The sequence below is a fragment of the Amphibalanus amphitrite genome, unplaced genomic scaffold (assembly GCF_019059575.1).
Source record: "Amphibalanus amphitrite isolate SeventyFive unplaced genomic scaffold, NRLGWU_Aamphi_draft 000737F_arrow, whole genome shotgun sequence".
NCBI classification, from domain to species: Eukaryota; Metazoa; Arthropoda; class Thecostraca; order Balanomorpha; family Balanidae; genus Amphibalanus; species Amphibalanus amphitrite.
This window is the reverse complement of record NW_024882231.1, coordinates 19,588-141,516: the sequence shown is the minus strand read 5'-3', so window position 1 is coordinate 141,516 and position 121,929 is coordinate 19,588. Positions and strand designations below refer to the sequence as shown.

Genomic DNA, 121,929 nt, shown 5'->3' with positions numbered 1-121,929 from the left:
GAAAACGACATGACATCTTTGCTTATTTCACATTTCCCTGACTGTATTCAATGTGTCATCACTCATCAGTGGGTTAAGCATGGGAAACAAGGTCAAACAATCAGTTCAACCAATCAATCAATCAAACAATCTATTCCAGCATAAAATACCTAAAGCAAAAGTCAACTTTCCTACCAAGCCTGCTGGCATGCATCATTTCAGCGTTCACGTCTCATCTCTGACGGTTGCACAGCTATGCAGACGAGTTGTGACCTCTGGACAGTGACCGTTGCCGACCGTGACCCGGTGACCCGCCGCGGTGTACCGGGGCCAGGTGCGCCGCTCCCGACACCGGCCGGCCGGGGCCAATCGATACAGGAGCACCGCCCCCCTCCGACAGCCGCAGCAAGGCGGCTTTTCACGCCGTACATCTTATCACACCTTCTTACACCGGAGCGGGATACCTCACACAGGAGCGGAGAGCCAACGCACCTCACACCAGATCAACACCGCAGAACACACCCTCATATGCCTCATTCCTAGGTGAAAGGTCTTTAAAATGCCTTTTTCCAGCTGCATGGTTAATGTTTTTAATCTGCAGTGCATTTACCGAATTGTCAACTATCACCGCCCCGAACGGCAAAGCAACAGCATGACGAGGTACATTAACATTATGTTGTTAATGTTGTATCATTAATGTTGTATATTAATGTTGTTAATGTTGTATCATAATGTTAATGTACATTAACATTAACATTATGATACAACAAGATACATACATACATACGATGATACACACATAACACAGAAGAGGAACATGAGTTCGTCTTCTGTGCTCACTTTTTCAGACATCATTTGCCTTCAGCCTTCGGTCATGATGTAGTCATAATCACCCATGCTTCACTGCCTGGCAGACAGATGTTAACTTGACGCCGACTGCAGGACTCGGCTCATCACTGTCTGCTGAGTGTCCACCGGCCCTCTGCTGCTGCCCGGCCGGTAAGTCGGGCTCCAGACCCGTCTGCCGCCCAGCCGTCCCCATATTGAGCGGCCGTGTGAGCCGGGTACTTCCGCTGCCTGCCGCAGTGCCCCAAATAGACTCAGGTGGCGGAGCTGCGGCAAGCGCCGCCTCTGCCGCTCCTAAATCGCCTCAGATCTCAGCTTTGGCCGGAGGTGCAGCATCGACCGTGGCACAGACGTGCCCGGTATGCTCCTCTCCGACCCCCAGACCCCCAGTCCCCAGCCTCATCACAGTGCGGAGCATGACGCTACTTACGGGCTACCTTCTGCGCCATGGGGTCGGGGTGCTGTGGGGTATATAATTACACATTTGGCCTGTCGCACCATCAAACCGAATGACTACAGGTGACGATAACTGAGACCCGTCCGCGGCTCCGACCAAGGTCAACACTCACCAGACGTGCGTCCCACTTGTGTCTACACTGACTCCCCGGCGGTAGCTGACATTTCACATTCACAGCCGACTGTCACACACTCATCGGGTATCAGAGGATGCGCGCCGCACGCCTCCAAAACAGGTGACAAATGCACACTGCAGCACACACTGCGGCAGCATAAACCAATAACCACCTGTGCTTCCGTAACATTTGATCCTTTCCAAACATCATCCCCGCAATGTTGGTGCAATTCCTTGGGCCGGATGCACCTGTTTGTTGCATCGATAGCAAGTGGCGATTTGCTAAGTGCGTTATAAATCATTGCATAGGAGTAGGCAATGTTAGCCCGCGTCCCACGGGGGGGGGGGGGAAGAGAATGGGGGAGTGGGGACTATACAGAGCCCCTCCCGTTTTTCTGCGATCTATAAACCGCTGGACTTATCAACACGAAAATACAATGAGATACCGTCGGCTGCATAAATTTGGTACCTTGTGTCTAAATAAAATGTTTGTAACTACTATAGGTCGGCCGGAAATGACGTCAGAGTGGCGACATGTTCGGCCGATTTTGATGCAAAACATTGAGTTACGGCAATCGCTCTCCAGAGCTCAGTTTTTTATGCTTGATCCAATTTCTTTGCATGAGAATTGAGAGGACTCAAAGCTCATAAAGAACCAACTTGCAGTCTAAGATTGTCGAAATGTTGAATGTTTGGAAGCTCATTTGTAAAGACTCAAAACAATATAATACCAAATGATTTTTTCCTAGCAAGTTTTTCACTTTTCAAAAACAAAAGAAACTGGAAAGTAGTGATGGAATGCATACCGATTATCTACTTTAGGACGTTTTAGCCTGATATCTTCAAAAATAGCCACGTTTCCTATAGGATTTGTAGAAAAACACCATTATAAAAAATCCATATCATATATGATAAATATGCGTTCTGATAAATATGCGTTCATGCGACAGGAGCGGTGTCTTCAAGTGGCCGATAGTGGCCATGGCCAATGTGGGCGTCTGTTGAGACTGATATCCAACACTAAAAATGTTACACTAAAACGGCGAAAACCTTGTCGCACATTGTCTCCTTCCACTCATTGCTATAATTATCCTATAAAGTGTGCCGATTCCGGATCGCACACTTCAAATGAGCTGATATCTTCAAAAATAGCCACGTTTCCTATAGGATTTGTAGAAAAACACCATTATAAAAAATCCATATCATTTTTTTAGTGCGGTTTGACAGCGTGCACAAAAAATAAATAGCACAAGTTATGCTCCTGAACTCGAGTTGCATCCGATGTCTGTCTGTTTGTCTGTCTGTCTGTCTGTCTGTCTGTCTGTCTGTCTGTCTGTCTGTCTGTCTGTCTGTCTGTCTATGTCTGTCTGTCTGTCTGTCTGTCTGTCTGTCTGTCTGTCTGTTAGTTTGTCTGTCTATCTGTCTGTCTATCTGTCTGTCTGTCTCTCTGTCTGTCTGTCTATCCGTCTATCTCTCTCTCCCTCTCTGTGCGTCAGCCGCCGTCGGCCCTCCGTTCTCCGTGTGCCGCCGCCGTGCTGCAGGCCCGTCGGCCGTCCGGTCGGCGGCGGCGGCTGCCTATATTGATTGGACGGCCGCGGCGCGGCGCCGCGCGCGCGACGCTCCGCCGAAGAGACACTACCTGGTGGGCCAAGGTGTGCGCCGCCGCGTCGGTCGCTGGCTGCTGAGAGCGCCGCGCCGGCCCGGCCGCTCGTGGACGGCCACAGGTGGTCGGAGGGTCGGTCGAGCGGGCCTCGGAGCGGACAGTGAGGGACTGGGCTCAGACACAGCCGGGCAGCAGAGCTACTGGCGGCCGAGCGACCCTCGGAGCGGATAGTGAGGGGCTGAACTCAGACACAACTGGACAGTGAGGGGCTGAGCTCATACACGGACACGGACCGGACAGTGAGCGGCTGATACCGGGCAGCAGAGGCCGGCCTCGGGACGAACAGGACAGCGGGGCTGAAACCGGACACGGTGCGGACAGCGGAGCGGACAGCGGAGCTGATCCCGGGCAGCGGACACAGACTTACAGGTGAGTTGGATCGGTGACTGGGTGACTGGGTCGCCGGGAAATTGGGTCACCGGGCTACCACTCAAAATTTATTTATTTATTTATTTATTTGACATCGTAGGCTCATTCCACAAAAATGGCTATTCCTGAACCAGGGTCGCAATATAAAATGATGGGTGTCGTGGGAAAAACATACGCACGCACGCACACAGACAGACATTCGTTCGCAGTCACTCTCTCACAAACGTGTCGTCATGAAGTATTGCTAACGGTCGGCCGCCTGTTGTCGCAACAAGTGCCGGCGCAACTCTGCCTTGAACGCGCGCAGGTTCAGGTCACACATCGCCGGTGGTAGGCTATTAAAAGCTGTCACGGCGGTAAAGAGGAATCGTCTCCTCCCGGACTCCGATTTGATTCTGGGCACATGTAGCATATCTATCTGTCTTGTGGCTCGCTGATGTACGTCACGTCTATGCACTATTCTACTCGCGATTGACTCGGGCTGCGCAGTGACCAGCATACGTTTCAATAGGGTCAGCACATGGTATGAGTACATGTTACGCGCGGACAGCCATCCCAGGTCACGCAGTACGTCACTAACATGATCAAACTTCCGACGCCCCGATATCACACGGGCTGAGAAATTCAGCAGCTTTTGCAGACGTGCGAGCTGAGTGGTATTGCAGGAGCCGTACACACTGATACAATAGCGGATGAGCGAAATGACTAGACTTTGGACTAGGGTGGTGAGCGTCGAATGCGGTAAAATATGTCTAGAGTGACTCAATCCGATTAAAATACCTGTGCAGCGCCGGACGACATCATCGGTATGGGCGGCAAACGACATACATTGGTCAAATACGACACCCAGATTCCGCACCGCGGGAGAGCCGGAGACAGTGGCGCCCATAAAGTTGATGCTGACTGTTGGAAGCTGCCGGAGATTTTGACGAGTGCCGAGAACAATGAGCTGAGTTTTCTGAGCGTTGATTTTCATACCATTTTTGCCAAACCAGTTCGAGAGCAGTGACAAATTTCGTTCCATGGATCCGATCAGGGCGCCAATGTCTCCGGGCCTCCCGCCCACGAGAACCTGAGTGTCGTCCGCGTACTGCACGATGCTCGCGTCATCAACGAATAGCGACATATCATTAGCATAGATGCTGTACAAGAGCGGTCCGAGCGATGTCCCCTGATAGGTGCCGATGGGGTTCGGCAGCGCCGCCGACAGAGTTCGAGAGCCAGAGTGGCTCTCAGCTACCACCTGCTGCTGGTGGTCGGCCAAATAACTCTCAAACCAGCGCGTATCGACATTGTACAGTTCGAGTTTACGTAAAAGTCCGGCGTGCGGTACGACGTCAAAGCATTTGGACAGATCTAAAAGACACAAAAGTGTGATTTCCTTACGGTCCATAGCCTCAAACACTCGGTCTGTAACGTCTAAAAGTGCGGTGTCGGTAGAATGGTTCGTTGGGCCACTGTCATCGATATTGTGTTATATCATCACTGCGCATCATCATCGAAGGGATGTGCTGTGTTTATTAGATCATCAGTGCGTGTTTCCGAAGGCTGATGGTAGTACGGAGCGTTTTGAATGACGATTTTACCAACCAGAACCTTACAAGACCTGTTGCTTCTCCGAATCAGAGTGTGTGACGCCGTTCGACTGGCCGAATCTGTTGCGTGGTATAAACGGTGCCACTTGTTGATCTGTGCTTTCTACGTTTGTAAGCTGCGCTGGTTCCCTGGGCTTGAATAAGCGATTGATAAATCGTATATAAATCCTAATAAAGTTATATCAAAGGCAGCAATGAGCAATGATTTAGCAACAAACAGATCGGAAATTCGAAGTGGTGGGGCTGGTATGCCCACCACTTTGTATGCCCACCGGCACCACTGATGGTTTACCTACGTGAAAAAAAACAATACAACTTTCTATTGCAAGGCGCAATGTAAAGAAGTCACTATCTGTGTCTTACAATTAGGAGATGTGAATCGGCTTGATGAAGGTGACTTTCAATTTATACTGGGTGTGCTCGGGGGTGATTGAACGTAAAAAATTGATGTCAACCAAAAGGTCTCTACAAGGCGATTCTAAAGCAATTATAATTTTAGACTTCAGGTCGAACTTAAAGGTCAGAGGGCAAGTCCAAATGTAAAAACCAGCACATTTGTGTGTACTGATCTCAAGCTATGCGTTTTAGAAGAAAGCAGGATGCATACAATCGCGCAAAACTGGTTGGGCACGAAATAAGACACCCATTTGCAGAACTCCGACGGTGTCCTCAAAGTTCAATGTCAGGGTCAAGGTCACGCTAAATATTGACCTCAAACTTTTTTCACTTTTTTCAAAATTATCAGGGCCCAACCTAAAAATATTTCCAAACTTATCAGGCCTCCACTTTTAGATTCTGTAACGATGCAGGGCTGCCCCAAGGTTAAGGTCATGCAAAAGTAACCTTAGTAGAGGCTTTCTCACGGATCCAAGCGGGCTATTATAACTCAGTCAAGTTTTTGCTATCCTGAGGCTCTAAATGAGTGTTTAGAGTGAAGTGAATGCAGTCAAGCTCACATTTTCTTGTATTTCACATATTTCGCATATGCGCGTCACGAAAAAATTCGACAGTTTGACCTACAGAGGGCGAAAGCGGTCGAAGTTGACTGTAGTTGCGGAAAAGTTGCAATAACTGAAGATTCAATCAATATAGGTATGGAATTCCGTTACCCCATCGTGTTGTTCTGGGTAAAAGTTAAATGAACCAAAATTTGAACTAAAAGTTTTACTAGAAATTTAAAAAGCATAAGTTTTGTGGAAAATAAAGTCTGAGGTGGTATACAATTACATACACTATGAATACAAACACAAATGGTTTCTTTGCACCCTTGCCAAGCACCAAGCCTATCTGGTTCCCCACACGATCGCTTTATGTCGTGCGGTGCAACGATGCAAAGGTATATGCGAAACTCCCCAATATTGATTAATATATGGTGACAGGTATCAAATCAGGATGCAAAGAAAGCGATGCAGAGCAGGATGTGTGTGTGTGTGTGTGGGTGTGTGTGTGGGTGTTTTTTGACCTTACATTTTATTACGAATGTGATTAAATGGTGATATACAACACACAGAATAGAGACGGCTGGCGTCAGTACCCTGGCGATTGACGTGCCACCCCTGCAAAACCGAGCACTCCTGACACTGAACAGCAGGCGATTCCGCCACCTCCTCGCTCTCAAGACAGCGGTATACCTATGTATATGTAATACATAGCCATATTCGTCATAAGTTGCCTTCTCCAACATGCATGGTTAAATCCTTGATTGCGTCGGTTTATGTTTCCTAAGCGGTGACTTTCTAATGAAAAGTTTGTAAAAGGAGGGCACTGTCATTTTCAAACAATTGAAACTGAATATGGGGATTTAATTACATTGCATCAGCTCTCTAACGATTTCGAAAAGAAGTACGATTAACTAGGTGAAATGCGTATCATGTTCAAACATTTTTTTTTACAGAATCGCGTTCACAACATGTGAGAATAGAAGAGAAAGGACACTTGCACAACGCAAACAACAAATTATTCCGTTGTTAGTGCATTTTAATGAGCGCCGTGCGCCGCCTTGCCCAAGACACCGGGCAATGGTCACTGTGAGCGCTCACACCTGGGTCCACGTGAGCAACGGAATACTCGGACACAGGGGTCCACGGAACACCTGGGTCCACGGAACACCCGGATCCACGTGAGCAACGGGATACGTTACGTGGAACACAGGGGTCCACGGAACACCTGGGTCCACGTGAGCAACAGGATACACGAAGCACAGGGGTCTACAGAACACCTGGATCCACGTGAACACATGGAACACAGGGACAAACGGACACGGACACACGGATACACGGACACGGACACACGAACACATGGAGCAAGCAGTGCATTAGCATTGAAGTGGTAGCAACATCATATACATCACATGCAGATATTGGCCGTTTTCACGACGGGCTATCCGGCGAGTGCTGACCTAATTTGACCAAATCTGCACTTAATCTCTTTTACAGCAAATATCTGTATTTTATGAATTTATTTCAGTGTTTTCATCGATGATACTCTCTGATAATATGACAAAGTAGGCATATAAGCAATTAGTGCAACCCTAGCTGATAGCTATTAGGTCGTTCAATAAGTAACGAACAATCGGTCATAACTTCTTTATTTCTTTATTTAACACTTTCAAACTTTCACATATTATAGATAAGACATTTCTGAATGCAGCCTATGCCTCAAACCAGCCGCCGCCCGCCTGCACACACTTCTCCCAGCGTTCCGGCCAACGCCGGAATTCCGCCCGGAAAAACGCGTTTTCCGTCTTTTTCACCCAGTTCTTGACAGCGCACCTGACTTCAGCGTCGGTTTCGAAGTGTTCACCACGGAGGCCATCCTTTAGGGGACCAAAGAGGTGAAAATCTGAAGGAGCCAGGTCCGGACTGTAGGGCGGCTGGGGCATGATATTCAGCCCTGTCACGCGATCTCCTCGCGCGTGGCGTGAGACAAGTGCGGTCGGGCGTTGTCATGGTGTATGGTCAATGGTGATGTTGTTGACATCCGAGCTGCGCCTCTTCTTCAGGATTGCTTTTCTCAGTCTCCTGCAGGACTGTGATGTAGCGGCCCGCTGTCCATAGTCCGCCCAGGTTCAAGAAAGACCACCAGGATGACACCATGACAACGCTCGTCCGCACATCTCACGCCACACGCGAGGAGATCGCGAGACAGGGCTGAATATCATGCCCCAGCCGCCCTACAGTCCGAACCTGGCTCCTTCAGATTTTCACCTCTGGTCCCCTGAAGGATGGCCTCCGTGGTGAACACTTCGAGACCGACGCTGAAGTCAGGTGCGCTGTCAAGAACTGGGTGAAAAAAGACGGAAAACGCGTTTTTTCCGGGCGGAATTCCGGCGTTGGCCGGAACGCTGGGAGAAGTGTGTGCAGGCGAGCGGCGACTGGTTTGAGGCAAAGGCTACATTCAGAAACATTTGATCTTTAATCTGTGAAAGTTTGAAAGTGTTAAATAAAGAAATAAAGAAGTTATGACCGATTGTTCGTTACTTATTGAACGACCTACCAAATATCAGGATAGTACCTAAGAGACACACTGAACCTGATTGACCAAATCTGCTCCTAATCTGCACCAAATGTGCACCAGATGTGTACCAGATGGCCGTCGTGAAAACGGCTAATAATGCTAATCTAATTCCATGTAAGCAAAAATTAGTTTTTCTTCTCCATTTGACTTCAGGTGATCTGATGTGAAATTTTTACAAAAATGTTAAAAACAGCATTAAGCGACGTTGATTTCCCGGAAGGGCTCTGACACGTTCATATAGGTAAATGTACCGTCGTCATTACATTTTGACATTTTCACGCAATCGACGATACCCAGAACTTCCTGCCAGTTTCGAGCTTCCAAATGTTTTATTTCGGTTGATATCTGTTGTTACAACATCTATTTCAACAGGCCATCCTTTCGAACTATCAGACATGCCGAGCGCGACATCAGCCCCAGTCTCTGCTTAAAGTCACTCTCAGCATTCTAACTTCTGCCCAAAATCCATCCAGTGGGCCGCAAAGTTACATCACCTCTTATTAGGTTAGCGCAGATAGAAGTTTGTGTGCAGAGCGAAACACGGACAGTTTGGAGAGCGCACTGCAGCAAGCATCGGTTTCGCCGCTTCTTGGTCGTTACAGGAAACCATTTGGAGACGATTTGAGGCCGATTCTTTCCAGGCTACACTTAGGATGTAATGTGAGAAATCGGATAGGTCTATACATCTCAAGAGATCGGATTGGGATGTATGTTAGCATCTCAATCTGGATCATGAACCCAGGAAGTGAAAACAGGATGCATTCTTTTGGAAATTGAAGCTGATGGCTGGCTACATAACGCTTCCGGCTACCAAGCAATGCTGGACACGACGAGATGTGATTGACTCTCCTTATTCCATGAATCAAGATTGCGCAGCTGTTCAATAAATAAACCAATGCAGGCCGTAGGGATGTACATATACCATTTCACACTTTCCGGCATCATGCGGAGATTTGCTGTTGTTTAGAAAGGTCAAATAAAATAATCCGTAGCTTATCATCAACGAGCATTAGCCCAGCTGCAGATAATCATTGCAAAACTCTCCTAACAGTATATAATAAGGTCTTAATGTGCATCCCTTAGTACGCTGTGGGTGGGTGCCGCCTCTTTGACTGACATCCGTTTATCCCCTGTACTTCCGCAGAAGTAAGCCGACAGCTGCATCCTTCTCCAGACTACTCAGAAAGCGGCAGAGGGTAGAGAACCGTGCCTCCAGTCTAGCAAGTCGGCTGCTGTCCCGTCAGGTCAGCAGGCCGTCCCGTCAGACGTCACCAGGCCGCTCCGTCAGCTCAGCAGCCGGCCGCTCAGCAGCTCAGCGCGTCAGGTCAGGTCACCCGGTCTCATCAGGCCGCTCAGCAGCTCAGCGCGCCAGGTCAGGTCATCCGGTCTCATCAGGCCGTTCCGTCAGCTCAGCAGCCGGCTGCTCAGCAGCTCAGCGCGCTAGGTCAGGTCGCTCAGTCAGGTCAGCGTGTCCCGCCAGCTCAGCAGGCGCCAGCTCAGCAGCTCCGGTCGTCAGACTGCAGTTGGCCACCATGCTGTCACCGAAGATGCAGCGCGGAGTGCGCATCAACGATAACCAGCTGCTGATGCTGGCAGAAAAGGCGCGCTACGACCAGTACATGTGCGGCAGCCTCTACAAGAGGACGTGCGACAACTCCAAGTGGCAGCTGCGCTGGTTCAACCTCTATCAGGTGAGGAGACGAACAGATGGGTCAGCTGGGAATGTGGGGCTTTATGACCCTTTCGCAGGAATTATTTTGAGTCGACCTCTGATGAACTGCTGGCAACTACTGGGCTAAAATACATGGCTGGCATGGAACATTAATTCATCCAAAACAAAGTCTTTGGCAGGCTTTCGAATATGTGTTATATCATGTGCAAACTAATGCCTATGCGTAAGTAGTATCTGCACATAATTAGTCCATGTGCAATGATGGGGAATCTTGATGAAGGGCTGCTTGATTGCTTCATTGCTGACAATTGACATGTTCCATTTATTGTCCAACAGACAACGAAAATATTGATACAGCTTCATGCGCTGGTTCTGAGCGGTAATAAGTGTCGGTACTGTCAGCAGCACCGCCACTCTAATGCAGGGCCGGAAATGTTCCATTTGGACAAAGAGTGCTTCCAATCGATACCCAATATCCATGGCCCGCCGTGCAGAGCCTACCGCACATCCGTGGGCTTTACGGCTCGGAAGGCGCACTTTACTTCATTTGTTAAGTGATGGTCGTTGTCCGCAGTCGCCTCCCTTCTGCTAAGTATTTGAGTGCTGTTGATGGGTGTGAATTACGTTTACGGCACGTAACACGCGAATGTCAAAAATGATTGTGATTGATATTTAAAATGTGTAGGGAATGCTTCCACTAATTTGCTCAACAATGGGATGACGTATTCGAAGTTGTCGAAGCTTTCGAATTCGGGCGGCACAACATTCACTTCAACTAATTTCACTTAGCTCAACAATGGGATGGCATAGCCGAATATGTCTTAGCTTTATTCGGGCGGCACAACATTCGAAATTTGACCTAACCTGACCGGCGAGACATGTAAACATTCTCGTGCTGAGGAGAATTTGTTTCATTTCATTGCTCAAAAGCATTACAGCTCTATCGTCAAACATCTATCGGACAGGACCGTCTCATCCGTCCTATACTTTCACGCTGATCACTCAGCCGTTCGGCGCTGCCCTGACCGTTCTATGCTCGCGTCCAGTCCCATCCTGAGAGGCCTCACAGATCCACCTCATCTGCTGGGCAGAGCCGCCGCTGAGCCCCCCCCCCCCCGGCCGCGGGGAGGGGGGGGGGGGGTCGGCGCGCACTGCTCAGTATCGCCCGGGGCGGCTGCGAACACGACTCGAGTGCAGCCCGCAGGAGGTCATTAGGTCTCGGCAGCCGGCGGGGAGGGGGGGGGGGGCTACCTCGCGGCTGTCGGATGGTCATGGCTCGGTCATTGCAAGGACAGGCGCCGCAGGTCACCGCACTGAAATGAGGGGGGGGGGAAGCTGGGGAAAGGGAACATTCTTATCACTATCGTGGACGATAATTTGTGTCGTTTTTAGGATTTCCAGCACCGAAAATTAAAGAATTATGTTAGCATGCTGCTATGACCTATGACGCTCAAATTTGTGAAATTGTTTATAATGAGGATGATGGCGGTGGTTTTAGAGCGCACCATCCTCGAAACCATTTTGATTTACGTCTTCTGCAAGCTCACATTTGTCTTCTGGAATTGCCTTTTGTTACCAGACACGTTGTGAAATCACGGTAGCTAATAGCTATTCAGACGAAACCTCGAATAACGCCTCTGCTGGCTGTGTCGCCCCGTTCCCTTCACGTCGCACCGATGATTTAGCCGTGGTGTCGCACGCGATATCGTGTCTCACCGGGGCAGGGCACCGCCAGGCGTCAGTACCAGACGTGACATCCAGCTGAGGTCACTGGGGTCAGACGGGTCCGGGGTGTCCCCTGAGCCCCCGAGCGGCCACCACTGACAGCCCGGGGACGCTGTCACTGCCTGCCGCCTCGAATTGACGTCCGGCGGCCGCGCGGCTCCCGACGTGCGCGGACATTCGACACTGCGGGGTGTCATTCAGCGTTAGGCTGTAAATTTCTCGGCAGTTTTCAGCGCGCTCATGACAGCTGGGGTGACGGGTAGTGTTGTTTTCACGAGCGGATTGATTTATGAGGCGCGATGTCACCATGGGATTGTTGCTTGGACCGTCGCTGCCCATTACTTACCCGAGTCACCGTGGGGTTTCTGGTGAGGTTCAAAGCAAATGCTGGAATAAGACTTCATTCGTCTTTTTCTGGTCAGTATGTTTCATTGTCTGACGACGCATGACCTCATCATTAGCCTTAGCCTTTAACCCGCGCCCTGCTGGGGGGGGGGGGGGGGTGTTTGAACACCCCCCTTGTGGTTTTTCGCGAATATCTCAAAAACGGCGGCGCTCCGCGCCGCCGTTTTTGGTACACCTTATCATACATCAATTCTACACATGTTGTGAAAATTTCAGACCAAGGTCATTCAAGGTCAGGTCACCAGGTCACTTGAAGTGACCTCACCTCATAAAAAGTTTCAATGTCTGTCATAGCTACACCGAGTGACCGATCGCTTTGAAACTTTCAGCGATTGCTAACAGCAATAGCATGTACAAAATGTTTATCTCAGAATTTTGATATCGATGACCTAAGGTCAGGTCAATTTTGCGACCTCCCCATTATAAGTCAATGGGAGAAAATTGAAATGCGCCTCTTTTGGACGAAAGACATTATAAACACTCCCAAACACTGAATTACAAGTGGTGTAGACACACTGAACATGAAAATGGTGTCCGTGACCCCTGTTTATGCCCTGAGGTCATCTTAGGTCACGAATGGTATCTAACAGTTTTTCGTAAATAACTTTTGATACAGGCATGCTAGAGCGATGAAAACGCCTTAGATGTGTTCAGCTCGACAATACGGATCGACTGATATGCAACATGACCCTTTCCGGTCAGGTCATGACCTTGACCTGAGGTCAAATTTTCAAGTTGACCTTTCAAGGTCAAGTTATAGTTCATTCGATGCGTCTTGACAAGAGGAACACGATGCCGGTAAAGGTAAGCTCGTACAAGGCTTGGTCAAAAGTTATTGCAGAAAAACTGTTTCCGAAAAAATCGGCTATTTTTGCAGTTTTTGCCCCTGCAGGCAAAACCGTTGACGTTAGGTCAAATCTGAGACAATTACTCAGAAAGGGCGTTAATAGGGCTATCGAATGCGCTTTGGTAGCTGTAGCTCTATTGGTTCCCGAGTTATGCGTTGACTTCTTGGAAATTGTCGACATTCGACCTGGAAATCGGCGAAATTTTGCCTTCAATGACCTCTGGTGACCTGACCTTTGACCTGACCAAAAAATTGACCGAAGTGATTTCCTCATTATTTTTGACGCTCTTTCGAACGCCAGCAGAAACACCCACCCCCCCCCAGCAGGGCGTGGAAATCCAGGACCCCCAGCCGGGCGCGGGTTAATAGCACTTTCAACACACATGTGGATAAATAATCACGTGGTCCTGGAATGCGCGTAGTGGTGGTGGTGGTGTGTGTTTGTATTTGTGTGTGTGCAGGGAGGAAGCCCAGTCAGTGGATATCAGTCAGCAGAGCGTCGGCATGCCAACTAGCTGGCATTCTCTTCTCCACGGCTGAGTCAAGGCCCTATAAACCGGCTGAGTAGGGAGAAGACATCGAACCTCCATTAGTGGTTGATACGAGAAGGGATACGGCGCTCCGTAACTAGCTGCGCTGAAGCCTGAACAGGACCAAAAAAGTTAAATCCCATAATGTGTTATGACCAAATACATTTGAGTTTCATAGTTTGACAATCTTTCGCAGCAAAGATGCCGTATGTGTTTATTTTCTTAACCCGCGCCCTGGTGGGGTCTGTTTATAACGCGACCTGGTGGGGGGGGGGGGCTATTTTTTGCCCCCCCCTCGTATCTCCGAAACTACTGGACGGATCCGAAAAATTCAAATGGCGTTCGAAAGGCCTGTCAAATTTGTCGAGGGAAACCAAATTTTATTGACCTCGGGGTCACCGATGACGTCACAGATCAGGTCAAAGATGAAATGTTTCACCGTTCACGGGTCTTCTAGGGAATGCGCTATAACACCGAGAAAAACGCATTTTGTCGGGAATCAGCGATAGGGCGTCAGTTGCCTAGTAGATATGTTGCTGTTAGAGGTCACTGGTCATACCAGGTCAGGTCACAGGTCAGGTCACCAAAGGTCACCAAGGGTCACCACATGAACCCAACTTTACTAAGGTTATGCGATGCATGTTTTATGGCCAGTTTTTCATTTCCGACTCAATGGTGTTGGTTATAAGACCATCAGGTACGGTTTAGGTCACTTTCTGGTGGAGGTCAGGTCAAGGTCAGGTCAAAAAAGGTCAAATTTCAAAGTTGATATTTTTGCATAAAATGGGTAATGATTCGATGCAGCTTGTCACGGGGAGTCTAATGGTGGTCTTTGTTTTGCGCTACGAGGTCTAGAATTGCTGAAAATTGAGTTTGAAAATTTGACGTCATCAATTTTGAACAGTTTTTTTCGCTATAACTTGGCCAAAAAAAGAGGTATCGATCTCAAATTTGGTATGTAGATAGAAGGCGGTAAGGACTATCACATATATTCCGTTTTTTTCGAAATTCAAAAAACTTTTTGGATTTTTTGGCTATTATATTAAAAAAATCTATTTTTTGATTTTTGGGGGTAAAAATCCAAAAATTTCAAAAATCCGAGATAGCAGTTTTGTAGCCCTGTTCATTTTACAGCTTTTATGGGTGTATCATTTTTCTGTATTTGCAACGCTATAGGCCTGACAGCTCTTCCCGCGAAACCCTTTTTTGGGTCGAAAACGGCAGAACATGACGTCACTCTGACGTCATTTCCGGCCAACCTATCATAGCCTTTGGAAAAATTGTTGGTCACAATGTGTAAAATTGATGTCCGGGAGGGTACTGAAAGTTTGGTGACGATCAGCGCAGTGGTTCTGGAGATATATCGAAAAGTCTGGAGGGGGGGCAAAAAATAGCCCCCCACCAGGTCGCGGGTTAAATGTATTTAACAAAATTGCATGATACCTTTTATTAGCTGAAACATGTATGTCTTGAAATATGCACGGATCAAAACAAAACACACACAATGTCGTTAAACGCCAACTGATGCCGGTAGTATTCATTCACTGTTGTATAACTCATCACAGTATACGTCAGTCGCGAAGACAGGTACAGGGGCAATTTAGGAACACCATAAGTTAGGATTATCACTTCTAAATCTTGCTGATACCTAACCGAAACACCATGAATAGAACTTCACACTGAAATTGCGCCGACCAGAGGCAGCTGGGAGCGCATCGCCGCGCTGGCTAGTCCAATAACGGCATATTGAGCCGCTAAGAGGCGGCTCAGGCGCGTTACATATGCATGAGAGTGTTACTGGGAACTTCTAACGCCATTGTTCAAACCGTAATATGAGACGGTGCCTTTGGTGAGCCTCCCGGCCCGTCACCGTTTCCGTTTGCTTTTGTTTGGGATGGTGGCCGGATGGCGCCAAGCACAAGTCCGTGACGAATCTCTTCTGACCTGTTCAAAGAATGGGACAGTGATTGACAGCATGGTGAAGTGCGTAATGCAAGAATAGTGTGGTGATAACTTCCGTCACGTAGCTTTTCATGTGTCTAGTCTCTGCCGTCTCATTTATGTACTGCCGCCCGGCTGCGGCGCGGCGGTCGCCTGCGGGTTAGACTGTTCCGCCGTACAGCGCACTGGAAGGTAGACTGTGCCGCACGACTCGTTACTCCGTGCGTTCGGCAGTAGGGCTCGCCGCATATACCGGCCATTCCGTTGGGAAAACTGGGAGGTTGTTGGCACCGATCAATGACGGGCTTCTATGGGCACATAATAACCCATCAGAGGGGGTGACGAATGTGTGCACCTAATTATTATATTTTCTTATTGATACAATAAGCATGAGAAGAATGCGCATATCATCGGTTGCGACACGTCAGGAAACGTGCAACATTTCCATCTGTCGTACTTCACTGGTGAAAGTTTCTGTTTTGCATCGATGGTAACTTAAGACCGGGTTACATGTTCGTTACATCGTATATGTGTTTGTTCGTTGGTATATCAATGTGTTAATGTAATTGAAGAGTTAATGATAAATTACGGATGTTAGGTACGCATGGAAAAGGAGGTCTTGTTTATGATTCTAAATTCTACTAAAAAGACTGTTATTCAACTAGTATATAATTGGCTGTGAAGCTAAGATCTCTATTTTAACCTCCGGTCGATTTGGCCAGCTAGCTGCTTCTGTTTGCACATCCACTTGAACCAATACTATTTCAGACTATAAAATTGCCAGTAGCCAGCAAACGCTTCCCAGTTCTCTCATATTCCCAGAGAGGATATTATTTGTGGGCCCTTTCACCGAGGAATACTACATCTATTTCGGGGTGTGTCCGGCGGCGCGGGCCCGGGCGCACTGATTGGTGAGCGGGCTCCGGTTTTTGTTCGCTCGCCATACAGTGTGGGTCAATTACGGCCGGCACACGGACGCGGCTCTATCACTGGGCTCCGGAGGCGCGCTCGGTCCGCCCCGGCGCCGCTCTCGTATTCCGCGCCGGGCCGCTGATCTGGGCTCATCAGTGGACGCAGAGTCCGCTCTGGAGGTCCACCTCCACACAGGGCGACCAGAACACCGGCAATGGAGGGAATGGCGCCATCGATCCCATCGGCCGCCGCACTGAACAGAATGAAAGTAATTTGACGTAGATGCGTAGATATACCGTAATAGTCGTAAAAAACCTAAGTGGAATGCTATTTTGTTTTGTGGAGCCAGTGATCTAATCTTTTAGACATTCAACGTTGTTTATTCAGGTCATTCTTTGGTGCTATAAAGTACCTACAATAGTCATTATGCAGTAAATCATGCAAAAACAGCCTATGTTACTTTCCTTTTGGATTTTTTTCCATAGTGCAGTCAGTACGACTCAGTTCAGGTACAACGCTGCATTTACATTCTGAAATGCTATTTAAGCTGTACTTACCGCTCGGTGTCAGCACGGTGTCAGCTGGAACCGTTCGATTCCACTGGGTTTGGGACCTGACCGCATAGAATCCAGGGGAGCTGATATTGACACGGCCGTCCGGTTTGTGACCAGCCATATCTTGGCATTCCCCGCCATGCAGCCGAGTCCCGACAAATTTGGATGGGCTTTGTACCGTTCATCACGTAACAAGCGTTAAAAACGGTCGATGGCTCACTAAACCATCTGTATCAAGTTGCTAGGGTTTCCCAGCACGTGGTTAGTGCAGTACTAGGTGTCGTAATTATTTATCATCGTGCTCGCTTATGAAAAAAATATTCCCCTCACAACTGTTATGCTGCGCTTGTCAGCCTCCGGCTGTCATTTTTCCTGCCCAGAATCAGCACCATTCCCTTTTCTCCCCTCTAACCCACGGCTGTGTGTCCCTCAGAACATGCTGTTTTACTACGAGACTGAGTCGAGCAGCCGCCCGTCGGGGGTGATCCTGCTGGAGGGCTGCTACTGCGAGCGGCTCATCACCACCGCGGCCAAACCCAAGGACACCGAACCGCTGGTGGGGACGAGGGAGGGACTGTGTCTACCTGGGCCCACGGGCGGGGTGGAGGGGCACAAGTGGTGGGGCGGGGCGGGGGGGGGGGGGAGATTTTCTGGGACTATGAAGTACAAGTGTGTGAAAGTTCCTATATTCGTGGACAGTTTGTGACTTTGGGTTAAAAAGCAGGAATTGAAGCCTTTTTTTCTTTAGATGCATATTTTCGATATGCAGCAAGAGACACATTTTTACATATGTGTATCACTGCTGATATACGAAGCCTGCTCGGCTTTTGTCTATGACTGTTGCCCGTTTCCGGCAGTACTGTCTGTCAATAACATACCGCCGGGAGAACCAGAGGCAGTACGACCTGAGAGCCAACTCTGAGAGCGAGTGCAAGTCCTGGATAGAGGCTATCCGACACGCCAGGTCAGTCGCGATGACGTCACACAGCTCACCCAATCAGCAACCAGTCTATCTGTGCGCCACTGCTGATGAAGCTATAAAAGTATACCGATGCAGTATGCACATCTGCCAGTGTCATTCTGTCAATGAACCTTTTTTTTGTATTTTTCCAGTTTCAACAGGCTCCTGCTTCAAAAGGAGGAGCTGGAACAGAAGCATCTGCACCTGCTGCAAATTGTCGAGAGTGAGAAGACGGCGAAATGGCAGTACTCACAACAATGCGACGAGCTCACCACAGAAATAAAGAAGCTTAGAAACGAGGTAAAAATCTGATCCATATGTCATTTTCAACGTTACAGATTTATTCCCACTGGTATTTATATAATTTATCATGCATGCGTTTTGTTATGACTAGCGTGCGTGATTACCGTCCATTTCTGATTGAAATATGATTCGAGCAGGCAGCCCCTAGGAACAGCCATACTTCTTTCTGTATGCAGAACGTCCAAATGCCTTCGAACGCCGAATACCACCGAGCCCCCTACAGTCACCGTGCCTTCTGTCATCGAGCCTTTCTCCAGCCACCGAGTCCTCTCGGGGGCTTTGTGACTGTCTGAATAGGCTCGGGGACTGTCTGGGTAGGCTCGGTGACTGTCTGAATAGGCTCGGTGACTGTCTGGATATACTCGGTGACTGTCTGGGTAGGCTCGGTGACTGACTGGATAGGTTCAGTGACTGCAGAGGGCCGGTGACTGACTGAGGGTTCGGTGACTGAGGGCTCGGTGACTGTCTGGGTAGGCTCGGTGACTGCAGAGGGCTCGGTGACTGTCTGAGGAGCTGGCGGCGCTCTCTCCCGCCGCTGTCGGCCATCGATCTCTCGCCGGCAGTGCCGTGCCCGATAGGCCCGTCGCGCCGGGTCGGCAGTTAGCCGACTAATTGCTCCCAACTCGGCGCTGAGCGACCGATTGGATGCGGGTGTCACCGGCCAGAGCTCTCCTCTCCTCCCCCTGGATTTACTCAGTCGTGTCGCGCAGTTACGTTAGTCTTGTGTGTTATGGGCTTGTCAACGCGAAGAAAACCAGACCCCCAAATTAATAGAGCGGTGTTACATGTGATAAATGTGTCCGAACTGGATGCTGAGATGGAAACGCCCACTGAATTACTTTAAGAATATAATTTTCTAGTTATATGTAGTTTCTTTTGTGGTTGTGGATGCCCTTTGCGTCATGTGGATATGTGAAGGTGACAAATGAGACATCTCATCGGCGGGCCATTTTGGTGATAGGAACAGGTAACATACTGACCTTTATATGCACATGCATGTACAGGTCTCGCGGGTTTTAGCGGTAGGTTTTGCACCTAGAAAATTTAGTGTACTTCAGGCTATATCTTCATCGTCTTAAGCTTTTAAGTGTTGAAGATGCGATCGACTTGTTGGGTAACAAGCCGGCCATGATCGTGTAAAATGGCTTCATCGTAGATCGATTAGTTTCTGAGATATAACCGGAAATGTAAAAGTGCAAAACCTACCGCTTAATCTCGCGAGACCTGTACCTTGTGGTTCATTTTTCCCCCTATAGTTTTATGTATTCTGTTTCACATAAACCTTACCTTAGTGATGTAAGCAAGCGGTGAGTAAACATTTGTGACTCAGACATTTGGCAAACCATACGATAAACAGTTGTACTTGTTTCCGTAAACTTAAGCCATGCCATGCGCGCGCTGGCAGAGGTAAGTGGGCGGCTAATGAACCACGCACAACATATCGGCGTGTTCTGACATTGTTCTCATTTCCAGCTCTGCAGTCTGAAGAAGGACTGGCGGTTTTTGCCCCGCCAACAGTCCGAGGAGAGCGAAGAGTCTGATGAAATAAAGAAGATAAAAAAGGTGCAGAGTTTCTTTCGCGGCTGGCTGTGCCGCCGGCGATGGAAACAGATTGTCGAAGAATACATCAAATCACCGCACGCCGAGAGCATGCGAAAGAGGAACAGGTACGTTATTAGAGAGAAATACAAATGCACTGCAAGTTCCTGGGCTTTAATTAATTAACTGCATTCAATCTAGGTTTGTTTTGAGTAACTAGCTTTGATTGATCCATGGGGGTATGCTGAAAGAAGTCATACATTAGGTATTTTACGAATATATCATTTTGAGAGAGAAAGAGAGAGAGAGAGAGAGAGGGGGGGGGGAAGAGAGAAAAGAGAAAGAGAGAGTAGTACCTATATGGTAATCACTTTGAACAACTCAGTTTGCTCTTGTTCCAGTCTGGTATTTCGAATGGTGGAAGCAGAAGAGGAGTATGTAGAACAGCTAAACATCTTAGTGACGGGGTTCCTGCGGCCGTTCAAAATGGCCGCCTCCTCAAAACTGCCGCCGTGCAGCCACGAGGACGTCAACTCCATCTTCCTCAACTCGGAAACGCTGCTGTTCCTCCATCAAATATTCTTAAAGGGCCTTTCAGCTAGAATGGAGAGCTGGCCAACCTTAGTGCTGGGTAAGTGTTGAGTAGAGGTGCAACATTTCCCCATAATCTCACCACTGTCCTGTAAGTTTGCGGAAAACTGCTAGAGTAAGAAATATGCAACCACAGTGATTGTAATATCTGGTCATCTGCTACGAGTAAAATAATTTAACGTTACGATATTACAAGTAAATAGAGGAGAGATTATCATCAACATTTTCGTGGACAAAAGGTTAGATTCATTGGTCAGACATGCTGCACCTCTATCAAAGAAAGACGACGTTCTGATATCTTATCTTTTTTGTAATGCCTTATTTTATCATGTATGAGCCCGTAAAGAACAACGGTGGTTATCTTTAAATATCTGGCATGAGCATGGGAATTATGTCGTTAACTACATATTTTAGTTCCTTTTTAAACCAAATAATTCAAACATCGGAGCATTACGGTGTTATACTCGTTTTTTTATGTATTTTCGATTTGTGTATTATAAAGATTCGTCAACTCGCATTCTGTGTTCTGGAACACTAGATAGCGTCTCACATTATCATTTTGAATGTAGGAAAATTCACAATGCCTATTATATCTCCATTTGCTCGTATCCTATCAGCGGAAGTGTTTCCGGGCATCAGAATGCGATTTTTCGATACCTCGGGTATGTACGGGCAGTATATTACACGGGCAGCTTTTGTTCTAGCTTTGCCTTGCTTTCTGGGGTTTTTCTGGGTGGTGGGTGGGCCGTTCCCGCCTGGCCTGCACGCTGCGGCGCTGGGCAGCAGTGAGAGGCCTGTGCTCTGTCTCTGTCGATACCCGGCGGCTTGGGGCGCGGCGGGCGCGGCGGGCTAGCGGGACTGCGGTCCGTGCGCCGGGCGCGGCGACTCTCACACACATCTGACCTGTTCACAGATCACTGCCGGCCTATATGTGCTCCATTAGGTATGTGGCGTCCGGCTGCCGAGTCTTGTCAGTGTCGTGGTGCCACTTAGAGTCATGCTGTCTGACTGTCGGCCCTCTCCACCGTGTACTCGCTGTCCGTCCACGGGGGTCAGACGCACACAGCGCTGCAGTGACCTGACCGCATGGGTGGTGTGGTGAAAAAGCCAGCACAGCGGACGACGGGCACTGGGCAGTATGGCGGACAGTGGACAGTCGCGGACATGTAACAGTCGCGGACGCAGAGCAATCGCGTACACCGGACATTATACAGTCACGGAGACGGTTATAGGAGGTGACACAAGACAGTCGCGGACACTAGTCAGTCGCGGATACTGGACAGTCGCGGACACTGGACAGTCGCGGACACTGGACAGTGGACAGTCTCGGAAATAGTCACATTCGCGGAAACTGGACAGTGGACAGTCTTGGAAATAGTCACAGGAGGGGACACTGGACACCCGACAGTCGCGGAACACTTCCACAGGGGGCACCGGACAGTCGCGGACACGGTCACAGGAGGGGACATTAGACAGTCGCGGACACGGTCACAGGAGGGGACATTAGACAGTCCTGGACACGGTCACAGGAGGGGACATTAGACAGTCCTGGACACGGTCACAGGAGAGGACATTTAGACAGTCCTGGACACGGTCACAGGAGGGGACATTAGACAGTCGCAGACACGGTCACAGGAGGGGACATTAGACAGTCCTGGACACGGTCACAGGAGGGGACATTAGACAGTCCTGGACACGGTCACAGGAGGGGACATTTAGACAGTCCTGGACACGGTCACAGGAGGGGACATTAGACAGTCCTGGACACGGTCACAGGAGGGGACATTAGACAGTCGCGGACACGGTCACAGGAGGGGACATTAGACAGTCGCGGACACGGTCACAGGAGGGGACATTAGCCAGTCGCGGACACGGTCACAGGAGGGGACATTAGACAGTCGTGGACACGTTCACAGGAGGGGACATTAGACAGTCCTGGACACGGTCACAGGAGAGGACATTAGACAGTCCTGGACACGGTCACAGGAGGGGACATTTAGACAGTCCTGGACACGGTCACAGGAGGGGACATTAGACAGTCGTGGACACGTTCACAGGAGGGGACATTAGACAGTCCTGGACACGGTTACAGGAGGGGACATTAGACAGTCCTGGACACGGTCACAGGAGGGGACATTAGACAGTCCTGGACACGGTCACAGAAGGGGTCATTAGACAGTCGTGACTCGTGGACACGGTCATAGGAGGGAACAGCATAATTTTTGCGCGCCTGGGAGACTTATCAGTAGCGGAACGGGAGCCAACGGTTATGAGAGAAGATAATCCGTGAAATGGATTATCAATATGATGCTCAGTTTTCATCTTCTTTCACCATTAATCTGCGTCCGCCTAAGTGATATTTGGTTGTTGATTTGTGGCTTCCATGTCTCGTAATCTTGTGTTTGGTTTTGTCGTTTACTGCGAGGGAGTCGTGACCTCTAGCATTTGATGTTTCTTTGCAGCAACACCACTTGAGGTTATTGTTTCATATCTAATCACATTGTTTGATGCCAAGTAGACATAATATCCATAGCATAGATGTCATAAGGATAATGTAGTTTCATACACAGCACTGACAGAGGCAATATCAGTCCCGAGTTTCACATATTGACAAAAAAGTGATGAGATGTTGGCCAATGTGGAGTGAATAATGTCTAAATATTGTGGTGTATCAGTGGAAAATAGTTTTGGTTTGACACACTGCATGCATTCCCAGCTCCCTTGGTTCCAGTCACCAGAGAGGAATGCGTAAAACGCATGCTGCACCAGGAATGTCCCAATGCAGTGCAGATACCCAGATTTACCATGATGCATCAGTACCAAGAGCACGATGTTCTTCTTCCACCCACTAGCCATTTTCGATAGAGGTAGAAATATAGTTAGTTACTGGAAAGTTATTCAAGGTACATACAGCATTCATAAGAATCAAAGTACTTTGCTATTAGCTGTTAGCGTTGAAAACGAACATTAAAATGTATGCACTTTTAATACAATGCAGCGAATACCAAGTAAATATTGGAACTATGTCAAAGTTACTCTTGCATAGCCATTTGTAAGACATCATTGCTATCAATGGTACAGTCTTTTACAAAACTAATGCATGCAAACTATGAGTGACGTGATAGCGTGGATTGGTGTTTCTGCTCGGAGTGACGAAATTCTGTGATCACAGTCATAACGAAAACAGCATGAAGTTGCAGGCAGCTTTGTGTCATTTAATGACGAAGCTGCACGGGTCTAGCTCGGAGCAAAACTATAGCTAATTTCGATCAATTGCAGTGTTTCTCGAGGCTGATTGACTCTAATGATGATTGCATTTCCCTGTTTCATTCTCGGCGCAATGGATTCTCCGCTGGGGCTAAGTTCCCACAACCTAGCCTGTGAAAACCATTGTTTCATTTTTATACAAATAGCTGACTAAGAGATGATTCTGTTCGTACGATTATGCAAAAAAAAAAAAAAAACACAAAAAAAAACAGGAAGCTCGGAAATCTGGCAGCTGAGACAATCATGCGTAGAAAATGAACCTCTACATAGTTCAATGGTGATGTTCATGAGTATTTACGTACCCTCACCACCATGTGCCAGAAGGCGCCAAGTCATGAGTAAGCGATGCTACAATATAGGTACATTTGGTCAAAGGTGTTTCATAGAACAGATAATCTTCACCACGAAGAAGAAGGGCCAATGTTTTTCCAATATCAACATAATTCAAGAACCTATAAAAATGAAAACGGCATAAATCACAATGTAGGCAGACGAGACTAATAACAATCCGCAGGGAGCGAGCAAGACACTGTCCTTTTGACAGCAGCTCAGGGAGCCCCATCACCTGTTCTGTCTGATATCACACAAACCGCACATACTCTCGGAGTCCGTTCGAGCCCTCGGGTCGGGTCTCTCCGCTGCGGAGGGCTCCCTGTGGCGCTGAGCGATGGCGGTGCTGATCCGCTGCCGTTCGCCGCCCACTGAGCGACTCTCGCGGTCCGCCGCGGCCGGCCCACACCCCTCAGTGGTTTGGCGACACGGCCGGGCCGCTGTGGATTCAATTTGCACGCGACACACGCCGGGCCGAGAGCCCCCTCACGGAATGAGTGTCGCCCGATAACCCGTGCTTTGGTGTTGACCAGTGTGGTTATTGAGGCGTGTGCAGTGTTGCCCTTGCATGTTGTGACAAAACTCACCAATATGTAGTGAAAAGTGCCCGCGTCATGTTTGCCCCATACCCCAACACCACTCTGACTATTAGGAACCCGCCCTGTAACCAATTGAATCCAGTCGAATTGGAGAGGAGGGGGGGGGGGGTAGGCAATCAGCACATATATCCTCCTTACATGTACTAGTATGCTGGTACGATACTTAGAAAAAAAAGCTTTTTACTTGCACTTGAATTAGACTTTGGCATTTACTGAACGTTTTTTGCCTCATTTGTTATAGTTTTTTCTAGGATATTTTGAAACGGGTAATGCCAGTGACCTGAATTAAGTCAACCATTAAATTAGTTAATGCTTGGATTTTGTTGTTGTCGTTAGTATAACGCATAAATGTATGTAAAACTTACAACACGAATCGTTTTTATCACAGTAAAACAGCATCGTTGGTTAACGAGACAGCTTGACAATAAATGGACAGGTTTTTAGCATTCTATTGATATATTTTTTTTTCACTAGCACTAGCTATGAGGATAAATTATATACATAACGGGCAAAGCAAATGGCAAATCAAATGGCCTTTACCGTGGTCTCCCGGCAATTCTCTTCTTGATTAGGTACCTAATTGAGTTTGTGTTACCTACATTTTTCTCCTTTTATTTTATGTAGGTAAATAAGTAAATTTATAACTTAACTGTAAAATTATGACTAATTACCTTACCACTTAACCGTAGATCCACCCTGACCACCCTTACATTTTACACCCCTCCCCATTTTTACCATACCTTTTAGAGGTGCAAATGTCAAACTCTGTTACGGTAGCCAGCCGGCCTTCGTGCTATGCACTCGATTCGTTCATTCCATTGCAGGGGACCTGTTTGACATGCTACTACCGATGCTGAGCATATACCAAGAATATGTTCGCAACCATCACTACAGCCTACAGGTGAGTGTCCGAGTATTAACGTGTAACTTACAGGGCCTGGATGAAGGTAAAATAACTGCATCATAGGAGAGTGAGGCTATTTGTAACTGTCTCAAATCCCAATTGTTATTGCATATCATAGCTTTTCAAATGTACACATGGCCTCCGCAATTGCAAAAAATGGAGGCCTTAAAAGCCAATATAACGATACTGCAGAGTCCAGCACGTTATACTGGCTTGCCGACTGTGAATGGCAGGGGCGCCGCCACGGATTTTCGACTGGGGGGGACGAACTGACCGACTGAAAACCCAAAAGAAGGCATTCTTACCGTGCCATTTCGGGCCGATGCATTTAATGTTTAAAAGGAAACATGCCACTTTTAACATGGGGTTTTGAACTGAAGTAGGTACCTACTGTCTCTTTTTTACTTGCGTATGAATCGGCGGCGCGAAGCGCCGCGAAAATTGGCAAAAAAACATCTGGCAAAACTGCTCCAAAGTACAAATTTTGCAGCCCATGTACTAAGCCACAGATAACAGTAGTACTACTGTTATGTTATCTGTGACTAAGCTGATACCGGAAAACCTTAGGGCAGGTCACCAAGTCAAGAAGTCAAGTCGCCTCAAAGTTTTGCGGTCCTGTCAAGTGTCAAGTCTACCGTAGGTAGGTATCGCTTATTTTTTAGAACCTGGAAATTTAGTGTAATGTGAGTGCTGAACTGTGGGGTCGGGGCCAGAGTCAGTCGGAGTTGAGAGTTTTGGCCAGAGTCGGATTTGGAGTCTTCGAAATTTTTCGTATTTTGACTCCGAGGTCGGACTGGATTAAAGTCATGCTCTTGGCTGGTTAGTCGAAATATCTAAGCCCGTTTTTCGGCCAGTCGCGTTATACGACACAACACACATTGATGACGATATCAAAATAGGCAGTTCCGCGATGACAGGTCGGATATTAAGAGCTGGAGATTTTGTTGCCCGATGTGGCAGGGGTCAGACCAATGCATGTAGGCCCACACCCACACTGAGTATTTAAACCTCCTGCGCCCTCTCAGATTCGGCACCGTTTCATCTTTTCCATCCTCAAGACAGTCAAATCCTTTCCTTCACGCCGCAACCCCTGTTCCGGGCTGGACGGGCAACTCTATCCCATGCGGTAATGGCTCCACAATGGAGCTGGCTCTTTGCCGGGTGCAGTGAGTGCCATGGTGGGGGCGGCCTCTCCAATTGGTCGGGTTCAGCCCAGGTGACTCACTGGGGTGCCTGCCCAGACTAATGTCTCCCCCTAATCCTTAGCATCCTTCCGGCTCTGAAATGGTCTCATTGGACCAAAGAATCTAACCCAACAAAACAAACACGCAAACAGATAAACAAAAACAAAACAAACAAACAAACAGACAAGGTCCTCTTACACTAGCATCAGGCCCTCAAAAGCAATAGGTATCGTTTGCTTTTGAGGGTAATTTGGAAAATAACTTCTCGAAATTTCACCTTTGACCTGCCATAACTGGGTCAAATATTAACCTAGGGTCAACAAATATACCACCAATCACGAGTACTCGTTCAGAGCAATCAACTGGTCTTTGTTTTGGAGCGCTACGACGCTTATTTTCGAAACGCCAAAGGGGGGGGGGGGGCGCATCGACCTTTCCGTGCCAGGTCGTGTTATGAGAAATGCCCTGCCAGGGTGAGGGTTAAGAAACATCAGACCGAAAGCATTAAGCAAAACTGGAGGCGATAAACCCTCGGCTCCATGAAGTGGGAGAGGAAATCCCTCCGTCCCTCTCCTGTCGCGCCACCCTTGCTTACCAGTCTCTGATGGGTTCGGATTTGATAAGCTGATCAAATACAAATACATTTACATTTACCTCTTAAGGTCTTATTTGTGTGTCGAAGTGACCAGCATCAACATCCTTTTGAAGAAGGCCTATTTCTGTGTTCGTGACTCCATTGTTAATGGCCGTTACAAATAGTAAGTCTTTTTTAACATTCACGGATGTTTTATTTGGAGAGGGCCCCTCCAGATTCCTCAACTGGGAGTACGCGTCTCCCCTCCCCCGCTTTTGACCCATGTTACTGCCTACCAGTATTTTCGCGATACCTACTTAACATTTCTGACCTGACAAAACAAAAGAAATTCGAATGATTTTGAAGTTTGAACATTCAAATTTCGAGTAGGATAACAATGAGTGTTTGGGGGGGACGTCCCCCTTCCATTCTGAGAGTGGGGGGACGCCCCCCGTCCCCCCGGTGGCGGCGCCCATGGTGAATGGTGCTGTACTCCACTTTCCAGTGTTCTTTTTTCGCATTTTTTTTTTAAGAATAAGCCCCGTCACAGTCTACAATTTGTGAATGCTTCTATAGGTATGTACTTCCTAGGTTTGTTGACTGGAATCAAAATATCGTCATTGAATAGACCCTTAGGGCCAAGCTTAGGGCGAACTCCAACAAGACAAAACGAAGGCTCATCTAGGCTGCTTTCGACGGCTTTGACAGGGATCATTGCGCAAATTTGGAGCTTGAACCAAGCTGTTACTTGGCAGTGATAAGGGCGTTTTATGGTAGTGAGTTGATTTGGATAAGTCAAGGTCCGCGGCTATATTCACGTCGTGTATCATCCAAATATCTCTCTTTCGGGAAAGTCAGTTGTTAGGGTAATTCAATGGATTACATCACCAGTTCTGCTGTAATATTCTTGGACTGTTTTAACTGGACATCGATCGCCATAATCTTATCGTCTCGACTGAAATAGAGAGCGTTGCCATCGCTCCGGTGATGTACGAGCCAATGATGGAACCCTTCAATGACGTCACCGTCAATTTTGAGCGACAGCCCTAACTGGTTGCTGCCGAGCAACACTGAAATTGTGTTCCTCCAGACAACTCAGGGAAAAATAAAACTGACATCGCGGATACTTTCGAGCGGCCGCCAGTATCAGTCACAGAACGTATGCGTGGAAAAATCACGTCACTATGCGTGACATCGTGTAGGGCAGAAAATACTCCGAAGCTGGGTGGGAATGCTATGTGAAAATGGCAGTGAATTGAGAAGAAGACTAAAGAAAATAACACTAAACATGCATATACGTACGGGAGACTATATGTGCATACGTATGAACTATGTGTGTACTGCCTAGTGTGTATGTATGATGTATGAAACATATTTCCTACTCATATACATAGCATGTAAAAGCATATTGTGTAGCATGTCTCATCAAGTAACATATAAAACGTCTCAAATCTTGAGTACATACCTACATAAAGCACAGTACTTCAGCCGAGTATGGCCTATAACCAATCTGCAGCACCGTGCTGTGTGCCCTACTGACCTGGCGCGTATTGTGCGCCTGCCCTCCCAGGTGCTGACGGAATGCAAAACAGAACTCGCAGTTCTCTACGTTCTGAGTCGGCTGGAGACAAGTCGACGTGCCAGGGACGTAACCTGGAGACGTTCTCACATATCCCATGCATCAGGTGAGGATGGGACAGAGAGAGAGGAGAGAGAGAGAGAGGAGAGAGAGAGAGAGAGAGAGAGAAGGAGGAGAGAGAGGAGAGAGAGAGAGAGAGAGGAGAGCGAGAGAGGAGAGAAGAGAGAGGAGGAGAGAGGAGAGAGAGAGGAGAGAGAGGAGAGAGAGAGAGGAGAGAGAGAGAGAGAGAGAGGAGAGAGAGAGGAGAGAGAGAGAAGAAGAGAAAGCGAGAGAGGGAGAGAGAGAGAGCGAGAGAGAGACAGACAGACATACATACATACAGACAGACAGACAGACAGACAGACAGGGAGGAAGAATGAAAATCCGTTCGAGGTCCTGGCAGCCCGTGTGACGCCCCTCCATCCCGTGCGGCAGATCCCGCGCTACATCATCACGCTGCACGAGCTGCTGGCGCACACGCCTCACAACCACGTGGAGCGCCGCTCTCTGGACGAGGCCCGCAAACAGCTGGAGCAGCTCAGCCGGCAGATGCACGACGAGGTGAGCGCGCCGCCGACCTCCCCGTTTGCCGGTGCGTCCCCCGGTGGGGCCGCCCTCAACCGGCGGAGAGTGTCCGAGCAGAGTCTGCTTCACCGGGTGGGGTGTGCCTCCATCAGCCCAGAAATCCATCGGCCATCTCCTCATCCCCATAAGCCCCCTTTTATTACCTATGCTTCTCACTTTTGATTTTTTTTTATCATAACAGATGTAACATGAAATTATCCCGCTCTTAAATCGACAACAAATTTGTCGGACCAGCATTTCCAGGCGGGCCCAGACCCATTGGAAAAATGAGCACACTTGGCGACGCTAACGCTATTTTTCGATTTTTTTTTCTCACTTTTCGTTTCGACGCTGAACCGACCGGACCTGCGGAGATTAGGGTAGGGTAGAATTAATTCAGAGGGCTGATGACACACGATATGCCGCGTTGAGTATTTAGTGGACCGCTCCCCAGTGACGCAAATGTCTGTGCGCTGCTGTGAGTTGACCCTCCACAGTCCACACTCCTGTCGCCTTCCACGACTGCTCCCTCCCCCCTCCCCCACGACACCCGATCGCCGGCGAACGGAGCACGCACGCGGCGGAACACGGGACGAGCCGGTGGCATCGCGGCGCACTAAGCTCTCCAGTGCCACTAATTGTCATACATAGATGCCGTCCACAACTCGTCATCAAATCGCCATATGAGAGCGAAATTTTCCACAGTCAGTCTTGCCGTTGAACTTCTCGACTCGCTTTGCCATGATGGCTTGCTGTGGGTATATGATTGCTCTCATGTCAGCTGCATTACGATTGGCTGCTGCGTGTCATTAGTCGTGTCGTGACCGGCAGTCTGATCAGCAACTCAGGTCACGCACTTCCTGCCGCCGCGAGACGCCGGTCAATGGCGGCCCGTTCGCGCCGCTGTCATGGACACTTGGTCCGCGCGTGGACGTGTCCGCGCCCTGCTGATGACATGTTCTGAGTGCAGTGCGCACTGCCAGCAGGCCGATGAAGAGCTTGCTTGTTCATTGCTTGGAAGACAGAATCAAAGCCTATCACAAGGATAAAACTTCTAACCGTTAATGAGTTCATGAGCAGGTGGTAAAATTTGAGGCTATTTTAACGTTTTAGATTTTTTCATCTCAAAATCTTTGATCTAGGGTTTGCGAATATACATACTTGTGATTCTTCCTGCATTTGAGCATCAGATGCCATTCACACTTGAATATTGTCACATTATTGCTTTTAGCGATAATAAATGTAACGAGATTTCGAGCGAGCTGTGCAGCAATTTCCTTCGGTGTAAAATTTCGTGGAGTTGCAATAAGTAAGCGAGGCAAAGCAAAACATTTTTTCGACGAATATTATTTTATTTTCAGTGGATCCGCGTTAGACAAGTTAGACTAATGTTCTATTATTAACCTCAGCAAGGATGATCCAAATAGGAGCGGCTCGAACCAGTACCCACTAACCAGAGCCATTGGCCAGCTTCTCAAGATGTTCAAAGGGCGCCTACTGCTTTAATTTACTTGGTTCTGACATTTGTACAGGACATATCTCTGAGCGCCCGGAAACCAGCCACTTTGTGCCAGTTCAATGAGATGAGCTCCTTTAGATATCACGCTTCGTAAAAGGAAATTATGAAGCCCACGATGAGATGACATTAGCAGAGTCAGACATTATCGGCTCATGTTCAATGCCGTCTAAGAATACTATGGTGGGATCCTAATGCATGTACCTGAGATCCTAATGAAAACTCAAAGAAGGATCCTAATGTTTTACAATGACGGATCTTTTATTCGCATTTGTGTTGTTCAAGAAAACGTCAGCGATTTCATCGACCAATTAGAACTAGAAGACGTCAGTCAATTTTAGGGAGCGGTCCCAGTGGTTGCTAGACGTTCAAGCTAAATTATCACACCCGTATTTATGTGATAGGCAATGGGCATCCTTTGACTGCATTTTAATAATGATCTTGTGCCGCAGGTCAGCGAAACAGAGAATATCAGGAAGAACCTCGCCATCGAGCGTATGATTGTGGAGGGATGCGACATCCTACTAGATGTCAACCAGGTCTTCGTGCGACAAGGTCAGTTGCTGTCGCATCTCCATCTCTCTTCTCGCTCTCTCTCGCTCTCTCTCTCTCTCTCTCTCTCTCTCTCTCTCTCTCTCTCTCTCTCTCTCTCTCTCTCTCTCTATCTCTCTCTCTCTTTCTGTCTCATCTCTGCAAACGCAGTACCTTTTTCCACTTTCGGTCGCTGCACTCCCTTATCTGCATCTTCACTACATCGGTTCCCTTTCTCTCCAGTGTTTCTTCTACCTCCCCATTCCCACGCTGCCCCTGGCCCACATTTCCTTTTTGTCTCCACTCCCTCTCCCTCTCCTCTCCCTCCCTCTCTCTGCTGGCTGGTGACGGTCGCCGGCCGTGCGCGTGGTGCGGCCGCCGAGACGCGCGCGTATCGACCGGCCCAAGGTAAGTCGGCTATTGATTCGGCGCTACCTGTTGCCGGCGGGAGCGCGCCAAATTTACCCGCTGTGCCGGCGGCGCCGGCGCGGCTGCGACGAGCCCGGCGCAGCGGCGGCGGCGGCGGCGGCGCGCCCGGCCCGGGCTGGACGGCGGCGCGGCGGCCCTTCACTCGGCCCGCTCCGCTCCCAACCGACGCCACACACCGGTGACGGGCCCTATTGATGCTTGTTCCCGGTAATTGGCTGACCGAGACTGACCGGCACAGCTCGGTTGACAAACCAAACGCGAGCTGACCTTCGGAATTAGACTGTTTTGATAGCGACATGCATATTGCGGAGGTTTGATCAGCAATGCTTTTCGCTTGTGGATCATTGGTGAACGGTGTTGCCAATATATCTTTATCATGAATATCATGAACACAATTCTCTTTGATTTATTTGTGCTTTTTAGGCTCTCGTCCGCCGTAATGGCGTTTTTACAGTCGGTGGGGAGCGGGAGATCGGACTCTCCCCCGCAGCTGTTCAGCCCCACATAGATCAAACTAGATCTTCGCGGAAAAAATAGATGTGCTGCCTTTGCCGAGAAGAAGCCGACAATGCCCAATTTCAAGGCTCTAGGTCATTGGTTCATCTAGGACGATGCCCAATTTCAAGGTCCTAGGACATTGGTACTTCAGACCAATGACCCAAATGTCAGGAAAGCGGGACTGCTAGATCTTCTTCATGCACATATTTGATAGTTTAGTCCTGAGTTTAATTTCTGCTTTCAGTATGATAAGGGCATTTGTTTTGTCTAATGAATGTCTAGGCATGACGTTTCATTCATTTGAGGTTTAGTCCAAAAAAGAGCTCCACCTTTTTTGCAATAATTTGCCTTGACCTTTGAGATAGGCAATGAGATGTCACTGTATTCAGAAAGTTTTCAAACTAGAGACATAAGGAGGAAGTCATTTGCAATGTCTCAAAGTCCCTTTATACATCTTTGATATTACACCACTTCGTCAAATTTTGCAGCCCACTCTTCAATTGAGTTACACTCAAACCTTTTTTTGTATTTTCCTCCGGAAGTATTTTAGATTGAATGGTGTTTGCTTACCTATAGGACGAAAAATATCCCCTGGGACCGTTATTGGTACAGATTTATGCCGGATTTCGTTCGTTACGTGAGCGCAACATACGCTAGGACTATTGAATCAGGCTTGTCTCCACACCATAACGCAATGTCGTTAGTTGATTTCCTGGGCTGTAATTTGATGATGAGATAGTACAAATGTCACACATTAAAAGTCACAAAAGTTTTACATGAAAGCAAGCTGCGGCAATGATAACCTTTCGGAACATATAAATCACCCTGTCTTGGGTCTGGTCCTGCTTGTATAGTTCGGATATGCCCAGTGTCAGTTCTCCTTCTATAACCAGTATCGGTTCTGCTCCTGACTCTTGTTCAGGAATGTCCGTTTATAGCTGCTCTCCCGCGGTAACCAGTCGTGGTTCTAGTCCTGGTTGTGGTTCGCATTCGTCAGACAGTCGCTCTCCTGCAGTACCTAATGATGCCCGGACGGAGCGCATCCGACCGCCGCGGGCTCTCCTGGCTCTCCGAGCGCTGCGCTGTCCCATTCGCCCCGCGGCGGCCGGTGCGGGGGCGGCTGCAGGCCCGCGGTCGGCCCGGCCAGCCACCATTACCGGACCACCTGTAACGCCAGATGCCCCAGCCTCCGCTAACGAACACACCGGCTTTTTGCCGAGCTCACCAGAACAGCCGCCGGCACTGTGTATCGAACGTATAAAGCCCGCGCATGGTGAAACATTGTGGAGACATGTGGCTATAATAACAAACCATTACTCTTTCTTTATAATAGGCACGACACTGCGAAACCATGCAGTATTGAGCCTGTGCTGAGTTGTCTTATGCTAATGTGATTGTGTATGAGTGTTCTTGTAAAATATTTTCCATATTTATTACACTACTGTTAACGCCAGACCCGTTGAGACCCTAATTTTTCGCGATTATTTTTAAATGCGTGGAATGATTTAAACCATATTTAGGAAAAAGCTGTTTCAAGACCTGCCGAAACTTTTTCTTCAAATACGTTTTGTTGTCATTTAAATATTTGTGGCACTTGTCATTGACTCGTAATGTTAACTGTTTTTCCATCCTGGATAGAGGCTTTCATGCGTCATATGACATTAGGCTCCGCCCACGACTGCGGCATTGACCCGTGCCCATCAGCGACCTCTGTACACACGACACCCCTGCCATCTGTAAAGGACTATGAATTTCGCTGACGCTTCACGTGCTATGTATCAATTCAAATTGCAGCAGACGGTCAAGTAAATGTTAAGCTCTTGTTGACTCTCGTAAATAGGACCAAGAGAACCATCACTCCTAAACCTACTACTCACACATGCTTCGAACAAATGTTAAAGATTCCTAACAAATACGATTTTCGATGTAGGATATATGTTTGAAATACGAGCGAGCCTTATGGTGTGAAGCGAAGGCAATTAACTAATAATTGCGTTGTTCGATGGTTGCATAGCGATGTACAAATCAGCAACTACTTGATGACATCCGACATCCCATTATCACATTATCTGCAACGCCATAGGCTTTAAATACAGGTGAATATTTCCTAACGTTATGTCAGGTATATGCCATCTGCCCGTCATTTGCAGCTTATGAAAATAAAACAAATATCAGCGAACCTATCAGCATTGTACAAACAATGCGCATTGAGCATTTATGGCTCCTCAGTCACCATGTCGCTCTTTGGGCACTGTCAGACAAGACGTTACGCACAACCCCGCCGGCTTTCGGCACCGCTCGACCGTCCCCGCTCCCCGCCACAGCGCGAGTGACCGCGCGCCGGCCCGAAACGGCCGCAGGCCAAGACCACAGAGGCGGGGCTTAGCTTTGACGTCATAACGTATCAAGGACTGACTGGTGATAGCCTCTACACACCGGGTGAAAATCTTGCTCGAAATTTAACCCGGCACCGCCTGGGCTATTTCCGTACCCACATCAGCCTGGGGGGGGGGGGGGGGGTCGGATCCGACCCCCCCTGTTATCTCAAGAACCAATGGTCGTATCGAGCCCCGCGAGGCGGCGTTCGAAAGGTCTCTACGAGACCTTCCCAAAGCACTCTTAAGATTTTAAGATTGAGGTCAACTTTCGGGTCAAGGTCAGGTCAAAGGTCAAATTCAGGGGTTTTGCATGATTAGGCTTACGGACAGCGGAATCGATAGCTGCTGCTCGAAACTCACCACAAATGACCTCAAAGACCTAGTGAAGGTACCATGTGCGTATAGGGGTCATACTAAGTACGAGTCAAGGTCAGGTCAGGTCACGAAAGGTCACGGTTTTCACTTTCTGCTACATGGGCGTGCGACACATGTTTTATGGCTTATTTTTCACGCCAAATCCGATGGTAATGGTTATATGTGACCCCAAGTCACTGTGCTGGTGATAAGTGTGCATTGAAAGCATAAAAAATAGTTTATACCATACATAAAAACGAGGGCTAAGAAAAAAAGTCAATTTTTCAACTTTTTATTTTTGACATAAAAATGCACTTTTCTAGACGAGCTTTGTCCCAGGAATCTAGTGGTGCCATTTGTTTTCACATGCGACGTTCAGAAGTGCCTCTAATTCGCGAAAATGCTTATGACGTCACCATGCCCTATGCATGTTGGAGCTATTTTTTACAATTTGGGGGTCAAAAATCAAGATAGAAAGTTGAAATTTGGGACATCTAATGTTCTAATAGAGCTCTATAACATATATTCCGGTTTTTTGGAAATTCTTAAAATTTTGGATTTTATTAGCTGTTTTCCAAAAAATATAATTTTTTGAATTTTTAGGGGTGAAAAACGCATTTTATGGAAAATCCGAGATAGCCATTTTAAAGAACTCGTTGAGCTGCGTCTTTTCATGTTCTTAATTTGCAATTTGCTTAAAACCTTGATTTTTGGCGATTTTTTAAACATTTACCATTTTTTGACTGAAAACGCCATGTAGTTACATCACTAAAATCGATATATTTCAGAAATTTTTGAAAAAAATTTTTCTTAAAAATTGCACAGGAGACGTCAAATTGATGGGGGAGAAGGTATGCGAAGTTTCAAGTTGATAGCGCAAGCGGTTCATGAGTTATTCAAGAAAAACGGAGGGGGGGGGGTCGGATCCGACCCCCCCCCCCAGGCGGTCGCGGGTTAACATTACGAGTCAATGAGAATTGCCTGAAATATTGAAATGGCGACAAAATATCTAGACTGTAAAAGTTTCGGCAGGTCTTGAAACGGCAATGTCCTGAGCTTGGTTGAAATTCTTCCACGCATTTAAAAATAATCGCGAAAAATTAGGGTCTCAAGGGGTCTGGCGTTAACAGTAGGTAGGTTCGAGTACTTAGAGATTAAGAGTGCCACCTGCTGTATACGAATAAATACAATAGAATTAATGTGCTGAAAATGTTCAAAGTTTGCTGCCGAATGGCATGAAGGTGAAGTCCCTCACTCCCATTCCGTGTTTGACCCTTTCTTTACGCTGGAACCAGTTTCTACATCTCGGTGGTGACTCTGGCCAGCCGGGGGAATAAAAAGTCGTCTTTTTAACAGGATGGCCGGCGGGGGATCCATCTGCTGGTGGCGCGACCTCGTCGCCGGCCTATCGATTTTGTGGACTGGTTCCAAGAGCAGTGCACCAGACGGCGCATTGCGCGACCGTGCACTGCACAAATCAGTGGATAAATGCTCACTGAAATGCTCCACTCACAACCAAAATCGTCCTAGTTTCTGCAACGAACATTATTATGACCATAGTTATGACATTTACAACGAGCAGTGAAACCAGTGAAAAATTACCCGCCATGCACTTATTGATAACCTTTTGCTTTGTATAGCTTTCAGAGGAATAATTAGGGTTTTGAGCGGTGTATTGCTTCCTCAACATTGTGATTTATCGTTTTGAATCCTGGCTCCAGTGTCCGCCGTGTGTCAGTGGCTATGAATAATCCACGGAGCCATGTTTCGCGGCAGATGCAGTGATGAGTTACGACCATCATCCATACATTATTACCAGCTGCTTGGTCAAACATGTCGCTGCTCCGTTGTTACTGAGCTGTTTGACACAAAGTGGCGGCGCTATTACACCCGGGGACACTGTAACGCTATCGATTTGTGAATAGGTAGGTAGTTCAGTCATCGACCAGGCCAGCGGTTTACGGCACAGGCCCTCAGGGGAATCGGATTGTCTTCTAGCATTACATTTGTCGCACAGTTCCGTATTATCTGCCATTTGTTATATGGTGGGGTCTCACAGTTGTTCTCACCCGTAGGTTCTCTTGTGCACATCCTCCCCGAGAAGCAGCAGCGCAAAACGCCGAAAATCCGCCGAGGCCCGCTGGACGGCTTCTCCAAGCGATCCGACAGGGACAAGGAGCTCATCCGGCAGTGTTTTCTCTTCAGTAACCACCTCATCCTGGCTACCAGGTGTGTAGACGTTCGTTGACGAGCAGCTAGCAAATATGCGTAAGTGCAACAAGCCAGATAAACTGCAGATAAGCACTTGAGAAAACTGATAAGTGCAGTCTACAAAAAGAAATCCTGACAAGTCTTCTTCTTTTTGTTGGCCAATGTACCAGTCAAAAATTGGAAGTGTCTTCATGTGGTCAAGCCGAGAGGGTAATGTAAAATTGCTTTGCCTTTCAGAACCAACAGCGGACACCTGCATTTGATCAATGGGATCGGTCGCGTCTCCCTGGCTGATGCCATTCTCATTGAGGACCCCTCGGAGAACGACGATGACCTGGGTAAGTGCGATAAACCCACTGACGAGTTGACGACCACTAAGGTGCCGCGACATCGGACCATTTTTCGTGACCTTTGACCTCGTCAGCATGAAGTCCAATACGTTTTATGGACCATGGACGTTAGATAGATACTCAGTTAGTACGGCTGATAGCCTAGACACTCCAATGTCGCCATTTTATACTTACCATAACAGAGTTTATTGAGTATACTTTCTTTTTATTCATTTGTTTTAAGTGAAGTGGGGTAGCGTAATGTATTAGCGTATAATATTAATGCAATACCTGTAGATTAATGCCTCGCAATGCATACATTTAATATATGTAGTGCAATGATGGCCTGAAGTTGTTGATATGCATGTCAATTTTCCATGAAGCGATCCGGTAAAATCCACAATAGGTATTCAAAACTATTCTAAACGGTGCAAATTGATTGCATTTGCTGGGACACCACAACAAAACAAAAGCAAAACCCAACCATTGACGACCCATCTGACCAGTCCCTCTCCGTGTGCCGTTTGGGCAGACTCGGAGACCTCCTCCTCCACCTCCTCTCTGTCGGACAACTCGACCGTGGGCCAGCTGCGCCGAGAGCACATCGGACTGGACTTCAAACTGATTGTCGAACGGAAGGGCGACACGCCTCTGGTGCTGCACCTGGTGGCGCCCACCGCCCAGGAGAAGGCTGCCTGGGTCAGCGACATCGCACAGGTCAGTGCAGAGGTCAGCTGGCTAGCGACATCGCACAGGTCAGTACAGACTGCAGAGGTCACTCGGTTAGTGGAAAGGTCATTTAGCTAGTGGGAGGCCAGCAAGGTCAGTGGGGAGGTCAGCTAGTCAGTGACGTCGCTCAGATCAGTGGAGAGGTCAGCCGGTCGCTGAGGTCAGCCGGTCACTGAGGGGGTCACCTAAGTCAGGGGGAGACTAGTCAGTGACATCGCCCAGGTCACTGAGAGAAAAGAGCAAAGTCAGCCGGTCAGCGGGAGCGATCTGTCGGTACTGCGGTACAGTCTAACTAACTACCACCGTGTCCTCCGGTACAGTCTAACTACCAGCGTATCCTGTATTACAACTAGCTACCAGCGTGTCCTGCGGTACAGTCTAACGACCACCTTGTCATGCGGTACAGTCTAACTACCTCCGTGTCCTGCGGTACAGTCTAACACCGCCATTGTGCTCAGTTCTGCAACCCAGCCAGCTGTTGCGTCTCTGATTGATCTCGTGCTACCTCTGGCATCCGGGCTGTGTTTTTCCCGGATGTTTTCCGCCGACTATTTCATGGAAATCTTCTCTCTGAATGCCTCGTTGTGAATGACTCGCTTGCGTAACAATGCTTACGCTCAATTGAAATTTGGCAGGTATCTCGGGTACGTGTATTTTACCCATCAACAGTGTTAGGCTGCTAGCGGCAGTTTTTGAACGAAATCGATATGTCTTATTATATCTGAAGGCATGTATGAAGCACAATGAACCCACTGTAAAAAATTATATTAAGTGTTTTTGGCCACACAGTCATTTCTTTAGCAGCCGTGGCGCAAACTCAATAATCGTTCACGTTAGTGCAAATATTGCCCACACTGATCCTAATTCGTCAAGTTACAACATGAAATCAAGGGCGGCATCATGTCCGAACAACTCTGGTGGCTGTAATGGGAAAGAACTGCTTCTTTGGAATTTAAATACTTACCTTAATCTGATTTCGGCATGACGCATACACTGCTTTCATGCCTGAACAAATAGGTTCAATGTTGCATGCTTCTGAGAGGTATCAGCTAGTTGCAGAGCTAAACATGCAGTAAGTATATCGGTTTCGGAAGACGAATTGAGTGTTTGAAAGGTCATCAATAACCGGGCGCAGATCGTCCGATTTGCGCCGACGACGTGGGCCGAAAATAGAACTGCGAACGTAGCCGCTATTTGCTGTGTGAGGACGGCCAAACTGATGTTCACAAAATGACAGTGACCTTCTCCAGCGTAGTTCAGCTGGAGTGTTACGTGCATAGTCATCATAGCCTTGAGTAATTCGTAAAAAAGTGAATTAACAAGTTATTCGAGCACGCAGTCTTTCATTATTACATACACGAACATACGCCAATCATTTCAATTAACTAAAAATAGCAAAGCACATATAACCATGGCGCAGCAGAAGGTTCTAAATCAAACATTTGGAACACCTGGTCACCTGGAGTTGATGTTAAATCTAAATATAGTAGATCTGCACCACAGGTGGAAATATCCCTGCACTACATTGGAGAACCCTGGAAACCTGGATCGATTGTGTCACAGTCATCAAACCAATGCTCGGCAGGGGAAACTTTTAGGCATCAAATATCGAAGATCCAGCATTTTATCATATAAAGGTTGTTAGCCGACATATGGTTTATAAAACAAGCTTGAAAGGGTGGGGGCCGCAATCATCAATGAAATGACCGTATGCATGCCGTGCCGAACGCTACTACACATTGGACCTGCCACTACGATGTAAATTATGAGGAATATGACGTAAATGATTAAAAAAAAATCCGCGAATATCACACCATGCAGTTAATCTTCCACCAATGATGGCCAACATCAGCGGTAACAGTGTTTAACTTCATTTCCTCCGCAGTGTCTGGACAACGTGCAGTTCAACAACTGGTTTCGCAGCTCGGTATCCGACACGTCGTCGGTGACGATGCCGCACTCCATCCGGAACGACCCCAAGCTGTTCAGGGACGATATCGACATCCGCTTCTCCAAGACCCTCAACTCGTGCAAGGTGAGGGGTGCGCTGAGCCGACAGACGACTCCTCCCACACTGCTTCATGAGGTGCTTCATGATAGGATTTCTTCACACACTTTACCTTGAACTTCAAGCTAATTGAACTTCCTCATGATGCCTTAGATGAATCATTTACATCTAGCTCTTGATGATTAAGGCAACATTATTAAACACATACAAATGAGTGAAAGCCGCTACTCTACACAGCCCTAGGCACGCTACACTACTGCAGCTGTCCGTGTCTCTGACATGCCCCTCCCGTACCCCAGGTACCGCAGGTCAGGTACGCCACGCCGGAGCGGCTGTGGAGAGGCTGACCGACCTGCGCTTCCTCTCCATCGACTTCCTCAACACGTTCCTGCTGACGTACCGCGTCTTCACCGACGGTGTCACCGTGCTCAACGCCCTCAAGACCGTCTACTTCTCCGCAGAAAAAGTCGAATCGTGAGTTCACATGCTTATTCTTTGCTCTTTTTGCAACCCTTCTGACTCGCTTACTTTACAAGCTTAACCGCCGTTTGTAAAATATCGTGGACATTAGCCTGTAAATTGTAAAATTGGGCTTTTGAAAACCTCTTGTGAGTTCATTTAAATTTCACCAAAGCGACCTAGTTATTGTTAGAGACGTTTTTGCGAGCTTCTGAAAGCCGTTTGCTGCTTCTCGTTATGTCGCTTTGTTTTTCATGCCCTCCAGCCTGATATCCCCGTCTGTGCGCGGACTAATATAAGCATGCGCCAGGTCATGAAGGATAAAAAGGGACTAATGTTACAGATTCATTACGGAAACCAGTCCTGTGACCCCTGTGACGTGTGTCCGTTTCAGAGAAGACCCACGTCTCCACCGAGCGAGTCACGGCGCCGGGAGAGCTCGCTCAGCTCGACTCTGCGGATCGGTCACGGAGAGTCGTCCCGGCGCATCTCCACGGCCAGCACGGTGTCCTGTGAGTAGCGGTGTGAGCCGTATGCGCCCGCAAAATGCTGCACTTCGGGACTGTAGAATAGATCGGTAACTCAGAAGCGTGCACCTCGCAACAGAAGCCGAGGGCGTAAAACGCTCCCATCATGTCTCGATGTGAAAAGCTCAGAGAAATCCAATTTTCACCGTCAATGGACTATGCGCTCTAAAATTAGGACATTTGTTTGGGCAGTTCATCGCCTCCTTCCCCGCTCCCCTTGTTTGACCTGCAGCTGTAGCAGTGGTGCGCTGTAACAGAACGGTGTTGTCCCACCCATTCAGCGCCCCTGTCTCTCCAACTCATCCTGTTTGCTTAGCGCCGTGCCCGTGAGGTTCGCGCTATCGGTGTGGCTACTGTCTCGTGTTCAAACACCACCGACCCTCGTCCGTGGTGTGGGGGGTACTCGAGCGGCCCCAGGGAGCGGCCGTTACACCAGTCAGCGGCCCGGCCGTGTCATGGTGTGTCAAAAGTGGAAATAGCCGGTGCACCGTCTGGCAACCCGGCAGCCCGCCGCCATAGGAAAATTCATGCTTTTTGTCGCTTTTTCGCTCCCTATGAGTCACTTGATCTAATTAGAGCTTAACTAGGAACGAGGCGGGTCACTTGGACGTATTCGGGAGCCGAATACGGTGTTTTGGAGCCAATACCTGGGAACCCCTACCCGCCCAATGCGAGTTTTTAAGAGTCTGCATGCCCAAATTAACGTTGAGCGCGGCCGTTTTCGGTCGGTTTTCCCCGACCTTGTGGCGAAATCGCCTTATTTATTCAACCAGGGTGGGCTAATTCGCTTAACTAGGAATGAGGCGTTGAAGAGAATTATTCAAGGAATAGAGCTGTGCAAAAATATTTTTTGTATTGTTAAAACTGTATCCGCCCTCGAACGATAAATATTGTTGAACCATCAGAAACACATCACCTGGAATGCGTTTGGACTTGGCTGGATCTAATATTAGCGAGTATCTGCTAATGCAGTTTCTTGGCTTACATAGTACGCACACAAGCATACATACTTCCTGCCCATGGTTATTCCTCACTTGCATGAAAATTTTGCTATAATAACTATTCCAAGCAGTTAACAGGTTTTAGTGCAGTGCCAATTCGGAACCGTTCAGCGCCGCCAGCCTCCCAGGCGGCGCGTAACGGCTGCCGCCGGCCGCCGCGCCCGCGCCGCTCTTGCAGGGTGTTTGACTTCATATCTCTGTTGCTAGAAAAGTTGTGGACCGATTTACTTGATTCTTGCATGAAAAGATCCGCCATTCAATTCTTAGCAGATAACGACAATTTGACGTCAATTGCACGATCCGCTGCCCATATTGTGGTACTGCCATCTATTGACAAGGCTGGCGAACTAAAGCCGGGCGGCTATTTCCACTTTTGACACACCATGGTCGTGTATGTGAGGACGGGCGGCGACACACCGCACTCTGCACAAACCCATCGATCGTTAGCCGGGCGCACAGCCGGCCCTGAACAGAGCAGGTGTGGCCGACTGATGAGGACCTGGCGGCGCCGACACGGCGCGTGGCAGCCTATTCGAGTTTGTGACGTCGTAAATATTGTATGACGTCTGTGATACTTTTGACGGGATGCACTTCTCCCAGCATGCGACGAGATTGACGTGCGAGTACTATGATGAGCAGTGGATGGTCCAGCGAATTTGACGTCACTGCTTTTTACCTAATAATAAGCTGGTCTTTTGAGTCCTGATGACATCATTTGATGCTTTTTTCGTCAGGTGTATCGGCGTGCAGCGAAGGCAATGTGTTCGACTCACTGCTGCGTGGACAGCACTGGCGCTGGACCTATCGTCGCAGCACCTCGTCCTCCAGAACCAACGGTAAATGCCGTGCAGTGTCCCCTAGACACGGTCCCCCTGGATCTGCCGGAGCAATACATCGTCCTCCAAAACTAACGGTAATCTCCCCGACCCGAGACTGGGGACTAGGAACTGGAAACTGGGACTGGGGACTGATGACTGAAGACTGGAGACTGACTTAGAACTGGGACTAGGACTGGGGATTGGAGACAGTGGACTGCATTGAGCGGCCAGCCGCCGTAGAACGATAGTGAATCATATTTGTTTGTCATATTTGTCAGAACGATAGAACGATAGTCCACCGGTCGCCCTCTCACGCGGCGAGTCTGGGTGGTACTTATTATGCTCCCTGGTGTGTGGCGTCTCATCGATTCGACCCCCCCCTCTACACCGGGAGGGGGGGGGGCGCCGTAGGCTCACAGAGCGCCTAATGGAAGCGTACGGATTGAATAGCGGGCCCGCCTAAACACGCAGCGCAGAGTGCGCCGAAACGAGATTTGCGGTCGGACTGACGGGGGGATTACGGCACTCTCACGCATGCTGGTACTGAAGCTGGGTATGGATTCGGAGCTGATGCTGAAGAGAATGATAAATGTCGATGGCTGTATTCGATAGCAATGTCGATCTGCCGGACGGCTGACAGGCCCGCGGAAGCCCCGATATCTGTGATATACATAGCCCGGTGTCCTCCCATGGTCAGCAGAACGGTCCGGCTATCAGTGTGTGGCGCAGCGGCCGTGTGTGCACATTTTGGACCACCAACCGCCCCAGGATCGCGCCGCCTGTCGCTCATAAACCGCTGAGCCGCAATGTTACCACCAACTACCAGCATACCAGAGCGAGTTGTTCGGCAAACTTTGATTAAAAGAACTGTGCCCGGGTAAGTATTGACCCAGAGGGGCGTTCCGATAGTATACCGCGACTGATCGGATCCTCCTCTGCTCTACCTCGTCCCTCGGCTCTCCCGTACTCTCCACGGTAGATAGGATTCTAACTCACCAGCTATAACCAGCTCAGCCGGCCCGTCCCGCTACCGGCGACATTTACCTGCTGGGTGATCTACCCAGAAGGTACTGGATTATGATATCCCCTGACGGCTGCAGGTTGCATCAAACCCACTCATTTCATGCCGTTCCCGGCAGCAGGTATACCTTTCCTAGTCTTTCCGTCCCTCTGCCGGCAGCAGCCAGTACAATGCCCGACACATCCCCTCTCTACCCTCCCGCCGGCAGTGGACGAGGAAGCCCGCGGCGCCGTGGAGGCGGCCGTCAGCTCCGCCACCTCCTCGCTGGCCGTCGGCGGCCTCCAGCAGATCAAGGAGCAGCCGTCGCCCTCCGGCAGCGACTGCAGCAGCCAGAGCCACTTTGTCGAGCTGCGCGACCGAGACCAGGAGGGCGGCCAGTTCCTGAGCGTGCCGAGCGCGCAGGCGGCCGGCACCGGCGCCGGCAGCGACTCCAGCACCGACACTCTCGTCGGTGAGCGGAACGGGAGATGGGGGAGAGGATAGGAGGGGACAGTTGATGTAAACTGATTAGAAATGTCCATCGTCTCATTCCGCTAGTGTAGGCAAGCAAAGCTGTCGTTCTGGGAGTCCAGCGATAGTGATACCTTTTGTCAAACCTCATGCTGTGACTGTGCGCCTCAACATTCATGGTTTATTCAGCGTACTTGCCTGCTTTTTCCACAGTGCCTTCTGTACTCTTCAGTGACTTTCTTTCCCGTTCTATCAACTATTCTGCCTCGGCATGCCTCCTTTATTTCCTTCAGTCGCGTGCCTCCTCACCTCTTCCCTGCCCGGAGAGTGGATAGGTCATCACGGCGGAAAACCTACCAAACAAACGACTTGTCTGCACCTGGGGCCCGGGTCGCTGGGTTTACGACAGGCCACGTATCACGCGACCGCTCCGCTCGGCCGGTCACGGGTCACAACAGTCACGGGCCGGGCCGGTTACCGCCGGCGGAACGGGGCTTTGTGTTACGAGCGCATCGTACTTCCTCCACGGTTCCGGGGCATGGTGTGTGGACTTGGAGCACGGGGGTCGGGGGTGCGATGACACGGGGTCGTTTGAGTGCGCGGGCTGCTTTAGAGTCATGGTAATGTGACACGCCGTACTTTCTTTTGAACCGAAATCGATGTTATCACATTTTTTTTTTTCGAAATTCCGAGGACGGAATTTTTCCAAGGTTGTTTCTACTGTGACACGCCGTACTTTCTTTCGAACCGAGTTTCATGTAACACGCTGCCCTATCTCCGAGCCGTGTGGGCCGATCGATTCCAATCGATGCGCTTCGCTGCTCCGTATAAAAGCAGCGACGACACGAGCGCGCTTACACTCTGTCTCTCAGTCGGACACTCGTCACTGGACTCTACTGGTGGCGGTACACCGCGTGGGTCGCCGGACCATTCGGTCCGGGACATTCGTCCCGGACGTCAAGACACTACGCATTCGTTCACTCACGCTGGAGGACTGTCAGTCATTCGCGGTGTGTGATCGTTCGATGTGAGAATCGCCGTCGATACCGGGCTGACTGGTCGGCTTCTTGACCCCCCTGCGACCGACAACTATCATGTAAGTCCGGCAGCGCGTCGCCGGTCATTCGGCGGCATTAGATTCTCCAGCCTATCGAATGCTTTATTTTTGGCCCACTAACATAAAATCTGAGTCTGTCAATTGATTCAAATATCTCGGTAAATGGTCACTTACTCGTGGAGTTCAGACTTCTGCATCATTTTTGTGTGCGTACTGTTAACGTCGTCATAAAGAGTTGTGCAAATCTCGTACCCACTATAACGCCTTCGCTTGCTCTGAAGTTAGTTTATGTCTGTGTGCATTCACGTGTGTATGACGCGGATTGTGCATGTCAAATATGTCGTGCTCCCACTGCCCTCCCTACTCCCTCCTCCTGAAATTAGCACGTAACATACAATATAACCCACTGACGAAACTAGGCTATGATGGCGAATGAGGGGCTATAACGAAAGGGAGATGATCGAAGCAATGGGTTGACGAGGTCGGGTAGATGATAGAGTAGAACGGGGTTCGGAAATTGTGGTCTATAATTGGGTAGCAAGGCTAACAAATGATATATCTCGGTCAAATATCAAGGGGAGTGGGTCGATTTGAGCGTTGAGGATCTGGGGGTTGTCCTTTTATTACTTTGCTATTAACCTGCCGTCATTAGCTCATATTAACGCTTGGATGACGTCAACTGACAATACCAGATAATTTCAGTAATCAATATCTTGTTTAAAAAAAAAAATCTTCAGAGCTCAGCATGCCATTTGACGGTAGTTCTCCTGTATGCAGTCGCAATTATCCGGATAGTTGTTACTTGCTAGTAGGTCTCAGTTCGCTTATTCATCAATTACAGCTCAAGGAGGTCCAAAATGAAACACCTTTCACGCATTCAATGTTTTGCGGCTGAACGTTTTGCATTCTATTTCATATAATGCGGCATGGTTAAGTGCGGAGTACGTTGGGTTCCAACCTTACTATAATTCTCGGTAAAGGCACGTTTTCTAGATGAAACCCAGGCATGGAAAACGCATGATCAGGAACAGATATAGTGTCTAGTTTTATTACTAGTTAACTTCCCCTTAAAACGTAAAGCGACGCCCGCTTTAATTTTGTGATGAATGCTACATTTCGGTACAGTGGCTCTCAGCAGTGAAATTGATGCCAAAGGGGCATTACGTAGAAGTCAATTTATTCTATTGTCAACCTGTTCTGTTGTCTTTGTTGAAGAACGCTCTTATAATCGTCATTCAGTGTGACTGGTAGATTTGGTTAATTACGTCAATATAACTTTGCCTAATTCAGAAAATTCCAGACGCGCCGTTCACCCTATTAGTGGCAGCCGCTTAGTTTCGGGGACGCCGTATCATTATCATTTAGTAATGTCCTATACTTGCTGAAGGACCACTCACCTAATTGACATTCAGTGCGTCTGGCATATTTGGTAAACTACGTCAATATCACTCCGCCAAACTCAACTGAATTCCAGGCGCGCCGGTTCGCCTATTTAGCGTCAGCCATTTAGTAGGGGACGCCGCTTCGTTATCATTTATGTAAATTGCTAGTGCAGCAGATAACCGAACGATTTTGGGACCAAGTCAATAAGATAAACAATCATTGTCAGTTGGCTCCATTCCTCTATTCAGCGACTAATTTACGGGACAACAATTGTAGTGGTTAAGAGATACATATACGGCCTGGCGTTACACCAGCCGCCCTTACCAGGAAAATAGTCCAGTCGTTACCATTATATCGAATGGGGTAGATTATTACTACTAATTGTCATTATTGGCATCATGCCCCGCACCAGTGAGAGCTGCGACGAGTCCACTTCTAGGACACATGCAATAGTGTATGACGCCTATTTACTGTAAAGTTTCTACAGCACCAGCCCAGATCTCCCGACTGCTCTGTGAGCGCTGGGTTTACTGCCCCCATAAATGAGACAACGACGGCTGGCCATGCGTGGCCGTAATTACCTCTCCATGGAAGCGAGCTGAAGCGTGTTGGTACGGTATACACAATCGACTGGATTACACTTTTTCAATTGTCGGGGAATGAGAAATAAGTGCTGTCCTCCCTGTCCTGGTCAAGGTAGTGCAATTTTACTCAAGGCAGTGTTGGTCGTTGCATGGAGATACCACTTGCATGCATCCACACATTTTCGAATGATTGGAGACGTGCCATTGGCTGGCTGAAGGTCAGATCCAGTCTGGGGCCCGTACTGTCGTGAGCCGGCAGTGAAACGGGCCAGCGTCGTTGTTTGATTGCCTGTGCTGCCGCTGGTGAGGGGCGGCGGTACAGTGTGCGTGTCTCATTCACTGGCCCAGACGGGGGTGAGGATACGTTGACGCCGTTGTTGGGTATTCCGGGTGCGTCCCGCGGTTATCATTCCGGGTACGTCCCGCGGTATCATTCATTCCGGGTGCGTCCTGCGGTTATCATTCCGGGTACGTCCCGCGGTATCATTCATTCCGGGTGCGTCCCGCGGTATCATTCATTCCGGGTGCGTCCTGCGGTTATCATTCCGGGTACGTCCCGCGGTATCATTCATTCCGGGTGCGTCCCGCGGTATCATTCATTCCGGGTGCGTCCCGCGGTATCATCATTCCGGGTGCGTCCCGCGGTATCATCATTCCGGGTGCGTCCCGCGGTATCATTCATTCCGGGTACGTCCCGCGGTATCATTCATTCCGGGTACGTCCCGCGGTATCATTCATTCCGGGTGCGTCCCGCGGTATCATTCATTCCGGGTACGTCCCGCGGTATCATCCATTCCGGGTACGTCCCGCGGTATCATTCATTCCGGGTACGTCCCGCGGTATCATTCATTCCGGGTACGTCCCGCGGTATCATTCATTCCGGGTGCGTCCCGCGGTATCATTCATTCCGGGTACGTCCCGCGGTATCATTCATTCCGGGTACGTCCCGCGGTATCATTCATTCCGGGTACGTCCCGCGGTATCATTCATTCCGGGTGCGTCCCGCGGTATCATCCATTCCGGGTATGTCCCGCGGTATCATTCATTCCGGGTACGTCCCGCGGTATCAGTCTTTCCGGGTGCGTCCCGCGGTATCATTCATTCCGGTCACGTCCCGCGTGGTTAGAGTTCCGTGATCCGCAATAGGTCACGACAAAGGGGTATCGCATGTAACGGGGCTATATGGTGGTGCCATAATTAGCCGCATGGAGAGCGCTACTAATTTCTGGGATCCACTTCCGAAGTATGGTTGCTGTGTGAATGTGGTTATTACTAGCTCGTCCCGGAAGCTCCTAATTGCCTTCAGAGTAGGCCAACTCTGTCGTCAATTTTGGCCATAGGCTGCTTCCAGGATGACCTAAATAATGAGCGAAAGGTGTATACATGCAATAATGTCAGTTGCGGAAGCCCAGAGATAATGACGCTAGCTGCCCATCCCGACCGTTTAACATGTGCCAATAGGTTGAATGGACTGCTCCATATAACCGGATCGATATTGTTTTGACCGCACTGAGCGGGCCTGTATTGCCCGGGCGTGTCCATCAGTCGCACAGCATCACCAGCTGCTCGTTTATGACCCTGAACAGTGAAATCGATACGCAATCTCAGAGAGAATAGCACGGCTCTCAGTACGGCCGACCGACAATGCGCAGGTGCCACTGCACTCATCGCTTGGTAACAATCCAAATCGGTAATCGTTTTACAACCGCGCCGAGCCGCGCGCGCCGCAGGACCGGCGAGGCGTCATTTTATTGTGATTGTTGTCTCGTTCCACCCAGTACAGAATTGACAAGTGTCACCACACGTACTTGACCGATACAACTTTGGCTCGGAACGAACGAATTAGTAACTTGCCTTTAGCCTGTTCCCTCCGCGCGTCTAACAAAGTCTCATCAGGTCACCAAAGTCGACAAGTTTCGAGAGGAAACCGGTACTTGGACAAGTGTGGCCGGGACCACTCGGCGTGTCCGCTAGCCATTTTATGGCATAAACGCCGAATCGATAGTTGTCGAAACTAAACAGCCTCCTCTCTCTCTCTCTCTCTCTCTCTCTCTCTCTCTCTCTCTCTCTCTCTCTCTCTCTCTCTCTCTCTCTCTCTCTCTCTCTCTCTCTCTCTCTCTTTCTTTCTCTCCCTTCCCCTCTCTCTCTCTCTCTCTCTCTCTCTCTCTCACTCACTCTTATTCTCTTCTTTCACTCTCCCTCTCCCTCCCTCTGTCTTCACAGTTCCGTAACGTGCTTGTAGCGGAACAGTAAATGGGGCTATTGAGTTTTCCTGGCATTATTGGTGCGCTTTGTTTGGTTTAATTTACCTATGATGCGTAGGCACTGAACGTTTACCGAGATATGAGAGTGCAAATTGACACAATTCAGACTTTAACAAAATTAGTCAGTCACGACAGCTTGTTGCTTTTATGCATTTTGGGCTTTGGGAATCTAAACTGCTTAATGATCTGCCGACAAACTGACGGACGAGCGTGAGAGGCGTTACGCGGCGGCGATGATGTTGAACAAAGAAACAGGAAGACTAGTTGAGAGCATCACGACCAGAACCAAAGGAAACAGGAAGGAGACACGACACCTCATCACATCGAAATATCAAACAATCAAATGCGAAACGCCGCGTAACATAATGGTGGCCAGTGTGGGGGGGTCGAAGAAAAGAAGCGGCATGATCCAGCAAGTTGAAGATTCCCATCGCCGCTCCAAGCGTCGTGCCGAACCCCATTTTGAAGAAAGCGAATGGTGATGAAGAGGACCGATACGAAGAAGATGAATGACGATGAAGAGGACAATTTGAAGGAGATGAACGATGATTAGGACCAATGTGAAGATGAAAGATGATGATGCAGAGGATCAAGATGAAGAAGACGATTGTTGATGATGAGATGAGGACCAATATGAAGAAGATGATGAATGATGATGAAGAGAAGAAGACGTATCAGATCGAGGTGCAAGCGGTTACCTGAGACCCGCTACGAGGTGAATTTAAATGCGTCTACAATGCCACGCAGGTCACTTCGACACTACGATTTCGGAAAGCTCATCTGTTCCCTAGATGCCAGACAAATACTTTATGGCTACTTCTTTGAACTGTTGTGGTTGCAGTATAGACGACTCTGATGAGACATGGGAGTCGCGAACAACCGACGATCCTTTTGATGTCAGGTAGGAAAATGAACTCTTCGTAGCAGTCAAGGTCTTCAGGAACGTGTCAGCATACGGTTACAATTAACGATGATCAGTCTGCCAGACTACAGTTCAGTCATGAAACGGTGCTACAGCCAGCCGGAGTCAGTTATTGTGGAGCCAGAATGCTTCCCACTACAAACCTTCCAGTACTCAGATGACTTCCGTCTGTTCTACTCGTGCTCCTGCCACCGTCTGTTGGGCTAGGCGACCGTAACATCCGGGCTGGCAGAAAATGGCACATGGAGCCGCTTCATGATCCCATCGGCAGCGCCAACCCTGGGTCGAACAAGTAGCCGCACAACAATGAAACCAACGCCAGATCTAAGTTGACCGAATTCGGACGGTGCTTCTGTCAGAAGTTGATCAGAAATGTTGAATAAGCAGTGGGCGACAACTGGAGACGAACACACACCAATTCATCAGCAGCAACACCATCTACGAGATCAACATTGGCATTTTGTCAACCAGCATCGTTCATATCATAACTGGGACAACGAGACAACCCATAAGCACTGCCGACCTAGGCGCGTACGGAGAATATGTGCACCATCATGCCACCAGTTTGAAGCGTAACGAGTATGCGGAGTACAGAATGCTGGCCGTATGAGGTTTCAGCACGGGAAACAACGACATCAGTTTCGATACTGTATTGGTCAGCCGACCGACAGCCCTGGCCGAAACTAGAAGTGAATCAAGAAGTTCTAAGTGGCACCGGATCCAGTCCCCAGCGTCGTGACCGTCAACAACACCACGAGAGGCGGTCCGGAACAGAAAGACATAGTTTCACTCCAACAACGCGTCGATGCTGAAGACACGAAACTACTAAAGCTTTGGAGGGAATTAAACAGAATGAAAAATTATCAGCTATATGAAGGCAAACCAAACATAAACGTAACCTTCACCAAGTCCTTGACCCGCTTTCCTTAACCGTGGCATGTCCTACCCATTCCTTATTATTTTGCAACATGATACTGCCAGCAAATATTTTCACAGATTCTGTCGGTCGGTGGCGCCATACCCGGACTGGCGGCAACGGGAGCGGACAGCTGAGGGGACGGCTACACTCGCACGCCGTCCGGTGGTCTGTCCAGTCATGACCGCTAACCGTGTCTAGTCCGGCCGTCACCTCTCGGCCGAACGGCTGTCACTTCTCAGCCGCTTCCAACTGGAGCCGGAAGTCAGCCACCAAATCAGCCGGAAACCCAGTACCGGTTACATCTGAACTGAAAGTTCACCACCCGCCCAACAGTCTACCGACGGAAACAGTTAATTCTTCCTGACCTCGACACATCGAACCAGACTACTGCCAGTCATAACGAAGGAAGAGAAGAAAGAAGAGAAGCAAGAGGGACAAGAAAAAGACAGAAGAGGAGTAGGAGGATAAGGAGCAGGACGAGGGCGGAAAGCGAGGAGGAAGAGGAGAAAAAGGAGGCATAGAAGGACAAGGAATACGACAAGGAAGGAGGGAGAAGTGAAAAGGGAGAAGACGAGTGATGACCGGAGGAAGAAGGAGACAAGAGACTAGCACGTATGCATACTGTAGAACTGTAGCGGTGTGTGTATACTGTAGTACATGTGCACTAGTGGTGTGTGGGTCGCCGCCGCTTGCACCATGGTATTTAGTTGTAGCTAGCGTGCCTGCAACGGCAAGGTCGCAGACGTCGCGATAGCTTGTAAGAAATGCCGAGATATTTGGATCAATAATGTAGCACGCGCCCGATTTCCGTTGTACTTCAGCGAACCATGCTCACCTCGATGTACTACGCCTGTTGTACCGCAATGTCGAAATCCCGGGGGCGGTATTTACGTCAAGAGGTATTTGTATGTGACGTGCTTCTCAGAATCGATGGTACCACCTTTCTCCGAAATTCCGAGGACGGAATTTTTCCCAGGTTGTTTCTGATGTGACACTCCGTACTTTCTTTCGATATCGATGTTATCACCTTTTTTTTTCGAAATTCCGAGGACGGAATTTTTCCAAGGTTGTTTCTGATGTGACACGCCGTACTTTCTTTTGAACCGAAATCGATGTTATCACATTTTTTTTTCGAAATTCCGAGGACGGAATTTTTCCAAGGTTGTTTCTACTGTGACACGCCGTACTTTCTTTCGAACCGAGTTTCATGTAACACGCTGCCCTATCTCCGAGCCGTGTGGGCCGATCGATTCCAATCGATGCGCTTCGCTGCTCCGTATAAAAGCAGCGACGACACGAGCGCGCTTACACTCTGTCTCTCAGTCGGACACTCGTCACTGGACTCTACTGGTGGCGGTACACCGCGTGGGTCGCCGGACCATTCGGTCCGGGACATTCGTCCCGGACGTCAAGACACTACGCATTCGTTCACTCACGCTGGAGGACTGTCAGTCATTCGCGGTGTGTGATCGTTCGATGTGAGAATCGCCGTCGATACCGGGCTGACTGGTCGGCTTCTTGACCCCCCTGCGACCGACAACTATCATGTAAGTCCGGCAGCGCGTCGCCGGTCATTCGGCGGCATTAGATTCTCCAGCCTATCGAATGCTTTATTTTTGGCCCACTAACATAAAATCTGAGTCTGTCAATTGATTCAAATATCTCGGTAAATGGTCACTTACTCGTGGAGTTCAGACTTCTGCATCATTTTTGTGTGCGTACTGTTAACGTCGTCATAAAGAGTTGTGCAAATCTCGTACCCACTATAACGCCTTCGCTTGCTCTGAAGTTAGTTTATGTCTGTGTGCATTCACGTGTGTATGACGCGGATTGTGCATGTCAAATATGTCGTGCTCCCACTGCCCTCCCTACTCCCTCCTCCTGAAATTAGCACGTAACATACAATATAACCCACTGACGAAACTAGGCTATGATGGCGAATGAGGGGCTATAACGAAAGGGAGATGATCGAAGCAATGGGTTGACGAGGTCGGGTAGATGATAGAGTAGAACGGGGTTCGGAAATTGTGGTCTATAATTGGGTAGCAAGGCTAACAAATGATATATCTCGGTCAAATATCAAGGGGAGTGGGTCGATTTGAGCGTTGAGGATCTGGGGGTTGTCCTTTTATTACTTTGCTATTAACCTGCCGTCATTAGCTCATATTAACGCTTGGATGACGTCAACTGACAATACCAGATAATTTCAGTAATCAATATCTTGTTTAAAAAAAAAAATCTTCAGAGCTCAGCATGCCATTTGACGGTAGTTCTCCTGTATGCAGTCGCAATTATCCGGATAGTTGTTACTTGCTAGTAGGTCTCAGTTCGCTTATTCATCAATTACAGCTCAAGGAGGTCCAAAATGAAACACCTTTCACGCATTCAATGTTTTGCGGCTGAACGTTTTGCATTCTATTTCATATAATGCGGCATGGTTAAGTGCGGAGTACGTTGGGTTCCAACCTTACTATAATTCTCGGTAAAGGCACGTTTTCTAGATGAAACCCAGGCATGGAAAACGCATGATCAGGAACAGATATAGTGTCTAGTTTTATTACTAGTTAACTTCCCCTTAAAACGTAAAGCGACGCCCGCTTTAATTTTGTGATGAATGCTACATTTCGGTACAGTGGCTCTCAGCAGTGAAATTGATGCCAAAGGGGCATTACGTAGAAGTCAATTTATTCTATTGTCAACCTGTTCTGTTGTCTTTGTTGAAGAACGCTCTTATAATCGTCATTCAGTGTGACTGGTAGATTTGGTTAATTACGTCAATATAACTTTGCCTAATTCAGAAAATTCCAGACGCGCCGTTCACCCTATTAGTGGCAGCCGCTTAGTTTCGGGGACGCCGTATCATTATCATTTAGTAATGTCCTATACTTGCTGAAGGACCACTCACCTAATTGACATTCAGTGCGTCTGGCATATTTGGTAAACTACGTCAATATCACTCCGCCAAACTCAACTGAATTCCAGGCGCGCCGGTTCGCCTATTTAGCGTCAGCCATTTAGTAGGGGACGCCGCTTCGTTATCATTTATGTAAATTGTTAGTGCAGCAGATAACCGAACGATTTTGGGACCAAGTCAATAAGATAAACAATCATTGTCAGTTGGCTCCATTCCTCTATTCAGCGACTAATTTACGGGACAACAATTGTAGTGGTTAAGAGATACATATACGGCCTGGCGTTACACCAGCCGCCCTTACCAGGAAAATAGTCCAGTCGTTACCATTATATCGAATGGGGTAGATTATTACTACTAATTGTCATTATTGGCATCATGCCCCGCACCAGTGAGAGCTGCGACGAGTCCACTTCTAGGACACATGCAATAGTGTATGACGCCTATTTACTGTAAAGTTTCTACAGCACCAGCCCAGATCTCCCGACTGCTCTGTGAGCGCTGGGTTTACTGCCCCCATAAATGAGACAACGACGGCTGGCCATGCGTGGCCGTAATTACCTCTCCATGGAAGCGAGCTGAAGCGTGTTGGTACGGTATACACAATCGACTGGATTACACTTTTTCAATTGTCGGGGAATGAGAAATAAGTGCTGTCCTCCCTGTCCTGGTCAAGGTAGTGCAATTTTACTCAAGGCAGTGTTGGTCGTTGCATGGAGATACCACTTGCATGCATCCACACATTTTCGAATGATTGGAGACGTGCCATTGGCTGGCTGAAGGTCAGATCCAGTCTGGGGCCCGTACTGTCGTGAGCCGGCAGTGAAACGGGCCAGCGTCGTTGTTTGATTGCCTGTGCTGCCGCTGGTGAGGGGCGGCGGTACAGTGTGCGTGTCTCATTCACTGGCCCAGACGGGGGTGAGGATACGTTGACGCCGTTGTTGGGTATTCCGGGTGCGTCCCGCGGTTATCATTCCGGGTACGTCCCGCGGTATCATTCATTCCGGGTGCGTCCTGCGGTTATCATTCCGGGTACGTCCCGCGGTATCATTCATTCCGGGTGCGTCCCGCGGTATCATTCATTCCGGGTGCGTCCTGCGGTTATCATTCCGGGTACGTCCCGCGGTATCATTCATTCCGGGTGCGTCCCGCGGTATCATTCATTCCGGGTGCGTCCCGCGGTATCATCATTCCGGGTGCGTCCCGCGGTATCATCATTCCGGGTGCGTCCCGCGGTATCATTCATTCCGGGTACGTCCCGCGGTATCATTCATTCCGGGTACGTCCCGCGGTATCATTCATTCCGGGTGCGTCCCGCGGTATCATTCATTCCGGGTACGTCCCGCGGTATCATCCATTCCGGGTACGTCCCGCGGTATCATTCATTCCGGGTACGTCCCGCGGTATCATTCATTCCGGGTACGTCCCGCGGTATCATTCATTCCGGGTGCGTCCCGCGGTATCATTCATTCCGGGTACGTCCCGCGGTATCATTCATTCCGGGTACGTCCCGCGGTATCATTCATTCCGGGTACGTCCCGCGGTATCATTCATTCCGGGTGCGTCCCGCGGTATCATCCATTCCGGGTATGTCCCGCGGTATCATTCATTCCGGGTACGTCCCGCGGTATCAGTCTTTCCGGGTGCGTCCCGCGGTATCATTCATTCCGGTCACGTCCCGCGTGGTTAGAGTTCCGTGATCCGCAATAGGTCACGACAAAGGGGTATCGCATGTAACGGGGCTATATGGTGGTGCCATAATTAGCCGCATGGAGAGCGCTACTAATTTCTGGGATCCACTTCCGAAGTATGGTTGCTGTGTGAATGTGGTTATTACTAGCTCGTCCCGGAAGCTCCTAATTGCCTTCAGAGTAGGCCAACTCTGTCGTCAATTTTGGCCATAGGCTGCTTCCAGGATGACCTAAATAATGAGCGAAAGGTGTATACATGCAATAATGTCAGTTGCGGAAGCCCAGAGATAATGACGCTAGCTGCCCATCCCGACCGTTTAACATGTGCCAATAGGTTGAATGGACTGCTCCATATAACCGGATCGATATTGTTTTGACCGCACTGAGCGGGCCTGTATTGCCCGGGCGTGTCCATCAGTCGCACAGCATCACCAGCTGCTCGTTTATGACCCTGAACAGTGAAATCGATACGCAATCTCAGAGAGAATAGCACGGCTCTCAGTACGGCCGACCGACAATGCGCAGGTGCCACTGCACTCATCGCTTGGTAACAATCCAAATCGGTAATCGTTTTACAACCGCGCCGAGCCGCGCGCGCCGCAGGACCGGCGAGGCGTCATTTTATTGTGATTGTTGTCTCGTTCCACCCAGTACAGAATTGACAAGTGTCACCACACGTACTTGACCGATACAACTTTGGCTCGGAACGAACGAATTAGTAACTTGCCTTTAGCCTGTTCCCTCCGCGCGTCTAACAAAGTCTCATCAGGTCACCAAAGTCGACAAGTTTCGAGAGGAAACCGGTACTTGGACAAGTGTGGCCGGGACCACTCGGCGTGTCCGCTAGCCATTTTATGGCATAAACGCCGAATCGATAGTTGTCGAAACTAAACAGCCTCCTCTCTCTCTCTCTCTCTCTCTCTCTCTCTCTCTCTCTCTCTCTCTCTCTCTCTCTCTCTCTCTCTCTCTCTCTCTCTCTCTCTCTCTCTCTCTCTCTCTCTCTCTCTCTCTCTCTCTCTCTCTCTCTCTCTCTCTCTCTCTCTCTCTCTCTCTCTCTCTCTTTCTTTCTCTCCCTTCCCCTCTCTCTCTCTCTCTCTCTCTCTCTCTCTCTCACTCACTCTTATTCTCTTCTTTCACTCTCCCTCTCCCTCCCTCTGTCTTCACAGTTCCGTAACGTGCTTGTAGCGGAACAGTAAATGGGGCTATTGAGTTTTCCTGGCATTATTGGTGCGCTTTGTTTGGTTTAATTTACCTATGATGCGTAGGCACTGAACGTTTACCGAGATATGAGAGTGCAAATTGACACAATTCAGACTTTAACAAAATTAGTCAGTCACGACAGCTTGTTGCTTTTATGCATTTTGGGCTTTGGGAATCTAAACTGCTTAATGATCTGCCGACAAACTGACGGACGAGCGTGAGAGGCGTTACGCGGCGGCGATGATGTTGAACAAAGAAACAGGAAGACTAGTTGAGAGCATCACGACCAGAACCAAAGGAAACAGGAAGAAAATCACGGTACCACGACAAAAATCAGCATCGACACCTCATAACATCTAAATAATCAGAAACGCCGCGTAACAGTAAGACATGAAGTCAGCAGTTGTTCCCGGAAACTGTTAAGCGAGGAGTTGAGGCGGTGGATTGGACCAAGTGACGGCTTGGTGTTTATCTGACCGTTACAGGCTAACCTCTTTACCCTCCCCTCTCTCCCGCATCCACCTCAGTGTGGTGCAGTGTCTCCGCAGTCTGACCCCTCCCCCTCCCCCCAGGGACGGTGAGTGAGCGCACGGTGTGGTGCAGTGACCTGCCCGCCTGACCCCTCCCCTCTGCTCCCGCCAGGGACGGTGAGTGAGCGCACGGTGAGGTGCAGTGACCTGCCCGCCTGACCCCTCCCCTCTCCCCCACCAGGGACGGTGAGTGAGCGCACGGTGACCTCCCAGACGTCTGCCGAGGCCGGCGGGGTCCGCTCAGACCTGCCGGAGAGCCAGTGGGAGACGGTGGTGGAGACGAGACGCGACGTTGCCGCCGTGCCGATCGCCACCGACTCCGACCTGACCCGGCGCCCGGCGGCCGACCGACCCATGGAGCTGGAGCGCACACTCTCCGGGCCGCCGGAACTGGTGAGAATCCTGAGCGGGCCTCCGGAGCTGGTAGGAACCCTGAACAAGAAATTGAATCCAGAAGTTGTGAAAATTCTGTCAGGGCTTTTCAGAGTTGGATAGATCAGAGAGCTTTCCATGAACTCTGGGGCTGGTGACAGCCCCGAATGATCTCGTAAGTCCCAAAGCTAATGATATCTTTTGCGAAGCACTGATGCTAGTGTGAATTAGGAACCCTGTCCGTGCGCCGTTCCTGGTGAGAACCCTGGCCAGCTGTGTCGTATGTTGGTGAGAAACCTGTCCTAGGTGCTGGAGCTGGTCTCTGGCACAGTGTCTGGGCCGCTGGCAGTGACCGGAACAATGCAGTGAGCACACACCGTCCGCGTGGGCCACGCCTATATCGACGGCCGCGACACAGTGTCAGACAACTTTGGGCCGTTATTGATCAGATGGCTTGTGTTACACAGAAACGTTCAGCGAAGGCCACTGTTATGGGTTCCGAGAACACAGTTAATGAGTAATGTGTATGAGATCAGAGCTGACTTAGGATTATATTTTTATGCTGTGTAAGAAATGAATGTTCCTACCCAACTATATTATAGCGCCGTAACATAAGAAGATTTATTAGCAAGGTTTAAACCGAGGATAATGTTCGAATATTTTCTAACAGCGCATCTTTTTTTAGCCAGCCGATAAACACGTTATTTTCAACGCATACCTAGACATCATTTATAACGGATGCCCTCATCAATCGACACATAATGAAACTACGCATATCCGTGGTAACTCATCCCGTCAGCCGGACGTTTACTAAATACTCGTCCCGTTTCCACCACCGCAGGAGCCCGGGGGACTGCTCCGGGAGAGGAATGACGTCATCAAGGAGGAGGAGGAGGAGGAGGACGCCGTACCGGAGGGAGAGAGGTCGGAGGGAGACGGGGCAGAGGAGCTCAAGTCCGAGGAGAACAAGGCCAAAACAGAGGCCGAGATCGCACAGGAGACCAGGAGAAAGCGGGTGAGTAGAGCTGCCCTGACAGCGGCCGCTTATTACAGCTGTTCATCATGGTCGTCCGCGGCTTTTGAACCCTTTGGTTGACTTTTTGCTAGCCTTTTTCACCTCATGGTTCCTCAAATTATGGCTTTATGCCTAAAGAGGATGTTTATGCTCTGCGATATTATTATTTTTGCGACACTGCACTACGAGTATGGAGTGAATGATCCGAAGAACAATCGTGCTGCGATCATTCCGATTTATGATCCTTTCATGCGGCATAAACCATATTATCTTTTTTTTACTTTTCTTCTCCTTCTCTTGTTCTCCTTTTTGACTTCTTTTTCGTTCTCTTTCCTTTGTCTGCTTCTCTTTGCTATCGTTTGAATGTTACTTACCTAGAACATGACATATGGTTGTCATTTGCTTGATTTATTGAAGCGATTCTTGACGTAACCTGCTAGTAATTCATGATGATGCATTAATGACGCATTATTGTGCAATTAATTTTCACAACTCACTTGCCCTTGCTTCTATAAACTAAGTGTACTCGTAAAATAGGGTCCAAGGATATGCTTTTTTGTTACTTACTTTTATTGCACTTTGCTGTGTTAAAATAAAAGTTGTTGCTATTGCCTTTTTACATTCGCATGTCAGCTTATCACTCAGTTCAACACCACTTCTCACTTCCTAACCTGACACGGACGGAAGCTTATGTGTGGCTATCATGTCTCTTACTTCTACCTATTTAAGCAACTTCACGAAATTTTACGCGTACCGGCATGGTGCGTTTGAACACGCTTGGTCCCTCAAAAGAGCACGCAACCGCTTTGCATTATTTCAACATAATGGGTCATTTGTATCTTTTCTTGGCACGTTTTCTGACATGATACCGGTGCACATCAGCCTCCGGCCGTGCATGTGTGGCGCGAGTGAGAGGGCTGTGCTGATTCTGCAGAAACTGTACCAGAAATCGGAGAGCATCGTACTGGAGTCGGAGGAGCCGTGGCTGGAGCGGACGTACCCCTCGTTCACGCCGCGCGGCAGCACGTCCATGAGCTGCAGCGACGCCTTCAGCATCCCGCGCACATCAGGCTTCAGGTGAGAGCCACTTCCCCTCCCAGCTACAGGTGAGAGTGACACCTCCGGCTCGGGGTGAGAGCCGTTTTTCCGAGAGCAGGGGATCCTTACCGCGCCGGATCCATGGAGAGCAGCTGCTGCCATAGATCAGGCGTTTCAGAGAATTCCCTTTCGGAGTACTCGTTATATAACTGTTTTATTACGTTATTTGGTACATTTAAATTCATTTCTTGAGACGTCGCTTTCATTCGCCTATGCTCCTGCCCTTGTTCAATTGATAAGATAAGTATGACCTGACAGTGAGTTACTGTGCTGTGGTTCTCGTCGTGAATCTGCACTAGGTACGTGTTAAAATGTCTGTTCCGTTCACTAGCAATATTTTTGATCCGATCGTCCTCACTGATTGTATTATTCTCCCTGAAGTAATACTGTATGCCTTCGCTCGCATGACTATTCCTTTCTCCCAAATGACGTTTTAACCCACGAAAATGCTCGTATCCCGTATCTCGTATGCTCGTATCCTCAGTGACTTTGTCTCACTTTCAGCCCGGTGACTGTCCCGCAGCGACTCTGTCGCGCAGTGACTCTGTCCCGCAGTGACTATGTCCCGCAGTGACTCTGTCCCGTTCCCGCAGTGACACGCTGTCGATTCCGCGCGGCTCGTCGGCGTTCAGTGACTCGGTGTCGGGAGTTCGGTCGGCCTCGGAGTACGGAGACCCGCTCAGCACACCGAGAGGCTCCACCTTCAGCCGGGCCTCCGAGGGGCAGCTGGTCAGTGTACTCAGAGGGACGCTGATTGGATAGGGACAAAGCAGCTGAGAGGCTATGGTGCAGTGTAACGATCTCCCGATGTGTCCTTACTTGATTAGTGAACTTGGGTCAATTTGGTAACTCTCAAGTGATGATTTATGATTTTACCACTGTATCACACGTTATTGTTTTAACGTATTTGCGTACTTTGGAACTGACTCGAAATATATTTTCATATATCGATTGGTATATAACTACATCCCTGGTTATATCTCGCCATTTTGTCGCCGTTGCAGCTGCTTCCGAAGGCTGGCCACAAGCGTCTGAGCACCAACAGCGCGCCGCCGATGGTGGGCCGGTCGGACAGTGGGGCGCACCACACGCCGCGCACCAGCTTCCAGTACCCGCCGGACAGCCCGCAGAGCATACCGCGAGCCGGCGTGGTGGTCACCTCGTCCCGGCAGAGTCAGCGCAGGTCAGTGCTGGAACAGTCAGAGGCCAGCGCACGTCAGTGCTGTAGGGACCAGCGGCCAGCGCAGGTCAGTGCTGTAGGAGCCAGCGCAGGTCAGTGCTGTAGGGACCAGCGGCAGCGGCCAGCGCAGGTCAGTGCTGTAGGAGCCAGGGCAGGTTAGTAGGTACTAGGTAGTAGGTACTGTATGTAAGAGCCAGAGGGCAGCGCAAGTCAGTGCTGCGGGGGCCAGTTCAGTCTGTACGAGCAAACGCAGGTCAGTGGCGTAACAGCTAGCGCAGGTCAGCTCTGTAACAGCCAACGCAGGTCAGTGCTGGAGAGTGGAGGGGCCAGCGCAGGTCGGTGCTGTATGAGCCAGCGCAGGTCGGTGCTGTATGAGCCAGCGCAGGGCAGTGCTGTAGGCGGCGCTGAGGGCACCGTCGATCTCGGGTAGGTGGCGTCGATAGTCCGGAGTGTAGCCTCAAGCCTGTAACGCAGCCGGGAAAGCCTGTTGTGGGGAGCGGGAGAGATGGCGCTACCGTAGCCGAACGGATGAAAAATCGATGCCGGTGCTAATTTGACCGGAAATAGGTCTTCACTTCGCTGGGTCACTAAAGTTTGGGTCGAGCCCTGCCGCGGGCCACGTCTGGTATGGAGAAGGTAGGTATTGATTTTTCAAACTGATGCCTATAAACCGGTACCTCATTAGGACTGATGAGTTACACTACCTACACGAAAACATAGACGGTACGTTCTGCCTAATGTATGTGGTTTTTGACTAACAAACTTTCGAAAAACGAATGTGGTTGCAGGGCCCTTTCACTCAATGGTGTCCGTTACATCTGCAGTACACTACTAACTCATTTGGGGCATTCGGCCCTCCTAATTCAATTGAGCCAGCTGACAACTGTAAGAGAGGGTTCGTAAAATGTTGATCAAAAAGCGTACCAAATGATAAACCGAATGTGGAGAAAACGGCATCCAAAGTCATTCCATTACTTCCCAAGTAACGTATAGGTATTCCAAATGATTCTCCAATATTAACCCTATTAGTGGCAGGGGGGGGTTGTTTTTATCCACCCCTCAGGTTTTTGGGAAATATCTCCGAAACCGCTGAAGCTACGATGCTGAAATTTTCTGACTTTTCCTAAAACTAAATTGGGCACATTCCCTGAAAATTTCAAGTTCATAACTTTACCAGGGGCGGCTCCAGAGCACTGGGAATTGGGGGGTCCTATTCGTGAAGCGAGTCATTTGGGCGAAGATCACGATGCTGCACCAGTTTTACGAACAGTGAATGAAAGGTATTATGTGATAGCATATACAGTTATTGTGCATCCTCTTTTGACACGTTTTTGCTATAATAGGCGGATCCAGGCGTCCAAAAAGGGGGGTTATGTTTTACCTCCCAACATAGGTGCCCTGACACCGCCTATGCATGACCAATACAATTATAGTCGTTCTCTCATAAGAAAATTGTAACATAACAAGACCATTACCACCCTTTTTAGAAACAGTACCAACAAAAACCTTATTTACTATACTTTTTGTGTACCCCCAATCTCAATTATCTGTATCCGCCTATGATTTTTGAAAATGCATATTTTTAGGATCCATGTGAATTCTTGGTTCATTCTCTATCGATCGGCAAAAGTTGCGTTAAGATTGGTTCAGAAACCTGGCCGTGATAAACAGTCTAAAATGTATCTGCAATTTGCACGTTTTTACCCCCCCTCTACCCCCCTATTGACATTTTTAATTTTTATTTTTTAGAAATGTAGATCACGTTGAGCGAAATCGAATGCCGTTTGAATTTTGAAAATCGGCCCGTTAGATCTCGAGATATCAAGGGGGGGTCGTAAACAGCCCCCCCCCCCCTGCCACTAATAGGGGGTAGCCAGGAGCCTGCCACTAATAGGGTTAAGATGCATTTTCCTCTTTTTGCTGGACTGCTTAGCACAGCATGGACTACGGGCTACGGGGCACGGGCTAATTTAACATAATCGTTCCGCCCTGCCTATATGCGCTGGTTGGATGAATCTGCACACCGGAATTTGTCGCGACTGTGCTGACTGCTGACTCATCTTTTGTGATTTAACCAGCGCAGTCAGATACTGAGTCAGCATTTCGGGCCGGAAATTCTCAATCTCCTTGCGGACAGGAGCAGTTCCGAATTTTAGGTGGCGTTGTACGGGTTCGTATGGGATGGCAGCGTTTGGGAAACAAAATTGCATGTTTCTATGCTATAAATGTTTTTTTTTCTTGTGATTTTCATATTTGTAATTTCTGATGACAGAAACTCCGCTTTGTTAAAGACATCCATCTACCACCCACTATCTCGTGGCTCATCCTCCACTTTGTCCTACCATCCACACCCTCCTATCCCTTCCCCCTCTCAGCGCCAGCAGCCATTCACTTCTCTCTGGCCGCCTCCTACCACCCACCGATAGTGTAATAATACCCGTCTAACTAACTGTTCGTCTTCCACCTCTCTCCCCTACTAAGTCACCAGTACAGCCCACACCAGAGTAAAGTACCCAGCTCTTCCCACCCACACCCACAGGAGCAGCAGCAGCTCGGCAGCCTCCGCGTTCGCCATCGCCACGGCGGGCTCGTCCAACCCTCGCGACCACCCGGCGCCCACTCAGAAGCCGTGGACGGTGGCCGAGCGGCGGCAGAGCTGCAAACGCCAGGAGAGCATCGTCTCCACGGCGGCCACCATGCGCGTGCTCAATGTGCTCCGGCATTGGGTGTCCAAACATTTCCAGGTAGGTGCCGCGGCGAGTGGGGTTTGTTTTGGGAGAGAGGAGGGCTGTTAGTAAGGTGGGATGGAAACGGACACGGTGGGGTATTTTGGTGGGAAGTGAGTGTCCGGGATGACACTCCTGGACACTCACGTCCCAGACGCTGATGAGATATTTGTGTCAGCTTGGTGATTCAGTGGATGAAGGATGACAATAATTGAAAAGGACAAGATCTTTTTCACGGGAAAAGGCTCTTACTAGAAAATTAACTCGACTTCTGCTTGAATCGTGGCGAAATTAGGAGCTATTTGATTGGTTTGTGCATTTCTATCTCTATATATTGCTTTTATCATTTAATTAAGATATGATCATGAGATAAGTTAGCAACAAAAAGTAAAATACCAGTTGCGTCATTGTGCTTATTCGGGGCGTCTGTCTGTATCTATTTTTAGCTAGGGTCAGGCCCGGCCTCCGGTTTCATTAGGCGGCGAGCTGAGGACTGTGGCACACTGCGGCGTTATTCAGCACAAATTACGGCAACGATCCCCCTTCGCTCGCTCATAAGGACCGGGCTAGGCGGCCGGGTCGTCTGCTCTCTCATCGGTTGGTCGTTAGAGACAAGAGTCCGGCCGAGATTCGCGTCTTTGTTTAATATTAGTCCGATGCTTGGTTATCAAGGATCTCGGCGTCAGGCCAAAAATCAGCCCTGTGGCTGGACCGTCTTTGTTCCTTCCTGAAAAGCATCATTCTTCGCGAGCTCTCTGAAAGGCTTGGAGTCGCGGAACTGGAAGGAGGGAGAGTGATAAAGGGAGACGAGAGGAGAGAGAAGGGAGGGAATGGCAACATCGAGAGAGCTCTGTCCGGTAAAGGAGACTGCTGCCCAGCGGGGGCGTGGTCCAATATTCATTGTAGCAGGGCGGCCCGGTTAAATTGTCTGATGTTAGCGTTTCTGTAGCCGACATATATCCTGTGTGACCGTATTCATTGAGAGTGACTGCACCCTGCCCGGGATTGCCCGCAGGACTTTGAGAGTGACACTCAGCTGAAGAACCTGACGATCGAGTTTCTGGAGGACGTCATGAGCTCGCGGTCTATCCTGCCGACGGAGCACAAGGCGGCCAGCCAGCTCTACCACATGATCACGCGCGAGGAGCCCGTCAGGAACCGAGTCACCCTGGATCGGCTGCTGGCACCGCCGCTGGTAAGTAAAGTGACACTGAATTCGTATTATATAATATACTGGATAGACGTACTAGAATTCATTACATTACGAGCCACACTTTTATTATGTCACATTCTTTAGAGATTCATTGTTCCAATTAAAGCATCAAAGATGTAGATAAAAGATGTGATGATATAATATGTTACGGCATAGCGGAATAGAGGAGGAGGCTCATAAGCAGTCTCTTCACTCCACCAAAGTGCCGATATTCTGCCTGCGTTGGCCTGGAGAACTTTCGTAGATCATTAGCGATGTTTGGAGAGCTCCGAGGGATAGCTAGTCGACAATGATGGATGGATGTCGGAGGCAGATGGGAATGTTAAGGGCAAGGAAACATCAGCTTGATGTTTTCTCGGCCACGTTCCACCTGAGTCGAGTCCATGCGCGAGCCATGGCGCCGGCCTGTGACAGGATACTGTGCCGCAATGCATGTCTGTCGTGCGGCGCAGTCTACCTAGCCTGTGCGCTAGACTGGAAAGCGGTCAGGCCAAACCTCCCTGTGCGGTACGCATTATGTGATTCCGTTTTATGCTTACGAAACTGAAAACAGCACCGTTTGTGTGACACTAATCGCTCTGCCCCGCTCCGTTGTTCCAGACTCCTAGCGAGGAGAGTATTGACACTCTGTCTGCGCTGGACATAGCCGAGCAGATGACCTACCTCGACCACCAGATCTTCATGGCCATCAGGAGCGAGTGAGTATTACCTACATCTTTAGCAGTTAGGTGCCAGTGAGTGGCGATGGCATGCAGCAGTCACCCGCAGGTGCTGAAGGTCAGTGAACTTCACAGGTGTCACTTCCGCTTGCCAAGCAATGCTCGATGTATGTAAGCATCAGATGCGATAGCTGTATATCTATTTGAAGAGGTGCTGAGTTGTGAAAAAAGATATATAGTCGAACTTCAAATTTATTGTTGACATAAAGAGCCTCAATTACGAAAATATCACCCTCAAATTCTCGCTTCCTTATCAGCATGTAGCTATGAATTGGCTTTCCTATTAACTGATAAAGTCGTGCTACGCCTCTCGCAATTCTAAACCAATATGTCCGGCACATCATTGGTGGTATGCAGTGAGGATGCTCGCAGTCACGCCATTTGTAAGGCGGCACGGAAAGCTGAGCTGGACTTGGTTAGCTGCAGAAACAGGCCCCGTGGGAAACGCGAATCTCCAAGCGCGATTGCTTATCTCGTTTTTAGGCATACTAAAAAATAAATTATTCTAAATTTATTGGATGAATCTTAGCTGCTCCGTAATTTTACATTTTCCTCAAATAAATGCCACGTCCATTTTTTATATCTGTAATGTCCATGAAGTCCATGGTATCCCCGCGGATCGGATTCGACTGAGCGCGCTCAGCGTCAGCAAGGCCCTATCACCGCGGCCATTTATCGTCAGATTTCAGAGCCTCGCCATAAAATCCGCTACGCATTTTTGTCAGAGCTAAATCTTGATAGTAGAAGTCATTTCCACATAGCTCCAGGCTGCACTGATTTCTGTTCTATCTAGTATTGCAACGGAAAATGCTTATCGTGTCGCTACATTTCCGGCAAGAATATTCGACAATAGAAGAACATCATAAAATATCAAAGTTAGGCATGAATAATGTGCCACGTCTTTTCAATTAGCGATGCCTTAGTATTGGCTGGTCGATATACGTACAGGCTGTCATACATCCGTAGCAGGCGGCAAACCAGTAGCCGCCTCCGCCAGCTGCAGGCAGCTGTTGCAGCAGTTGCCGGCAGCTGCAGCTGCTGCAGCAGCCGGGCCCTGGTGCCGTGGGCCGCTCTTTGATCGTTTCCCTATCGACGACCAGCACAATGCGGCGCCACCGACATGAAATGACGCGGAAAATACAATCAGGCCGCGGCGCGGAGCGTGAGACGCACGGCAGACGGTGAGAAGGAGCGAGCGCGCCTCGTCTTCTCACTGGTCCCGTCCCCCTCGGGAGGGGAGGGGGGCAGGGTCGTTAGGGGCGGCCAATTAGGGTCGCCACCGGAGGCCGGACACGCAGTCGCCAGTGTCCGGCGGCTCGAATCAGCCGCTGATTGGCGACAGCGAGTCCCCGGACCGGACCAGGACAGTGCATTCCCAGTGGTCCCGGGCGGAGGACAACCTGCTAGCAGGGACGGTCACAGCGCTCCCCCGTACCGGACCGGGACAAACTGTGGACAGGGACGGTCACAGCGCTCCCCTTGACCGGACCGGGACAAACTGTGGACAGGGACGGTCACAGCGCTCCCCCTGACCGGACCGGGACAAACTGTGGACAGGGACGGTCACAGCGCATGCTCCCTGACCGGACCGGGACAAACTGTGGACAGGGACGGTCACAGCGCTCCCCCTGACCGGACCGGGACAAACTGTGGACAGGGACGGTCACAGCGCATGCTCCCTGACCGGCGTGGCGTGCCGTTTTTCTGTATGATTCGGTAAATTAGTCACGGATTTGCATGCTTAAAATTTTAACTTATGATTGCGATATATGTGAGATTTATGCGACTTCTTACAAATTTCATAAGTTGTTTCACTTGCACGTACGACTGTTCCACACAGTGACTGAGTCGGGTCCTCCGCAGTGAACACAGTACGCAGTACACAGTACCCACCGATATGTGCGGCTGACATTCGTAGGCTGAGCTGTCGTACGATATATCTCTCACGGCGACGACCACCGACCGGCGCTCCCTGCAGGCGGCGCTGAACACACGATGAATCCTTCTCCATTCATCCACATTCACCTATTTGCGCGCGGCCTGCATCTGTGGATTCTTCCTCTCACTAATTCCTACATTCAACCCTGCCCTCTCTCTCTCCCTCTCTCTCTCTCTCTCTCTCTCTCTCCCTCTCCCTCTCTCTCTCTCTCTCTCTCTCCCTCTCTCTCCGTCTTCCTCTTCCTCTCCCTTTGACTCGGTGTCTCGGCGCGGGGCGCTGAAATCAATGCGTCAGCACGTCTCGTTGGCCACCTTTGCCGTTGAGACCACAACGGCCTCGGGCGAAGAACGGTTGCTGTAAACAATGAGAGGACATTGTGGCATATGAAACGGTGGTTGGGAACTTAACTGCATCTGGGCGACCGGGCTTAGTCTCCCCGGTACGCCATGTCGTATGAATTCATTACAACAAGATGACGGGCATAACCAGCATAGTCTCGTCGAATACCTTCTCCATCGCCCTGTTGGTGGTCATGATTCATCAATCACAGATTCCTCCTTTTATGTAGAGAAGTCTATGCATGCACCTTTCCAACTTCCTCGCAATAACTTGGCACTAACTTGAGACTCTTTTTTCATTCATTCATGTAGACGTCTTCATTCACACAATGAATCCATTTCAGAAGCTGAGCTGTCGTTAGGACTCGCTGTATGCAAACATTCTATATTCGTTCACGCTCGCGCATTTCAGTTCAGCTCCTGGGCTTAGCCTGGTAGTCTATGTAGCTTCATAAACCGCGCGGCTCAGGGTATCTCCCGGCCAGGCAGTTTAAAATATAGTCTAACGGCCCGACAAATTGCCACGGAGTGCGGCGGGCCCGAGCTCCGGCGGCGGTGCGGGCGTTAGCTATACGACCCCGCCACGCCTGTCAGCTGCGGAGGCCGAGCGCCGCCTGAAGGATGTCCTGATTAGCAGCGGCCGACAAGCGGGCCGCCGCGCGTGACGCACGCCGCTGCCGCCCCCGCTGCCGTCCCCGCCGCCCACCGCCCACCGCCCACCGCCCACCGCCCAACTTCCACCGCCCAACGCCCAACTTCCACCGCCTCCGCTGCGCTGTTCAAAGGCTGGTAACAGCCGCTGGCTAATGAGGAGAAAAAACGGTAGATATGCTTCGATCTGGTGCAATGCCTATGAGTTATTCTGTGTCGAGTATCGGCGTGATCGGTGGACACATTGTACACATGCTGCTCGTGAATATTGAAGATATCAAAATATCTCATGTAAATATTCCGAGCGTTTGCGTTTTCGTTTGAGGCAGATCATTAGGGTTTTCTTCCAGCGATCACCTCTACCGGCGAATCTAGTGCTAATGAATGTTGGTGACTAGCTCAGTAAACAGTGTTTCGGAGCGGTTGAGCGATGGCGCTGCCACAGTTCCTTGCTGTTGGTCAGGACTCAGGAGATGCCCTGATGAGGCACTAGCACGCACTGGTGGTCGTGAGGGGAGGGGCACCGGGTGGGGGACCTGGCCGGGTGCACTTATGTACTGACGGACCGACCTACCCCAGGTCAGCTGTGAGCACATGCCCGCTGGTCACCGAGAGAGTGAGAACAGGACGAACAAAAACGATGTAACTTTACAGTACACCCTGCTTGAGACTACGGCTGGGTCTTGAAGGGGAAGGAGAAAGACAAGAGAAGTAGTAGCCGGAGGTTTGTTTCATGTGTAAACGAAAAGATCAGCTTTTACCCAAATAGCTCTAGCACGCTAGATTACAGTTTACTACCAGCTTCTTCAAACATTCACCCACACGCGAAGTAAATACGAGAGTGTATGACCCCTCGATTTACTGTTATGTATTTGAGCTGGTAACGTCGTGCTACATTTATGCTACTGAATCAGGGACAAAGGTGTGGTCTTTACAAATCTGACACGCTCTCTGGAGGTAGCTCCTGTTTGAAGTTTTCCCTTCCTAAACACCGGTGACTATTTGGCTAACATTGTATATGTGACTACTTCAGAAGGGATTTGTGTGTGAATTTCAGCCTTTTTTAGTCCGACATTGTTACGCGAAATTCAGCCCAGCCTTACCCCGGTGTTTTCAGGGAATTTCTCTGTCAAAACTGGATGAAGCCGGAGAAGACGCAGAAAGCGCCCCACATCGTGATGATCACAAGGCGATTCAACGAGGTTAGGACGCCCGCTGAACGCGGATCAGAATCCGCTCCTTTCAGCGCCTAATCTGCTCTCTATGCATTCTGAAAGCTTGCTAAAAGACTCAGAAGAGACGTTTAATGAAAGGCATTGGTGGGTTCGAACAGCTGGTCATTGTATTCAATTGAATGAAAGACTAAAACCTTGTTTTGAACTTGCCGCTTTCAGCTACAGTTTTCACGTAATTCTTTTGATGCTCCCAGTTTCACCAAGGGCTAAATGCATTTCTGCGGCTTGGCGAAGTATCGCACAGTTTCTCCTCTTCTCTTTAAAATATTTAACGTAAATGTATCAGGATTATTTGCCCTCTTCCATACCAATGTCCATCAAATATGTTGTATGACGGAGACGTCACAAAGCAATGACCTCTCAACGAGCCCTCCACCTATCTACTCCACCTCACTACACCTCCGCCTCACCCACGTCCCCGTCACGACCGGCAGATGTCCATGCTCGTGGTATCATCGATCCTCAAGAACAAGAACTCTTCAGACCGAGTGCAAGTGATCGAGAAGTGGGCCGCCGTGGGCGACATCTGCAGGTGTCTGCAGAACTTCAACGGCGTGCTGCAGATCTGCGCCGCCTTCACCAACACACCCGTGTTCCGGCTCAAACGCACCTGGGAGAAAGTCAGTAAAACGGTGAGTCCGGAGGCGCGATAATGCTGCTGCTGAGGGTTTCTGGGTCAGGGATGGAGGTGCTTCGTCATAGTTTTCTCGGCGAAGTGTTGATAAATACCTGTGAATTAGGCGTCCTTTAGGCTTTCTGAATATTTATTTTGGGCTTCAACAACAACTCCATCGAAATTCAGGTGTAACGTTTATATGGAATCATTATGCAAAACGACCACATACACAATTGTGTATTAGCTACAAATAATAATATCAGCTATTATAAAGTTCATTCCTTGCTGGGGACTTCAAAATATGTTGATGTTTTGTCAACAATCACGAATCTGTAACCTGAACCTTTTTTGAAGTATATTTTCTTATGAAGCCAAACGATGCTGACCATCCATCTTCCACGCGGGCCCCTGACAGTCCTGCATGCTCGGGCCCACAGGCAAAACAGACGGTCAGTCGGCTGCAGAAGCTAGTCTCGTTCGAGGGCAACTTTCGGAACCTGCGGGACACCCTTCACCGCTGCGACCCGCCCTGTATCCCCTACCTGGGCATGTACCTGACCGAGCTGAGCTTCATCGAGGAGGGCACACCCAACTTCACCGACGACGGGCTGCTCAACTTCGCCAAAATGCGCATGGTGAGTGCACAGTGCACACTGAATTTTGCACAGTCTCGGCTCTGGTGTGTAATTGCATGGGGACGGGGACAACTTACGTCCTAACGGGCAATAGCGGCTGCATTTTATTTCGCCTAGTGAGCAATGGTTTCAGTTTATTAATGTGTCTTCAGCAAGACACATTAATAAAGAAGTAAAGCATCTTCTTTACTCTTATATCGGTTCAGCTTCTATCTCCCTCACTCACTCATTTTTTTTTTCTCTCTCTCTCTCTCTCTCTCTCTCTCTCTCTCTCTCTCTCTCTCTCTCTCTCTCTCTCTCTCTCTCTCTCTCTGTCCCTCTCCCTCTCTTCATTCGACTTTTGTTTGATATGTACCATGGTTTTAACGCTCCGCTGCAGAAGACTCGACAAAGCTCCATTTGTGAATCGGCTTTAGAAAATCTCATCCATTTATCAGACAATCTTCACCATGACATTGTGGACATTGGAGAATCCTGTAATAAAGAGCCTGGCTAGTTGTCGTTTATTGGCTGTCACGCATAAAGAAAGACATCTAATGATATTACATATCCCATGGGCGATGTTGTCTGTTGAGGCCATTCTTAGATTGCATTGACTCAGGCCTATTGCAGTTTCGATCCTTTCACATATTTCCTTGCTATCTAAATATTTCCTTGCTGTAGTTTCTATTTTTTGTTAAACGTCACAGTTCTTCATGGCCAGCAGCATAAGCACATTCGGTATGAGCTAGATAACAGGCATGCTGCAATGCACTTAAAATAAATGCCTATGCTTGACAAATTTTCACTGACAACGCCTGAAAGCTTGCGAAAACGCCGGTCTTTTCTGTCCAATCAGTAATCACGTCATTCTCTTTCACAACCATCCGTTGGGGGCTTTCCTGCAGAGCATCTCGAACAAAATGTGTAAACTAACTACTGCATCGGTCAACCATAGACTTTTTACGGTGACAGATGTCTTTTTTACGTCGTCGTCATCGCCCGTTGGTGTAGCTACCGATACCGAGCGCGGATTCACTGAACAGATAGACTGTGCCGCAGTGCATTCGTGTACCGCGGAACAGCATCGCGACAGGCGGCAGCGCTACGCTACGGCATGGAGTGGGCGGAGGATGAGTGGGTGGGCACTGCGCGAGCCGCGAGAAGTATAAACTGTGCTGACAGATGCTAGTTGTTGGACTGCTGTCCCCGTCTTGAGATGTTAGCTTCATAGCAGTTCAGTCACTTGCCTTTCCGGTCGTCGTCAAGCTTTTTGAAGGGCCCGGTTGTTGCCGCCATTGCGCCGTATGCGTCCTGCCCTTCGAAGCCCGGACCACTCCGCTACCGAGGCATTAGTCTCGGAAAGTGGGAACTTGGTGCCGTGTATGTATCTCTGAATATGTTTTTGTGGTTTCTTTAGTAATGGGATCCATGTCGGACCTATTTTACCGCTGGGATTTGCTGGTAAGCGTCTTGTGCGCGGCTAGGCTTCCTTGATCTATCCGATTTTCTAGTATGGCTCTTTGTCGATAATCGCGGTCCCGTTCCAGGCTATTCGGTGATATTATTCGGACATACACGCTCTGCCACACTGAATTTCAGTGTGATGTGTCTGTGTGTTGGGGGGGGGAGGGGAGGGGCAGTGACCAGCCGCGGTATTCGAGATGGCGTCGTCCGCCCGTGGCGGCGCCTCGCAGCCTGCTTACTAGTCGACCCTTTAACCCGGCAGTTGCTGGGGTATTTCGCCACCCACCGTTTGCTGGGGGGGGGCGTTAAACGCCCCCAGCCGATAACTCGAGAACCGCTAGGCGCAGCGAAACGCACGAGGCGGCAAACGAAAGAACGCGACGAGACGCTTCAGATGAGTACTTTAAAGTTGAATTTTGAGGTCACAGGTCGGGTCAAGGTCAGGTCAAACACCTGAAATCGGGCTTTCAGTAGCATGGACTTCAGGACTTCGCAATGGGCGCCTCTCGTCATAAACTCTGTTAAAACGGTGCACAATCCATCATATAAGGCCTACAAGAGTGTCAGCTCCATGTAGGGGTCAGTCAAGCATAGGTCAGGGTCAAGGTCAGGTCAACCGGGCAGGCACATATCCCCGAAAATCAAAACTGATATTCGCAGCCTGTGACACATGTTTTATGGGTAATTTGGGGCGTAGAACACGATGGTGACATTCATTTTATCATATGTGTACGTGTTTGGCTAAAAAAGTTCAATTTAAGAAATGTATGTATCATGGTCCTGAAGTAGTCACGAGAAATTGCCAAGATTCAGTTCACGATTTTGGAAAATGCGTAACGATAATCAATTATCGAAGATAGCCATTTGATTGTCCATGGTATTGGCAGTCTAATGGCGTTTACGGCATGTCTGTATGTCTATTCTGTGATTTTATATGATTTTTTGAAGATATGCCGTTTTTGGTCGAAAACTCAGAAATCATGACGTCACTAACATCTCGATATCTCAAAAAATTTCCGACCGATTTTTTTGAAACTTTGTCACAATAAACTTCAATCAATTCCCTACAGGTACCCAAAATTTGGCGCGCCTGCGGCGCGCCGTTTTTATGCTATGGCCCGGCGAAAAAAGTGGGGGCGTTTAACGCCCCCCCCCAGCAACTCGCGGGTTAAGACATCCTGCCAAGAGCGGGCCGCATTGATCATTGTGGTGTGCTGACTGGGCGGCCGGCCGCTGACGAGGGGCCGACGCCGCGCCGACGGTCGGTCGGTCGGCCAGAGCGGCCGCGCAGCGCGGCGAGAGAGCGGCTACCGCTGCAGGACGGCCGGACGGCGCTGGGACACATTGCCTACTTACCTTACCTACTGAGACACATTACAGCCACAGGCATTAGGCCACAAGCCACACCTCATGAAATGTCAGTAGGAACAGTTCAGCCAATGCCCAATACTATACTACAATACGAAAATAAAAAAGTTTCCTTTTGAAATTGCACAAATGTCGCAGCAAATATTGCAGTTAAACCCTCAGCTAATGATCTTACGCATTTTACTCACCACAACAAAAAGTATAAATTAACCCTCGCATGTGTAGGGGGGGGTCGGATGGACCCCCCCCATGGTTTTTCGCGAATAACTCGCGTAAAAAGCGGCCGATCGCGACGAAACTTTTAGTACCCTCGCATTGATCAATTTTACACCTGCCCTGAAAATTTCATGACCCTGACCCAAATGACCTTTGACCTGTGACCTCTTTTCCGAGACCATGTTTGGCCGGAATCGCGATTTCGCGTATGTCGGCTCGCACTAGCCGCGTGTTTGCAAGCTTTTCGTGGTTTCAAACGTTCAAACATGTGATTTGATGTTACTCCCGTGTGTGTCAAGGTCACCTGAAGGTCAGGTCAGGTCATTGACCTTTGGTGACCTCGGGTGACCTCGGGTCACTTTTTCGAGTTTTACATGTTTCTAGGCTAGTTTTTGGAGCTGAATTCGAATTTAGCAACCATTTGAACATTTACGAAGTAGTTTTGGTGACTTCGTAACATGTTACGAAGCTGTCAGAGGCGGTTGACACGTACTACGAATACCCGTCACGACGCCTACTGGTTGACCTGACCTGACCTGACCCGACCTGGTCTAAATGCTTCAAGACATCATCTGTGATCAAAACTAACACGATATTCGTGATCAGCACCCCGAAAAACCCCTTAGCAGCCACACTTTACGACTTTCTAAACAGTTCCCGATTTTCCCGACTTTGGGTCATTGACCTGACCTGGAAGGTCAACCAATGACCTAGGACCTTAAAATTGGGTATCATCGGCTTCCTCTCGTCACGGGCAACACGCTCGTTTTTTCCGCGAAGCTCTAGCTCAATCAGGGGCCAAACGGCAAGGGGGGGGGTCCAACCGACCCCCCCCCCCCCTACACATTAGAAGCTGGCAAACGCCGCACACATGCGAGGGTTAAAAGGAGAAATGGAAATGTCGTTTTATTTTTGCCAGGACTCCAATGTTGCGCTGACGAACCGACTGGTGCAATGGGTGCAATATAGGGACTGGTGCCGACTGGCATGCATGTCGTGCCTGCAGGCATTCACAAAGTCTCCCGTTCATTCACAGATTGCGCACGTGATTCGGGAGAACAGGCGCTTCCAGCAGACGCCATACAAGATCGAGTACAAAGCCAAGGTGTCCGCCTATCTGCTGGACGCGTCCGCCTGCGGTCTCAGCAACGATGACCTCTACGAGATGTGAGTACCCGCTGAGCTCCTCCGCTTAGGAGGTGGTGACTTGCAACGAGCAGGGGCGCGGGAACTACTTTCCGACTGGGGGGGCACACCATAATAGAGATCAACCTAGGGTACCCCCAAATCTAGTTTTCTCACCGGTTTTAGGCCACTTATTTTTCACCCCTCGGCTTTTTCAACAAAAAAAAAAAAAACATTTGCAAAACAAATGTGGTATTCCGTCTCAAAGCTGTGGGGGCACCGCCCCCACGGCCCCAGAGTTGGGGGGGGGGGAGGCAAGCTGCCCCCACTGCCCCCCCCCCGGCTCCCGCGCCTATGGCAACGAGTCAGAAAGTCTCACATCTCTCTTCAGAAAGGCATCGCTTTCAAACGCCTTTGTACTCGTACGCCGTCTTCATCATCGTTTGATGTTAGAAATCAATTATAGGATGTCCAAAGTTCATTTGCTAGACGGCTCACGCTTGACTTTGCTCTTGTAATTGTGAGAAGTTCTTCCACGCACGATTTTGCCAAAACTTCACGGCACCTTTGACCGTGCTGACCTCCCGTCGTCCAATGACGATCTGCGGCCTTCCCTCTGAGTCCGATGCTGTCTGAGTCCCCCCCCCCCCCCCACGGCGAATAGCGGCAGCGGCAGTGTTTTATCGGGCGGTCATTACCAGAGGGGGAGGGGGAGGGGTGCAATACAGTCGGCCTGACGTCACGCTCAGTAAACACTCGGGTGTTGGCCCCTGTCCATTATCAGTCCGTATTGGCAGCGCGCGGTAATAGTCGTCAGCGCCTCATTGTGCCCAGTCGCATTATACAGCTCTGTGAGACCAGATGATGCAGGCACTGCTGCAGTCTTGTCTCAGATATTAGTAGGAGAAAGAGGCTTGCGATTGTAATCCTTATGACCTGGAGGATTACACACCACACTCGAAATGACACAAATATGATGTGCATTCATTTCTTTTATTGCCGATGTTTTTTTTTTTTTTTTGATGATGCTTTGAAACAAAAAGAAGCCAATTGATGTGCATAATGGCAACATTTCTTTCAGCCCTGCACTTCGACGCCGTTTATCCATCTCAGCAATGTTATCACTATCAAAACTGACCTGTGCCCTTGTACCGTGAAAACCAGGGATCACTGTTACCGCTAACCCGTGATCTCTTTTTGCACGTGACCCAGGTCTGTGTCACCACTGATCTGTGACCTCTTGCCTCCTGAGGCATCAGGTCTGGTTGTGTCAGTACTGACCCTAGCCCCCGCTCCTGTGACCTCAGGTCGCTGTCGATTGAGCCGCGCACCTCCCGCATCTCATCTCTGACGGTGCCGTCGAGCCACGGCGGAGACGGCGCCAGCAAGATCAAGCCGCGCCTCTCCATGGGTAACCTGGGCCGCACGCTGGTCTACAACATCGACTCGAGACGCAGCTCGTTCTCGTAGTGCGCCGGTGAAGGCCCCGGTCCGGTCCAGTCCGGTCCGACGAGGTCCGGTGAGGTCCAGTGAGGTTCGAGGAGGTCTGGTCTGCAGCTCTCCGGACACCAGTCTGCACCTGCAGCTGGCCGGAGTGGAGAGGCACGACCATGCAGTGAGGGGAAGGGTGTGGAGAGATGATCAGCCCTCGATGATGCAGTTATTTGGTGAACGGGGTCCAGCTCATCAGAGTTGTTCCTTATGATGGGCATCTGCAGTGTACAGCTCCTTTGTCGGAAAGTGAAGGAGTGAATGTTAGTGGATCGGTGAGCTTTAAATCGCGGTTGAGCTCGGTGTGAATTTACAGCGCGAAGGTGTGTTGATGTTTTATGGGGCAGCTCTCTCGGCATTTGCAGTGTTGCTGACACAGATGTGTGTATTGTTCCCCGTGTTGTTGGGCCGTGTTTTGTGAGCGACGATAGCAGTACGGCGGCCGATACCGACTCTGGTAGCTCGAACGAGTGCGCTCTGCTGGTCGGGAGACAACAGGACTGACCTGGAGGTGCTGACGGGCAAATTTGGCCCGACAAGACGAGCAAAGTCAACTACGGTGTGCTACAGACGAGGCCAGTGCTGCTGAGCGAGTGTGATAGCGCTCTGTTGATTGAGCTGGCTGGGCAGCTTATCATGGCCATGGACATTGAAAGTAACCTCGACTTCTCTCGACGGCTGGTCGCTCACGTCCTGTGTTTCATATCTAGTCAGATGACGGTATGGGTAGGTAAATGGTAGCGCTATCTGTTGATAGCTGGTTCTATATGACGGAAGGTATGTTATCAACTACCCTGCACTAACACTCTGAATGACTTTTTTCCGGAGATTGAGAATCCTCCGACGTCGTTATTTGTTTGAAAATCGCGGCTTTTGAGTGTAAAGCCACGATGTCTGTTCACTTCAACTGAAGTTGAAAACTATTCTAGAATGCTTTGCACGTAGACGGCATGGCAACTAATTGTTGCGTCGGGATGTATATTTGTACATATGCATGCGATGAGTTCGTATGCCTGTTTTTAAAGTGCGCTCATTGCTTTTCATGTGACCTCTCCCCTCATCTGACACTAGCCCTCAGCATATCGTTGAGATAAACCACCACATGTGTCTGCTGCATGGTCGATAGCTGCACCGCGTACTTTCGCGGATTACATACGCTGTGGATCGTTTACCGACAGTCGCACTCTGTACATAGTCGTTCTGTACATAATGTACCGTGCACTGGCTCGTTCGATTCCAGTTCCCGTTCCCTGTGTTTTACTTGTGGCCGGGTGTGTCTGTGAGGACCCACGTGCAGCCACCGGCCCCGGCGACACGGCTGTAGTGCATGCAGTGGCACACATGAAACAACTACTTTTCTATTGTTATGTTAGAATGTGTAGGCATTACGGTGGCTCGGTTTTGATACTTGTAAGATAAGTAGGATGTCCTATTCTTGGAAGTTGGAAGGATGAAGGACAGTTGTTCGGGTGTGAGGTTGTTGGTTCAATGAAAGGCATTCCAATGATTTATTTTTATGGCTTAGGCAATGGGCATTTATGTGACTAGCATGTTAGGTCTTTATATTTTGTCGTAGCTGTCCTCCTGCCTGATGAAGATAATGACAAAGTCATTTTATTAAATGCGCAAAGTTGAACGAGAAAGCCATGCTGTTATATTTTCTGTGAACATATTTAGACATGGTACCATACACAATGGATCATGCTCTTCTTATCATTCAGTTGTTTCAGACAAGAGCAAAGTAAATGCACATTGGAACCGGAATAGCGGCCGATGCTCAATTAAAAATCCGTTCGCAATGCGCTTCGTAGGCTCGTGTATTTTCAGTGAATGGCTCCGCGCTGGCCTGTATATCAAGGCTGGCTTGGGTTTCTGTTTCTGTTTGCTTTTGGGTTTACTACAAAGAAGATATTTTGTATTTCGGACTCTTATCAAACTTCCTTCTGGTGCATCGACTTGGTCACTACATTGTTAAACACTACCCGTGAACAAAGTAAACGAAATCACAGTTTGCGTATATTTTCAGCCTATTAATGATAACATGCCATTAGAAGCTAAACTGACAAGCAAACAACCGTACACACGACCCTGTTCATTGATCACTGTTCACTTTTCCCGTCTCCTTATCGCCAGCTTTCCGTGTCTGAGCTCGTGTCCATTTCACCCGGCTCTGTGCAGCTCCTCGTCGGCTCGACGTCGGCCCGCGTCCGACCGTTTCAGGGATCACTGTGTTCCTCAACTGTGTACCTGTCCCGTGTCCAACGTTTGACCAGGTGCCTGTGCACGCGGCCGGCCCTGCCCGAGCGCGTGCCTGACCTGGTATGTGTCTCATCTCATCGCCATCCGCCCCAGCAATACCCATCAGCTCACCGCCTAGCAGTGCATCCCGCCGTGTCGCACCCATCCCATAGGCCTGCCGCGTGTCCCCGCTCGCTCAGAAGTGGCCTGGTGGTGACAGGGCCCTCGGACGTCCTCAGGGCCCTCACCCCTTCAGGGTTTTTGCCGAACCCAGGGCCCTTGCTCCCGTCAGGCGGGTCCAGTATTAGGGGCCTCGCTCCCCGTCATACCCACCCTTGCACCTGGTGCACCGAGGTGACTCAACGCTGAAGCTCTTGTTCGGGCCCTCGAATGCCTGTGTCCTACCCCAGTCAGTATTCAGCGGTGGGTCACGTTCGAACAATTGATAGCCGTCATGATTAGCTATGAAACCCTGACCGGTTGAGAATATAGACATTTGAAATCAAATTTAGTACATATGTGCGACGCATTGAAATGGCTCAAGAAACATTCACCTAGATTGCAAATTATTGTTAGGCCTTTGAATGTAGGTATATTGTTTCGATCGAATCATTTGTTATGAGCCTTGGACTGACTCCCTCTGAGCGCTGTTGACTATTGTTGCAATTTCTGAGCCGTGGGCAGTGCAGTGACCCGTGCTGTTGCATGAAGTGTTGACCGCAGGCGGGAACTAATGTACGGATGTTAGGGACCGGACTCTGAGGGTCCCCGCGCAAGAGTACCTTATCCGATTTTAAAGTATTTGTATTTAGATCAGCCATCCGTTTCTTGTTATGTGTCCGATGCTTTGACTGGCAAGCGCGCACACCACATTTTGCTCGCTTTCACATGTGTACTGTCCGCAGTGTTGTATCTGTATTGGTGTTTTTTAACTTTTAAATTATTGCTCGTTCCATCAAGTTGTGAATCTCTGCTATATGTTTGAATTTCAATAAACTTATTCATCCAACAGTTTTCTGAAAAAGAAGATTGTTTATAACGGATGCCCAGCTATTTTACTTAGACATGGGGGATTCTATTTTATTTTTACGCTTATTTTAGATTTATTTGAATACTTATATTGTACCTAGGGTGAGTTTTATTTTTCGTGTACAAATGCTTGAGCCACACTTGAGTCAACCAAATTTACGTAACTACCACCTAGTTATAACGACCAAAGAAGTAGATGAAGACGGTATCCATTTTTGTTTAGGCCTTTGGCAGCTACAGACCTTAAATCGTATTTCACGTAAAGACAGAATACCGAGATTATTCCGTGTAAATATTTCACATGCTCCGTGTGCTATGCGATGTCAAAAATGTATCACTCACCCGTACAGGACGACTCACAAGCAAGCAGCGTGACACACCTCTGAAATGTGCACTCAGCGCCTCAAAGCCGCTTTGCGTTAGAAAATATTCTGCCGACGTATTTCAGAAGCCCGGAACGAAGTTGCTTCAGTAGTTTCAAAACGCTGCAGTAGGCCATGCCTTTCTACCCTCAGGCATACACTATAAGGATAGACATAATCCGTTCTGCGTGCAGTCTAAAATGTGAGGGCTCGCGAGGGTTTGCAGTATTAGGGACAAAGCCGATTTTCTGAGACTGCTGGACATGGACACACTGGACAGCGGGCGCCGACAACGCTGTTTCCTCTGCATTAGGCCCACGCTCACCGGTGTTTTTATCTCTGCATACCGTGTGGACACGATCATCTCCAAGCCGGCTCATTGCGCCCGTCTCCCTAGTTCCAATGCCTGACGTCTCGTTATCCTACGTCGCTGACATTCTGTCACACTACATTTCTGCGTCGCCCGTCGCCGAGCCGTCTCCATTGCCGGCCGAGCGGAGCCGCGCCGCTGGGGTCCGCCGAGGTCCGCTGAGGTCCGCCAGGTCAGCCTGTTGGCTGCAGGGACCACATGGGGCGGCCCGCTGACGGCCCGGTCAGCGCCGCGAGCCGGCCGACCACGAGAGGCAGCCCAGAGAGCGGTCCGCCCGCGCCGCGCCGCCGCCCTCCAAAACGATCGATTCCCTCGGGAACCGCGCGGCGGCGGCGGCGGCGGCGGTGGAGGTGGTAGTGGTGGCAGTGTCGGTCCGGCGGCGCAGCCAGCGGCACCATGTGTGGACTCGGCAGCGGGCGGGCCGCGCGCTGCGCTCAGCTCGGCCGCCAGGGAGGCGGCGCCCCGCGCTGCGCCGCGCCGCCCGGCCTCTGAGTGGCGCCCCGTGCCGTCCGCCGCGCCGCGCCCATGGAGCCATGGCGAGTCTTCCTGGTCGTGTTCTTCATTTTCATATTCATCTGTGTGGTGACCTGTATCATCTGGTACGCGTTCATCCGCTCGGCCTCGTAGCGCGGTGACCGCGGTGGGCCCATGCGGCCGGCCGCCGCCGGACAGCTCGCCCCGCAGTGTGTCTGACCCCAGAGGAGCGGACCGCCGGCCCCCCGCCGCGCGCCGGTAGTGACACCGACCCCGACCGGCCGCCGAGACCATTGAGAGCCCCCGGCCCCCGCGGCTCACCACCGGCCGGCTTTTGTTCGCGCGCGGCAGTCATGACAGGTGAGTGAGGCCAGTGGTTTTGTGGGTCATTGTGATGCATCCGGAGTTATGTGGCTGGGTTTTATGTGCAGTAATGGAGTGAATATGTCCTGTGTTAGATACTTGTGTTTTAGGGCTCGTTACTGATATCTAGATGACGGCACGGGCACAGGTTTCACGAGAGAAAAATTATTGGAATATCAATTAGGCGAGGGAGATATGTGGCTGGCGTGAGTTCTGGTAGCTGAATGTCACGACCAAGGCCATGGTCAGCTATGCATCCTATCCGGCGACGTTGTGCCGCACATTGACCTTCATCTGAGGGCGGCTCTGAGGAGAAGGCTGCCAACAGCCACACGGAGACCGCGCGGTAAAGGGCGAACGGCCCCATCCGGGATACGCGAGCAGCGGAACGGAATGTCTACCACCTGCCACCCTCTTCCGCTCGAGCGAGATGCTAGAAATATGGATTTTGCAGTCATCGAACAGTGCTTCAAAATGCAAGGAAAATGTCTTCCTAAAGAGCTCCCCCGATGTTTGCATGGATGTGAGCAACAGTAGTCATGATAAAGTGAGAAATGCTTGTGAACGTTATGAAATTTCCGTTTGTCTTGCAATAACGATTGTGAGTGAATCTCGCATCGTTACTTAGGGTAGCGGGCATCTCCACTGGCTTACGTCGGCAAGCTATTATAGTAACTTGGTGATGAGATAAGTACATACCCAATCTAAGAAACAGAGATAATAAGAAATACCAGAAATAAGATATCACTATTCACTCGCAATGAAGCATTTGGAAGCGTAGGCGTAGTTATGGTTTTTTCTTGATAATGAGTTAGGAGTTAGGTAAAGAGCGATAATAAGTTAGGAGATCAAAACGAGCATTTTAGTTAAATTTCTGGAAAAAAAGTTTTTTTTTTACTCACAAGTGCACAAGGTGCACAAGGTGCGGCGATCAGGCGAGCCAGAAACCCTGGCTGCCCAGCTGGTGCAGGTATCGCAGACGCGGCAGCGATCCACCAGACAGGACCGCAATCTGTCAGTCCCACGATCGCGGTCAGCGATGGGGCAGCGCCGGTTCTGCTGCCGGGCGCCCCTCGCCTACAACCAGCTCCCGTCAGAACTGACGCGTCTACCGGCCCACCTATTTGGTCGGCACCTCCAATCCCACCTACGGGGAGGCGAGGTGACTTAGACAGCGGCCATGAGTCTGTATGAGTGCATGTGTATGTTTGTTTGTGTGTACGGGCTTTGAGCGTATTTATCACGTTATTTTATGTCATGTCTCCCATGCAGAGTTTTAGCCCTGTACGAGCGGCCGTAATAGCCACGAGTGTATCGTGGATGGCTTCAATACACGTCTATGTCTATGTCTATGTCTATGCAGCTATGGAAATATAATAATTTCCAGCCTGGCTTTTTGCTTATCATTAGCCATGAGTGAGATGTTTTACACAATAAAAAGTAAACTGTCCCGTCTTTCTTCAATCTTTTATTTCTATGTTATCGACCATCGGTCATCGGTGTGTGGACAATGCTTTTCTTCAATTGGGCCATTAGCATTTTACTTTTCAGCTATAGGACAAATGCTATGCACATTGCACATAGCTTTATTTGACGCTTAGTTTGGTAAGCTCAAACCTGTGAAGTAGCTTCGGAGAGCACATAACAAAGAAGACCATTTGATTGTATTTTGAAGAGGTTTTTTTCGAAGTGCACGCTAAACGGCTTGTCGTAGCGGGCTAAAATGTTCAATACCCTCTGGGGCAACCTTTGCACATCTTTTGCCGAAAAAAATTGATCGGGTCATGTCAGGTCACGGAGTTATGACGTCATAAGAGGTACAGCCTCCGGCCGACAGTTACCAAACGTGTGCGCCGAATCCCTAGGTTTTCTGCCGGTGATACCCACATTGTTTGATGGATCATGATGAAACTTCCCATGCATGTTGGGGCAAGAATTGGCTATCGTGTGGTGCAAGAAAATTGACCGGGTCAGGTCAGGTCACGGAGCTATGACGTCACAAGAGGAACAGCGTCCGGTACTATTTTTGAAAAGCGCCCGAACCACTATTTTGCTAATTCTTGTCACCTCAATGGGAATATGCAGCAATATTAGCTTCTATAGGGAGCAAATGGACCTCCCAAATCCAAAAATACAATCAGATTTCAAAAATTTAAATTTTGATTTTTCGAATTTCTGCCGCCGACTGTGACCTTGCCGACTTCCGGCGCTCCCAACGCGCCATTTTTAGAGCTAGGGAAACGAAATACATACCAAACGATAGAGAATTAATCAAGGAACACGATAGTGAAGGTTTCAAGTCGATATCTTCCACCGTTTTGCCGCAATCGCCGCGGAAAGTTGAAAAAGTTTGTTTTTTCGGAAAATTTGACCTTTGACCGGTCATAAGTAGGTCAAATGTTGACCTAGGACCAAAAAATATACCACCAATCGCGAGATCTCGTTGAGAGCAATCCGTTGGTTTTTTCCGCTAAGCTCTACGACCTTCCGTTTCGAAACGCCAGGGGGGGGGGTCGTAACAACCCCCCCTGGTCGTTCGTGTTATGAGAAATGGCCTGGTCGTGCGAGGGTTAATGAATGAACGAATGAACTAGCGAACAGACGAGAGAGCGAGCGAGCGAGCGAACGGACGAACGAACGAACGAACGAACGAACGAACGAACGAACGAACGAACGAACGAACGAACGAACGAACGAACGAACGAACGAACGAACGAACGAACGAACGAATGAACGAATGAATGAATGAATGAATGAATGAATGAATGAATGAATGAATGAATGAATGAATGAATGGATGGATGAATGAATGAATGAATGAATGAATGAATGAATGAATGAATGAATGAATGAATGAATGAATGAATGAATGAATGAATGAATGAATAGATGGATACCTTGATGGATCGAACGAATGGATGGATTAATGAATTGATGAATGAATAGATGAATGAATGACTGGATGAATGAACTGAATCCATACACATTCGGGAGTTGGTTCTCGAATGGTAGGCACCTAAATCTGGCTGTAGTTATTTCAAGCAAATATGGGACGAGTGTCTTACTTGCATTCCGAGGCCCGAAATGAAAATAGCAAACAGGCCTAACAAAAATGCGCAAGCTGAACATTATATTGTTTTGGGCTCCGCAATACCCGGGCGAAATGAAGGGCCAAAGTGGAGCCAGCTTCCCAAGCTTTCGGCTTTGATGTTCAATATGTCTCACTATCAGTATCAGCTATTACTGGTGATGACTTGAACTGAGCTCATGACGTCAGTAGACAAATCATATAGCTTCTGAGCACGTAAAGTGCCGACTGCCAGTAACTGCCAATCAGCAGCACAGACTCTGATTCGGCGAGGCATCTGCAGCAATGAGTGCTGCGCTTAGAAAGGTCTCTCTGGGCAGCGCGGGCAAATACCCTCGATCAGACGAAATCCCCAGGGTTGTAGTTTTGTTTCTGAAAATTTTAGAAGTCCATGTCATGATGGGCGTATATCTTGCGTCAGTATTGCAAAAGTTCTAATAGTTAAGGGGTTCTGGTATAATTACGTTATACGGGTAAAATATTCGAGACTGGTTTGCTGGTAGGGTTGTCATTACTTAAATTTATCCCTTGCATAAAGAGTACATATGTTCTTGTAAGTAGTTACCTACACTTTCCAACTCTTTCTTTTCTTCTTTTCTGCTTTTTCTCTCTCTCTCCTTCTCTCTCTCTCTCTCTCTCTCTCTCTTCTCTCTCTCTCTCCCTCTTTCTCTTTCTCTTTCTCTTTCTCTTTCTCTTTCTCTTTCTCTTTCTCTTTCTCTTTCTCTTTCTCTTTCTCTTTTTCTGTCTCTCTCTCTCTCTCTCTCTCTCTCTCTCTCTCTCTCTCTCTCTCTCTCTCTCTCTCTCTCTCTCTCTCTCTCTCTCTCTCTCTCTCTCTCTCTCTCTCTCTTTCTCTCTCTCGCTCTGCCTCTTCACCATTCGTAACGCAGTCTCCATTTCCCTGAGCTACTGATTCAGCAGTCAGCAGGTTTAACACCACCTCCCCTCGCTCCGTGTCCTATACCTACGTCCGTTGGCTGTGGTAACGGCTCGACTGTGGGGGTAGTTCGGCTCGGCTGTTGTAACGACTCGGCTCTGGTAACGGCTCTGTTGTGGTAACGGCTGTGGTAACGGCTCTGCTCTGGTAACGGCTCGGCTCTGCTCTGGTAACGGCTCGGCTCGGCTCAGCTCTGGTAACCGTTCGGCTCTGTTCCCCGCCGGCCGTGACCAGCTGCTGACGGGGCGATACCGGCCGCCGGGTCAGCCCTGTAGCTGTTCGCACAGACCCAACAGCCTCGATTGATCGTCTCGGCGGCGGCGGCGGCGGCAGGTCCGAATCTCGCGCCCGCGGCCGCCCGCCCGCCGCCACCCGCCCGCCGCCGTCGTCGTCAGCAGCCAGGGAGGACTAGCTGTGGCCCGGCGATGATCTGACAGAGGTGCTGTTAGTCCGAGGAGCAAGTGATAAGTATGCGGAGGGCGGTGACGGGGCCTAATTGACGGGTCGCGTCTCCGGCCCAGACGCTGCAATGTGGCCCAAACTCCTAGTGACTGAACGTGATTCTGCTATCGACGAGGCTGTCTGATGTCAGTGTCGCTCCAGAGCGACATGAAAAGATGACGAAATTTTCGGCACGAGGGTAGTGTGTTACATTTAAATCGGTCGATAGACATGACGTTAATTTCGTTTAATGTAATGCTGTCACACTAAACGAAACGTTGATAAAATGTTGATAAAATGTTGATACGTGACGAAGCTCCGGGCGTTCTCTTACACGGTATATACCAGTCTTCTACACTTAGTTTCGTCTGCTGTCGCGACCTGATGTTTCGCGAGCGAAATTACGTTCGCTTGAGAGCTGCATTTTATTCATTAGTGTAGGTCGTGTTTATTTTCATTTTTTATGCACCATCATGCCTAGTGTCTCATTATGCATTTCGACTAGACACCCACCCAACTTGTAAAACGGTGGAACGAAAAAACGAGTCGAGAACGAGAATAAATTGTTAACAAACGGCGCTATCTCGGTGTATTCGCTCGTATTCCAACGATTCGTTCCCGCCACCCGCCGAGCATGTTCAGCTGATTGGTTGGATGGATCAGGTGATCGGTCATATCGGGTGCTGATTGGTGGGTGCTGCGTCAGAGTCGAATATCCGCGGCACAGTGCGTAAAAAGATACTTAACCCTATTCCTGGCGGGCTCCGCCGGGACAAGAAACTGGCGGGGGGGGGGCCGATTCGGCCCCCCCCCCTTCAGATCTAAAAAACTACACATCGCAGCGACAAACGGCGAACGGCGATTGATAGGTCGATTAAAGATCTACAACTTTTGCATACAACATTTTCAGGTCAGGTCAATATTGAGGTCACCAGAGGTCATCAACGATAAAATGTTTTGGAATTAGTTACCTATATAATTTTTAAACTAAGAAACATAGAGACATAAAACCAATACATTTTTTTGTTGCTCTCGCCGAGGCGATGCGAAATAAGTATGTGATGACCTTCACAGGTCAATTTAGAATTTGACCTGAGGTCAAGGTCAGGTCATTCATCAATGAGGTTGTGGGGTATGGTCATGCTGCACATATCAAACGACGCGCCTTGACCAGGCGAGCAGTTTGGTACCACTTACAAGTCTTTAGCACCATCATGTCGTGATTTATTGACAGAAAAACGATTTATGACGTCACATGACCTCAGATGACCTTTGCCGGTGCCCCTGTCAATTAGCGGCACCAGGATCATCACCGATGAGATAATCTTCCATAATACTGAAAGAACTGGGTGGTTTTGACTCGTTTACACGAAGCAGGAGGCGTTTCAATATTTTCCCATAGGCTTGCAATGTAAAGGTCACGAGTCTGGCCTGACCTCAGGTCACAGGTATGAAAATTCTGAGATATACAAATTGCACATACTGGTACCCTAACTAAAGCCTGAAGAGAAGAAATTGATCGGTCAAAAACTCTAGCTCTGGCGTGATTGCAAACTTTTCTGAGGTGGGGTCACCAAACCGCCTCTGGTGACCTGACCTGAGGTCAGTTCAACTCAAAATTTTCAGAAATGTTGCGTAAAAGCCTTTTAGAAAATGTCAGAAAATTTGAGCTTCCTAGCTCAAAGCGTTTGGGAGATATAACCAAAAAACCTCAGGGGGGGCTCCTGAGGCCTCCCCCCGCCAGGAATAGGGTTAAAACAAAGATGTCAAGATGGAAAATGCATTCAGCATATTGTTATTACACTGGGCAGTGGGGCAGCGTCTCAGGTGAATCTTAAAGAAGTATTTACAGATTCACTCTATAAGCGAAATGTAAAAAAAAAATCAAATGCGCTTTCTTCGGTGCTGTAGCTCGATTTGCTCCCGAGTTATGCGCCTTTCAAAAGTTGTTGAAATAGGCAAAGTTTGACCTTTGATGGCCTCTGGTGACTTGAACTTTGACCTGGCCAACAAATTACTGAATTACTTCTTAGATAATTTTTGATGTTCTTTCGAACCCTGCTTACCGCATGTCGCTACGTAGCCCAGGAGTCAAGTTAGACAGGAGGTGTTCAAACACCACCTTCTCCTCCCACCTGCACGGCCCGGCGCCACTGGCCCAGCGCGTAACCAATTTATTTTGCCTCTGAGCCAGCCCTTTCAAAATACAGCCCCCAGCCCTTTCAATGTACACCTATAGATTGTCGCAAGCCTTTATATTGCCAAGGCACATTTGGAACACTGAACTCCATCCAGCGATACAGTGGCTCTGGGCCAAACCAGGGCGGCCTTGGGCTGCCGGCCAGGCGGTCCGCCCGTTATGGTTAGGTTACGAAGCATCTCGGACCCCTCGGCACCACGTGCTCTGCAGTGGCGCGGTGCGCAGTTTCCGGTCCGCGTGCCGTCGGTCCCGGCGGCGGCGGCGCGTCGCGGCCGACGGCGCACGTGGCCGCGGCCCGTCGCGACCGACGGGCCAGGTGCCGCCGGTTGTGCCGCTCGTCGGCGCCCAGTCGGCGGCGTGGGGTGTGCGCGGAGGGTCGGAGCAGGGCGTGGCCGTCACAGAGATCAGCGCCGGTCAGATCACCAGGTGAGAGAGGTGAGATGTCTCACTGCGGTGGGTGAGTGGCCCACTCCGGGCTACCTGTCGGGGAGTTTGGTGCGAGTTTCGGTATAGCGGCTCTATATTTGTCGCGGCAGGTGGAGCGTGCCAGCGGGCAGGTCGGCGCTTGCAGCAGCCATTTCGCCGCGTGGGGAGCCCATGAAATCAGCTTCGGTGATCACACGGCGTGTACCGCATTTTCGCCGGCCAAAGAAAACGCTTTTTGTTGGCCGTGTGTTTGGGCAGGAGGTGACGCGTGCGCTGAGTGACGTGGTGGCCACACTAAATCAGAATAACGGCCTCACAGAAACCTGCCAGCTGTTCCTAACCGATCAAAACCATGTGTCGTTTTCCGCAGGAGAACATAATCACAACCGGGAGGAAATTCATTTGGCCAACTTGGTACGAAAGTCTACAGCTTATTCAGCTTATTCAATCATCGCGAGTGCAGCTAATGCATCATCTCCGTATGTTATTTTTATATGTTTGTCCCGCGTAATTATATACGGTAAGCTACTCTCATTGCTGATCAATAATCAATATACATATCGTGGTTGGATTTCTATTCCGATTATGACACTAACAACGCAGGCATTCTGATTATGCGAAAGGGGGAGTGAGAGTGCGGGGCAGGGGAAGGGAAAAGAGAGAAAGAAGTGAGGCGTGGTAAGAGAGAAATATGGCGCGGTGGTGAATCAGGGCAGGACTCGGCCGGTCGCCGGGCGCTTGGGGAGGGGAGGGGAGGGGTGTGGGCGATTGCTCGTCGGTTGGAGCGGGCGCTGCCTCCGGTGGAATTCATCTCCCCTCCCCTCCGCGCCTCGGGCTTTCCTCCCCTCCCCCGCCGCCGCGGCCCGGGTGGCACGCGGCCAGAGTTGTTTCACCGGGGACGTGTGCTTGTTGTCATGGGTGCTGCCGCTCAAGATCCGGGTGGCTAGGCGAAAAAGAGAAAGGGGAAGTAGCCTGTGCCTATGGTGCCACAGGCTAGCCAGTGGCGCTGAGATGGACGATTATATGATAGAACTCAAAAGGCAGCTACAATAAACGAAAATATTAACTTCGTAATGTAGACTTAGAAAACTCGGGGACTTACCTGTACCGCTTGTTATTTATGCACTCGTCACTTACTTACTCGTAAGTGACGTAAGTTACTTACTTACGTTACTCGTATCATTCATAAAATTTATGAGGGGTTTCAATGAAATCAATTTGGTGTCTCATAAATTTCCCTCTGAACTGGCCGCGCTGTGTATCCGATTAGAGTGTCAGCTGAATCATCAGTCTGCTCTCGGCCGTATGAAGGCTGCCGCGCGGGAGCCAGAAGGGCTCCGTCAGCGGCGAGCAGGCTGACACAGACAAACGGCTCCGGGAATCCCCCACTGATCAGGGGGGGGGGGGGGGGGGACATCGAGTGTACCGGGCTCTGGCGATAGGCTGTGGATGGCTGACGGAAACTCGGACTCGTCCATAGATTTGGTCTGGTGGTAGGCTTCGTTATGTCGGGAAACATTAATTATTTAATGTTTGGGAAGATTTGAACATTTAGGAGGGCTCTGATGTGTAAAGCTGGTTTCATTTGAATTTTATCAATCGACTAATTAACCATCTTATTCCCAACCATCTGACCCCGCCCCTAACCTGTCCCCTACTCTCTGACCAGTGACCCCGCCCCCTGTCGTTCCAGTGGGCAGCCGGCCGATCGGCGCCCGCCGCTCGTGTCTGCGCTGCGCCCACCCTGAGGGCGCCCCTGGCTGCGGCGCCCCCCGCACCGGTCACGCTCGAATCGCCTCTGTGCAGCGACCTCGACCCGGCCGTGACCGCGCCGCCATGGCGGCCGAGCTACAGCGGAGAAAGGAGCAGCTCCGGCAGCGGCTCTCCCGCCACCTGAGCACATCACAGGAGAGTCTGATGGTGAGTAACAGAAGCTCTCTTGCCAGTCTGCTTCACACGTTTTATGTTAGCAGTTATGTGGTGCTACGCGAAGCTTTCTTTAGAACGGATTATGACATGGGTGTCCATTTCCGCCAAGTCGGGGGTGCCCGAGCTCTCCAAATTCCCAGCCGGCTCGGCCGGCTTGGCTCTGGAGCCTCAACAGACCGCGCGGGTCAAGGTCACCGCTAGGGCGGCGGCGGATTTGCTGCGCCCGGGCACCCCCAACTCGGTAGAAATAGACATCTATGGAAGATGATCTGACTGAGTTTGATCAGCATCATCTCAGTAAAGACGATACTAGGGCCCGACAAATTGAGTCCCTGACCCTTTCCACGGGATGTTTTCTGCTGGAAACCTGGAAATTTCCTTACGTATGTAATTTGTATAATTGTACTCCATAAAGTTAGTTTTGCCAATCTGGTAGCTGTACGATATTACTTATTATGCACAGTTGCTAGCTTCACTGTGCGCCCCGAAGTATCTATATGCACATCTGCATCTCCAGCATATTCCTCTGTGAAGATGCCCTCGGACCCGCCCCTCTCAGTCTCTGGGATACCCGCTGTCCTCTCCGCTCCTGCTTCAGCAGTCGGCGCGGCCGTCTCTCATTGTCCGTCTTTGTGCCGCCCTCTCAACGTTATAAAGAAGCTGCTGTGCTGCATTGGCGGCGCCGATAGCGCGCCATGTGCCGCAGTCCGCTAACAAAGCACTGGGGGCTCCTCTCGGAGGGGGGAGGGCAGGACAGAGTGGTAGGCCGTCGGCGCCGGACGGAAGCGCCCCCGGTGACACAGAATGACACTGAGTGACACCAAATGACACGGTTTGACACAGATACGTCCGGAGGAGCGGGCGCGGGGGCAGAGTGACAGAGTGACACAGAGCGACAGGCCGGGTTGTATAGCGGTACATTATTGTCAATCAGCTGGAGTATTGGCGATCAGCAGAATACGTGGATGGTGATGAACTATCAAGAAGTGATTGGCAGGAAAACTGACTGACACATGAGTATGCTGAGGCGGGCTTGCTGATAAACAGCACACCAAGCTGTTCGCCGAGCCATATATTTCTTGCTCGATTGCGAATCATCGCAAAAAAGGCTATGTAAGCCTTTTTATGACTTGTAACTGAAGGATCAACTCTCACACCTGACCAGAGTCGGCAAAAGGAAACAAATGCCAACGAAGGCCACTCCAGGCCTTTCGCAAATCCATCTGAGATCAAATGCATTCCTAAACAGCTCCGACCGAGCCTCTTCCATCAACTGTCGTGAGATGTAAGTGCCCGCGGTGAAACTCCTTTGACACGGCACCGCTCGGAGTCTGTCGTGCCGCCGGCGTCTCCGACCGCCCCCGGCTCTCTCTGCGCCGTTCGCCGCTCTGTCGGCGGTCCGATCAGCAGTCGGCGGCCGTCGGGCCGGCTCGCGGGTCGGTCCGGTCCGACTAACTGAGTTAGAGGTCGTCAGTGGTGGCCCGGCTGCCGATCACCCACCGGCGGGCCGGCCCTGACCGCGGCCCGCGGCTGATACACGACCTCAGGGGGCGGGCCGGTCCGAGTCCGAGCCTGTCGCCGACCGGATGGTGGGAGGGAGTTGGATGCAGCGGAGAGGCAGACGGTCTACACAGTCAGCCCCCGCCGAGCAGAGGTCAGCCGGTCAGCGTGCGAAATTTGGAGACGAAATTAATACGTTGGTGACACAGCGCTGTTTTCTGTATCCCTGAATGTATGTGCATTGCATAAGCAGTGTATGAAACTTTTGGGCTCGATTGTCCAATGCTTCAGCTGTTGTGCTCATGTCTACATAATTACTCAAACTCGTTTCCAATATAGAAGGCGCGATGTGTGTGCCACGAAGTCCCATTTAAAAATTGAATTGTCTGCCTACTTGCTACATTTGATGCATTTGCATGAATGATTGCAGCATTCCGTCCGAGAGCTGTATCATCTTGCATTCAAATCACACCAAAGCGCTCATATCCATGGAGAAGTGCCAGCCTGCATATATTTAGGTGGCATAGTATTCAATGGACATACTTGGATGACTAATTTATGTCATGGTGCTTCTCGGGACAATTAAGCGGTCGCCATTATGCCGTTAGCTTTCAACGACCCTGCAGGCGAATGTCTATTGATTCATCTATCCATATGCTGGTAGTTATTTTCAATATCCGCCACTGACCCTGCCTGTACCTACCTCTATCCTATTTGCCGTTATCGGTAACTAGCCGGCCGTTAGAGGGGTCGTCTGCGTTGACTCTATGCCAATATTTGCCTGCGCTCGGAGAGAGAAGTGCCGAAAAAGAGCTCCTTCCAATGCGATTCTCAGTAGAGATAAAGCATTGGATTGACGTGTTGATTTTGTGCTGGAGGTAGCTCGCTCCCAAAATCGGTTAGGCAAGTAATTGAGAATGAAACATATTCAGCAGTTCACTCTCTCGAAACTGGAAAGCGTCTATGCCTGACGCGAATCCCATGGCTTTCGTAAAGCATTTTGCACCTTTCGAGAATTTCATTGCGTTGGTGATTGTTCACGACTGAGCATCGTCCTTCTTCAGGTATCTCGTACAACACTGCCTATATCAGACAGTCAGTTCACATGGGTCCTTCCCAATGCACCTCTCCAAGCCTCGCTCCCTGCCCCACCCCGCCCCGCCCCTCTCCCTGTCTGATCTATGCTGATGTCATGGCCGGGGCTCGTTCCAGTGGGGCTCCGGTCATTTCGGCGTGGCTCGGTCAGGGCTCGCTGGGGACGGCTGGAGGCGCGGCTGGGTATTTCTGGACCTCTATCAGCCATTTAGACTGGGACGGTGGCGATGTCACTCGGCGAGGCCGGCCGCAGGACCGATGGTCCTCCATTCTCTCCCCCCCCCCCCCCCGAGCTCGACGGTCACCGATCGACCGAACGCTGCCGAATAGAACACCGCCCTCCAAAAAAATGGGAAATAAATTTGCTGAGTATCGTGCATTTCACACTAACGAATGTCTCATACGTATAGGTATTCACAGCATCAAAACATATAGCTTTCACAGCATACTCGTATAGCTATTCACAGCATCAAAACTTCGTTGACGGTTATTGAAAACCAATGAGCAGTAATTGCCACGCACTTTCAGAATGTGGATCGCTCATGATTGTTCAATACAATACAATACAAAACAATACAATGTAAATGTTTTATTATGGTAGGGATATCCATCGGCTACACAGTCATGAGTCTAGTCTAGTCGCAGGTCGATGATTCTATTCAAAATCAGTTCGACGAATCAAATGATATTGCACCGAACACCTTTTTTGATCCAACCATAATCACTTTTTAGCCTGTACAATTTAGTGAGGAAATGAACATAACGCTACATAGCATTGCTCTGCATATGAGTAGGTATGTCCTATGTATTTTATTGTCGACTGCCGAGTTACGAAAACGTATTGATATGTCCATTGCCCATGCCTGTTTATGATCCTGGTAAGAATGGTTCCCTTTTCAACTTTTCGCCGTATGTGGGCTTCGATTTTATGAAGCCAGCAGCTTTTGCTCCTTTCTGGCATCTGGCGATGACGATTACGGACAGTTAATCTCACCGTTCTGCTGTGAAACTGGTCTCCAGTAGAGTCGTCGAATGAACAACTGCCGTCCAAGTGACTGACGGGCCCGCCTCAAAAGGCGGCTGTTGGGCCGCCCTCGCCCCGATGTATTTAAGTGCTAAAGGCATTTAATATGCCGCCCGGGCTCATATGGCCCGTCTCCATTAGTTACCGCTAATGTTGGCTGCTCTAATTAAACAGGCCGCTGACGGAAAACATAAATCAAAACATCGAGATGCCACAAAATGACAGATTATGCTTCATTACGTCTGGGTGCTCTAGACGTTTGCGAATATCATTGAATTTAATTCCACCATCAAAATTATAAATGGTGATGTTAATGACAAAACTCGTTCGACTCTCGTGCTGCCACGCTACAACAGTCTACCTATGCTTGGCGGATACCCAGGATTCCAACACCACCCTTCCGATCATTCAAACCACAATTATAAAATCAATACATAAATGCATGCCAACCGAGAACGGGGCTGTTTTCGCAAACATCCACGGCATGACACGCAGCGTCCATCGAGCTCACACGCTGCTAGCTCGATGGACGCTGCGTTCTCAGCACTCATACTCGGCGTGTGAGTGCTGAGTGGTCACAGATGTGCCCTCGTGCTGAGTGCTCACAACTCACAGCTCGCTCTGGCCCCACAGAACATCCCCCCGGCGTCCTCTCTGCGCAACGTGCTGAAGACGGGGCAGCTGCTGAAACTCAGCTCCCGGGGACGGCTCTACCCGCGCTGCTGGAAAAAGAGGCTGTGTGTGCTCACCAACACGACACTCTACATCTACAAAACCGAGGTACGGACAGCTCACGAACGTCTACATCTATCTGTACAAAACCGAGGTACGTACACTTCACCAACACGACACTCTATCGTCTACATCTACAAAACCCAGGTACTCGGAGCTCAAGTGTTCATTGCCTTTTATTACAGCTCATTGCTTTTTGTGCTTTTTTGCGTCTTGCTCCTTGCCTTTTATTCTTTGGCTTATTATCAATAGGGATATTCTTCAGCACAGCTTGCAGGGGACTTTCTGGAGCACGCTTAGTGTTACCGTTTATTCATCCTTAACTCTTACCTAAACTGTAATGGGATGATGGTATATCGCCTTAACCTTTTATCGGTCTTTGACCTTACCAGGCATCAGGAAGGCTGACCTTTTCGTTCCTGTTGTAGTTTTGGGGAGGATGGGCTATTCGTTAAATGAAGTGGATGTGTCGTGATAAACTCTTTACAGGCTGAGAGATAATTTTATGGCTATCGAGCTGACTTTTTACCTTTAGACCACAGTAAAATGTAAAAAAGATTACCAGAGCACACAAAAATCATTTCAACCAATCCATGAAGCTATCTTCATGAAAGCCGCGAGTGGATATGACTATCTGCTGAGTGCTTGGTGATATTTTTGAGTTAATTAGTTCAATGCCATTTTGGCTTTGTAGAAATTTGATTAGATTTATCGTCCTTTGATCTCTTCGACACCAAAACTGTCCGATAAGTTATCTTTCGTATTAATGAACAAACATGATCAGTAATCACAATTGACACTAAGAATCACCGGATCACCAAAGCTGGCCTACGCCTTTTCCACACGAGTCTTCCACACAATCACTTTTCTCATAAGTCATACTCCTCCCAGATGCCCCTAAGCCCCAAGCAATCTTCCATCTTCCCTTCTTGCCAGGGCCTCACGCCACCGGACCCAAAAAGCAGAACATTCAATTCACTTAACAAATAAATGACCAGTTCACGTGCACTTTTGAAACAACGCCCTTTCAAGCGGTAACATTAAATCACACTCCTCCCCGATCCTGATCGAAACCGTACCGCATGGGAGCCCGCACCTGCCGCTGGGACCGCCGGCACTGTCCCTCTCCCTGACCCATCTCCTCCCGGTTCTCCTCTGGGAGACGCACAAGGAGCGGCCCTTCGTCATCTGCAGTATCACTCTGAGGCTGTTCCACGTGCGCCTCACGGGGCTGCAGGTGGCGCACATGTCTTGGCACCCCATCCACTTCCACAGTCTGCAGTGACACTCGCCCAGTCACCACTCCCTTGTTGTACCGATCGTCACATCGCCCCCGCGCCGATTTCACCCACACCGCATCTCCCACGCTGTACCTGCATGTATCTGGCTCGGGCTCTTCAGCGGGCTGAACCGGATCCACTGCCTTGACTCTCACTGTGTACTTGTACACCATGCTGACAGGGGCTGCTGCGTCGGTCGAGTCGTCCCTCGGAGTCGCATTGTACAAATACACCGCCTCCGGCACGCCACATCCCTTCCTCGCAGCAATCACCTTCACGGAGCGGTGATTTCGTTCGACGATGCCATTACCCGATGGTGCGTACGCTGCTCGGTACCGCACCCGGGTGCCCCATTCACGGACGAATGCCTGAAATGCGCGGCTGCGGAATACGGTAGCATTATCGGCCAGCAGCTCTGAAGGTGCTCCCCTCTCGTAGAAAATCGATGACATCTCCCCTGTGACGTACGCCGCGCTCTCACATCGCAGCTGGCGCCAAATCGCGAACCTTGATGGTCCGCAGTCCACCATCGTCAGATAGAGGCGCCCCTGGAAGTGCGTGACATCAACTGCGACGCGCTCCCAGACAATGTCTACCGACAGCTGTCCGCCAGTCCACTTCTCCGGTGCCGGGTCGATCGACCGGCACGTCTGACAAGCTGATACAACAGATCGTGCCATACGCTTGGTGACCCGCAAGTTTGCCCTCTTGGAAAAGTACAAAGTTCTTCTGACACCTGGGTGTCCAGCGGCATGATGCACCCGCTCCACCTCCTTCACTAGCCCGGCTTCATCTTCGTCTCCTTCTGCACCCGCCATGATGCAAGCCGGACCGCTGCCTGCACGCGTGTCTCGCCACCGCTCCGGCACTCTGGTGAGCTTATCAGCTTTGTTGTCAGCAGAGGCCACGCTGTGAACGCTGATCTCCAGGCTGTACTCGTCGGCCAGCATCTTCAGTGTACTCAGCCTTCGCCTGATAAGCATTTCCGAGACGGCCTTCGTCTTTAACCGTGCTTTGCCGCTCAGGAGGTCAGTGATCCAGTGGTACACAGTACGCGAATCCGTCATCAGTCGAACTCTCTTAGCACCCCAGAGGATGGCCATGTTGACGCCCTTCAGCGCGGCATCAAGTTCTGCCATGTTGATATGTGTTCCGTCGTTTGGTCGCAGCCAGCATCCGTCCTCCACCACCTCGCCCTCGATCTCGAGGACCACTCCCAAGGCCAACATGCTGGCGTCCGCCCAGACCGTCACCTCGTTCCCTTTGACGTCCCACTGACCTCTCGCTGGGTCATCTGTGTTAGTTTGCGTCATTATCTCTTCGATCAGCCCATTCACTAAACTGTCCTCGATGACGTCGTCCCAAGCGTCCGCCGCTTCATTAGCCTTTCGCTTCAAGAACGACACCGCTGGCCGCAGCCAGCCACACACCGGAAGGTGTCCTGTCAAACGGCCGCAAAGCGAGAACACCTTGCGTTTCGTCACCGGCCCGTCGATCTCTCGGACGTCGTTGTCCCTCTTCCATTTGAGGTTGCCATGCTCTTCCTGAACTCGGAGACCGAGAATCCGAGCGCCTTCTTTTGGTCGTACTGGTTCCTTGCACTGCAGCCCAAAGGCTCGAAGATGTTTGCTCACATTTTCCGCGGACATCACATCCTCATTGACCAAGACATCGTCGACATATGATGACACTGCCTTTGCCACGTCCTCGTCTTGATTCACCACTGCCTCGAGGACTGTCTTCATCACCCTTGGTGCGATGTTCAGGCCAAATCCAAGTCGACTCAGACAGTATCTTGTTCCTTTGTACTCGACAGTCTGGTAAGGCCACAGAGATTCGTCTACATGTATCTGAAGGTATGCTTTCTGGAGGTCCAGAAGCGCTACGTTCGCTCCCATCTGGCGCCATTCGCGGAGCTTCTCGTCACACACATCAACATCTGCCGTGTACGTGTCGACAAATGTGTTGATCTCGCGGAAGTCAAGCACGGGTCGCACCTTCCCTTTATTCTCTTGGACCACTGCCATGAGTGGAATCAGGCCTTTCGGGGGACCGTGTTTTTCTTCATCGTATTCTAGTAGCCATCCGTTCTTGATCCAGGTCTCAATCTCCTCTTCATAGTCCTTTCTGACCTCATCCGGCACAGTATACTCGCTCACTCCATTCTTGAGGCGAACTGGTGGCTCCTCACCGGACCACTTCCATTCCACTGTCCAGCGCTGCAGCTCCGCAGCGAAAACGACACGGAAGTCTTCCTTATCAACAGTCAGATCTTGCGGGTCCCCCACACAGCCACATGCTTCGTTCTCGCCGGCGAACTTTACCTCAGAGGGCGATCGCACCGCTACTCCCCCGAGAGCCCTCACTCCATCCATGCCGAGAATCGCACTGAATCCCAGCGGCTTCTTAGCAACCACAAGTGCATCAACAACTACTGGTGCCATCCCCGGAACCTGCACACGAACACCAGCCGTACCCGCACATTCCAGCCTCTCCCCGTTGGCCGTCAGCACGTACACGTCCCGCTTCTCCCAAACAGCGCAGAGTGACGAATGAATCACAGTGCGAGTACATCCCGTGTCAATTAAGACATCACAGTCAACTCCGTTCATCGATAGCTCCCTCACCGGCAGCGCGCCGTTCCATCTCAGTCCCGAGAGGAGGCCGGCGCATGGACCGCCTCTCGCTCCTCGTTTTCCGGGCACTGAGCCGCGATATGCCCACGCTTGTTGCACCGGAAACATCTCACCATGCTTGGACCGTTTCCTTCACGCGCCTGACATTCACGCGCGATATGTCCCAGACGACCGCACGCGTAACACGGCCCTCGCTCCTTCCTCCCACCATTGAAGTGCTGCTCTTGGCCGTCTCTTCCCCGTCGCACCACCATAGCCGTTATATCGGGTACCTTGCAGTCTTCCCGTAGGATGGCTCTGGCCCTATCCACGACTTCAGATAGAGTCAATGACTCCATGCGAGCGCCGGCCCGTAGCATTTGCTTCACAGATTCGGGTAGGCCGGCAACGAACGCGCATCCCATCCCTTCTTCGGAGAGCCCTCCAAAGAGGGTTGACAGCCGTTGCAAGTCTGCCAAATACACATCTACCGATTCTCCCGTGCCCAGCCGACGCGCGCTGAACATTTCATACGCAGTGTATTTATCAGCGGCAAAGGCGCGTCGCAGAGCCGCCTTTACTTTAACCGCCTCTCTCCTGTCCACTTCAGGCAGCTGCCGATAAACAGCAGAAGCGCCACCCTTCAATCGCAGTGGTATGACTACCACTTGATCTGCAGCCGGTTGCTGAAGATTGCATACCATTTCCACCTTTTCGATCCAGTCGACAACATCCCCAGTACCGTCGAATTCTGGGATCAATCTCACATCGAAACTTGCCATAGTTGAATTGAAATAATGACTGAAACGAAAAGGAATGCCGAAATAGCTTGTAGAAATTTGATTAGATTTATCGTCCTTTGATCTCTTCGACACCAAAACTGTCCGATAAGTTATCTTTCGTATTAATGAACAAACATGATCAGTAATCACAATTGACACTAAGAATCACCGGATCACCAAAGCCGGCCTACGCCTTTTCCACACGAGTCTTCCACACAATCACTTTTCTCATAAGTCATACTCCTCCCAGATGCCCCTAAGCCCCAAGCAATCTTCCATCTTCCCTTCTTGCCAGGGCCTCACGCCACCGGACCCAAAAAGCAGAACATTCAATTCACTTAACAAATAAATGACCAGTTCACGTGCACTTTTGAAACAACGCCCTTTCAAGCGGTAACATTAAATCACAGCTTGGTACTTGCAGTGGTGTTACTGCTATCGGTTGCACTGACGGCGTTCGTTTTCAGGGAGACTCCGGCCCCGAGAGGCCGGTGGGTCACATCGAGCTCTCCGTGTTCTCACAATGCAAGGAGATGGCGCAGAAACAGACGAAGAAGACGACCCACGCCTTCGTGCTCTCTCGACCCGAGGGCACTACGAACGAGGTGGTGGGTTTCTGGGAGCGGCTAGGGAAGTGAGGGGAGTCCGGTGGCTGGTCCAAGAAGCCCGCGGTTGTTTTATTGATGTGCCGTGCCATGAATTCTCTGTGGAGCCGAGCGACGCAGCGACAGAGTTCAATTTGATATATTTCGGCATCCATTTTACTAAGACATGCTGAAATATCCGTGTGTCGCCTGACCCAGTTCTGGTGAATTTACAAGGCTCGGCTTCTCGAAATTCATCCCATGAAACGGCTCGACTGCGGTGGCGAGCCGGACTGGCAGTCGAAGCTCATTCAGCGGTCGGCCTGTCGAGTCTCGTAGCGGTGCATTGATTTCAGGAGACGGCGGCCAGCGCTCACCTCCCTCCCTCCCCTCCCGTGCCCTCCCGCTGCTCCCCAGGCCCGGCACGTTTTCGCCGCCGACTCGGCCGCTGAACTGAGCGACTGGCTCCGTAAGCTGCACGCTGCTGCCGGCCGGGGAGCGCCCGAGGCGACCGGGCGCGGCGCGCCGCTGCAGCTCGGAGCAGAGGCGAGTAACAGCTCTGGGCGCGGCGGGCCGGACCGGGGCGGCGGCGGCGGCGGCGGCGACCGGCGATTGTGACCCACCAGCACGCCGTTCGCCAGGGGATCGATGCCTCTGACGACGATGTCGCTTTCGATACCGTCGGCGCCGCGCGGCCGTCAGATAAACGGGAGAAAATGGGACGGCGCGCCGGCCGCCGAGCCGCTGGGTTAATTAGAGGCAGATGACGATAGCATCGTTAGCGCAATAACCACCGGGGAACAGGTGAGGGCGGGGAGGGGACACAGCCGATGGCGACAGCAGAGAACAGGAGCGCTGCTGTAGAAATCCGCAACTAAACCAGTGCAGAATTTAGGTGTCAGGGTCTGTGGTGAGGAACGAAATGCTGGCATCGTGAATCACGTATAAAAACGACATAGAGTGGGACTGAACTGAAAAGAGCACTTCAAGGGCTGTAAGGCCAGCTCGTTCCCCAACTTTTCCAGTTCGTCCCGCAAGGCCAGCTTGCGAAGACCGCGACATAAAAATATAATGGAGCTGTCGTCGCCAATATTGTTGCCGTTGATGGTAGACGATGTAGCTCAGTCAAAATGCTAGGTCGGATAAAGACGGCAGTATTCTTCGTTCTTGTTTTATAACTTACAGAGGACATGCACCCAACCTTCTTTCAGTGCCAACTTCTCCGCCACTTAACCACGTCACATACAGCTGCGGAAAGTGTTCACGCTGTCGAGGTTATGCGTCGTGCGCGGTGATATTTTGCTTTGCGTTTAAGTTATAGGGAGAGACGGCGTCCTCGCCTCGCATACATTCTCCCCTCTCTCCCCATTATAGATAACCCTGTCTGACCTTTTCGCCTCTCTTTAAATGACCTCTTGGCTTATCTGTTCTTACCCTCTCCTAGCATATGCTGTCCGGTCCGGATTCATCAGATATGCCTTTTCCACCAGGTAATCTCGTCCAAACTGTTTTCATCTCGAACTCTTACTACCCCCCGCTCACCTCTGCACCCTGCTAACGTCTGACCCTCTTGACCTCCGACCTCTGACTCTCTTGACCTCTCCTGACCTCTGGTGTCTGCTTTGACCTGATCTGACCCCTGTTCTGACCCCTGTTCTGACCTCTGACCCCTGCTCTGACCCCAGACGGCCAGTGCGGTGAGCGGCGGTGACCGCGGCGCCGGCCCCTCAGTGGACCCGGCCTCTGTGCCGCTGCCAGAGGGCGCAGGTCGCCGGCCGCGGGGCCGGGCCCGCCAGCGGCCGCGGCCGGCCATCCGACCGGGCCCGACACCCGGCCAGCAGGGCAGCCTGCTGGTGGAACCGAGCGGTATCACCAGCAGCAGCCAGCCGTGCCTGCTGGACTGGCCGGCGCGCGGCACCAGCAGCGGCAGGTGCGGGGTGTGTCGGCGACCGTTGTCCACTAACTCTCACCCGAGTGTGTGCTTGTTTGTGGGTGGACAGTGGGACCAGTCAGTTCAATGCTCTTCCTTCGGTGTGATTCGGGCAGTACTGACCCGGAGGAGGGTGCCGCTGGCTACTGGCTAGTAGCTATTGTGTTTGCCCTATATCGCACCGGGCACTACACTGCCGGCTCCGAGAATGCATGCCGTAGGAAACTGCTGAAATCCGTTCTGTAGATGGAAACATGGCTTACTGATGTGTGGTGTGATGCTAACACAGTGCTGCCGTTTCGTGCACTGCCTACTAACGTTGGAGAATGCTCGTTGAAGTGTGGTATACATATTAACGCGAGGCATGCTGTATTGTAGAATGTGTGCTAGAAATGTCACACACCAGCTGGTGCTGAGAGCCTGTCCGTTCAAATTTCGGGCGGGCCAGCCTTTCACTGTGATTAGCCATAACATTAGTGAGCTTGTATTGATCGTGCTTTGATCAGTGGCGGCGGAAGGTAATTTTGGATGGGGGTGCAAAGTTTTCTCAAGGGGCCCCTCTGGAAGTTTTGGGCCCCCCTTCATTTTTTTTTTAGTGATTATTATTGATTTATGCAAAACGAAGATTTTGGAAAACTATCCCCATACACACAAGTTCTGTAAAAGGTTTGAAATTGCAGTGTACATACCTATCTCAAATAATTAGGAAGCAAATGCAGCTAGTTTTATCGGCTAATCTTTTAGTCTAGCCACCACCCGCAGCGTCTCAATCCACTTTCCTAGATCCGCAGTGGACCATTGAGGGCCCTACGAGACCGTTCCAAGAAGACCGTGTTTAGAAGCCCCTTGGAAACCGACCACATAGAGACTCCTCCAGAGACCTACATGACTCCCCAGACTGAATGAGCCCTCCGATCAGGGTCGGTCCCTTGAAAGTTGCTGAAAGGTTTCAGAAGGCAGTATAGGCTCGAAAGTCTTTTGAGGGCTCTCAGAAACCGGCATCGGACCCCAAAAAAGCCTGTATGGAGGCCCTCCAATGCCGGGATGGAGGCCACAGGAGCCGATGTTTAGCCTAAGGAGCCGGTATGGAGGACTGAATAGAGGAAAGGGGTCTCAGTGGGGCCTTCAGGGGCAAGCGTTTGAGCCCCAAAAGTATGTGTGGGATCTTAGAGGCAGGTAGACCCCTGTGATATGCACGGGGTCCCAGGAGCTCGCGTGTGAGCCCAAATATTCGGCTGGCGGCTTAGAACCAGCATGGGGATTCTTAGGACTTAGAAGCCGCTGAGTCCCACATTTCATGGGTCATGAGTCCCAAGAGTCGATGTAGGGGCCATAAAAGCCGGTGTAGGGCCCATGGCCCCATAAGTTCCGACATTGAGACTCTCAGAGGCCAGCGACGGGGCACCAAGAGCAGATAAAGTGCCTCAACAAGCTGGCATGGGGCCTGAGAATCAGTGTGGAATTCCAGGAGCCTGCGTGAGCTCTCGGAGACCTTCGTATTTCGTAAGGTCCGCAAAGGTCGTTGGGTTGGGTCCTCTGAATCTGAACTCTGCGGGGCCCTCAGAGGCCAGCATGTCTCCTGGCACCTGCCTGCGTTGAGGTGAGACCATCCGAGGCCGTCGTAGGGTTCTTCAGAAGCCAGTGTTGGCCCTTGAAGCCTTCGTTAGGCCCTAGAAGCCGTCAAGAGGGCCCTCAGAGGTCAGCATGGCCCCTGGAGCCTGCCTGCGTCGAGGCCCTCAGAGGCCGTCGTGGAACCCTCAGACGCCAACGTGGGCCTTTGGAGCTTGCGTTGGGTCTTAGAGACCATTGTGAGGGCCCAGAGAGGTCGTCGTCAGGGCCCTCAGCCCCTCAGGGACCATCCTTGGGTCCTCAGAAGTTGTTGTGAGGGCCCTTAGCAGCCTTCGAGAGGATTATCAGAGGTCGTCATGAGGGTTCTTGGTCATAGTGCGGGTCTTCATGGGCCCCAAGATACCTTTGCAGGGCTCTCAGAGGCCTTGGTAAGACCACTAGAGGCCATCGTTAGGGCCCTCAATAGACCGTTGCAGGGCCCTGAGATGCCAGCATAGCCCCTGCAACCTGGTTATGTTGGGGGCCTGGGGCCCTCAGAGGCCGTCGCTGGGCCGTCTGAAGCCAAATGGGCCCTCAGACTTGAGTTGGGTCTAGGGAAGCCACGAGGGCCGTCAGAGGCCAGCGGGGCCCCTGGGGCCCTGTGGAACCCTCAGCGGTCGTCATGAGGGCCCTTAGTGGTCGTTATAGGGCCCCAGGGGACAGAGGTCGTCGTGAGAGCCCTCAGAGATCGTAAGGGCCCTCAGAGGCCGTCATAGGGCCCTCAGAGGCCGTCATAGGGCCCTCAGAGGCCAGCGTGGCCTCTGGAGTCTCCTTGGGGCCCTAGAGTCTCTGTGGGACCCTCAGCGGTCGTCATGCGGGCCCTTAGTGGCCGTTGTAGGGCCCTTGGGGACAGAGGTCGTCGTGGGAGCCCTCAGAGATCGTCATAAAAGGGCCCTCTGAGGCCGTCGTGGGGGCCCTCAGATGCCGCATGGAGCACCAAACGCGGCTCGGAACACTTCTAGTCGGTGTGGGGGCCCCAAAGACTAGCATAGGGGCGCTCCTGACCATAATTGGACATCCCGGATGATTCCACATCAATGTTCGTTTCTCGATCACTGGTTTTCAGGAGAAAATGTATTGGATGGTGCGACGGGCCCCTTGTGCGGATTTTGGGGGTGCAAAAAGATATGTTTGCACCCCCATGTTTTTTTATGGGGGTGCAGCTGCACCCCCTGCACCCCCTATTCCGCCGCCACTGGCTTTGATAGAGCTCGTTTGAGACACGTAGTTAGTTGCACAAGAGTGGTAGGGTAACGTGAGTTTGTAGTACGTAGACTCGGTATGCATGGTAGATACTGATGTAATCAAGGTCCGTAGTCCGTACTGTACTCGTAGAGGTATTGGCAGTGATGATATACAAGGAAGTGCCTTGTAGATGTGCCTGGTATATAGTTAGAAGTGTAGTTTGCCTGAGCATATGCTGATGTAGAGCTAATGACTTGTGAGTTGTGACGTTTGATTAAATAATTAACGAGCATGCTCTTTTATTTCACGAAGTCGTCGGGTCACCGAATAATTTGTGCTGGCGAAATGGTTTCGACTGCCCCTGATAAACGTCACGATTCAGTTTATTACATAGAAAAATTGATCACAATGCGTACGCTTACCTACAATTGAGAAGCAAACTCATTTGCCAATTGATGGCTCGTGATATCCAAAATCACTATCAATTATTTATGTGATCCATTGTCAATAGTTAGTAAATAAAGCTGGAATTTCGGTGGTGTGGCTCAGTTTTCGTCATATATAGCATCGCCCATTGAGCATACCTATTTATTATCTAGGGTATTTCAAAATACGTAATGAGGCATTTCTTTCAAATATCTCCCTTTCCCTGTTCATTGCTATAGCAAATTTAAACGGCTCAATTTGTAAGCGACTTTGCTGGTCATTTCCGACCATTGTCATCTGCTCGACTTTTCACCGGGCGCGTGGCGAACTTATTTGAATCGACGACATTTTGTGGATTCCGTCTCAGAAAAACTCAATGAACGGTCCTCACCAAATGGTGTGATTCACTGCTGGCAGATGAATCGGCTCCAATGGAGCGTTTTCTCTGGGCGATGACGGGGGCGGTGCGGTGGGAAAGGGATGACCGGCCTGTCGGCGCCGCGCGGTGCCATGGGCGCGGGCGGGGGCGGGGGCGGTGCCCGGCTCCACCTGGCACCGCGGCGGGATGGCGCCTAATCGCTGCCGCCCAGACCCGATGGTCTGATCAATACCGACGACCGGGCCGGTGGCCGACAGCAGGGGCAGCTAGCTGACCTCAGCCAGACAGACACGTGACCTCGGGCAGACAGACACCTGACCTCAGGCAGACATCTGACCTCAGTCAGACAGGCACCTGACCTCAGCAAGACAGAGACCTGATCTCAGGCAGACATCTGACCTCAGATTGGCATCTGACCTACACAGACCTGGCCTTACCTACCCAGACAGACACCTGCGTCCTGCCTGACCCCCCCCCCCCCCCAGAGCCAGAAACCCAGCCTCTGACCTCACCTGACCTTTCGGAGTGAGGTCTTACCCGATCTCTCATAGGCAGACAGATGACCGATAAGAGCACCCTGCTATAGGCGAGGTTGACTAGCTTCAACTGCGCTTGGTAACAAGAGCTGGCACAAACAACCTAAATGACTATGACCGGTTTCCAAGTGATATGAATTATGACAAAGGTATTGGTTTTGGACCGAGATAAGATACAAATAAAATTGTGAACGTCTCTCCTTGTCTCTAGTGGAAATTCTTCGTCACAATAAATAGCGTTTCTTATTATCTTTATTCGTTTGACTTGGTGGACACGTCATAGATCATAGATCATGATGGCGTCTAAATTAGGTGTACTTGTTCAAACTTATCATGCGTATGGTTTCCCACAAGGTTGTGTGGAGCTGCATTTGAATTGCATTTTTTTTTTTTGACGGAGTGATAAATGTTCCACGGTTCTTTTGTCATTGTCATTTACGAGATAACATCCTAGCTTTTGATTACTTTTTACAATCAAATAAATAAACAATCAAATAAACAGCTGAAGTCAACAGCGAAAATCGTTCTAGGCCTCGCATAGCGCACAAACGCCACTAATTTGGTCGTTCTGCTTAGCCCTGCCATGAAACCTAACGTAATGTCTGAACAAGAAATCACGCGAGCTCGTTTTTACGAGCGACGTGCGTGTATCAGTCACATTTCGGTTCCGCTCCTTGGAGCCATGGCGTCACGCCGACCCACCATGTTAATTTCGCCTCTAGAATTCAAATACCGCTATGCCAACGGCCTTGTTTCCCAGGACAAATCAATTTATTGTTTTAACCCTATTAGTGGCAGGCTCCTGGCTACCCCTATTAGTGGCAGGGGGGGGGGGGCTGTTTACGACCCCCCTTGATATCTCGAGATCTAACGGGCCGATTTTCAAAATTCAAACGGCATTCGACTTCGCTCAACGTGATCTACATTTCTAAAAAATAAAAATTAAGAAAATGTCAAAAGGGGGGTTGAGGGGGGTAAAAACGGGCAAATTGCAGATACATTTTAGACTGTTTATCACGGCCAGGTTTCTGAACCAATCTTAACGCAACTTTTGCCGATCGATAGAGAATGAACCAGGAATTCACATGGATCCTAAAAATATGCATTTTCAAAAATCATAGGCGGATACAGATCATTGAGATTGGGGGTACACAAAAGGTATAGTAAATAAGGTTTTTGTTGGTACTGTTTCTAAAAAGGGTGGTAATGGTCTTGTTATGTTACAATTTTCTTATGAGAGAACGACTACAATTGTATTGGTCATGCATAGGCGGTGTCAGGGCACCTATGTTGGGAGGTAAAACATAACCCCCCTTTTTGGACGCCTGGATCCGCCTATTATAGCAAAAACGTGTCAAAAGAGGATGCACAATAACTTTGTATATGTTATCACATGATAAAACTGGTGCATACAGTTATAATACATCAGCATCGTGATCATCGCCCAAATGACTCGCTTCACGAATAGGACCCCCCAATTCCCAGTGCTCTGGAGCCGCCCTTGGTAAAGTTATGAACTTGAAATTTTCAGGGAATGTGCCCAATTTAGTTTTAGGAAAAGTCAGAAAATTTCAGCATCGTAGCTTCAGCGGTTTCGGAGATATTCCCGAAAAACCTGAGGGGTGGATGAAAACAACCCCCCCTGCCACTAATAGGGTTAAGCACGCTATTCGGGTTACGGTAATTCATTCAGAGTCGGGATGAAGGGAGGAGGTCGGGGTTTCTCATCCCTCCGGGGGACGCGTGTTGAGGATACTGGAGGAGATCATTAGGTTCCCGAGTCATTAAACAGCAGTGAAAGGCGCCACCAGACGGCTCTCTGGTGGCAGTTCAGAGGCCCATCACGTCATCAAAACGCCGTCAGACACCCACAGACCGTTAAAGGGTATTGTTTCATAAAAAACTGTTGACAGGAATAGTTTAATCTCGGTTATCTCTGTTACGTTTTCCACCACATAAACCGTTTACATATAAACTGCTATGCTTAGCAAATGAAAACGAAATATACGCTTTTCAATCTAGGTAATGATGCTATGCAAAAGGCCAGAGCAGCTCAACCCAGCTTTATAGGTTCTCAAGTAAGTCTACCAACCTGATGTGACCGACCTGACCAACTGAATGATTGGGCTTCAAACTTTTAGTGATTAATGACGGTGACAGATAAATAAAACGTTATTTTAAATTTTTTTTTCATATGGTTGGCCTCAGTCTAAGGTCAATTCAGTTTTACTGACCCTCTATTTAAAGTCAGTGGAAGGAAATATAATAAGAGATATTAACCTTACTCTCATATTAGCCAAAAGATATAAAATTTCAAAAAGACAAAACACAGTTTCGGGAGCTTTCGGCTTTGCGCCTTTATCAACCGTTATGATAACGGTTGATAAAGGCGCAAAGCCGAAAGCTCCCGAAACTGTATTTTGTCTTTTTGAAATTTTATATCTTTTGGCTAATATGAGAGTAAGGTTAATATCTCTTATTATATTCATAATGTCTCTCAAAACTGTGCTAAAAACCATTCAGTGGAAGGAAAGTAAAATTCCTTGAGCAGGACGACAGTTAGGTATTTTTGACACCGTCAGGTCTGACGTTTTTGAACAGTTCACCTCCCAGTCCCAGTAAAGCCAGTCAATTTGATGTTCTTTCCGCAGGCCGTCGGGTGGCGGCGGGCTCAGCTCTGCCTACGAGTACAGCTCCAGCGGCGAGTCGGACTCGTCCCTCGCCTCCTCGCGCTGCTCCGTAGTCAGGCGACTCAACACCACCATGCCGGAGATCGTGCTGCCGCGGCGCTCGGACAGCCCCCTGGCGGCCGTCGCCACCACCTCAGCCTCCGATGTTCGCCAGCAGACAGCAACGCCAGCGGATGGGTTTCCACCGCTGTCGCCGGCCAGTCAGCCGCAGCCAAAGCGAGGATCGCTTCCTAGCATCGTGGCGTCACTTCAGAGGCCGGAGAAAGATGTGCTCAGCGTCGGCGGGACGGCCAGCACGGGCAGCTCTTCGATAACAAATCTCACACGGACCCTGACGCGAGAAGGTAGGCATCTCAACCAGGAATCCTAGTAAGATCCTTGGGATCCGTGGGACCTAGCCCTTCGATAAAGAATCTCAACTTTCACACAGACTTGACGATAAAGAATCTCAACTTTCACACAGACTTGAACCAGGTAGCCCTATAAAGCAGACTTGCCATCAATGACCGCAAACGTTTGATACGGCATCCGGTTGATCCGGCTGTCGTGCTTGTGCCTACAAGCCCAACTTCTTCCCCTAATCTAACCTACCTTCACATCTCACAACGTTGAATTTACCCCCAATTGAATCGGAAATACCAAGACCTCATAAAACAAAACAGTGTTCTGGTCTTGGCGCTGAAACTCTCTTGACATCATCTTCCCTGCGGAGCGGATGGCACTTATAGTCAATCCTGTAGCTGCTGAATCAGTGCAATAACTGACGATCGGTTGTGGTGAAAGTTGACCTGACTTATCTCCCGTGATTCCAGGTCAGACGGTTCCTGAGGTGCTGTCCAGTCTGGCCGAGCTCCGCGAGGGGCTCAGCCAGGCCGCCTCCCGGCTGGACTCTGTGGAGAGGACGCTGGCGGGCTCCGAGGCGGAGATGGCCACCAGCCGGGCCGACATCGTCGCCGTCCAGGTCAGGGCACGGGCGGCCACGTCAACTGCACTCCCACTAATGGTTCCACTGCGACCACAATCTCCTGAAACTTGTGTGATTTAATACCCCATGGCCCCTTTACGTTTTGTCTGATCATAACTTGTGAACGATTCTGTTTGCAGGGCAGCCTGGCATCGCTACAGTCACTGGCAACCTCACTCAACAACAAAATGACGCTGTTCTCTGGCATGTTCAGAAAGGTGGACGAGCAGCTCCAGGAAATGTGGTCGGTAAGCAATGACAGGCGAAACGAGAATCAAGCATTGGCTCCCTATCGAGGCCATAGCAGAGGGCAAGCCAGCGTTTTTGTGTAATTATGAGCCACTGCATGCTCAGATATCGTGGTGGCGACGCCTAGCCGATCAAACGATGCGTGGCAAAGGGAACACTCTTACATGATGCCTTACAAGCATTTAGCCGTAAGGATAAGAGCTATGCTTTGTCGGCACATGCTGTCCTTGTGATAAGTACATTTCATGCCGACGCTAAACAGGCAATCCTAGTAACCAGGTACCATCTCTGACCCTTAATTCTGTTTCACTGGCAGGAAATGGAGACGGTCAACAACAATGTCCACCATGTGATGCACACGGCGCTCGAGTCCCAGGAGCGGAACGAGCAGCTGTTCGCGCAGCTGTCCAGCCTGCGCAGCCAGCTGCTGGCCTCGTTCCCCGAGCAGCTGACCAGCGGTGGCTCCCTGCCGCGGCCGAGTCGACACTCACACCGGCACGGTGACTCGCGCCGCCGCCGGGAACGACTCGACTCGGAGCTGCTTTGCGAGATCGACGACCCGGCCCTGGACGAGGTGGCGCCACCGGTTTCCGCTGCTATCGAAAAGACGGCGCCACCGGCGCTGGATGCAAAGGAAAAGGTGGCGCCACCGGCTTCCGTTGCAATGGAAAAGGTGGCGCCACAGGCGCCAGTCTCCGTCGAAAAAGCGGCACCACCTTCGTCGGTCTCACTTGGGACGGACATGCCAGTTCCGTTTGTCTCAGCTGACGAGGGAGCGTCGATGTCAGGTTTCTCAGAGACTGAACTGAGCTCGGATGGGGTGGTTTTGGAGGGTCGACGGCACACCGATGAAAGCCCTCCTAGTTATTAGAGGAGAACCGGCCCTAGAAGGCAACTAGAAAATAAATTAGTGATCGTCGCCTATGTCGACAATGCTGTTTGATATTTTGCATGCCTACATGAGGAAGGCTGGTGTCTGATGATTGACTCAATTGCTTATGAACACTGTGGCGTTTAGTGTTTCTTTCTACCTTTCGACGCTTGTCATTGTTAACGTTTTTACTTCTTACTGTATTTGCAGATATTTTTTACCTGCTGTTGCTATGTGTTTGAGTAGCCTGTGTTGCGCAGCTCCCTGCACACGAGACGTATCAGAGTCGTGTCACGACTACAAGAGTCGATGTCGGAAGGAGATCTGGACTAGACTGAAGCTGTAGTCGGAGTAGATAGTGCGGGCGCACGGCCGGAAGATAGCTCAATATTGTTAGTGGTGGTGTTGCTGATGTGAGTATGAATATAACGAAGAATGAGAGCGAAAGGGAGGGATAAAAATAGAAAGACCGAGTGAGTGAGTGGACTTGGTTGGCGACATGGCGTCGCATTTGACTGTGTGTTCTTTTGAGAGTCTGCAACATGATGCTGCGATTAATGTTGAAAAAATAAAGCAAGTGAGCATCTAGAGTCCGTTTATATCTAGTGCCTTGAGGCATTTTACAACCTAGCATTCAGCACCCAACAGGCATGTGAGGAGACACTAATATGTAGTCTTATGTCGAGTACCTGTTTTCTAAAAGTATTTGTTGAGACCTACCAGCGTGAGGGACACTTTTTAGCACCAACGCAGCATATCTCATCCTCAGCACATGATGTGTTGGAATTCTCCCCAACCACACACCAACGCCCTGACCCAGCCGGTTGTGAGTCGGTCTCGCGAGGTTTCGACCCGGCACGGCGGGCAGTGGCCTGATTTGGCAGCGCCCGTGGCCTTGCAGGGGCACTGAGCTGGCTTCCCCAGGCAGCTTGAGGAAGAGGAATCGAGTGAAGGGCGGCAGCCAAGGCGTGAAGCAAGTGGGCGAAAATATGTCGTAAATGTCGAACTTAAAGTGCCAATGACAAACTACCTACTAACGAAAGACGGTGTCTGATATCTCTTAACCCGCGCGGGGCTGGGGGGGGGGTAAATTTTACCCCCCCTCGCGAATTTTTGCGATATCTCAAAAACGACGGCGCGCAGCGCCGCCAAACTTCCTGTACCTTTTCTTACATCAATTTGACACGTTCCCTGAAAATTTTAACGAAATCCGTCGGAAATTTTTTGAGAAATTGACGTTTTAGTGACGTCATGTTCGCCATTTCCGCCTCAAAAACGGCAAAAGTTCAAACGCCGCTAACATCTTCATTTTTAAAGGAATCAAGACGTAACAAAAATGTTATACGTAATTTTACTTTGTCTATCAAATGGCTATCTCGGTTTTTTGAAAATTTTGGATTTTGGCCTAAATGTTTTCAAAAAACTGACTTTTTTGGGAAAATCATTATAAAATCCAAAATTTTGAGTCTATCGAAAAAACCGGAATATATGTCAGAGAAGTGGTCTATGTGCACCTACATACCAAATTTTAGAAGAATCGGTTAAAAAATGTGGGAGTTATTCAAAATTTTATGACGTCACGACACACATTTTTTTTGAAAATGACTTTTTTGGAAGTTCTAGACCTCGTACGAAAACAAAAATAGCACCATTCGATTCGCCGTGAAAAACTGCATCAGATAGACACCTTTTTAGGCCTTAACAACCAACTTCAAAATTTGACCTCACTTGACCTGACCTTGACCTGACCTCGACCTGAAATTCATCCAGAGGTGGTCCATATCACTTATTGAGTGTGCCTATTGAATTCTATGAGTAAAATGACCCATAAAACATGTGTCGCACATGCCCTTTTCTATATTTTGTTTTTTGTTGACCTGACCTGACCTGACCTGACCTTGACCTTGACCTCTGAATGATATTGTATGCAACGAATATTGTCTTGGTAGCCTAAGAACACGTTTTGGCCGATCAGTCTCAGTCCATGACTCCATTCTTCGGCAACTACGGTGCAAGGCCGATACTGTAGAAACTTGCAATTTGTACCCTTGACCTGACCTTGACCTTGACCTCAAACTTTAAATTAAGTACATGTTTTTAGTAGTTCGTGATGAGAGCTTTCGATTGGCGTTTGAATTTTCCAAATCGGACCATTAGTTCGGGAGATAACAGGGGGGGTAAAATTTACCCCCCCCCCCAGCCCCGCGCGTTCGGCTGGAGACCCCAGCCCCGCGCGGGTTAAGCAGGGAGTAAATGATGAAGGATAGAGGATAAATTGTCGGAATGGATCTGTCTTCGAACATTGACACGAGCAAACAAATATTAATCATCCACAGTGGCTGATAAATAGCAACAATTGCAAGCAGCCTATGAGACTTACAGTTCCTGTCACCCAGCACTTCTTCTGACACCCCGTCTGCCGCTCTGACACAACACTAACAGTTTCCTGTACCTACTTACTGTATCTGTATTTTAATTTCTCTCTCGTTTCCATTGACACTGATTCCGTCTCCGGTCTCCCAAGCCATTCGTATGTCGTCTCCTTCTCGCCTCTCTCTCTCTCTCTCTCTCTCTCTCTCTCTCTCTCTCTCTCTCTCTCTCTCTCTCTCTCTCTCTCTCTCTCTCTCTCTCTCTCTCTCTCTCTCTCTCTCTCTCTCTCTCTCTCTCTCTCTCTCTCTCTCTCTCTCTCTCTCTCTCTCTCTCTCTCTCTCTATCTCTCTGTGTGTCGTCTTCGTTTGCGATGTGCCATCTCCATCTGCCCGTCTTCCGTCTTCGTCTCCCGTCTCCCGTCTTCTCGTTTTCCTTCTCCTCGTTTCTCCGTCTCCCCCCACCCCTCCCCCCACCCCTGTGCTCGGCACTGGGTGATAACAGGATTGTGGTGCCCAAAACGGATCGGAGAGGGTGGGCTTCCTTGGGTACGTCAGCGGGAGAGACCCTCTCAGTTGCCAGTGCCCCTTCCGCGAACACGGGCAAGGACAGCTCACGTGGAGCATGGCACACGGATAGTCCCATGGGTACTGTCGTGGGTCACTCATGTCACTCAGGTCATTAGCAGCGAACTGTCACATGTGCCATGCCTTATATGGGCCATGTTACCTATACGGTACCCGACATGTTGCTGGCTATATTCAGCTGTAAAACGCCTTCTGGCGAAAAACGGACGAGCTCAATACTAGTGATCCCTGCACGTCCTGTCCAGTTGTCCACTTATGTCCATTTGGATGGCAAAAACGGTATAAATTTAAGTCATAGAAGCCGAGAAATCCGCATGGATCATCTTACCTCCATGCTCAAATTACCCCACTTTCCCCTATCAACCTAAATGCGATGCTGCACGACTTTCTTATTAGGTAGGGTCTTAACCCGCGCACCAACGGGGGTCTGCGCCAACTTCGCACCGACGGGGGGGGGGCGGATGACCGCCCCCCCTGAGATCTCGAGAACGAAGCAAGATAGCGACAAGCGGTAAACGGCATCGGATACGCACAGCCAAGATCTACAATTTTTACAAAGGTCATTTTCAGGTCAGGTCAAAGATGACGTCACAGGGGTCGAAAAAGTCAAAATGGCGGCGCTAGATATGGAGAGAGTTTTTCTCGAATAACTTTCGAATTAGTCAAGATAGGAACAAACTAAGGGCATCATCGTGATCCTCTCGTCAATCCGCATCGAATGATATATATGTTGACCTCGAAAGGTCAAGGTCAAAGGTTGACCTCAGGTCACGTGACCTCGAGGTCATCATGTATATCATTCGATGCGTCTTGACGAGCTGAACACAATGAGACCATCCACGCGTCTGTATCTTGTTCCTGTACGGAGTTAGTGGCCAAAAACCTTTGGTGACCTTTGATGACGTCACATGACCTCACAGCTGCCCAACAGCAAAACAGACCTCAAGGTAGTGAAGGTTGATCGTATATGAAGTCATGTATGGTATATGGGGCCATTCCGACCCGTTTTAGTGGTAAAAACAGGGAGTTGATTTTTCCCCCATTGACTTATAATGGGGAGGTCGCGAAATTGACCTGACCTTAGGTCACCGATATCAAAATTCCGAGATATACAAATTGTAGCTACTAATGACCTTATAATATCCTGCGACTTTCAAAGGCCTCCGACATCTACTGCAGCTCTGGCCACGGTGACAAAGTTGCAAAAAAAGACTTGAGGTTGGGTCATTCAAAGTGACCTGGTGACCTGACCTTAAAAGGTAGGAGGTTCAAACTTGCACACCATGTGTAAAATTGATGAGGTTATAGTCATACCAAATTTCGCGGCGCTACGCGCCGCGGTTTTCCCGCTATTCGCGAAAAACCTCAGGGGGGGGGGGCGGATATCCGCCCCCCCGTCGGTGCGCGGGTTAAGCAGGCGGTGGGCCTACCAGCCACCTTCCGCGCGGTGGGGGGGGGGGCATTCCCCCCGTATCTCCGAAACTACTGGACGGATCCGGAAAATTCAAACGGCGTTCGATAGCCCTGTCAAATTTGTCGAAGGAAACCAAATTGCATTGACCTCGGGGTCACCGATGACGTCACAGGTCAGGTCAAAGATAAAATGTTTCACCGTTCACGGGGCTTCTAGGGAAAGCGCTATAACACCGAGTAAAACGCATTTTGTCGGAAATCAGCGATAAGGCGTCAGTTGTCTAGTACATATGTTGCTATTAGAGGTCACTGGTCATACCAGGTCAGGTCACAGGTTAGGTCACCAAAGGTCACCAAGGGTCACCACATGAGCCCAACTTTACTAAGGTTATGCGATGCATGTTTTATGGCCAGTTTTTCATTTCCAGCTCAATGGTTTTGGTTATAAGACCATCAGGTACGGTTAAGGTCACTTTCTGGTGGAGGTCAGGTCAAGGTCAGGTCAAAAAAGGTCAAATTTCAAAGTTGATATTTTTGCATAAAATGGGTATCGATTCGATGCAGCTCGTCACGGGGAGTCTAATGGTGGTCTTTGTTTTGCGCTACGAGGTCTAAAATTTCTAAAAAATTGAGTTTGAAAATTTGACGTCATCAATTTTGAACAGTTTTTTCGCTATAACTTGGCCAAAAAAAGAGGTAGCGATCTCAAATTTGGTGGTATGTAGATAGAAGGTGGTAGGGACTATCACATATATTCCGGTTTTTCGAAATTCAAAAAACTTTTAGGATTTTTTGGCTATTATATTCAAAAAATCTTTTTTTATTTTTGGGGGTCAAAATAAAAAAATTCGAAAAACCGAAATAGCAGTTTTGTAGCCCTTTTGATTCTATATCTTTTATGTTGAAAGATTTTTCTGTATCTCTGAAGCTGTAGGCCTGACAGCTCTTCCCGCGAAACCTTTTTTTGGGTCGAAAATGGCAAAAATGACGTCACTCTGACGTCATTAGCGGCCAACCTATCATAGCCTTTGGAAAAATTTTTGATCTCCATGTGCGCTAGCTGCTCCCGGGAGGGTACTGAAAGTTTGGTGACGATCGGCGCAGCGGTTCTCGAGATATATTGAAAAAACAAAAGGGGGGGGGGGCAAAAAAATGCCCCCCCCCCACCGCCTGGAAGGTTAAATGATCGACACGAATAGAACCGAATTTCCGGTCCATTATATTAGTAGAAATTGATGAAATACTAGGACTTACTCCACAAGGAGATCGAATGGGTCGGAGCGCTTTCAATATGTATTATACATATCGTCGTCAGCGAATCAATAACGGGTCGAATCGAGTCGGGTATCGAAGACTCGATTCGATTCGACCCGTTATTGATTCGCTGACGACGATATGTATAATACATATTGAAAGCGCTCCGACCCATTCGATCTCCTTGTGGAGTAAGTCCTAGTATTTCATCAATTTAATTCCATCTCCACATCATGTCATTACGTCAATTAGTAGAAATATTAGTATAAATAAAATAAAGAAACTTCGAAGAGCAAGAAGAAATATACCTTATACCCGACTAAAAATAATTACGGAGCGAGCGAAGCGAGCGGAGTCTTTCCTTAGATTAACGGAAATTTCTGAGTATGAGCGGCCGGCCGGCCGGCCGTGCGGACGCTTTTGCGAGGCTTATATCTCAGCGACCATTTGACCGATTTACACGCGGTAATTTTTGCAGGGTAGCTTCATTCCTTCTACCAAGTATTGATCTATTCCCGATGCATGTGGGTGACCCCTTCGAAGAGGTGTCAGTTTTATAATTGTTGCAATATCTCGGTAACTACTTGGCCGATTGCGCTGAAAGTTGGCATGTAGGTAGGCACCCACTAGGCACTGCATATTCATGTGCCAGAGTTGGGGTGCTGCTGCACGTGCGCACGTGCAGGGGTCGTTTCCAGATCTCGAGAACGGCTGGACCGATTGCGCTCAAATTTGGTACACAGTTAGGGACCGGTTACTGGTTAGTAGGGTGCCGTGCACAAGTCAGTTGGGACCCATTCTGCACGTGCGCACGTGCAGGGTGCCGCTTCCAGATCTCGAGAACGGCTGGGCCGATTGTGCCCAAATTTGGCACATCGCTAGAGACCGGTTAGTAGGGTGCCGTGCACAAGTCAGTTGGAAGTACCGCCTCGCAATTTCGCACGTGCAAGGCCCACCCTCTCCCTTGCTCCGTTAGTCGCCCCAAAAGGCGTTATACTGGTGTAAGTGTAAACAGATGCTCAGATATCAATGAGAAACTTGAAAGTCTTGATTCTGGCGTATCCGACAATCGCAATGTCGTCAGCCAAAATAAATTTTAACTGATTGTAAATAAAAATAGATTTTAACTGATCATCAACGATCAAAGTTATCGAAATAAGAGCCCGGTGGGCGTTGAGCTCATGCAGGTCGAACAGTTTTAAACGTTTACGTTGGACTTTTTAAACATTTGAATTTTCAGAAAAGTTACAATTGCTTTCCCTCGGAGCCTGAAGCTCAGCACGAATGCTGAGTGTCGCGGAGGCCGGTCCTTCCGCCGACAGAAGCGCAGCACAGGGAAGCAGTATGATGTATCTGAACAAGGTCGGAGCGAAGCCCCTCAGGGTAACTGGGCACTATATAAACGGGGTGGTGGCGACGAAAGGCGCCAGACAGCCAGTGGCATGCGAGCAGTGCTCAGTTGAGACCCGGTGACGACAGGATGGAGAGCGTCCACGCAGCGGTAAGGGGGCGGGTCCGCCAGCACCGGTACCTTGGACGGCTGGGGATTCAGCTAACGCCAGCCGGGCTGCATCTATTTCTCTTGGTCATAGAAACTGCAATGTTTTCTTGCTCTTTCCTCTTTTTAGCACAACATAAGCAAACCAGGATAAGTTCATGAAGCTTAGACAGAGGTTGTGAGAAGGCGGCAAAGAAATGAAAACGTATATGCATAGCTCAAATTAATGTTTTATCTAAGATAAAGTGTTTGCCTTGTATTCTTACTTCTTTATTCCTATTTGCCGTAAAACAACGCCTCCCCTATCCTGTGACCCGTGACTGCTCACAATGGTGACCAGCCCCCGTGACATCCCACGTGATCCCCAGGCTTTCGCGGTGTCCGCCCGCGATGAAAAGTTCGGCTGGATGTTCGACCCCAACGCCCGGGTGCCTGACACTGCACCTGCCGACATGCTTGAGATCATCCCCAAGCACTGGTATAACTTCGCCCCCGTCAACCCGCTCTGGCACTACATGCTCGGCATGGTCTACATCGTCCTCTGTGAGTCATCTGCTAGGACTTGAAGAAATATCAGGCTAATTCGCACACCGCGGGGCTTCGGAGAAGTTTTAACTATGCAGTTCTGTCGTTATAGCCAGATATTCGGCAGACGATATTAGAGCAGCCAATGGAAAGCTAGGCAATTCGATATTTTAGTGGTTGGTTACATTTATCGTATTCGGTACGCTTTGACTCTACTTACGGTGCCTTATTGTCATTGCATTTAGCTCGTGGCTGACATCTCCATGGGATGTTTCGAGCCATTTGTCAGCGCTGAACTGACCCTCCCCGCTCGATCCCGCGTCTCCGTTTCAGTCGTGGTCTCGCTGTTCGGCAACCTCACGGCGCTGTACCTGTTCCTGAAGGACAGGACTCTGCGCACGCCGTCCAACATGCTGGTCATCAACCTGACGCTCTCCGACCTGGTCATGACGCTTACCAACCACACCGCCTTCATCTACAACGCCTTCATGGGCGGCGCCTGGCAGCTGGGCCCCCGCGTCTGCGAGGTGTGCGGCTTCCTGGGAGCCGTCAGCGGCCTGGCCAGCATCTGCTCTCTGGTCGCCATCAGCTGGGATCGCTACCGCGTCATCGTCCAGTCCTTCAACGCCGCGCCGCTCACCGTCGGCAAGGCCCTGGCCATCATGATCTTCGTCTGGGCGTACACCATGGCCTTCACGCTGCTGCCCTTCTTCGGCATCGGCGCCTACGTGCCGGAGGGCATCCTGGACTCGTGCACGTTCGACTACTTCGACACGGGCGTCATCAACACCGCCTACATCTGGTTCTGCATCGTCGGCTTCTACATCTTCCCCATCCTGCTCATCTGCTTCTTCTACTACCACATCGTCAACGCCGTGTTCCAGCACGAGAAGGCGCTGAAGGAGCAGGCCAAGAAGATGAACGTCTCGACGCTGCGCAGCAACGCCGACCAGGACAAGCAGTCGGCCGAGATCCGCATCGCCAAGGTGGCCCTGGTCAACATCACCGTGTGGGCGCTCTGCTGGACGCCCTACTGCGTCGTGGTGGCCATCGGCATCTCCGGCGACCCCATGCTGGTGACGCCGCTCGTCTCGGCGCTGCCGGCCCTCTTCGCCAAGGCGGTGAGCACGTACAACCCGCTGGTGTACGCGCTGAGCCACCCGCGCTACCGGGCCGCCCTGCGCAAGCACATGCCGTGGGTCTGCATCAGCCCCGACGACGACGGCAAGAGCAAGCCGGCCGCCGCCGACACCACGTCCACAGTCTCAGCCGAGACCGCCAACCAGGAGAAGGCCTGAAATGCCGACAGACCCCCGAACGACGACTGATTACCGCTTATGGTACGTGGAAATGGGGAACTTAGAAATTAATATCTAATGCTTCACACAGCGCTGGAGCTCGGTATTGGATGGATTGATGTGCATTTCAATAACCGCAAACCAAACGAACTCCATAGTGCTAACGTGATGTAATGCCTATTTCAAGTTGACCATACCTACTTGAATACGGCTGCATTGTAAATATAACGCCAATTCAATCGCTGCATGTGACTTGAAGTAACGAGTTCTAATGCCCTGAACCTAGCTAACCGTCCCACTGTTCCGTTTCAGATCCACGGAGCTGACTGTCGCGAAGTGCGCTGGTGACGCGGTGTGGCTCCGTCGTGGAGCGCCGCCGCTGTCCCGCCGCTTCGCGTGCCTGTTTGTATAGTGCCGGGCGCCGGGCTGCGGTCGAAGGAGGGCGCTCATCTTCTGCCGGCTCCTCCCGCGCCCCGCGTGCGCCCCATACTGTGTCTGTTCGCCATTACTTGTGTTCTGGTCATCACCCTAGCAATAAACGGATGCAAGATCCAACGAAATACCGCATTTTAACATCAATGCCGGGCATGGGTCTTTTCAGTTTTCGATAAAGCGAACCATCGGAGGGGGGGGGGGGGCAAGAGCGGCCCTCCACCTGGCGATTGGCTCTCTAGTGCCAGGTGATCGACTCTACTGTAGGCAAAGCAGCTGATGAGTGATGAAGTCGCATACAGCGCATCGACTAGTGGCATCTTTGTCCCGATCGGCCCAGCAATTGCTGATTTCGACAATGGCTGAAGTGGTAGAAAACGTCCGGTTGACCGCTCAAAGTCACCGAGGTCACATGAGGTCACCACATTTGAAACGGCACTTGACATGACATACGGTGAATAGTTGAGTATCCATGACAGCTTTACTTACTAGCTTTACTAGGCCGAGCTTTACTTTTATGATATTTGTAATGAGGAGGATGTAATATGTCCGTATACCAATTTTGACGGAAATCGCAGGGGCTCACCCA

General features: G+C 49.9%; 4 protein-coding genes across 4 annotated transcripts; all 4 read left to right on the top strand.

Annotated features, from left to right (window-relative positions):
• The first annotated feature begins 10,037 nt into the window (after nucleotides 1-10,037).
• LOC122365393 (ras-specific guanine nucleotide-releasing factor 2-like) lies at nucleotides 10,038-40,920 on the top strand. Its single transcript, XM_043336563.1, has 15 exons — nucleotides 10,038-10,230; nucleotides 17,559-17,681; nucleotides 17,983-18,089; nucleotides 18,239-18,386; nucleotides 19,863-20,056; nucleotides 20,330-20,559; nucleotides 25,540-25,616; nucleotides 28,948-29,062; nucleotides 29,399-29,556; nucleotides 31,528-31,630; nucleotides 37,341-37,494; nucleotides 37,714-37,814; nucleotides 38,338-38,522; nucleotides 40,420-40,569; nucleotides 40,842-40,920. The coding sequence occupies exons 1-15, from the start codon at nucleotides 10,072-10,074 to the stop codon at nucleotides 40,887-40,889; spliced, it is 2,052 nt and encodes a 683-aa protein (XP_043192498.1). The 5' UTR covers nucleotides 10,038-10,071; the 3' UTR covers nucleotides 40,890-40,920.
• A 382-nt stretch (nucleotides 40,921-41,302) lies between these two features.
• LOC122365385 lies at nucleotides 41,303-80,909 on the top strand. Its single transcript, XM_043336549.1, has 17 exons — nucleotides 41,303-41,311; nucleotides 41,396-41,513; nucleotides 43,264-43,365; nucleotides 44,577-44,819; nucleotides 58,461-58,672; nucleotides 59,493-59,666; nucleotides 60,601-60,743; nucleotides 61,358-61,493; nucleotides 61,769-61,947; nucleotides 64,484-64,688; nucleotides 65,686-65,865; nucleotides 66,484-66,581; nucleotides 70,648-70,732; nucleotides 71,200-71,397; nucleotides 71,819-72,016; nucleotides 76,083-76,213; nucleotides 77,479-80,909. Exons 1-17 carry the CDS (start codon nucleotides 41,303-41,305, stop codon nucleotides 77,639-77,641), a joined length of 2,574 nt encoding a protein of 857 aa, XP_043192484.1. The 3' UTR covers nucleotides 77,642-80,909.
• A 1,146-nt stretch (nucleotides 80,910-82,055) lies between these two features.
• On the top strand, nucleotides 82,056-112,554 carry LOC122365400. The gene is made up of 10 exons (XM_043336574.1): nucleotides 82,056-82,495; nucleotides 91,281-91,507; nucleotides 95,769-95,915; nucleotides 101,012-101,152; nucleotides 101,546-101,674; nucleotides 102,814-103,058; nucleotides 109,844-110,226; nucleotides 110,695-110,843; nucleotides 110,987-111,094; nucleotides 111,412-112,554. Exons 1-10 carry the CDS (start codon nucleotides 82,489-82,491, stop codon nucleotides 111,964-111,966), a joined length of 2,091 nt encoding a protein of 696 aa, XP_043192509.1. The 5' UTR covers nucleotides 82,056-82,488; the 3' UTR covers nucleotides 111,967-112,554.
• Nucleotides 112,555-118,573: 6,019 nt separating this feature from the next.
• Nucleotides 118,574-121,468, top strand: LOC122365401 (compound eye opsin BCRH2-like). Its single transcript, XM_043336575.1, has 4 exons — nucleotides 118,574-119,088; nucleotides 119,454-119,628; nucleotides 119,944-120,950; nucleotides 121,221-121,468. Exons 1-3 carry the CDS (start codon nucleotides 119,068-119,070, stop codon nucleotides 120,906-120,908), a joined length of 1,161 nt encoding a protein of 386 aa, XP_043192510.1. The 5' UTR covers nucleotides 118,574-119,067; the 3' UTR covers nucleotides 120,909-120,950; nucleotides 121,221-121,468.
• The last annotated feature ends 461 nt before the right edge of the window (nucleotides 121,469-121,929 follow it).

Coding starts and splice junctions, on each gene's coding strand:
- LOC122365401 (XM_043336575.1), top strand. CDS start 119,068: ATGGAGAGCGTCCACGCAGCG. Junction 119,089..119,453: donor TGGAGAGCGTCCACGCAGCG/GTAAGGGGGCGG, acceptor CGTGATCCCCAG/GCTTTCGCGGTGTCCGCCCG. Junction 119,629..119,943: donor CATGGTCTACATCGTCCTCT/GTGAGTCATCTG, acceptor TCTCCGTTTCAG/TCGTGGTCTCGCTGTTCGGC.
- LOC122365400 (XM_043336574.1), top strand. Junction 110,227..110,694: donor ACGGACCCTGACGCGAGAAG/GTAGGCATCTCA, acceptor CCGTGATTCCAG/GTCAGACGGTTCCTGAGGTG. Junction 111,095..111,411: donor AGCTCCAGGAAATGTGGTCG/GTAAGCAATGAC, acceptor TTTCACTGGCAG/GAAATGGAGACGGTCAACAA.
- LOC122365393 (XM_043336563.1), top strand. CDS start 10,072: ATGCTGTCACCGAAGATGCAGCGCGGAGTGCGCATCAACGATAACCAG. Junction 20,057..20,329: donor AGCATGCGAAAGAGGAACAG/GTACGTTATTAG, acceptor CTCTTGTTCCAG/TCTGGTATTTCGAATGGTGG. Junction 29,557..31,527: donor GCCGGCAGATGCACGACGAG/GTGAGCGCGCCG, acceptor CTTGTGCCGCAG/GTCAGCGAAACAGAGAATAT.
- LOC122365385 (XM_043336549.1), top strand. Junction 61,948..64,483: donor TCCCGGCAGAGTCAGCGCAG/GTCAGTGCTGGA, acceptor CCACACCCACAG/GAGCAGCAGCAGCTCGGCAG. Junction 65,866..66,483: donor GGCTGCTGGCACCGCCGCTG/GTAAGTAAAGTG, acceptor CCGTTGTTCCAG/ACTCCTAGCGAGGAGAGTAT.